Genomic DNA, 121,896 nt, shown 5'->3' on the forward strand with positions numbered 1-121,896 from the left:
ACTACAAATGTAAATGTGATGGGTTTACTCTCCAACCCACTGGTGGGCTGAACTAGTAACCAATTAGCCACGTTTTGTTTACATAACAAACCTTACCGGTTGGCTGTGTCGGTGGTGGTGGGTTCACGACACATTTATTTGTACGCGATTTAAATTCAATGAGCCAAGCGCTGCTTGCGAGTAGTCACACCTATGAAGACCGGCACGGTGCACGAGGGGTTGGGTGGCCAACACCACGCCCGGCCGCCTTTGTCTCTCTAGTGGCGATGATTATACACCACAGCAGGTACTCATTTGAGGCTTAGTCGACCTAGAGGAGGCCCAGGAACGGTTCAGATAATCGTCATTGGCAGTGGCCGTGAGCGGGAATCGATCTCGGGTGGCCGGGTTCGAAGCGCAGCGTGCTAACCGCTACACTACCGCTCCCCATCAGGGCCTTAACACACCTGCACACTCACACAGTACATAGACACCTACAAGGGCAAAGATTATATCAGTTGGAGTCTTTAAATGGCCGAGGATTTCTTTTAGAAAGAGACGCTTACAACCAATGGGCTCCTCTCACTCAGGGAGGGCATCGGTGGTGCCACGACCGCAGGGAAACTCTGCAAGCACCGCGAGTCCCTCCCGGCCCCCGCACTGAACACGCAGCTGCACGCAGCGCACCCACGTAGTGTCCTGGCGGGGGGGTTGCCTTGCACATCGGGTTTTCATCTGAGGGGCCCCTAGGGGGAGAGTCCCACGGTTTCCCGGTGCCAGGAGACTGGCCGCCCCCCACAGGACAGGTTACATTGCGGTGCCCCTAAATTGGCTTAACATTGTATGGGCGCAGAAAGAAGAGGTTCCCTGGGCCAACCGCAATGAGTTATACACAACATTGCGGGGTGGACGGAGGGTGGAATATTAGGCATAAAGAGCAGACCCTCAGACGTGAACTACTGGGCACGGGAGGACAATGGGTGGGAGGCATAGAGAGCGGACCCGACGACTAGAAATAAAGAGCAAGACCCAAAGCTAGGACGACTGGGCACGGGAGGACAATGGGTGGGCGAAGCAGCAGCGAGAGTATAAAGGTTCGAGCCCCGGGACGATTGAGTCAGTCGTCTACAACCTCCGGGCTGTCCAGACCGACTCCCTGCCGTCCTGCTTCCTCGAGCCGCTCGCAGCATCCGTGTGATGCCAGCGAGTGCCGCTACGAGGCAGCGATAAGCGAGGTTTTCGCTCGTCCCTCTCCCTCCGACTCTCACAGCGTCCATGCGACGCCGTGAGTACAGCTACGAGGTACGTGGTAGGACGCACGAGTGACTGGGTTCATAGACAGAGTCGCGCTCGGCTCTCCTCGCAAAATATTTCTCCTCCGGGTAATGTGTATTGGCGCCATTAATAAACTCTAGTACAAAATATCGGTGTAATGTGATTTCTGTGTGTGTGGGCACAACCTCGGCGTAGCGTCTGTGATCTGTGTGTGGCACGTCTGCGTGGAGAGACGGTGTGCCCGGCGTGAGCGCAGGGCTGCAGCGTGGGGGTGGTGTGAGTGAGTTGAGTGTGCATGCAAGGCGCGTGTACTGCGGCATATACGGCCGCCGTAGTTCGCGCCGTGCTTGTGCCCGCGTGCGTGTTTACACAGCGCACTTTACGCAGCGCGTTGACGCAGTAGAAATCGCGTTAACGGTGAGGCGTGCCCCATAGCCCTGTCCCAGCCATTCCTTTCCCGCTAGCATTAGTAGCCTCTGTTTGCACGGCGGATTAAGGTTTATCCGGGGGGGGGGGGGGTAGGTTTGCATATTCATACCGCCGCTGTTTCTGTTGATGAGCACTCGGCGCGTGCGGAACAACCCCGGGCGGTGGTGAGCCGGCCACTTGGCGCTGGTGCGGGCGGGAGGGCGACGAGGAGGAGGGAGGGTGGACGTCGACCCCCACACATCACAGCCTCTGTCAATCCACTGCTGGACGAAGGCCTTCACATACCTTGTCAATCATTGGCTTGGGTTGACCATACTTCACCACGCTGGTCATTGCGGGCTGCTGAAGGCGGGCCCCGGGACTCGTTCCGATCTCACTCGCCACCGATGTTGGCCGTGCCTGGGAATCAAACTCAGGTGGCTGGGTTCACTTGATAGTGCCCTCATCACTACGCCACCGCTCCATAAAGAGATTATATACTGTATATTGTTAGGGCAAGTGCTGTTCGCGACTGCCTATTTAAGCCGGCGTTGTCACGTGAGGTGTTATTATGACCAAAACCATGCTCGACCGCCTTTGTATCCCCCAGTGCTGATGTTCACAAACCGCGCCAGACACTAATTTTAAGGGTGAGTCTACCTGGTGGAGGCCCAGGTACAGCTTGCGGTTCTGATATTCCTCGCGGATTTGTGGCTGTGTGCGCGATTCGAACCCCGAGATCCCGGAGTTTCAGGCTGAGCCTACATAGGAGAGGCCCAGAACTCAACGGGAAAGCGTTTTTTTGTTGTGTCATGTTGGGCGTGAACCCTGTCTGGGTTTTGAACTCGGCCATTCCGAGGTCCCGAGTCCAGCTGCAGCACCGCTCCCCGCCCCGTCCGCGGCAACCCGCAGACTTCCAAGAGCAACTTCAGCTCGCCAGGCAGAAGGAATGCGCCGACTGCCACGTGGCAGCGACTTCTTAGAAACATAGCACACGTAGACACACACACAGACACACATACACACATACACACATACACACATACACACACATACACACATACACACACACACACATACAGAGATACACACTCAGACATACACATACAACAACAACCGCCATTCGCCACTAAGTGGCGGTGACGTCACCACGACGCTTGTGCCAGGCCATGTGCACCCTGAGGCCACGTGAAGTGTCGAACGCCCGCTGGCAGGAGGTCACGGGGCAGACCCAGGTGCCACGGGTCGACTGACCGAGATGACCGAGATGACTGGCTGATGCACCACCTGTGCCCCCTACTGTGCCAACTTGCTGTGCTTTAGCCACCCGGCGCTCCGCTCGTTGTTGTGAGCGTCGCTCCTCCGCCCTCCGTTGTTGTTGGAGGGCGACTGCCTCCAACTGCCCAGTAGCGTCCTTCACGAGCCTCCTCCACTGAGGCCGATCTTGACACCGCTGGTACCAGTCATCGGCAAGTCCACTCAGCTCCACGTCCTCCTGTGCCACATCACTCCATCTCTTCTCTAGCCCGTGCCGCGCCCGTTTAGCCCCCTCGATCCGGCCGAACAAAAGCTGTTTAGGCATGCGGTGGCTGGGCATGCGGGCTACATGACCCAGCCAACGCAGCCTTGCTAGCCGGAGGAGTTCACTGATGGGACTTTGCCCAGATCTTTCAAGGACTTGTGAGCTCCTCACACAATCCAGCCTGGTTAAACCCAGGACGGATTGTTGGCAGGCCAGCCTAAATGTTTCCAACCGGCGAAGATGCTCCACTAGGGGGGTCCACGTTTCGCAAGCGTAGAGAAGGGAGGGAATGACCGTGGCCGAGAAGACCTGAAGCTTCGTGCGGAGCGACAGACCAGGTAGCTTCCACACAGCGTTACGCAACCGATGAAAAGATATTGCCGCTCGACTGATTCGGAGTGAGACCTCTGCTGATAAACTGGAGCCGGTCATAAGCACACTGCCCAGGTATGGGAAACTCTCCACTCTCTCCACAACAGCCCCATCACCGATTGAGAGTTGTGGGGGTGGAGTGCCCGATGGTACAAAATACCCAGGCAGGTGCTTAGTTTTGGTGGGGCTGATGGTAAGGCCCCACCTCTTAGTGGCACGCTCCAGTCTCAGCAGCAGCGTCTCCAACTCCTCTTCTGAATGAGCAGCTATTACCAAATCATCGGCATACATAACGTGGTTGACCAATAGGGAGCCATCCCTTGATCGCACCCGGGCGTCGATCAGCCTCCCATTATATCTGTACCAAATGGTAATTCCCCCGGTACAGCTATTGAAGGCTTCACGAACTATGCAGTCGAAATAGATGTTAAATAATGTGGGAGCCAGAGGACATCCCTGTCGCACCCCAAGGTGTACAGGGAAAGGCTCCGACTCCCGGCCACGTAGTTTTACCCGGGCCCGCTCACCATCATGAAGGTCCTTAATGATCGTGAGCAGAGGGTCAGGGACTCCGAAAGCACGAAGAACAACCCAGAGCCCAGTCCTACTGATGGTATCATAGGCCTTGACCAGGTCAATAAAGCAGAGATGTAGGTCTTTTTGGAATTCCCTACACCTCTGCTGTAGCAGACGGACATAAAATATGGCATCTGTGCAGGACCGCCCTTTCCTGAAACCGCATTGGGGCTCCGCAAGCCTCTCCTCCACGTGCCTAGCAAGGCGATGTTGAATAATCCTTGCCAGGACCTTACCCGGCACACTGAGGAGTGAGATGCCCCTGTAGTTGTTACAGTCGGTACGGTCCCCCTTCTTAAAGAGGGGGACCACCAGGGCATCCTTCCAGTCCTGCGGAACCCGTCCAGTGGTCCAGACTGTTGTTATGATGTCATATAGGGCAGTCTGTGCACAAACGCCACCCTCCCTCAGCATTTCGCTTGGGAGATCATCTCTGCCCGGTGCCTTCCCTGGTCTCAGACTCCGGATCGCCCTCAGTACTTCCTCAACAGCTGGTACCTCAGCCAGCCACTCACAGGGGGTGACCTCTTCCAATATTTGAGGCACCGCAGCCTCAGCAGGGTTATCCCCACTTTGTGCCATGATGTTTTCCTGGCTGAGAGATTTTCCCTCCCCCAGGACCTCACAGAAATGCTCAGCAAATCTGCAAACCTGTTCCTGGGGGTCGGAGATTGGATCACCGTTTTTTCCTCTAATGATGGTAATAGGTGTGGCGCTGCAGGTTACTTTTTTGATGGAGTTAAATAGTGATTTGTGATCGCGGGCCACTGAGGCAGACTCCATCTCCTCAGCAACCCGCGACCACCACCCATCCTTACAGCGCCTTACGGCTCTCCGAACCTCCGAGCGAAGGCTGCGGTAAACCTCCTCATTCTCTGACGTGGGATGCTGTAGGCGATGAGAGTGGGCCTGTCGCTTTTTCTCAATTAACCTGAACACCTCCTCCGTCAGCCAGGGTTTCTGGGGAGGTCTGGACCGCGTACCCAAAGCAGCCATTGCAGCTGCATGAGTCACAGTCTTAAACCTCGCCCATTTACCCTCGACATCAGGTGGAGTGGGGGACGATGCCAACCCCAGCTGCAAGCGATGATGAAATTCTCGCTTGCAACTTTCATCAGCTAACTTAGACCAGGCCACTTTTGGTTGGAATGGGATCCTGGGTGTACACCCACCACCGGAGTGGAAGAATGGCAGGCGCATCTTACAGATGACTAGTCGATGGTCAGAGGGCAGATCAGCTCCACGGTAGGTCCTGGTGTCAAGGACATGGGCTCGCATCCGCTGGTCCGTCACTATGTAGTCCAGCAGATGTTCTTGCTTGGACCCGGCATGCATCCATGATGTTGTGTGGATGCGCCGATGCCGGAAGAGCGTGTTGGTAATTACAAGCCCATGGGCTGCACAAAAATCTAGCAGCCTCCTACCGTTATTATTGAGCTGATCTGGCCCATGCCTTCCAATCACTCCAGACCAGGTGCCAGCATCATGACCAACTCGGGCATTGAAGTCACCCAACAAGATGACTCTGTCCCGAGTGGCCACTTTAGCCAGCACCTGTGACAGGAGGTCATAGAAAGCGTCCGACTCATCGGCTTTGCCTGCATCCCTCCACGGATGTTCGTCTTCGGTGGGGGCATAAGTAACCACGACCACCACTCCTCGCCTCTGGTTGATGGGAAGGCGAGCCCAAAGTATCCTGGGGCTTACAGCTTCCCACACCTCACCGCCACGCTCCCACGCCCCCTTCATTCTTTTGTTCAGAAGAAGAGCCACACCCTGTTGTTTGGCAGTCTCCTGCCCCGAGTAGAGGACTGTCCACCCCTCATGGTGGCAGGAGCCAGAACCGGTCCACCGGACCTCCTGAATGCCACAGAGATCCAGGCGGTACCGGTCCAGCTCCCGACAGAGGAGTGGCAGCCTCTCCTCCGCAGTGAGCGTTCGAACATTCCACGTGGCCATCCGCAATGGTTTTTCGTTGTTTCTGGAGGAGCCCCGAGGGTTAAAATTCAATCTCCTGGCTCCGCCAAATGGGGTTTGGCCAGGAGACGTCATAAAAGCCTGACCCCCCGGGGCCTCCGGCACAAGCTTATTAATTACAGGTTTATGTTTAATTCGTAGTTTAGTGGTGGTTAATTGAAGGTGGAGGGGTTACCAGCCCCTCGCACCCGTCCAGAGCCCCCGTTTAGCCACTGTGGTGGTCACAGACGCCATGAGGGGAGAGGCCAATGGGCATTGGCCCTCCCCCCACAGCACTGCCCACGACAGTGTTGCCCGTCCGGCACCGCGAGGAGGTAGGAGGTTGTTTTGCCGGACACACTCATACAACAACAACCGCCATTCGCCACTAAGTGGCGGTGACGTCACCACGACGCTTGTGCCAGGCCATGTGCACCCTGAGGCCACGTGAAGTGTCGAACGCCCGCTGGCAGGAGGTCACGGGGCAGACCCAGGTGCCACGGGTCGACTGACCGAGATGACCGAGATGACTGGCTGATCCACCACCTGTGCCCCCTACTGTGCCAACTTGCTGTGCTTTAGCCACCCGGCGCTCCGCTCGTTGTTGTGAGCGTCGCTCCTCCGCCCTCCGTTGTTGTTGGAGGGCGACTGCCTCCAACTGCCCAGTAGCGTCCTTCACGAGCCTCCTCCACTGAGGCCGATCTTGACACCGCTGGTACCAGTCATCGGCAAGTCCACTCAGCTCCACGTCCTCCTGTACCACATCACTCGATCTCTTCTCTAGCCCGTGCCGCGCCCGTTTAGCCCCCTCGATCCGGCCGAACAAAAGCTGTTTAGGCATGCGGTGGCTGGGCACTCATACATACACACACACACACGCATACAAAGACAAAGATGCCCCGTATAGCCTTAACAGACTGTAGGGACAATTGTTGTTAGCGAGCACCTACACGCATACAGACATACACACACAGACACACACACAGACACACTCATACAGACACACACACATACAGACACACACTCACACAGACACACATACAGAGACACACACACACACGCAGACACACATACATACAGACAAACACACTCATACACACACACTAATACACACACTCATACAGACACACACTCATACAGACACACACACAGATACATACAAACGCAGACACACACACACACTCATACAGACACACATACAGACAGACACACACATACAGACAGACACACACTCATACAGACAGACACACACACACAAACACACACACACAAATACACACACTCACAGAGACACACACACACATATACAGACACACACACATATACACACAAACGCACACACTCACACAGACACACACACACATACAGACAGACACACTCATACAGACACACACAGACACACAGACACACTCCCACACACACGCTTATACAGACAGATATACATACACACAAACACTCATACAGACACACTCACACAGACACACACAGACACATACACACACACACAGATACACAGACACACACACACACTCACACAGACACACATACAGACACATTCATACAGACACACACTCACACTGACAGATACACACACACACAGATACGCTCACTCACACAGGCAGATACACATACATACACACACACAGACACACTCACACAGACACACACACACACATACAGATACACACACACACATACAGACACACTCACACATACAGACACACTCCCACACAGACACACTCACTAACTCACACTCACTCACACAGACACACTCACATAGACACACTCATACAGACACACTCACTCACAGAGACACACTCACACAGATACACTCACACACTCACACAGACACACTCACTCACTCAGACACACTCACACACTCACTCACACAGGCAGACTCACTCACTCACACACAGACACACTCACACACAGACACACTCACACAGATACAAATACACACACACAGACACACTCACACACAGACACACTCACTCACACAGACACACTCACACACAGACACACTCACACACTCATACAGACACACTCACACACTCATACAGACAGACACACTCACACAGACACACACACAGACACACTCACACACACTCATACAGACACACTCACACACAGACACACTCACACACACTCATACAGACACACTCACTCACACATACATACTCACTCACTCACACACAGACACACTCACACAGATACAAATACACACACACAGCCACACTCACTCACACAGATACACAAGACAAAATAAAATAAAAATACCTCCTATAGCCTGAACAGACTGTTGGAGCATGCGCTGTTAGCGAGCACCTATGAAGGCCGGCACGGCACACGAGGGGGTGGGTGGTCAGCACCACGCCCGACCACCTTTGTCTCTCTAGTGGCGATATTTACACATCACACCAGATACTTGTTTGAGGCCGAGTCGACCTAGGGGAGGCCCAGGACAGGTTCATATCATCGTCAGCGGTGTTGGCCGTGAGCACGAATCAAACCTCGCGGCACCGGTCTCGTAGCGCAGCGCGCTAACCGCTGCGCCACCACTCCCCCCCCCAACATCATTCACACATCCAATACGCGTATGGAGTGGGAGAGTGAGAGAGGGGAGAGTGGGTGGGTGATGGGTTGGTTGGTGGGTGGGTGGGTGAGTTGGTTGGTGGGTGGGTGAGTGGGTGAGTGAGTGAGTGGGTGGGTGAGTGAGTGAGTGAGTGGGTGGGTGAGTGAGTGAGTGAGTGGGTTGGTTGGTGGGTGGGTGAGTGGGTTGGTGGGTGGGTGGGTGGGTGAGTGGGTGGGTGGGTGAGTGGGTGGGTGGGTGAGTGGGTGGGTGGGTGAGTGAGTGAGTGAGTGGGTGGGTGGGTGGGTAGGTGAGTGAGTGGGTGGGTGGGTAGGTGAGTGAGTGGGTGAGTCAGTGAGTAGGTGAGTGAGTGAGTGGGTGAGTGAGTGAGTGGGTGGGTGAGTGGGTGGGTGGGTGGGTTGGTTGGTTGGTGGGTGGGTGGGTGGGTGAGTGGGTTGGTTGGTGGGTGAGTGGGTGGGTGAGTGAATGGGTGGGTGAGTGGGTGGGTTGGTTGGTGGGTTGGTGGGAGTCACTTTTGGGTAATAGCTCCTCCTGGCCCCGCAGCGCGTCTCGCCACTCTCTCGCTGGAGGCGCGCGGCGCGCTGCGCCTTGCGGGAGGAGCAGGAGGAGGAGGAGGCGGCTCAGGCGGCTCCCGGCGACTGCCGCGGCGTCACCAGCCCCGCGACTCTCTCAGGTTCACTCTGCCTCGCAGGGTCGTCCGTGGGGGGGGGGGGGGGGCAGCCCCCCAAAACTACGACGTGGCACTGCCCTCAACAGACTCTCCCGCCTGCTCTTGCTGATCGCGGTGGGGAGTGTGCGGGGGGGGACAGTCGCCGGCTCCCCCCCCGGCTGAGTGGCTGTGTGTGTTGAACTTCTTTCGCACCGTACGTAGCCACCCGCGCTAATCGGAGGTGCGCGTGGGAAGGAGCGGCTGTGCCGGGCGGAGCTCCCCAGTGCGCAGTAGTCGCTGTGGCCTCCGCTCCGCGTGCTCGGTCCGGTCACTCGTGGCGACATCAGAGACCCCCCGGGCAGGGGAGGCACGCGGAGTTCAACTGCTGCCCTCGGCGCAGCTCGACGCAGTTGGAACCCGCGAGATCGCGAGGCGCTTGACGCGACACAGACACAGCGCATCGTGCCGCGTCGTGTCATTGTGCAGAGATAGTATGTATAGTGCTGTGTGTGTATAGTGCTGTGTGTGTGTATAGTGCTGTGTGTGTTGTGCTGTGTGTGTGTCTGTGTGTGTGTGAGTGTGCATTGTGCTGTGTGTGTGTGTGTGTATTGTTCTGTTGTTGTTGTTGTGCTGTGTGTGTATTGTGTTTTGTGCTGTGTGTGTGTCTGTGTGTGTGTGAGTGTGTATTGTGCTGTGTGTGTGAGTGTGTATTGTGCTGTGTGTGTGAGTGTGTATTGTGCTGTGAGTGTGTATTGTGCTGTGTGTGTGTCTGTGTGTGTGTGAGTGTGTATTGTGCTGTGAGTGTGTATTGTGCTGTGTGTGTGTCTGTGTGTGTGTGAGTGTGTATTGTGCTGTGTGTGTGAGTGTGTATTGTGCTGTGTGTGTGTATTGTGCTGTGTGTGTGAGTGTGTATTGTGCTGTGTGTGTGAGTGTGTTTTGTGCTGTGTGTGTGTGTGTGTATTGTGCTGTGAGTGTGTATTGTGCTGTGTGTGTGTCTGTGTGTGTGTGAGTGTGTATTGTGCTGTGAGTGTGTATTGTGCTGTGTGTGTGTCTGTGTGTGTGTGAGTGTGTATTGTGCTGTGTGTGTGAGTGTGTATTGTGCTGTGTGTGTGTATTGTGCTGTGTGTGTGAGTGTGTATTGTGCTGTGTGTGTGAGTGTGTTTTGTGCTGTGTGTGTGTGTGTGTATTGTGCTGTGTGTGTGTCTGTGTGTGTGTGAGTGTGTATTGTGCTGTGTGTGTGTGTATTGTGCTGTGAGTGTGTATTGTGTTTTGTGCTGTGTGTCTGTGTGTGTGAGTGTGTATGGTGCTGTGTGTGTGTGTGAGTGTGTATTGTGCTTTGTGTGTGTATGTGTGTGTGTGAGTGTGTATTGTGCTGTGTGTGTGTGTATTGTGCTGTGAGTGTGTATTGTGTTTTGTGCTGTGTGTGTGTCTGTGTGTGTGAGTGTGTATGGTGCTGTGTGTGTGTGTCTGTGTGTGTGAGTATGTATTGTGCTGTGTGTGTGTATTGTGCTGTGAGTGTGAGTGTGTATTGTGCTGTGTGTCTGTGTGAGTGGGGAGCGGTGGTGCAGCGGTCAGCGCACAGCGCTACGAACCTGGCGACTCGAGTTCGATCGCCGCTCACGGCCAACACCGGTGACGATTATTTGAACCGCTCCTGAGCTTCCCCTAGGTTGACTCAGCCTCACAATGAGTACCTGGTGTGATGTGCGGGCCTTCATAGGTGCTCGCTAACAGCACTTGCCCCTGCAGTCTGTTAAGGCTATACGGGGGATCTTTGTCTTGTGTGAGTAAAATTATGTGGTGTATATTTTAAGCTGCGTTGTTGAATTGTGTAAGCGATGTCGTGTTGCGTGATTGCGTAAGAGACGTTGTGTGTGAGACGTTGTGTGTGAGAGACGTTGTGTGTGTGAGACGTTGTGTGTGAGAGACGTTGTGTGTGTGAGACGTTGTGTGTGTGATACGTTGTGTGTGAGAGACGTTGTGTGTGAGAGACGTTGTGTGTGAGAGACGTTGTGTGTGAGACGTTGTGTGTGTGAGACGTTGTGTGTGTGAGACGTTGTGTGTGAGAGACGTTGTGTGTGTGAGACGGTGTGTGTGAGACGGTGTGTGTGTGAGACGGTGTGTGTGAGAGACGTTGTGTGTGAGACGTGTGAGAGACGTTGTGTGTGAGAGACGTTGTGTGTGAGACGTGTGTGAGAGACGTGTGTGAGACGTTGTGTGTGTGAGACGTTGTGTGTGTGAGACGTTGTTTGTGAGACGTTGTGTGTGTGAGACGTTGTGTGTGTGAGACGTTGTGTGTGAGAGACGTTGTGTGTGAGAGACGTTGTGTGTGTGAGACGTTGTGTGTGTGAGACGTTGTGTGTGTGAGACGTTGTGTGTGTGAGACGTTGTGTGTGTGAGACTTTGTGTGTGAGACGTTGTGCGTGTGAGACGTTGTGTGTGAGAGACGTTGTGTGTGTGACGTTGTGTGTGAGAGACGTTGTGTGTGAGACGTTGTGCGTGTGAGACGTTGTGCGTGTGAGACGTTGTGCGTGTGAGACGTTGTGTGTGTGACGTTGTGTGTGTGACGTTGTGTGTGAGAGACGTTGTGTGTGTGACGTTGTGTGTGAGAGACGTTGTGTGTGTGAGACGTTGTGTGTGTGAGACGTTGTGTGTGTGAGACGTTGTGTGTGTGTGACGTTGTGTGTGTGTGACGTTGTGTGTGTGAGACGTTGATTGTATTTAGCAATCTGTCGTAGCTCGGTCTCTGTCTCGGAGGCCCTTAGCCGGTGGTGGAAATTCCACATTTACGTGGCAGAGACCAGTCCATCCATGGGATGAGCACCGTTTGACGCTAAAATAGTGCTCATTTTATCGATCTGAGAGAGGTGAAGGTGGTTGGTGATCGGCTGAGTTGACCCCTGGCAGGAGACTGGAGCTTCCATCGCGATCGTGAGTTGGGGGCTTTGGCCAGAGAGCCACGTGCCTCCTCCCCACGCACCTCTGATAAGCAACATACACACATAGACTCACACAGAGACCCATAGACTCACACAGAGACCCATAGACTCACACAGAGAAATATAGACTCACACAGAGACCCATAGACCCACACAGATACCCATAGACTCACACAGAGACCCATAGACTCACACAGAGACCCATAGACTCACACAGAAACACACAGACTCACACAGAGACCCATAGACTCACACAGAGACCCATAGACTCATCACACAGAGACCCATCGACTCAACACACAGAGACCCATAGACTCACACAGAGACCCATCAACTCATCACACAGAGACCCATAGACTCACACAGAGACACATAAACTCATCACACAAAGACTCATCGACTCAATACACAGAGACCCATCGACTCACACAGAGACACATCGACTCATCACACAGAGACACATCGACTCACACATAAACCTATCGACTCAGAGACTATAGACAGATGCCCATAGTTTATTGTCCTTCCGCCGCACCTCCGATTAGCACGGTTGGCTAGGTATGGTGCGACAGAAGTTCCACGAATATAAACGCGTGTGTGCGTGCGTGGATGGGGTGGAATATTCAGCGTGGTCGCGACTGAGGCTCCAGTTTGTAAACTCAGCCCTGGGGTGCAGTGACGGATCGCGTCCATTCGCTGCCGTGAGCGGATTGTGTGCGATCGGCTCTTCTGCCTCTGTGCAAAACGCAAACCGTACGATAATTCGTCGACGCAGTACGTTCGTTCATTAATGCTCAACGTTCATTCGGCAACGGCGCTCCTTCATTTCAGACTCCTCTGGTGGATCCCTGTTCCGCAAACTTTCGTTGAGCAAAAGTCAAAGTCGGTTGTGAGCATTACGGCATTGGCGTTCATCTCCTGCTCACAGCCGCGCGGTGGAAGTTCCAGTGGTGGCAATTCCACATTCCTACTACGGGGGCGAGTTTTAGTCATAGGACAACCACTGTAGACTTCCTAACAAAGTGGTACTCGCTTTAATCGCCCCCCCCCCCCAAAGGGGGATGATGAGCCCAGGAACCCCCACCCAGGATGTAAACTCACAACCTTCAGATTGTGGGCCACTCGCTCTTCCGCCGAGGGCTGCCACCGCCCGGCGGGGTGGCAGCCCCGTGCGTACATCGGCCAGGAAATACAAATTCCCCCAGAAGCGGCTGGAACACAGCGCGACGGACGGGCCCCCGTGACGGCATTTCCCCAGCGATGTTCACCGCGGCGGGGGAGCGGCGGCGCAGCGGTGAGCCGCACTGCGCCCCGGGCGCCGTGACCCGGGATTGATTCCAGGTCTCGGTGACCGTCGGCGGTGATGTCTCAACCGGCTGTGGGCCTCCCCTTGGATCGAGGCGCTGTATGAGTACAAGACAAGGTGTGGGCTAACAACCCCCTGGGCGAACATCGGAATGGGGATGCCTTCATCCAGCAATAGATTGAGAAAGGGCTCTGTGCGTAATGATATTTATTTATTTAGTTATGGCAGGGCTGAGCCGATTGGACATTTTCCCATCAATATTCGGTGGAAAAGCGGTTTTCTGGCATAACACGATTCGGGTGTGAAGAATGTTTATTTTTAATTTGTCAGTTCGTGAATCGATACAAGGGATCTGATACCTGAACCTGCACCGATTAGTACTGCGAGGTCAAGAGGTCATCGCGGCCAATGTCAGCTTTTGCCGCCACACTTCGCCATCTCTTCCTTCTTGCTGCCAGATGCCTGAGGACGTTGCCCACTCGATGCCGACCTGCCCAGGGAGCCCTCTCACGGCCTCACGGCCAGCACCTGGTTGAGGTCTTCTCCTCCGAATTCACACAAAAGGGAAATGAGTTTAACACGCGGGCTTTCTCCACCAATACCATCCATAAGTACAAAGCCTTACTCGTTGGCTGCATCAGGGTGGGTGGTGGCGGGTTTAACGACACATTTAGAGTTACGCGATCTAACTCCACCCCCCCTGTATTATAGATAATATTGGTCGCGAAAGCCGGCATGTTAAACTCACTACTGTGGTCATCCTATCTTGTGTTTAGTTTGTTGTCCTTCCACCGCAACTCGGATTAGCACGATTGGCTACGTACGGCGCGAAAGAAGTTCAACATACATGCGTATAAACATACCGATACGTACGTTGTGCATCTGCAGCGCTGAACGTCACAAGTTAAAATCCTGATTGTGGAGTCGCCTCAGGCCATCATCATCGTCGTCGTCTCTCGGGGGTTGATAAAGTGAGCACCGCTTTTTTTGGAAGCTACACGAGCAATTGTCTAAAAGTCCAGACTGGTCCCCATCATAGGAATGTGGAATTGACACCCTTTTGGCACAGGGCCCCCATTTGGAGATGGGCACCAACCAATCGTCATCTCAGCAGGGAGACGCGAGTAGCGTGTTGGAGAATTAAACTTAAACACATTTGAATGATTTTACCAGGTAAGGTCCACTGAGCTGAGTGAGATCTCTACTTCAGAAGCGACCTGGACACCACAAACGACAGCTCAACGAAGTGGCTCATCATCATCGTCGTCATCACGAGGACAACTTATAGCAGCAGCCAAACACTCTAAAAGCGTGGCGATGATGTTGATTCTAAATGCGGAGGGGAAAGCCGGAGAACCCGGAGATAAAACCACACGACCACGGGGAGAGAGACACGCAAACTCCAAACATACAGCAGCAGCAGGCGTCAGGGTCGGGACTCAAACCAATGACCTCCTGGGTACCAGGCGAGGGAGTTCACATCTCCTAGCCACCATGATGATGATGAGAGAGAGAGAGACACGCAAACTCCAAATATACAGCAGCAGCAGGCGTCAGGGTCGGAGCTAAACCCAGGCGAGGGAGTTAACATCTCCTAGCTACCATGGCGCCCCATATTAATTGGCTGGTGACCGCATCACGTATCGCGTGTGGTTGTATGTATATGTATATATACCCTCCACCCCTCCTTGCAAGGTTCATGAATATAAATGTCTTGCGAGACATCGTTACCTCTGGTCCTTGCATTTCTTGGTAGATTCCCTCGCCGCTCTGAGATGATCGCTGGGGCCAGGATCCGTCACAAAGCGCTTTCAGCTCACCGCAGTTTCATTTAACCTCAATACAACCAATCTACCCATCATGCAGTGTGTGCCGGCGACACTTTCATAGTTAATTTAATACGAAAGACTTCTTTTAGCAATGCATGTTTGAATTATTGAAGGGTGTGTTCAGTTAGTTATATATTAATTTGGCCATTTAAAAAGAAACAGTTATTCAGTATATGTGTTTTCTTGTTATCAGATCCCATGGTGTAAAGTGTAGCCTCCAACTCAGTGCCGGATGATCCTCGTAGCACAAGTAGCTACATATGTAGCTACGGGCCCCGCACTTTTAAGGGCCCCGCGCTAAATGCTTTCAAGCTATCAATTCCGGTTCAGTGATTCTGCACTTGCTCTATTACTATAGTACTATACCGCCTTCAACTTTTATGAACGACTGGGTGTTTAAGGTTAGTGATTTGTCGTATTATCTGGCTGTATAGCAAATGAAAAAATACAATTACTTTACGTTTTAATTGAAAATTTTGTGTTTTAATATTGATGCTTTTTTATCTATTAAGCCTCTTTATAACATATACTACAGGCCCCGCACTAGCTTCATCCGGTACCGCTCCAACTCTTACGTACGTGCTATGAAAAAGGAGCCATTGCGTGAAATGCGTACTATTATATATTTATTTTAATGCTACACGGTGTGATTGACGGATGTATTGAGTCTTGCATGTATGTATGTTGAAAGTCTTTCGCGTTGTACGTAGCCAACCGTGCTCATCGGAGGTCACTATTTTTAAATCCTTTATATTAAGTTCACTTGCGCGCTTGCTTGCTTGCTTACGACCGTGCAAATCTTTCGGTTGTTTTTTAACCCACTTCCCGTGATCCAATCGAGCTGACATTTTGCACACAGACTCGTTGTGCGTGACAATTTCTTTTCGTAAATTTTTTTTCCAAAATTTTACACTTTTTAGGTAAAAAAAATGTATATTTAATTACCAATTGCTTAATGGTGGCAGGCAATCATCTGACCCATAGGTGGCAGCCATCTCAAGCCAGAGGACGAGAGGACTCTAGCCGCCCGTTTCAAAGACCAATGTGGGCTGGGTTGTGGCCCATTGAACACGCATATAAAGGATTTATAGTGAAAAACTTTGTTTTTACGGGTTAATTTTTCTGCTGCTGCTGCTCCTTCTCGTGTCGTCCGAAATTCCCTTCGTCTGGCCGTCTGCGCTGCAGTGACGCATCTCTTGCTCCTCTGCCTGTGACTCCCTCCCTCTCCCTATGAATGTGCTCATTGACACCTCGCCCCACAGCGCCGTCTCAGTGCCTGCCTCGCAGAAGTAGCCAGCGTCATTCACATTGCTCGAAAATATAAAATATATCCTCACACCTCCGTAGACACCTACACAGCCAAAGATGCCCCGGGGTAGCCTTAGCAGACTTCTGAGGGCAAGTGCTGTTCGCGAGCATCTATAGACACCAACAGAGAAACACGTGGCGTGTCCTGATTACTCAGTCGGTATTCGTAGCGATACGGGACCTCGTTGATGGACGATCTGTGCCACCAGACCTGGGAGGCCCTCTCGGTGGGTAGGGTCCAATAAACTTCTGATCAGAGAGACCACCACCACCACTACCACCACAACCACCACCACCACTACCACCGCCACGAATCCCAAACCAATCGACTGCATCGTAAACTCTCCGCTGCTATTGCTGCTGCTGTCTTCACTACTTTAAAAGAGGAATGGACGAGATCCCCACTCTGCTTCTGAATGGACAATTGAGTGGATAACAATATCTACAATTCCATCTTTAATCTGCTGCTGTGGATCCACACGAAATAAGACCACCGCACTGCCCGAGGCACGAGTGGGGAATACAAGAGACACTCCCCTGTGCACGACTGGGCTACCAACAACAAGACTTGGATAGGTCACATCACTCCGCACTGCCCCGAATGTACATTTGAAGGCGGTGGGTGGGTTGGTGGGTGGGTAAGTGTGTAGGTGAATGGGTGGGTGAGAGAGTGAATGTGTAGTTTGAGTAGGTGGGTGAGTGAGTGGGTGAGTAAGTGGGTGAGTGTGTAGTTGAGTAGGTGGGTGAGTGAGTGGGTGAGTAAGTGGGTGAGTATCTAGTTGAGTAGGTGGGTGAATGAGTGGGTGAGTAGTAGAGTAGGTGGATGAGTGGGTGGGGGAGTGAGTGGGTGAATGGATGAGTGAGTAAGTAAGTGGGTGGGTCAACAATTCAACGAAATCGTTTAGAACTGGATCTCTGATAGTTTGCTCTTCATTGGCCAAGCAAAATCACCACCATCATCGTCAGGCGCCAATGCCATGTGACGTCACGATACCGCGTGCCGCATTCAGGGGGGGCGGGACCTGGACGAGGCTGCTGCTATTGGTGGTTGTTGTGGTTGTGGTGGTTGTGGTGGTGGTTGTGGTGGTGGTTGTGGTGATTGTGGTGGTGGTTGTTGTGGTTGTGCTGGTTGTGGTGGTGGTGGTTGTGGTGGTGGTTGTGGTGGTGGTTGTGGTGGTTGTGGTGGTGGTTGTGTTGGTGGTGGTTGTGGTGGTTGTGGTGGTGGTTGTTGTGGTTGTGGTGGTGGTTGTGGTGGTGGTTGTGGTGGTGGTTGTGGTGGTGGTTGTGGTGGGGTGGTTGTGGGGAGCGGTAGTGCAGCGGTTAGCGCGCTGCGCTATGAACCTAGCGACCCGGGTTCGAATCCCGCTCACGGCCAACACCGCCAGTGACGATTATCTGAACCGGTCCTGGGCCTCCCCTAGGTCGACTCAGCCTCAAATGAGTACTTGGTGCGGTGTGTAAATATCGCCACTAGGGAGACAAAGGCGGTCGGGCGTGGTGCTGGCCACCCACCCCCTCGTGTACCGTTCCGGCCTTCATAGGTGCTCGCTAACAGCACTTGCCCCTACAGTCTGTTAAGGCTATACGGGGGATCTTTGTCTTTGTGGTGGTGGTGGTGGTGGTGGTCGTGGTGGTCGTGGTGGTCGTGGTGGTTGTGGTGGGGGTGGTTGTGGTGGTGGTGGTTGGTAGTGGTGATTGGGTCTGTCCCGTGACCTCCTGCCAGTGGGCGTTCGACACTTCACGTGGCCTCAACGTGCACATAGCCTGGCACAAGCGCGTGGTGACGTCGCCGCTACTTCGTGGCGAATGGGGGTTGTTGCTGGTGGGGGAGCGGTGGCGCAGCAGTTAGCGCGCTGCAATACGATCCCGGCGACCAGGGTTTGATTCCCACTCACGGTCAACACCGGTGGCAATTATCTGAACCGAGCCTGGGCCTCCCCTAAGGCGACTCAGCCTCAAATTCATCCTTTGGGTGGGGTGTGTAAAACATAGCCACTTAGGGAGACAAAGGCAGCTGTGTGTGGTGCTAGCCACCCACCCCTCGTGTGCCGTGCTGGCCTTCCAGCTCACCACAGCACTTGCCCCAACAGTCTGTTAAGGCAATACGGGGGATCTTTGTCTTTGTGTGTCAGTATAGACGGGAGGTGTAATCACGGCTCGCGAGGGGTATTCCGACGAATGTTCGACCCACAATTTGGAAGCTTCGGCATTCAAATACCAGCCAGGGGTTGATTGAACCCATCATCATCATCATACCTCTGGGGTTGATAAAACACGCACCACGTCGTGGGAAATCAACAGAGGCCATCCCGTATATGTGGAGCTTGCCCCTGGCGTCTTCCGTCAGCGCTGGGACACCAAGGGAGATACAGGGAGATACAGGGAGAGAGAGAGAAAGAACCCTGAACTGTAATGTAGAGCTGAGATGATGGTGTCGCTTCATCGGCAGTGGATTGTCACCCACTGTGGAAGGCGGCCGTCCCCACATCCTGCCTCTCTCGAAGGCGAGAAACCCCCTAGAAGCCACGCCCACAGAGTGGCGCCGGGGACTGTGACGATGACGGCTTGGCCAACTCCCACTCATCACCTCCCGTACAGGGGCACACGCCGAGACGGAGCCTGAGACTTCCCTCATCACCACCACCGACAAATGATCGCGTCGACCCTTCGGGTTGCAAAATCGAATCGTCGATAATCGTCGAAGCCACGGCGACTCAAATCATAATTATCGGATTGCGGCCCGGCTCACACGGTGAGTGCTGTCGCGCGGGTCGTCACGGCGAACTCCGTGTCGCTCCCTAACCCCCCCCCCCCCCCCATTGTGTGCCTGTGTGCGCTCAGGTGATGGGACACGAGAAGACCGCTCCTGCCTCGTCTGCCCAGTGTTCTGACTACCTGTTCACGTGACTTTCAAATGTACAGTAGTCTGCACATTGGTTAGACTGGGTCAGGGAATCGCACCCCCCCCCCGGCAACTCTCACCTCGAGTTTCACAAAAGGGCAAAGATTCCTGCTCCCGGGCACGTGGGGCGAAACGTCGGACGTCGCGCCGAGCGACAACGCGGCACCACCGAGGGGCGCGCCGGAGAGCCACGCAGCAGCGCGTACCCGTTAGCTGGCGTGGCGGCTGGGGTTGGTGGATCATGCGGAGACGGGAGGTCACGCCAAGACACGTGACCTGGGTCTTGTGGGGCGGGGCAAGGAGGTCGGCGCACTTGTTGGGAGGCAATACAGCTAGTAGGTTTCCATATACTCTTAGGCTTTTTCGGTAAAGTCACGTAGGTAAAAATAAACAATAAAAATAATAGAAATAAAAATTATAAATCACGACGTTTCGGAAAAACCTAAGAGTATGAATCCTTGCAGTCACGAAAGCTTCAAATCTAGGTTTCCATATCGTAAAACGTGCAATCAACACAGGGATTGGTCAAACAAGCCCGTGCAGGGCCCTCCTGACGTTCAGTTTCGACTCCACGAGGGCATTATTTGGCAAAGTTGTTGATAATGACCGAATCTGAAGTTTTCAAAGATGTAGCTTATGACCATTGAGTTAATCGACCCACTTACAGGAAGGGGATCGCCGGCAATGCAAACTTCAAAGGGACAGAAATGTTTCATTTTTAAACTCAATTAGCTGCACGGGACAAAGCGCCTGGTATGTCCCAGGTCGTGCACCACTCGGCACGATTAGCACGGTTGACACGGGCGGCGCGAAATGAATTCAACATTAGGGGCCGTCCATAAATGACGTAACGCGATTTTGGACGATTTTTTATCCCCCCCCCGCCCTTCGTCATCACACGGCGTCACAAAAAGTCAGACCCCCCCTCAAATATGACATCACAAAGCTCTACCCCCCCCCCAAATAAAACATGCTTCAAATCGCTTTAAACTATTGTCGTAGTGCGTATTTAATGTGGCGCTGCGCTCTGATGTTGTAGGAGAAACATTTATTAAAAGTCTATTTAATTAAGTAGAACGTGTTGTCTATATTTATTTAAAGTTGCGCATTTTGATGTGACGTCACATTTCTCACCCCCCCCCCCCCATCGTCACACATCGTCACAAATGTCTGCCCCCCCTAGGTGCGTGACGTCATTTATGGACGGCCCCTTACGCCTAATGTGTGAATTATGATTGTTGTGATGACGAGAGCCGTGGCGTAGCTGGCGAGTGTGCAGGCAGTACAACTGCGCCGAACGACACGGATCGGAGAGGGCTCAGCCTCTGGCCTACGAAGAGGGGGGGGATTGGAGGGGGGAGGCCCCGTTATGTATGTTGTATTCCTGGCACCTGGGGCACCTTTACTGGGCGCGCGCGACACCGCCGAGGGACGATGGCTGCTGCCAACTTCGCGAAAGAGCCCTGCGGCCGCGAGCTTTGATAATGAACCAGTTAAAAGCCCCCCCCCCCCCGCCCCCCATCTCTGGTCACCGTGGCAGGGATCAAATCCTCGACTCGCTTACAAAGTGGCCCTCAGCGGTGAGGGCTCTTGACCACCTCTGATTTTTTGTTTACTTTTTTTTTAGCACCCAGAGGTTAGATTCCTGTGCGGAATTTCTTGCGATAGAGCACAGACGGTGTCAGAAGATGGACGCTCTCCCACCTCCCCCCACCGGCAAACAGGCCACGTGGCAACACGGGAGGCCTTTCCAATGTTTCCTCTCGTGGTTATTAAATGTGGGTTGAGTTTTGTTTTCCTGATACTGTACTCAGAGGTTTTCTTCCTCGTGTCTCATGTCCAACCTCTATAGTCTTTACCCAATGTTCTGCAGTGGCCACCGCTTCTGGTGTTGGCACGGCCACACCTTGAGGAGTTTATTGTGGTGCTGCGGGGTATCTCATGAGATCATCCATGATTTGCTTCTCCTGACAAGCACAATTGTTCGGTTGCGCTTAAGCCCCATGATTTCACGAGAGAGTTGCATCTGCCGAACCCACTCTCAGTCTGTTTAGGCCCCGGTATGTGAGCGAACTCCTCACTGGGGGTCATTCCTCGCCGGCTCCATTCAGCAGTTGTGTCACTAAACCAACCACGTCTACTCATAAGTGTTGCTTTAACGACGGTACATTTACCTTGAAATTGCATCATAATCCAACGTGCATTGTGCCTGAGGATCGCGAGAAATAAAAATGTTATAAAAAATAAACCACACGTTCAGGGTCTGCCGTTTTGTTATCGCAAAAGTTTATTTTGTGTGACCAGCCGAGAACCCGAGACAGCAGGATGAGTCTCATTTGCAAGAACAATCCTCAGTGAGAAATGTAATCCCATTGAAAAGTTCAAAAAGTAAGTAAACGTGTGTAATTAGCAGACTGTGAAGTTGCTGCACCACAGTGTTTTAGAACGTGGTCTGGTGGTGATGCTGCTGCTGCAGAGTTCGCATTGATGAACAATCAACACGTCCATTAATAACACTATGGCCTGAAAAAAAATTGGCGACGTTTCGGGCACATTACCTCTCTTTGTGCTGTGAAGCACTATTGGCCAAATCGTTGCCTATTTTATTTTTGTTTTCTTCTGTTCAAGGCCACATTGTTATTCACGAACTGATGAGTTTTGTTTTCCAGCAGTATGGGTTTGAGAGTCCACACCCAGAACGCAATGTTTTAAAAAATTATTTGCGTCTCTGTATTTCACAAAACGAATGCATGATCTCGGCACGTGAGATGAAGTCCACAATTGACATGTTCCCCATTTAAAATGGGCAGTACCACTTCGGCTGATGTCTGCAAGTGGCTGTTGTCCTTGAAATAGACGGGTCCTGTCCATAGGAATGTGGAGTTGCCACTGCTAGCTCAGGGCCGCCAATGGAGGTGAGTACCGCTCAGCAGCCGTTTGAATAGGGAGATGCGTTAACTGAATAAACCTGAATTTCATGGCAGTTAATTGATGGCGAGATGCTGCAGCAGTGTGTATCACGTGACGCACACTGGACTTGCAATCCAGAGATCGCCGATTCTACCTCCCGGCGTGATAGTTGAAACAATGGGCCAGTTTTCGAGATTCATCTCTATCCACACAGCAATTGATCAGAATCTGAATATTTATTTATACTGGCGGAATCCCATTAGCTACGAAGTGCTTTTTCACACCAATACTATTTGGTCCACCACTGTCAGTCGAGCAGCAGCAGTTCGGTGGAGCAGAGTGTGTTTCCTCCCACATCTTCAAAAACGCCTGGCCAGCATGGAAGAGTAGGCCAAATACTGTCTCCCTCGAGTGGAGCCTCTTCGGTCAACAGTGGCGTGAGCGAGCACTTTCAGGGTTGCGCCTTTACATTCCCATTGCTTGGTTAGGAAATGGCGATCAACGCTGCTACTGCCCAACGTGATCACGCGAATCTGAGCGGGTACCAGTTTCTAACCACGTGTACATCACACATCCTGAATGCAGTACAACAAAAAAAATGAGTTTCTGGTTAACGTGGAAATGACCCCCAAAGTAAATATATATTCATACATCTCCACTGCACATTCTAGAGGGCTCAGAAACGGCAGTTTTATCGACCAGGATCATCAACAAGGGGAGCTACGCATCGCCACGCGTATCTGCAGTTCACGTCTGTCGTGTCAGAGTCAGTTGCGTAGTGACATCATCATCAGCTCAGATGGGGGTGCGTCAATCAGTAGAGGCGCCCCCCCCCCCAATATTTGATTTGTCTCGCACAGTCGCCAACCGTCGCTGATCGAATTAACTTTTAAAAAAGAAAACATGGAACGTAAGTTAAATGATTTTCATGAAAAAATTAATCTGAACCGCGTTTTTAATACGTCGCTTTGTTATTTTACACTGTTGTTGAACACAAATATCGTAATTGTTTTGTTAAGGGGGGGGGGGGCAACTCGTAGCTTAGGCCACCAGCGGGACGGGGTGGGGGGGGGGGTGTAAGGCCCCCCCTGGCTGCCCACACGCTGAGTTGCGCCGCTGGTCAGAGTGGAGGGTGAGACGGTGAATCACGCGCGAGTTGACCAGAGATCCACCAGCAGTAGCCACAACACACACTCACAGACCCTGGTGGGACAAGTTCTGTTCGCGAGCACCACCTATGAAAGCCGGCACGGCAAACGAGCGGGTTGGTTCCCGGCCGCCTTTGTCTCCCCGGTGCTGATGTTCACACCGCGCCAGACACTAATTTTAAGGCTGAGTCCACCTGGCGGAGGCCCAGGTCCGGGTTGCCGTTCTGATATTCCTCACGGATTTGTCGGCTGTATGCGCGACTCGAACCCCGAGACGCCGGGGAGTGTTTGGTGGGGCAGTGCGCTCACCACTGCGCCACCGCTCCCCCACCGGGAGCCACGGGCGCAGAGTGAGAGGCGAGAGCTGGAGTCGCAGCGAGCGGGGAAGGGGGGAGGGGGGAGAGGGGGGAGGGGCATTGCCTCGCCGATGTGAAATATGCGACACACGTGTGACACGATTCGGACTGGCCGAGGAATGTGCGTCTCTGTGGGTTCTGGGACCCAAACCGCTGCGATCTGAAGAAGAAAGAAAAAAACCCCAAGACATTTTTGCTTTCATTTAAAAGCGGATTCCTTCGCAAGATGTCCCCCTCAGAGGCCACAAACTGTTGCGTCTAAATGTCGCCACCGTTGTCCATCCGTGCGGGAGACCCAACGCCGTCAGACGGAAACGCGTTTCATGTCGAGGAGATGAGGGCGAACGTAACGAGTGGCTCCAATCCATCTGCTGGGGCGGGGGTGGCTGCCACGGGAGTTGGTGGAGGCCATCCCCACTTAGCAGTGGAGAGATTCCGCAGTCGCAGGGCGCCGCGGTGGCTAGGAGATGTTAACTACCTCGCCCGGTATACATGAGGTTGGGGGTTCCATCCTAACTCTGACGCCTGCCGTATATGCGGAGTCTGCGTGTCTCTCTCCCCGTGGTCGCGTGGATTTGTCTCTGGGTCCTCTGGGTTTTCCCTCCAGATTTAGAATCAACATCACGCGTTTAGAGTATTTGGCTGCTATAAATGTCCACGTGATGATGTTGAGCCAACCTCGTTGAGCTGTCATCAGTGGTGGCCAGGTCGCTTCTGAGAAAGAGCTACATCGCTCAGTGGGGCCTTACCTGGTAAAACATTGTTTAGTTTTTTATTTACTATTCAGAAGGGTCGTTGCTCGAAACGTCGCCAATTATATATTTTTTCTTTTAAGTCTACGCAGTGTTATTTACTCCCGTGTTGAGTGGTTGTTGTTGTTGTTAATTGTTGTTGTTCTCCTAAATCCGGCAAAATGTTGGAATTGTGGTCTGGGGTATGGAGACTGAACGGAATTATTTATTAAATGTTATTTTCTCTGCGATTATTTTTTATTGTTAAGTGCATTTTTTCTCTCGTTATTTACGTATTACATTTTTTTGCTAAGTAGTGGGGTTTTATTTTAGTTTTATTGCACGGAAATGGACAATTGGTGTGCAGCGTTGTGGGATGCAATTGTACGAACGACGCTATATGTAATGAAATTATTTGTATTATAATTGTTGCTAATTGTGCACCACTGCCCAGCGCAGCAACATCAGTAGCGTCACCAGATCATTTGTTTAGTTCCACAATGCACCACAATGGGGTGAAGGGGTGGAGGGGTGGGGGGAATTTTACGGGGAAGAGGTGCAGAGGTGGGGGGCTGTCTGGGATCGAGGTAACGGGAGAGGAATGAGTAAATGAGGGAGGGGGGAACGTTGGCGCCACAGAGCAGGTCTGGGGCAACGCGGCGCGCGTCTGGGTGAGAATTACTCTCTGCGTGGAGACTAAAACTAAAAAATGTTTTATTTTAACAGGTAAGGCCCGCTGAGCTGTACAACTCTTGTTTTAAGAAGCCACCTGGACATCACAAATGGCAGCTCAACGAAGTGGCTTATAGATTGAAGACAAATAATCTGAACGCGCGACGTTGATTCTGAATGTGGAGTGAGAAAATCCGGAGGACCAGGAGAAAATTCCACGCGACCACAGGAAAAACATGCGAACATCAACTACACAGTAGGCGTCAGGGTAGGGATCGAACCCACGACCTCCTCCTGTATACCCGGCGAGGTTGGTGACATCTTGACACCGAGATGCTGCAGCCGAGGGGAATCGAGATTGGGCAGTGGTGCAAAAGCACAAATCAAACGGAGGTAATGTATCAAAGAAGCGCCCTAATAACATCATACTGCGTAATGGGCTCACATTGTCGAGGAAGGGCCGTCGCCAGGTTTTCGTTGCGTGTTTGTAGTAAATGTTACAATGCATGCGGTGGACATTTTGACATTCATTAAGTGTTTATTGTCACAAGAAATTGGGGCAAAATTGCACCGATCGAACAACGCTGTGTAAATGGTGAGAAACGCCGATCATCACGACGGAAAAATAATTGCGCAGGCCAGAAAACCGCGAGAAACGCGGCGTGCAAAAGGCCTTAGCGCGCTGTTAACCCCCCCACCCCCATCGGCAATTCCCGGACGTGTCTCGTGAAGTCTCCAGAATATTCGCTTCTCAAAGTGTTTTCACGTCGAAGAACAGAGAGCGATACCTGCACCCGTGCGGAGGGAAACGTGCCAACTCGGGAAGGCTTCTGGGGAGAATCCCCGCGGAAAACTCCTCTCTTCCACAGCTGCTGGTCTCTGCTCTGCGGGATCTACAAAGTATGTGGACTCCAGATGCTGATAGGACGTCGGACTCGCGGCAAGGTGGATACAAACAAGAATCGTCCCTTGTGAACCCCATCCAGGCAGCAGATCGATTAGCCCGGTTGGCTACGTACGGTGCAAAGGAAGTTCAACACACATACACACAGACCCTCATGTGGTGTCAGGGAACGGCCCTGGAAGATGACGCTGCAGAAGTGCTGGACTGTACTGCCGAGTCACTTCAGTAAGGCACACGGCGCTCCACCGTGATCTTACACCTACGATTAGCACGGTTGGCTACGTACGGTGCGAAAGAAGTTCAACACACAACATACACGGAGTGGTTCGCCACGTGTAGCCCTTACAATTATAAACACATTCTCTTTTGTAATTTCCAGTATATATACACACACACACACGCGTAGGCCTTCACGGCCAATATTAATTATGTTTCACAATTAGTTTGCTCTCTTACGCGAGAGCTGAGCTATCGTTAACACGTGGCGACGATGATGATGACGGCGATGCCGCCGGCTGGAATCTCCGGCGAAACCCGTACGGGAAAAACCGATGCGTCCAAATGTTTCTCACTCCTCAGCAATTCCTCGTGCTCCCCTGGTTTTTGTTGTTAAAACCCCCGCAAATAAAATCGACCACATTTGCCCACGACCTGAAAACTTGTTTCGATTGGCTCTATCGGCTGATGAAGGATTGTGGTCAAACATCGGCGTCATCCCTACACGACGATCGAACCCAAAATATATACTAAACACCAAAAAGACATTCTCAGTAATATTTGTTTAAATATATAAGTTAACCAGGGGGGGGGGGTAGTGATGTCGTCATTCGTCCAGTGCACTATGAACCGGGTGACCTGAGTTGGATTCCTGCCCATAGCCAAAATCAGTGTCGAGTAATATCCGAACCAGTCCATCGACCAGTGTGGTGAAGTATGGTCAAACAACTTCCATGACCATCAGAGTGTGGCGAGGCCCTGATCTAAAGAGATGTAAAGTATCATTATTATATTTGTGATGTTTATCCTGCTGCAAAATAGACGCCGGAAAGATTGAGAAACAAATCAAATGTCGTGACGATGTGTGGCAGGACACTCAGATGGATCACACGAGCTGAGGCTGAGAATCGGACCCAGGGGACGCGGCAGAGCTGACTCGGTGACTTGGGCATGGCCATTATGAGCCAGGGAGCCACTCCGGGCATGTGACTTACAACTCGCCTTTTGCCCGTCCAAGGACGCGTATCTTGCAGTCAATCTGAGACTTGGAAGCGAAAAGCAGCCCGCGACGTGATATATTCATTGCGTTCATTCGTGTGCAATTGGTAAGGGCGCGGTGGCACAGACGTATTTCATGTAAAGGTGATAATCCCTTGTTCATCACGACGTCCTTTTTACTTCGATGTCTCAACAGCGTGACGGAGATCGCGTGACGTGAGGGTTCTGCCTTTGCAGTGAGGGTTGTGAGTTGACGCCGAGGAGGGGGAGGAGGCGCCTCGCCCCCCCCCCCATGTGGAGTGACGTCACCAGCTAATTATTATTAATGGAGGGGGGGGTGTCCATTTGGAGGACGTCACGTGTTCACGTCGTTTTGCAAGTGAACACCGCCACTTGACCATGAACACCACCACCTCCACCACCACCTCCACCACCTCCACCACCACCTCCACCACCTCCACCTCCACCACCTCCACCACCACCACCTCCACCACCACCACTACCACCTCCACCACCACCACCTCCACCACTACCTCCACCACCACCACCTCCACCACCACCACCTCCACCACCTCCATCACCACCACCACCACCTCCACCACCACCTCCACCACCACCACCTCCACCACCACCTCCACCACCTCCACCACCACCACCACCTCCACCACCACCACCACCTCCACCACCACCACCACCTCCACCACCACCACCACCACCACTACCACCTCCACCACCTCCACCACCTCCACCTCCACCACCTCCACCACCACCACCACCTCCACCACCACCACCTCCACCACCACCTCCACCACCACCACCTCCACCACCACCACCTCCACCACCACCTCCACCACCACCACCACCTCCACCACCACCTCCACCACCTCCACCACCACCACCTCCACCACCTCCACCACCACCTCCACCACCTCCACCACCACCTCCACCACCACCACCACCTCCACCACCACCTCCACCACCACCACCACCTCCACCACCACCTCCACCACCTCCACCACCACCTCCACCACCTCCACCACCACCTCCACCACCACCTCCACCACCACCACCACCACCTCCACCACCACCTCCACCACTACCACCTCCACCACCTCCACCACCACCACCACCACCACCTCCACCACCACCACCTCCACCACCTCCACCACCTCCACCTCCACCACCACCACCACCACTACCACCTCCACCACCTCCACCACCACCTCCACCACCACCACTTCCACCACCTCCACCACCACCTCCACCACCACCACCACTACCACCTCCACCACCTCCACCACCACCTCCACCACCACCACCTCCACCACCACCCCCTTCACCACCTCCACCACCACCACCTCCACCACCACCACCACCACCACCACCACCTCCACCACCTCCACCACCACCACCTCCACCACCACCACCTCCACCACCACCACCTCCACCACCACCACCACCACCTCCACCACCTCCACCACCACCTCCACCACCTCCACCTCCACCACCTCCACCACCTCCACCACCACCACCTCCACCACCTCCACCACCACCACCACTACCACCTCCACCACCTCCACCTCCACCACCTCCACCTCCACCACCACCACCACCTCCACCACCACCACCTCCACCACCACCTCCACCACCACCACCTCCACCACCACCTCCACCACCACCACCACCTCCACCACCACCTCCACCACCTCCACCACCACCACCTCCACCACCTCCACCACCTCCACCACCACCTCCACCACCTCCACCACCACCACCTCCACCACCACCTCCACCACTACCACCTCCTCCACCACCACCACCACCTCCACCACCACCACCTCCACCACCTCCACCACCACCACCTCCACCACCACCACCTCCACCACCTCCACCACCACCACCACTACCACCTCCACCACCTCCACCACCACCTCCACCACCACCACTTCCACCACCTCCACCTCCACCACCACCACTACCACCTCCACCACCTCCACCACCACCTCCACCACCACCACCTCCACCACCACCCCCTTCACCACCTCCACCACCACCACCTCCACCACCACCACCACCACCACCTCCACCACCACCACCACCTCCACCACCACCACCACCACATCCACCACCACCACCTCCACCACCTCCACCACCACCACCACCACCACCTCCACCACCACCACCTCCACCACCACCTCCACCACCACCACCTCCACCACCACCACCACCACCACCACTTCCACCACCTCCACCTCCACCACCTCCACCACCTCCACCACCACCACCACCTCCACCACCACGTAAACCGCTTCTTCGTCTTACGTCGTTTCGATATTCGTCGTCGCACATTTCAGGAACGCATCCCCGATGTAAACCGGGGGTTTGACGGCGGGGGGGGGGGGTACAACCACGCGGGAGATGCACCCCAACGTTCAGGATGCAGACCGGCTGCTCGTTTTATTTCTTGTCATTTTGTTACAAATAATCTCCAAAGAATGTGGGAGTCACAGCAAAATGATTTGCCACGCGTGACGCCGCCGGGGTCTTCAGTGCCCGCTTTAAGCACGAGACGGAGCGGAGCGATACGCGCGGCGGTTAGCGCTGCACCACCCTCCGAGTGACACGTCGGCGGTCGAGTGACCTCTCCTCTCCTTCATTCGCCTGCAACTTCATTCACCTGCAACTTCATTCACCTGCAACTTCATTCACCTGCAACTTCATTCACCTGCACTCACCAGCACGGTGAAAAGTATGGTCATTGTAACACCCCCCCCCCCCGGCCCGGGACATCGCCCACATGGGCTCGCATGGTGTGAGGTTGCCTCTAAGCCAGCAGTGGATCCATTGCCGGAGGCGCGTGGCGTTCGTGGTTTGCATGCGAGAGAGCAGATTCTGTGCGCGCCGCTCCTCCGACTCGTTGTGGACGCGTTCTCGAGCGCCCGCTGTGGGGATTGAACCGGGCCGTGCTGAACTCCCGGGGCCGTGAACACCGAGCCGGGGTGGGGGTGGGGGGGGGAGCCAGACAGCTCCCCCCCCACCACCACCCCCACACGCGCGCGGCTCTCACCCCCCAACTCCACCACCACCAGCACCCCCCTCTCCAACTCACAGTCCGCACTCCAAACCCAGGAATTTCCGGCAAACTGTCAAGAGAGTCCCAGAGGCAGTGGGCCGAGCAGAGAGAGCGCGGAGTTGGTCGAGGGTGGTGGTGGTGGTGGTTGTGGTCGTCTGTCCACACGCAGACACAAAGACAAAGACCCCCCCCCCCACCCCGTGTAGCCTCAACAGACTGCTGGGGCAAGTGCTGTTGGCGAGTAAGCGCCAGCTTTGAAGGCCGGCACTGTGGCACACGAGTGGGTGGGTGGCCAGCACCACACCCGGCCGCCTTTATCTCCCCAATGCTGATATAACACACGCACACCGCACCAAGTGCTGTACTCATTTAAGGCTGAGTCGACCTAGTTGAGAGCCAGGAATTGGTTCTGATACCACGCAGTGTTTGGTGGAACTCGCGCGTGTAACTCGGCACTGTGCTGGCACACAAAAACAAACCCCTTGTCTGAGACTATGCAAATACGAACTCCGATAGACGAACGTTTCGGGCAACGGACCTCATTCTGAACGCAATAGCGCAGTTTGGACTAGGAAGCGAATGGCAACTACATCGCCCGTGTCGGTGCGATCATTGTAGCGCATTGCACGAGCAACTACAAAGACAAAGACCCCCCCTATAGCCTTAGCGAACTGTTGGGGCAAGTGCTGTGAGCGAAGGCCGGAACGGCACGCGAAAGGAGTGGGGTGGCCAGCACCACGCACGGCCGTCTTTGTCACCCCAACGCACCAGCTACTCATTTGAGGCTGAGTCGACCTAGGGGAGGCCCAGGAGCGATTCAAAATAATCGTCACCGGTGTTGGCCGTGAGCTGGAATCGAACTTGCCTGGCCGGGTTCGTAGCGCAGCGCGCTAACCACTACAAAGACAAAGATCCCCCCGTGTAGCCTTGACAGACTGTTGAGGCAAGTGCTGTGAGCACACGTGCACACACAGAGGCATTAAGCGGCCGCACAGAGACACACAAACACACAGACACCCCCTCCCACGGAGACACGCACGCACGCTCACACACACCACAGGCTCACGAACTCGCACAGACTCATGCACCCCCCTCGCACCAACCACATCTGCAGCAAATCTCGCTGCCTTTCCGTTGGGACGTGCATGGGAATGGAGGTGGCGATGATTGGGGGTGGGGAGGCTCGGGTTGGCGTGGTGGGGAGGAGGGGTGGTGGTGGTGGAGGGGAGGAGGGGTGGTGGGTGGTGGTGGTGGGTGGTGGGGAGGTGGTGGTGGGCGGTGGTGGTGGGTGGTGGTGGTGGGTGGTGGTGTTGGTGGGTGGTGGTGGTGGGGAGGGGTGGTGGGTAGTGGTGGGTAGTGGTGATGGGGAGGTGGTGGTGGAGAGGGGTGGTGGTGGGGAAGTGGTGGTGGGTAGTGGTGGTGAGTAGTGGTGGTGGGAAGGTGGTGGTGTGGAGGGGTGGTGGTGAGGTGGTGGTGGTGAGGTGGTGGTGGGGTGGTGGTGGTGGAGAGGGGTGGTGGTGGTGAGGTGGTGGTGTGGAGGGGTGGTGGTGGGGTGGTGGTGGTGGAGAGGGGTGGTGGAGAGGGGTGGTGGTGTGGAGGGGTGGTGGAGAGGGGAGGTGGTGGTGGCCGCCTCGGGAACGCTGTCGTGAAACGGAGCCAAGCCGGCAAGCCGGTCCATCGCGCGCTCCAGCATCCAGCAATAGCAGCAGCAGTAGCAGCAGCAGTAGCATCAGTGGTATCAGCAGTATGAGCAGCATCAGCAGTAATATCAGTAGTAGCAGCAGCAACAGTAGTAGTAGCAACAACAGCAGTAGTAGTAGCAGTAGTATCAGCAGTAGCCATAGGAGCAGCAGCAGCAGTAGCAGCAGCAGTAACATCAACCGAAATGCATTGCCGTTAGAACCGTGCATTTAGATTATTTTGGTGCTATAAATGTCCAAATGATGGGCCACTTTGTTGAAGCTATCATCTGTGGCCAGGTCGCTGCTGAAAAATAAGTGAATACCTCAGTGGGCTTTGCCTGGTAGGATGGGGATGGTTTAGTTTAATTTGTGTCTGGGTGATTTGTTTAGCTGTCTTGTACTTTTCACTCCTATCGTGTTGTTGTACTATTTGTTGCTGTAACTTTCTTACTCCGTACCCCGACTGGACATCTGTAAAAAAATAGCTTTATAGCTCATCGGATTCCTTCTGCGGGATAAATATACCGATTCTGACAATGCAGCCGGGCACGAGTATTTGTACGCCTTCTCACTCACCGCCTCACACATATATGTGTTGAGAGAGAGTGAGAGAGTGCTAGCATCTTAAAACAGCCACGCGATCGCATTTCGTTTCAGAGCTGATCAGAAATCCGACGCAATGAGCCGGCCTCGAGATCAGCGGTCGGCAACGACAATAACAAGAAGAGGCATTTTATTTTTCGAATTTGGTTTTTCTGTAGCGTTGGAAATACACAGCACATGCCGCCCTATGCAGAACTCACCTGTAGTAGTTGCGGGCACAGGCCAGTAGGGGGTGCCACCCTGAGACAGAAAGAGAGCAGGGCCGTTGAGAGGCCGAGTCCCCGACCCCAGGTGAGGGGTTGGGGGATTATTCCAAAGCCACCTGGAAGGTTCCAGAAAGGGGGCGGTACCGGGGGCGGAGAGTCCCCGAGGTGGGTATAAAAGACGGACCTCAGGACGGCTCGAGGCGGTGCTCTGAAGACGAAGACTGAAGACCAGCTAGGCTAGGACCCTGCGACCCCCGGGGCCTGACGTCCTTTTAATGGCCGGGGCCGAGCGTGGACCAGTGGTCGGGACCACTGGCCCGGCTGGGTCGGGTCAGCGAGCCTCCCCTAGGCCACCCTTAGCCGGAGGACTCAGAGCCCGTAGCCCATTGATAGGGCACGTCAGCCCGGAGGCCATACCTCCCCAGGTAGCGGGAGTAAAAGGGGCCTTGTGTTAAGATATTTCAATAAACTGTGTTGCCTCTAAGCTACGTCTCTGGTCTCCGTGGGAACCCACTGCATATACATAGAAAAGGCAATATTTTAAGAGCCGCAATGCGTGTGGTGACCACCAGGCGGTCCTTAAATAACGAAACTAAGCAGTCCGCAATCCGCAGTGAGCCACATGCAGCTCCGCAGCTGCAGGTTGCAGACCCTTGCCCATGGTAAACTGGACTTTATAGTAAACTGGACTTCATAGTAAACTGGACTTGCGTGGTAAACTGGACTTGCGTGGTAAATTGGACTTCAATGATCAGGGGTCGTACAATTAAAATAACAAGAAGAGGCCCCCTCGGTTACTTCACACGGACCCCTCGTGCATGGGCCCCATCGGCTCCTCAGCCTCATGACGTTGAACTCGTCCCCCACGCTCGAGGCTGCCTCGTTGGGGGGCACAGCCGAGGCTGGACATTGATAGTGCAAGATGGAGAGGATGCGCAAATGAAACAATGAAAATGCGCCAGCTCAGTGTTTAACCCTTTCCCGTTCCTACTACGTCATTAGTTTTTCTGATGACGTACGCAGAATACAAACTAAAAATAAAGTAACTTGTAACGGTACTGAGGCTTCACACAAGGCCACGCGGGAGGGCGTGTGGCCCATGTTGGCGCCGGCTATCATAGAGTGCGGCCGTGTCGCTGCAGTTATTTGCGGTGAGTGCAATGTCTTTAAAAAGCAACGGCGCTACGCCTCTCTAAGTCAAATTAACGCTGAGCCGCTTGCGCGTTCAGATATCCAGCGGTGAACGGGACACCAACCCTGCAACTTGCAGACGTTTCGGAACGGGAAAGGGTTAAGGGCTATCTTCTCATAGCGTGTGGCTATCGCGAAGGCACTGTCTCTCTCGCGCGCAGAATCTGCAGTCGTTCCATGAGGGGCGATGGTTACGACGTGCGATCCCAATTGAGTAACGTGTTTCTGTTGTGCACGCATTTGTGTTTCCATGCATGGTACACATAATTATCTGTGCGCAGTCGAACGCCCCAGCAAAACACAAAAGACTCCCTTAATGCACCGGCTTGATGGATTTGTTTTTTTTTTGTATTTCAAGCAACACGTTGTAAAATCCATAATTTAGGTTTTTTTGGGTTAGATCGCGTAACAATAAATGTGTCATTAAAACCACCACCACCCGACACAGCCAGTTAGTAAGGTGTGTCCCGAAAACAGTACATGGCAATTCGTTACTAGTGTAGTGGGTTCAACTGAGTCGCACTGTTAGACTTGGAGGCAGCGCATTTATTTAGTTCCAACACAACGGGGCGACTTCACCCTTTAACAAGACAACGACCTCGGGTGGTGACCACCCTGGCTAACTACACTGGTTACTGAGTAACTATTAACTCCGGTTCCGGGAACCAACAACATACTGCCCGGGTCCACGTGCTGGAAGACTCGCAGAACGGAGATCGTAGACGAAGGGTTTCTTCCCCGGGACGGACAACCCAGATCCCTCTCGGGACTCGGCTTAGATTCTCTCCGGCGTGACTGACTCCGCCCTTGGCCACGCCCCCCTTCCAGAACTGTCAGGAAGAACCTGGGTTCGAATCACGTGACCCTCCTAGCCCCCTCTTGGGCCCCCCCGGTCACGTGTCCTCCCGGATCAACCAGAGTGTCATGGCCTTACCCGACCTTCCCCTTAGGTCGTCATACACACACCGTGCCCTCTAGGGCCGGTACTGCACTTACAGCATGGTGCCATCCAGTGATATTACTCCACGCCCACCGTGCCCCTCTAGGGCCGGTACTGCACCGACAGCATGGTGACATCTAGTCATGTCACTACACTAGTAGAGCACACCGGTGTGTTAGAGAGCAAATCCACAACATTTACAATCTGAGTACTCAAATTATATCACAAAAAACATATTATGGATGATATTGGTCGCGAAAGCCTACGTGTTAAACGCTGTCAAATGCTGTCTCTTATCTTTATCATCATATCATCATCGTCATCACGGGAGTATATTCCAAGCGTGCTATTTGGCGTCTCGCCATGTGGAAGACTCGGCCAGCAGCATTAACATCGCGAACACTCTGAGCGACGACGTTACACAACGGTTTTAAACACTCTTCAAACCGGGCTCTTACCTTTGTATTGGCATATGACGTCAGTACTATGTCGGGACTGTACGAGCGTATGTGCATATGACGTCACTACCGTGTCGGCTCGGTATTGGGGCTGTAGGCGGGTGTCACGGGGGTCGTGTCAGGCCGTGGCACTCCGCGTGAACCAAACAGGACACGTGACTGGATAAAGTGGGGCCAGGGGCCCCAGGGGGAAGCTTGGGGGTCACGTGGTTGGGGGCCCGGACCTTCCCGAAGGATCGAGAAGGGGGGCGTGGCCTGGGGCGGAGCCGGCCACGCCGGAGTGGTTATAAGCGGGGTGTGAACGGGGAGCTGGGCAGTTCTACTCCGGGATGACGACGCCATGAGAAGTCCTCAAGTCTTCCAACCGTCGTTGGTGACCATGCAGCCGTCACCTGCCTTGGTCACGCTGTGCAGTGTTCCCCGAGTGTTAGTGAGATTAGGAACGGTGGTCACCACCTTATGTATAGTGTTCACTTTGGTGTTATGTGTTAATAAATAGTGTTGCCTCCAAGTTGAGTGTGCACCTCAATCGAACCCATTACACCTTCACGAACATATTCCCTGCAGAACATACTTTTCATTACGTGGCAAGACAAGTGACAGTGCTATAGCTCAGAGCTGGAATATGCCAAAGAGCAAACGTGATGTTTGTGTGTGCAATCATTGGTAACACGATACTAAACCTTATTTAAACCGTATTTGAACTCAGGAAATCAGATGTGCAGCTTCTCTGATAGCTCCTACCGTGTCCTCTCACCACCCAGTCCATTGCGGACCTCTTAAGGCAAGGGATATTTTTTTCCGATTGTAAATATCTTTATTGACAGTGACGAGGAAAGGAAGTAATTTACACTCCATTCAAAAGATTATTGCAAACTATTAGATTTTTTATTTTATACTTCCGGCGAATGTTTTAAAGAGCTCCTAAGAACCATGCAGAATTTTCGTTACCTTTAAACACAAAATAACGGATGCACGTTTTATATACAGCCGGTCATCGCTTAATGTTGGTATTGCGTTCCTGGAAAATGCTACTCTTTATGTGAAATAACGTTAAACGGGCCGACGTTAAGCGAGGACTGACTGTACATTCAACACAATTCATTCTCTGCTCTACGTACTGCATACACGACATCTAAGAGATCCTTAGGGAGCATCATCAGCGCCACGCAAGCCCAGCAAGCATGGCTCGGCTTGGGTGGCAGGACACAGTTGGCGTGTTTACCAGCTGGTGTGGGTGTGGAGAGTGGTGAAGGTTGTTGTGGAATTCTGGGCAAATCCCACAATGCAAGAGAGACTGAACCCCGTTTGGCTTCACGTAAATTGTGAAACTCAACGAGAATGCAGGAATAGACATGTGTTGTGTGATACTGCACTTTACATATGTTTTATTGAACTTTCTTCGCATCGTACGTAGCCGACCGTGATAATCGGCAGGCGGTGGTTTTAAAAAGCCCACTCAAAACTTGCAGCAAATGACAAAGATGTACAGGATGGTCCAAATGTCTTGTGATCCCCATTTAATACTCTAAAACTATTTTTTTCAGTAAGATTTAAAACAGAAATGAATATGCGAAAGAAAAAAAACATGTTAGGGGACAATTCGTTACGGGAGGGGGGGGTCACAAGAATCAGAATCAAGACACGTGGACCATCCTGTACATTTGTTTATAATTAGGCTACGAACGAGTCTGTGCTCGCTTTGGTCTCTGGCAGACGTGAATCTATCTCCAAATAGTGCACCACCATGTGTCATGGAAGGGCCACCGCAAGTTGACACCACAGTCCTTCATGAAGTTCCTTCAGTGTACCCTTGGCCACGCGAGGTGGTGCCCAGTTTTCACTGCACCACAACGAATGGTCAACACACCCCTGTTAAATTCACATTATACTGGTAGGAACCCACTGGTTCCACCAGCCCACAGGGGATTATTGTGTCCGTCCGTCGTGCAGGGAGGGGCTGGGTGGGGTGGGAGGGGCTGGGTGGGGAGGGGCTGGGTGGGGAGGGTGGGGCTGGGTTGGGAGGAGAGGGTGTGGAGGGGCTGGATGGGGAGGGGCTGGGTGGGGGGTGGGAGGGGTGGGGCTGGGTGGGGAGTGGCTGGTCACCCCGTGGTGCCCTTATAAAACTCAACGTTTAACCTACTCACGCCGGCTTGTGCCCGCCCTCACAGTCGGGCATATTTGCGGAATTCACCACGCCGCTGTTGACCCTGGTCATTGACCGAGCAACCCAACGTTCCTACCAGCTCCCTCCGCAGGAATGTGCTTTGTTTAGTCTGTGGATCTGCAATACGCTACGTTAATCAAACACTGAAGTGTAAAACAATGATTATTTGTGCATCACTATTGGTGACGCTATGATTATGTGGTTGTATTTATCATGCGCCTACTGTGGTTAAATTGTAGCTATATTCTGGATGTGTTGAAAATCTGGTAGTGGTCATGTTGTGGTTAAGCGTGTATGTATGGTGAATTTCTTTCGCACCGTACGTAGACAACCATGGTTGTTGTTGTGGTTTAATGCAGTTGTGGATACGACTGTGGTTATATTGCGGATGTTGTGGTTATAATGCGGCCGTTATAGTTGTGGTTACAATGTGGTTGCAGTTGTGGTTATATTGTGGCTTCAATTGTACAGGAAGTTGTAAAACAGTTGTACAGCTGTTGCTAACATTCATAGACGCGGTGTGAATGAATACATTAACATGGACATCGTTGTTCATCATTGCAATGTCACATTGTTGTCAGTGTTGTTGATAAATTATTACTCTTGTTGGTGATGTTATTAACAGTAATTGTATTGTTTGTATGTATGCCAAATGAGAGGTATTATTTTCGAGAGAACAATAATTATGTACATACACTGACACCTACTGGTTACACGTAGAAGCACACTTCTCCACTGAGAATGCATCATTCTGAATTGTCACCATACTTGGTGGTTAGCAAACTGCACCTACTTACCCAGGTTCAGGGCTGTGACTAACGCCAGTGCCATGGTGGCGAGATGTTAACTATCTCGCCTGGTATACAAGAGGTCGTGGGTTCGATCCCAACATTGACGCCTGCTGTATATTCGGAGTCTGTGTGTCTCTCTCCCCGTGGTCGTGTGGATTTTTCTCCGGGTCCACCGGTTTTCTCTCCACATTTAGAATCAACATCACGCGTTTAGAGTATCTGGCTGCTATACATTTCCACGTGATAAGCCAACTTCGTTGAGCTATAATTTGTGGCCAGGTCGCTTTTGAACAAGAGCTGCATAGCTTAGTGGGCATTACCTGGTAAAATAAAAAAAATAGTGGTAGTACGGGTAGATGCGTAAAGATACCTGAACCAGTACTGACCGGGTCCCCCCTCCAGCCTTTACCAATCTGCAAAAACCAACGTGGGATAGAATTGTCAAACAACCCCCACAGCTCACATATCGTGGGTGGGGGGTTCATCCAGCAGTAGATCGACAACGGGTTGTAAAATATTATCACAACGTATATTTTTAAAAAAGAAATTAATTGTCCAGCAAAACTATATGCAACGTTGAAGACTTTAGATGAAATTCATGAAAGTGGATGAACATTGGATCCACAACTCCATGCAAACCCATCACTGTGGAGGCAGCAGCGAGGGTTGATCGATAATTACAGCGTACAGAGGGACTCCTCTACTTGCTCACGAGTTAGATCCCATCGGTCTGTTTAACACGCCGCGACCAATATCATCCATAATAAAGGTTTTGGGTTAGATCGCGCAAATATATAACGGTGTCGTTAAAACCTGCCACCACCCGACACAGCCAACTAGTAAGGGTTGTCATGTAAACAGAGCGTGGCCAATTCGTCACTAGTACAGCAACACCATTGGCTGTGTCGGGTGGTGGCGGGTTTTAACGACACATTTATGTATCCCATAAGTCTGATCGTAAGTCGATTTGTTCGTAACTCCAACTTCATTAATTCCAAACATGGTGTGTGGGGAATGGCTGTAGAAGTTGCACACAGTAATCTCCTGTAGATGCCACTGGTTCTTTATCTTCTGCAGATGTAGATGCCACCACCGCCATCTATTGCAACTGGACATACGAGCAGGTCTGTTCGTATCTCTTAAAGTTCGTAAGTCGAATGTCCGTAATTAGAGGAAGTCCCCATATACAGCGCATTACATACAATCTCAAGATGCTTAACATCAACGACAGTGGGGACGAGGGCATGGAGGTGATGGGGACATGGAGGTAATGGGGGCATGGAGGTGATGGGGACATGGAGGTGATGGGGACATGAAGGTGATGGGGACATGGAGGTGATGGGGGCATGGAGGTGATGGGGACGTGGAGGTAATGGGGGCATGGAGGTGATGGGGACATGAAGGTGATGGGGACATGGAGGTAATGGGGGCATGGAGGTGATGGGGACATGGAGGTAATGGGGGCATGGAGGTGATGGGGACATGAAGGTGATGGGGACATGAAGGTGATGGGGACATGGAGGTGATGGGGACATGGAGGTGATGGGGACATGGAGGTAATGGGGGCATGGAGGTGATGGGGACATGAAGGTGATGGGGACATGGAGGTGATGGGGGCATGGAGGTGATGGGGACATGGAGGTAATGGGGACATGGAGGTAATGGGGGCATGGAGGTGATGGGGACATGGAGGTAATGGGGACATGGAGGTAATGGGGGCATGGAGGTGATGGGGACATGGAGGTAATGGGGACATGGAGGTAATGGGGGCATGGAGGTGATGGGGACATGGAGGTAATGGGTACATGGAGGTAATGGGGGCATGGAGGTGATGGGGACATGGAGGTAATGGGGACATGGAGGTAATGGGGGCATGGAGGTGATGGGGACATGGAGGTAATGGGGACATGGAGGTAATGGGGGCATGGAGGTGAAGGGGACGAGGGCATGGAGGTGATGGGGACATGGAGGTGATGGGGGAAGCCAGAGTCGCATGCTGCAGACCCATGGGTCCATATGGACAGGGTCGCAGTGGAGACGTCCATGCGGATCGATCGTCGATAAGAATCGGATTAACAAATTAGAATCGTACATTTAGCATCGATTGTTGTGCGTCGGATTCGCGTAAGCTTTGCTGTAAAACACGTGTCATTGTCACAGGTGCAAGGCGACTCAAGGTGGATATCCCACGCGAACTATGTCGTAGCCACTCTACCAAACTGCAGCGACGATTGCAATGAAATAAAATCGATTCTAGAATCGATGGAATTCAAATCGAGAATCGAGTGACGGAGCCTTGGACCATTCCTACTACCAGACGACTTCAGGGGGGGAGTTTTATAAAACGAAACTGTAACACACCACAATGATCAAAACACCTATTTTATAAACACAGATATTAAACAAATACTTAAATATTGTATCTGTACATGAGTTAAACACCACACGACACGTAATAACCGATTAGTAATCAATATTTTCCATACCCCCCCCCCAGTGAGGAGCGAGGTGGTAGAGTCCGCAGCGTTGTGTGTGTCCACGCCGCGTCCCTCGTCTCGTTGATCTCGGACCCACGTCGCCGCCGCCTTCCTCCTCCGTCTCCTCCTTCCCTCCCTCATCCCACAGAGTTCTCTCAGAAGCCAACCAGCCATGGTGGACGAGAGCTACGCACCGGACAGGGACATGAAGGTAACGAGCGGCAGAAAGTCCACCGTTTGCTTTGGCGCCAATTTCTCCCCCCCCCCGAGCCAGGCCGCTGCTACTGCTGCCCGGACTCATCCTCCGTGATCGTCGTCGTCATTCTCGCTCCACTGCTGGACGGTCCCACGCCTCCTCAAGGCGTCTCTCGCGGTGTCGCGATGTCAATGGTTCACTGGGCACGCAGAAGTGATGGCTTCGCTCGTGCGCGGTGCCGTGGCGCCTTGAGCCGCCGCCTAAAGTTAGCGAGGCTAAGATGCATGGAGGGGTCGATGCGTGTCGTCCACTTGCACACACAAGTCTTCTGGCTGCTGTCCGCTTGACGATGCTGGTTGTAAAACGTCGTACTCGGATTGTCAATGTTGTGTGGGTTTACTCTCCAACACACCGGTGTGCTGTACTAGTATAGTACACTATACACTAAAATATACACTATACACTACACTATACACTACACACTAGTGCTGTACTAGTATAGTACACTATACACTACACATTAGTGCTGTACTAGTATAGTACACTATACACTACACTATACACTACACTATACACTACACATTAGTGCTGTACTAGTATAGTACACTATACACTACACATTCGTGCTGTACTAGTATAGTACACTATACACTACACTACACACTGGTGCTGTACTAGTATAGTACAGCACTACACTATACACTACACACTAGTGCTGTACTAGTGACTAATTGTCATGTTCTGTATACGTAACAAACCTTACTAGTTGGCTGTGTCGGGTGGTGGCGGGTTTAATGACACATTGATATTTACGCGATCTAAACCAAAGAAACCTGTATTATGGATGATATTGGTCGCGAAAGCCTACGTGTTAAACTAAGTACTTTAATATTGTCATCGTTTAAATAATGTACTGTATTCCCTTCACACTTTTTTTCCCTGTAATAGTTTGTGTGAATGTGCTATTGTGTTTTTGTATTATTATTTACCATCAGTCCCACCGAGACTAAGCATTTGCCTTGGCTTCATTTGATATCATCAAATGCTCACCACCTCAAACTTCCCCACGAGTGATGTTGGGGGCAGTCGTGGAGAGAGTGGAGAAGTTTCCGTACCTGAGCGATTGTGCTTATGACCGGCCCTCCGGTTTGGCACTCGAGGTCTCAACTCCGAATCCGTGGAGCGAAATTGTATTTTCATCGGCTGCGTAAAGCTGTGTGGTAACTACCTGGTCTGTTACGTAACACACACATCCACCCTCATGCCCTCCCTGTTCAATATTTGCGACACGTAGAGCCATCTAAAGGAACATCCTGCCTACGATCCATCCTGAGGTTTCACCAGGCTGGATTTTGTGAGATCACAGATTCATGACAGATCTGGACATATTCCCATCAGTGAGTTCCTCCGACAGGCAAGGCTGCGTTGGCTAGGTCACGTAGCCCGCATGCCCAACCACTGCATGCTCAAGCAGCTTCTGTTTGGTCGGATAGAGGGGGATAAACTTGCGCGGCATGGGCTGGAGAAGAGATGGACTGATCTGGTGCAGGACGATGTGGAGCTGAGTGGACTTGCCGAAGATTGCTACCACGTTGATTATGAATTGCTACCAGCGTTGTCAGATTCGGTCTCTGTGGATGAGATTTGTGAAGGACGCTGCTGGGAAGGTGGAGACAATCGCCCTCCCGCAACAGCGGAGGGCAGAGAAGTGACGCTCACAACAACGAGTGGAACGCCGGGCGTATAAAACGCAGGGTAGTTGGCACAGTGGGGAGCACAGTTGGTGCATCTGCCAGTCGGCTCATGGCACCTGGGTCTCTTGTGTGACCTCCAGCCAGCGGGCCTTCGACATTTCACGTGGTCTCAGTGTGCCTGGCATGGTTTTGCGAGCGTTTTGTGAGCCTCTGTTAGGGTATTAATTAACGAACATGGGTGTTTGTGTATTTATATGTCTGTTTATTTGTCTGTATTTGTGTGTGCATGTTTATGTGTGTGCGTTTTATTTAATGTGGAGTAATGTAAACTACTTAATGTACATTAGGATTCAGATTGTCCATTGTGGTGTACATTATCGTGTAAAGTAGTGTAAGGTAGATATTGTAGTCTGATATAATTTAGTTGTATAGTGTAGCATGTGGTGTATTGTGTGGTGTATAGTGCGGTGTATAAGTGTGAGCTGTCATGCAGTTTGAGGGTGAGTAGGGGGTGAGTGTGGTGAGGCTGAAGTGAGTGTGAGCAGGGGGTGAGTATGTCTGTCTAACCACTGCATTCTGCACACACAAAGTGTAATCAAGAATCCGATCAAGACTGGATAATCACGGTCCATCAAATCACGAAGTGGGTGAATCGTTGCCTCCTTCACGGCTATTGTGATTATTATGTGTTCATGTTTTTGTTTGTTGCGGTTGCTCCCGAGTCAAGAGCCGCATGGCTCACAGGGCTATACCTAATAAATGAAATTGAATGTAACGCAAATCTTCCGTGAAGCTGCGTTTGTCACCCCCCCCCCTCTCTCGGCGTTCACCCCCAGGAGTTCCAGTTCCGGCAGATGAAGCGCGTGCGTGCGTTTGTGCCACCGGGACTGCTGCCCTGCGACCGCGTGAGCCTCCTGACCGTGTCTAGTCGCTACGGCCTGCTGTTCGTGGGCGTCCCCTCGGGCCTGCGAGTCTACGAGACGCGCAGCCTCGTGGCGGCCAACACGCTGGGCGGGGACATGGACACCGTGGGTGAGGAGGAATTATTTTTCTCCCCCATCATTATGCCGATTGTGAATCGTTGCTTCCTTAACAGGTTTTATTTTGTGGTGGGAAAAGTTCAAACTGATGATTACGTGTTAACTTTTTCGATGTAGTTGAAACATTTCACAGGTTATGATAAAGGCTGGCTGACCCATCGCGTTGTCATGAGCCATTGCCCTGTGGGTACGCGCTGATGCACTGATGCCGTGTCCCTCAGGCTGTCCCTCAAAAGCGTGAGGCTCCGCTGACGAGGACAAATACTCGGGACATATTTGTCAGGCGTGTCGTTTAAAGACCTCACTCCGTTGACATTGCATTACAACTCAAGGTAGTGATGTCAGTGACATCCTGATAGTGCTGTGATAGTGTGCATGACCGTAAGTCGGTTTTCCCATCAACAAGGGTTTAAGCTCGTGTTGTGTAGGCTGGGACTCGCAGCCTCGATGTGTCTCTACAAACGGTAATTTCCTGCTCAAATGAGTATTGAGGCAGTGCTCATCTCCTGTGTACAGCCCTGTAGAGCCAGCGATAGAAATTCGACATTCTGATGGTGAGGGTGACTCTCTTCATAGGGCAACCACTGCTCACTTGGTTACAAAGTGGTGCTCATTGGTGGTAACGTGTTTTGGTTTGGTCACGTGAATGTAAATGTGTCATACACCCACTTCCACCCAACACAGCAAATTAGTAAGGTTTGTTTCATGAACAGAACGTGCCAATTTATTATTAATGCAGTACACAGGTGTATTGGAGAGCATCTATTGAAATTGTGTTCTGATAGCTATAGGCTTAGTGCTGCTTGGCAACGTATCATTTAGTAATAACTGCAATACATCAGTTAATGTACTTGAGTTGAAATCGATACAGCTGTAATGCAACACTACTGATCTTTTCGTATCTTACACACAACGCACACCATGTACCAGTCACACAACATCCTTACTTTATATCCAGACACACTAGACCACGTGCCATGCACACCAAGATTATTACACGCCACGCATACTACACACGTTCGGCACATTGTGCATACACCACGTGCTCTGCACAACACAAAACCAGATCAACACGCGCGCCACAGTTTCTGCATAGAACACAAACACGTTAATGCACCACTATCAACTATTTCATATATAACTAATAATCTCAGTTGATGAACTGACTAATCTAACAGGTTACATGTATAATTTCATATCAACATAATTTATTATTATTTATATGAACACATTAACCCCCCTGGTTCCTTCTCACTTGTAGGCGCACAGTGATGATATCACCTTCCCCGATTTAAGACGGAAAAACAGGAACACATCTTCACACGCTCTTGGAAAAAACGCCAGATGGTGTTGGCTGTAATATATGTGTGTACGATGAACTTCTTTAGCACTGTACATCGCCAACCTTGCCAATCGGAGGTGCGGGGGAAGGACCACAGACTAAACACTCAAAGCAGCAATCACCGTACTCCGTTGTAAATCTTGTGGGTTCTCCAACACACCGGTGTGCTGCAGTAGTAATACATTGGCACGTTCCGTTCACGTGACAAACTTGACTAATTGTCTGTTGAGGAGGGTGTAGGACACATTCACATTTACTCGACCTAACCCAAAACACTGTTTCCTCATGGCTAATATGGGTCACGAAAGCCTACATGTGAAAATGTGGTACTCACTTTATCGACCCCAGAGGGATAATGGGCTGAGGCAACAGCTTTTTGTGTTTAGTTTGTTACCCCCCTCCTCCCCCACACATCCGACTAGCATGGCTGGCTACGTACGGTGCGAAACAAGTTCTACATACTTACATACAGTAAATACAAGCCCCAATGATGATTTTAACTCACAAACCTCTGCCGCTGAGTCGCCTGGCTTGAAGGGCTGCTGGTTTTTTTGCTTGGCGTTCACGAGCGCCGTGTGTCCCCCCCCCCCATTCCCCTCCTCCAGTGGAGGACGTGGAGCACGTGGAGCTGCTCTTGCCCCAGCAACCGCACCAGATGTCGCTGTCGTCGGACGAGCTCACGCTCGCGCTGTGCCTACGCCACGCGCCCGGCACCGCCGTACACTTCTACGACGTCCGTGCACTCGCCAAGAAGGTGAGCGATTACCTCAACATCCGGCTGTCTCGCCCGATGGCTTCTGCACCCGGCTCGACTGACGTGCAGCCATCCATTGTCTCGCGCACCCATTGCTCCCAAACATATAGCCGTACACTCACCCAGTCTCTCAAACATACAGCCGTACACTCACCCAGTCTGTCAAACAGTCACCTAGTCTGTCACTCTCCCAACCACTCAGTCTCACTCATCCAGTCATACACTCACCCAGTCTCTCATACGTATAGCCACCCTGTCTCTCACTCACCCAGCCACTCCATCTCTCACTCACCTTGCCATACACTCACCCAGCCGCTCCATCTCTCACTCACCTTGCCATACACTCACCCAGCCACGACATCTCTCACTCACCTTGCCATACACTCACCCAGCATCCCAGTCACCAATTATCTCAAATGCGCAGCTTAATAGCCACTTAGTCTCTCAAGCATCATCACTCAGTATCAGCCACACAGCCACCCAGCCATGCAGTCATGCTTAGAATGTATTTTCTTTGGGAACACTTAGGAATGTAATAGAAATTAAAATCACAATTCTAAAGCTCAAAAATGTAACAGCATGCAAAGCAATACCGACTTGTTGCATGACACAAAATAATTACGAGCTTTGTTGTGAAGAATATAAATGTTCAAATGAATAAGCAGATGTTCATAGGCAATTACCCTCTCTCTTCAGAGATGAGTCCTAGTTCGACACAAAACTATATCATACATTATTAGGGTCGTAGAGATAAAAAATAACAATAAATAAGCAGGCTATTAGACCTGTGCTCCCTACCCTCACTAACCCACAGTGACCAATGAGGTGAAGTTGGGTCAAATAACCTCCACGACCCACATGGCATGGGGAGGCCTTCATCCAGCAGTGGATGGACAACAGGGCTGTGGATGCACACCTGTGCCGTAACAGGGTGTTATTGGTACCGCCGGGCGTCACGCTTAGGAGCGCACGAACCCCTCTCCGCGTGCCGTGTGTCACGCTGGCAGCGTTGACGGCGATTGCGCCGTCAGGCCGTTGCCGCATAACGCCGTGTGACGATGTTGTAACAGATTGACGGTGCCGTGCAGGGTCGTGCCGCCCCCTTCTCCGTGCTGCACCTGCCGGGTGCTGCCGACACGTGCGCTCTCGACATGAAGTGGAACCCGGCCGCGCCGTCGGTGGCAGCCGTGTGCCTGTCGGACGGCGGGGCGCACGTGCTGGACGTGTCGGGGCCGCCCTGCATCTCCGCGTCCCTGCCGCCAAGCGCCAGCGTCACCGCCAGTACGACCCCGTCCCCCACCCTCGCGCTTCCCATGAGTCCTCGCTGCCACTGACCCGACGCCACGCAAGAGCAGGCGCCTGGCTTCCTAAAGGATGACAACTATCGACTTCCATAAAATCTGCACGAATTTTAACAAGCACACTTTGGGGATGACGATGACAATGATGGGTTGAGTAAAAACCCGGGCCAGGAATCGAACTGCATTCATCCAACTCTGAGTCTGATGCTCTGACCACAGTGCCGCGTAATTGGATGAGTTTCCTTACAACTCAAATTACATGAATGCACAAGACACAGATTATTTTTATATCCTCGTTTGAGATCGGCTTAATCCCTTGTAATCATCTCTCCAGGTTAAATAAACATTACTGCCACAATGTGGGAAGTCCACAGAGCTCATCCTCATGTGTCTTATACAATTTCTTACTGTATCTGTGCTCACCAGAAAACACTTAAGGTGAAGGTTTTTGCTGGTAGTTGTACGTAGAGAGACGGACTGGTTGCTGCAATAATGTTGAGGGATCGAGAGCGCAGACACACACAATCGCACACACAAAGACAAAGATCCCATGTCTCGCCTTGAACAGATTGTCAGGGCAAGTCCTGTTGGCGAGCGCCTGTGAAGGCAGGTGCGGCACACGAGGGTGTGCCGCATCACTCCCGGCCGCCTTTGTCTCCCCAGTGCTGATGTCTGCACATGGCACGAGGTGGTCATTTAAAGCGGAGTCGACCTAAGGTAGACCCAGACATGGTTCACATTCACTACTGTTATTGGTCATGAGCGGGAATCTAACTCGGGTCGCCAGGTTCATAGTCCAGTGCGCAAACCACTACGCTTCCGCTCCCCGAATCACGCAACAACAATTACAGCCGCCATTCGCCACTAAGTGGCGATGACGTCACCACGGAGCTTGTGCCAGGCTAGGTGCCCTTTGCGGCCGCGTGAAATGTCGAAGGCTCACTGGCTGGAGGACTCAGGTGCCGTGGGTTGACTGACTGAGATGACTGGCAGATGCACCACCTGTGTTCCCCTATTTGTGCACTCACACACACACACGTATGCATCTCAGTAAGCTTCTTCATGAAGTATCTAATTGAGGTACGCTGTTTGTACCCGTTTGTGCAGTTTGCTGGAGTCCAAAGGGAAAGCAGTTGGTGTGCGGGAAAATAAATGGAACCATGGCTCAGTACACACAGGTAAGTGCGTCTGTGTTTGTGTTGTACTCTGAGGATGTGCTATTATTGTGTGTACATTTGTCTTTGTCGGAGTGTGGGCATATGTTTTTGCACGCAGTGGTTAGCGCACTGCTATGAACCCGGTAATCCGAGTTAGTCCGCTCACAACCAACATCGGTGACGAATATCTGAGCAGGTCCTGGGCCTCCTCTAGGTGGCCTCTGCCTTAAATGAGTACCTGGAGCGGTGTGTAAACACGGCCACTCGGGAAACAAGCGCAGCCGTGTGTGTTGCTGGCCACCCACCCCCCTCTCGTGTGTCGTGTTGGCCTTAAATGGTGCTCGCTAACAGCACTTGCCCCAACACTGTCCTGGCAACCTGGACATAATGACCAAATATTCACATGAGTGGAACATGGTATTTTAAACTGTTCTGGGCCTCACCTGGGCAACTCAACCGTACAGAGAACCGAGTACCCTGTGCGGCGGTGAGCTCGGCCCCGGTACACGTTGGGGTAGGAGGGTAATGTTTTCCATCACTGTTCACCATTGGTTTATGGCTACGTAGTTTGAGGAAGGACCATTCCATGGCTGAAGCTGGGGAATTTCCATCTGGTACAGATTGCCTGTCCAGGTGGCTCCGGTGGTAGTGCGGGCGACTGGTCGACCATGTTACATATGTTGTTGGGCAAGTAGTTGCGATCAGAACATTGAACGGTTTAATTACGGGTGTTTGAAACCCGTGTACGAATCCAGCATCTCGGCGGTGTTCGCTCTGCGCATCTGAACATAGCCCTCGTGAGCCCTCTGGTTCCACCTGGCCGCCTCCGCGGTTGGTAAGTATCCTCCCGTGTGGACGTTGTGTCCGAGTGCAGAGCCTGCAGGAGAAGCGGCAGATTCCCTGCGCCCCCTTTTACGCCGAGGACCCGGTGAGAGGTACGGAAACGCGTGCGCACACAGTCCCAGGGTGTAGAGCGCCAATGCCGTTCTCGGTAACCTGTCCTCTTCTATCCTGTACACGTGTGCCCTCCTCCCATTGTAACTTCTTCCTGGTTACATCTTCAATACTGTGTTACCACGTTGTATTACAGTCTTCCGAATTGTTTACCCTATCCTGCCCCGATCGTTGTCTGCACGGTGTCTTTTTTGTCAACAGGTTGTGTGTATATCGTTTGCGTATCATGCTTATTGTGTGTACAGTATAACGTGCCCTTCTACTGTCTACCCTGCTTGTTTACTGTGTAAACTTCAATGAGAGTGTTTCTGTCTTTATCCATGTGTACATGTCTGTGTTTTCTGTATATACGGTATGTGCGTTTGCGTGTACGTACTTGTGTGTGTATGTGTGCGGAGTAGTGACGTATTCGTTAGCATCCAGCGCTACAAACCCAGAGACCTCAGTTTGATTTGCAGCCTTGCCTAACATCATTGGTGAGTGATATCAGAACTGGTCCCATGCCTCCTCTCGGTCAACGTAGCCTTAAATGAAGTGCCAATATGTTGTGTAAACATCAGCACTGTAGTGACAAAGGTGGCCAGAGGTAGTCCTGACCACACCACCTTTTCATGCCCCAGGCCCATCTTTATAGGTTACTCGCTAACAGCCCTTGACCCAATAGTCTTTGTAGGCTATGCCGTGGAACCTTTCTATTTTTTATTTTATGTAAAAGTATAACGATGCATGCGTGTGAGCATTTGTGTTTGGGTTAATACGTAGGCATAATTGCATGTGTCTGTGCGTGCATGCCTCAAAGTCCACTTCGCCTGGCACAAGTACCGTGGTAATGTCATCGCCACTCAGCCGTGAGCGTCTGTTGTTGTTGTCCAGTTTGCGTCCACGTGTACAACTGTGTGTGCCTGCTTGCGTGCGTGCAGTGCTAGACGTGTGGTGGGTCAGCACGCACGTGTTTGCGGTCGTGTACGCCGCAGCGGATGGAAGTCTTGACTGTTCACCCCAGCTCGTCCTCATCACGCTGCCGGTGAGGAGTGCCGGGGGGGGGTGGACCCGGGGGTTAGGGGGTGCACCCCTCATCATTACCTGTGAAATAAGTGGCAGACTTAAAGCCAAATCGTGGTAAAGAGATTGCAACAGTAGTCCTTGGATGTAACGCACCCCCCGAAACAACAGCTGCAGTATCTAGCAGAGAGAAGGAAGCAATGGTGAGGTATCAACAATAATGGCCGTGATGACCTCTTGACCTTGGGTTGCGTGCTATGGTATTGTTGCATTGTATGTGATTGTGTTGTGTTTAATTGTATGGTTTTATCGCTGTGTGTGCGATGACGTGACAGAAGAAAGATGAGAAGACCCAAGAGAAGTTCGTGAACTTCAGCGACCTGTGCTTTGCCCCCAAGTCGGAGCGGCAGCACCGCTACTACCTGCACCACGTTGACGAGTGGTCGGTGCAACACCACACACGCACAAAAGACAACATACCCCTCATAGCATTAACAGACTGTTGGGGCAAGTGCTGTTAGCGAGTGGTGGGTGGCCAGCACCATGCTCGACCGCCGTTGTCTCCTGAGTGGCAATGTTTACACACTGCACCAGATGCTCATTTGAGGCTGAGTCGACCTAGGGGAGGCCCAGGACTGCTTTAGATAATCGTCACTGGTGTTGGCCGTGAACAGAAATCAATCTTGTGTCCCTGGGTTCGTAGTGCAGCACGTGAACCGCGACACTTCCGCTCCCCATGCACACAGAGACAAAAACAAACATCTCCCCACATCTGTATATAGCAGGGGTGGGGAACGTCCGGCCTGCGGGCCATACAAGGCCCGCAAAATCATTTGGTGTGGCCCTGCCAAGGCAACCGCAGGCGGGACTCGAAATTCAATAAATCTAGGAGCAAACCTGGAAAAGCAGTTGCGAGTAGCAACATCATCAATACCAGCTAACATCACACGCCTCGCCAAAGAAAAGCAGTTCCAGCCATCACATTAGGGGTGAGTTAATTAAATGTTTGACCAAATATAACAGGCTATTTTTTAAGTTGATAATTTTGTATAGCCCACGAATGATGTTATACATATCCAAATGACCCTTGGCAGAAAAAAGGTTCCCCCCCACCCCTGCCCTATATCCACCGTGTGAGGTTGGCTCATCTTACAAGTAGCTACTGTTTACACATCCCAACAAGTACCGATTCAAAGCTGAGTCGACCTAGGAAATGCCGAGGACAGGTGCAGACACTTTTTTTTTTTATCTGAGCCTGATCCTTTGCGTGTGCTAACAGACCCTAACATTAACACAAGACAGATGGATGGGCACAAAGAATATTCCCTGGAAATAGCAATAGGTGGTTTGTTCCACACGTGTACGTTTTCTCAGCCACTTGTTAGCTAAGTGGTCTTCTGGGTTGGGCTGCATGTTGGCCATTACCTGTGCAGTCATATTTGTTTGAGCAGGGAGATACTTGGCATGGTTTTGAAGGATCCCTCGCCCTGTTTGATTGCAGGGACCTCATCGTGGCTGCCTCTTCGGTTTCCACCGACGTTGGGCTCTTGGCAAAGCAGAAAGAAGACCCTGTGAGTTTTCCACTCCCTTATCTTTTGCTCGTTCTATCGTCTGGTTCAAGTGTCTTCCCTTCTGCAGTTGGTGTCGGAGGCTTTAAGCAAAGTAGGGATCTCGGTTTTGCTGTGGAACCCCCATTGGGAGTTGTCCTTTGAGCCTCGGTTGACGCTCTGCTCGCCGTGTTCAGTTGTTTGGGGGGGCTGCTCTGTGGTTATGTTGGGTGGTGGGGTGGTGGTGCAGTGGTAACCCTTCCTCACAGGGGCTTGCCTTGTTTCCACTCAGAGTTTGTATGTTCTCCCCCCCATTGTTCTGCATGGGCTGCGTCCGGGTTCTGCGGTTTCTGCCCATCGCTATAAAACAACGTTCAGCGACAACTTTGTTATCCTGCATCAATGGGAAGTGGAGGGTGCCAGTTATTCAAATATGTCGTTTATCTGAGAGTTAACCTTGTGGTTCACCAAATATTCCAAGTAAATAAAACTTAGCAAGAAATAAATTAAGCCTACACTTTAACTATGATATAAGAAATACATAATACAGGTTTTTTTTGGGGTTAGATCACGTAAATATATAAATGTGTTGTTAAATCCGCCACCACCCGACACAGCCTATTAGTAAGGTTTGTCACGTAAACAGAACGTGGCCAATTCGTCACTAGTACAGCACTAGTGTGTAGTGTATAGTGTAGTGTATAGTGTACTATACTAGTGCAACACACCGGTGTGTTGGAGAGCAAAGCCACAACAATTACAATCTGAGTACAACGTTTCGCCAGTAATTACAACTAGCTTCATCCGCAACAGCCAGATTTGTGAAGCAATAATTCTACAGAAATAATATTTCAGAAATAATTCACTTTTTTACCAAGGTACCCTACCATACTCTTAGGTTTTTCCGGTAAAGTCACGTAGGTAAAAATAAATAAATAAATAATAGAAATAATAGAAATAAAATAAGTGATTTATCGTGATTTATTATTTTATTTCTATTATTATTTCTATAATTTTATTTATTTATTTTTACCTACGTGACTTTACCGAAAAAACCTAAGAGTATGAATCCTTGCAGCCACGAAAGCTTCAAATCTAAAGGTACCTACCAGTCAGTTGTAGAGCATTCTAAGTTGATTGTAGAGAAGCAGTGGGGCCATTTAGAGTACAGTATACAGTAAAACAGTTCTGTATGTACAGACTGTCGCTATCGCCACCACTCGGCAGCGTTCTGGAGCTCCCGTAAACAACAACAACAATGGAGCTACGTGAAGTGCACGGCAAGATGCTGTGGATGGCTGTCGGAATTTTTCTGGATACGTGAACAAGATTTGTATTTCCCTCTATGACAGATGCCGGTTAATGGAGTATTCCAAATGATAAAGTGTCGGATAACAAAGCTTTTTCTGTACAAACGTAACTGATACTGGCAAAAACATCCCAATGTAAAAAACAATAACCTGAAGATGACTCAATTAGAATGACTCAGGGCAGCGACGTTGCTCCCTGCTTTGAGTGACTTGGCAGGACGAGCCTGAACAAAGATATATTTAGACTCTTTGTGGCTTTCCTGCGTAAACAAACATAATTAGGATATTCTTGGTTCTTTCGGTAAAGTCACGTAGAAGGGAAATAATAAAATAATATAAATATAAAACAAGAAAAATTCTCACGACGTTTCGACTGCAACACAAGCAAAAACCGCCACTTTTTTCAAATTTTCTTGCTGTGGATTTCACACCTGATGACGATTGCTTGTGTTGCAGTCGAAACGTCGTGAGAATTTTTATTGTTTTATATTTTTATTATTTTATTATTTCCCTTCTACGCGGCTTTACCGAAAGAACCAAGAATATGAATCCCTGCAGTCACGAAAGCTTTAAATCAAAACATAATTATGATGTTGTAATTAGGCACTGCACTAATTTACATGATATGTGCACATTAATTATAGAGATGGCAGTGGGATAAGTGTGTTGTTTGCTTCCGACCCTAATGTGGGATAATGATGGTTGAAACTGTGAGGGAGACGGTTGCGATATATCTCGATAAGCCAGTCACTGTGAACCTGCTTGTGTTATATTTAATTTGTGTTTATTTGTGAATTATTTTTACAATTTAAAGTTTTTTCATAACAAATCTGCAAGATTTGTTTCTAAGATTCCAAGAACACAGGATGAGATGTTACTATCCTTTGTGCAAGCACTTCCAAGAGTTCATGAACAGTGTGCCTGGTGAAATTTGGGGAGCGCATCGTCAGTAGTGTACATTTGGTTCCTAGGGTGTTTCGGCCTTTCACACTATACACCCTCCCCAAAGGCGGCCAGTGACAGGGTGATCAATCCTACGCTTGCGTCCCATTCCCAATTAGTCATAGGAGTTGCCTTGTTTCTAAGAGATCGCTGTTTCAATACTCCCTTCCTCAGCAAGTCCTTACTTCAAGTCGTGGAATGTGATAGTCCTGCTTGTAGCATCGTTCGCCTTTCAATATTGGTCCTATACTGTGCTCACTTCGTCTGCAGATGAGCAAACGCTTCTACTGAAACCGCTGTATCCATTGCAAAAGTTGAGTCGTGCTAGGGAAGGAGGCAAACCAACAAATAAAACACTCTTGTGTGTGTGTTGGCGAGGATGTGGTAGTGTAGCGGTTTAATGCGCTGCACTGCGAACCCGGCAACACGAGTTCGACTCATGCTGAGAGCCAACGTTGGTGAAACGTATCTGAACCAGTCCTGGGCCTCCTCTCGGTCGATTCGGCTTCTAAGGAGTACCTGGTGCATTTTGTAAACATCGCCACAAGGGAGATGAAGGCAGCCGGGCGTGATGCTGGCCACACAACCCCTCGCATGCCCGTGCTCGCCAACAGCATTTGCCTTCAACAGGTTGTTATGGTCGTAGAGGGGGGGGGGATCTTGGTCTTTGCGGCGTAACCACCGCTATGTGTGTGTGTGCTCCAGACGTAACCACCGTTGTGTGTGTGTGTGTGCTCCAGACGTAACCATGGCTGTGTGTGTGTGTGCTCCAGACGTAACTACCGCTATGTGTGTGTGTGCGTGTGTGTGTGCGCTCCAGACGCAGTGGGAGACTTGGACCCTGGAGGACTCCAGCCGCGCTGTCTGCCCCGTCAATGAAAACGACGACGACACGCTGCCCATGGGCATGGCCATCGACCGCAGCACCCACATGCTCATCCCCATAGGTGCCCGGCCCATTTGTGTGCCCACCCCCCACAGTGGTCCCTTGCCCAGCCCTAGAGGTAGACCTGCCCTATATCGATAGCTATAACTACATCCTACGCTCATGCGCACCCTTACCAGTACCCCGTGAATACATGCGCATGCCCACTTGCGCCATCTTTGTCTGCAAATTTCCACTTGGGCCTGTAAGGCCTACGCTCAGGATAGATCGATAACGATTTACCCCCTCACGGATCGACAATGTTTATTTATTTCAATATTCAAACTGGAAAATCCCTTGCGATGGAACATCTTGGTTTGCAAGTGGGCCCAGGGTTTCAATTTACACATACAATGATAACGCATAATAGCCTGTTCGCAAACATTTAGAATCTACGAGTTGGCCTGTGGCCACATCTGCGACACTAAAGCTTATTGCTGCTGCCTGCTGCACACATTCAATTCGATGCTTTGAGTACCTTAAATCAACAGGGAAGTTAAAAGCTGTGAACTGTTTTGTTATTTTACCAGGCAAGACCCACTGAGCTATGTGACTCGTTTTCAAAAGTGACTGGCCACAAATGATCGCTCATCAAAGTGAATTATCACGAGGAAATCCTCTTAGACGCGCGCATTTCTAAATGTGGAGGGAAAACCCGGAGAAAAACCCCATGTGACCACGGGGAGAACATCCAAACTACAAAATACACAGCAGGCGTCCGGGTCGGAATGGAACCCACGACCTCCTGTATACCAGGCAAGGTAGTTAACATCTTGCTATCATGGCCCCCCTGTAGGCCTCACCCCTCTTCTTAGGGTCCTGCCTCTTTCTGTTTAGGCTTTGCCCCTTCCGAGACACATGGTTGGGATTGTTTGGGTCTTAGATTATTATCATGAGAAATAATGTATCCAGTTTGCATTTATACATTGAACATCATAGCCAGTTAAACATATAATTAACTGGTGCATGCTGCCAGTGCGCGTGGAACGTCAAATAGTCAACAGTTGCACATCCATAATACAGGTTTTTTGGTTTAGATCGCGTAAATGTGTCGTTAAACCCGCCACCACCCGACACAGCCAACTCGTAAGGTTTGTCACGTAAACAGAACATGCCAATTCGTTACGAGTACAGCACACCGGTGTGTTGGAGAGTAAATCCACAACAGTAGTAATTACAACTATAGCCAGTAATTACAACTAGCATCAACAGGCGACAGCCAGATGATGCTGTCGGGTGGTGGCGGGTTTAACAACATTTATATTTACGCAATCTAACCCAAAATACCTGTATTATGGATGTTATTGGTCGCGAAAGCCTACTTGTTAAACAGTAGCACATGTTGTGCGAGTGAGTTTTATTTGGAGATTAGAAACTTGAGACCGGCGGCTTCACATCTGTGTACTTCTGGGTGATTGTTCCATGCTGAAATGGCTTTGTGTCTGCGTGAGCGTGTGCCCGAATTGTTAGAATTCGGGGATCCGATGCGATTCAATCATCTTTTTTTAATGTTGCGTTGAATGTAGCACCTCTCGTGGTTGCCAGGTTTACGTGAACCAGTTATACAAAAACAAAAGTAATAGATTAATATGCAATTCTCATGGATCTTAATCGGGTCTTAAATAATAGATGTTAATCATTATGTCGTTACTACTCTGGGTCCCGCTGCCTTCTGCCCTGGCTCCCCACTTGGCAATGAAGGTTTGTTAATCTCTCCCTCAAAGTGCTTTTGTCATTTTGCTGGCTTTGACAATGAAACCTATGGGAGCGATGTCAGCCACATCAACTCGTGTGCCACACTTGGCCACAAATTTAAAGTCTCTTTCTCATCACCGCAGCTTTCAGACTTGCGTGGTATTTCCGGCCTAGCGGAGCGTCTATCTACAGGACGGAGTGCTGGCCGCGCGAATTGTCGCGTCTGCCTCGTAAGTCGCCGGTCCCTGCGCGTGTCTGCTGCTCGTGCAGGGGAAGACAAGAGCATCCCGGCGGCACCCATGCTGGTGCTGCTGTCCACGGACGGACTGCTGTGCCCCTTCTACATGCTCAACAAGCAGCCCGGCGCCAAGGCCATCGTGGCGCCGCCGCAAGCCCTGCCCACGCACGGCGAGAGGACAGCGCCGCCCGGTACGCCGCCGATGAGGATTTGCGCTTGAATGGCCGGGAGGGCTCGGAGCTCCTCGCCTCGTCATCGCGTCTCGGCTCAACCGTTCCAGTGCCTCGACCATTACAGATGCACGGCCACGCAGAGATGCTTGTGCGGGCGCACACAGAGATGCGCATCTTGCATTAGCGTGATATTTTTTATGTATTTTATATACATATTTTATCCAGAATTCAGGTTTTTTGGGTTAGATCACGTAAAGATATAAATGCGTTGTTAAACCCGCCACCACCCGACATAGCCAATTAATAAAGTTTGTCCTGTAAACGGAACATGACAATTCGTTACTAATACAGCGCACCGGTGTGTTGGAGAGCAAAGCCACAACATTTACCATCTGAGTACGACGTTTTGCCAGTAATTACAACTAGTTTCATCAGTCGACAGCCAGATTGGTGGAGAAATACTCCTATTTTGTTCCATAAATAGAGGGGTAGAGGTAATGCCATCACATGTGAGCCCTTCTTGCTCAGATCACTTGAAATCCAGATGGCAAAGTGCTATTCTGTGCACCTCTAGCATTGGATGGAGAGACGATCAGGTAATTAAACTTTAAAACCCAGTGATATCATAGTTGGCTGCAACCTGGCTTCAAGCACTCAAAGTACATATCCTCGGCTGGCTAAATCTGTCTTCAGTATGTTTATTCTAGCTGTCTGTGCGTATCTCGCCTGTGGTGTTGTGGCTCATTGCATCGACTTGGCGTTAACTGCCCATGTAATGATTCCTGCCTTCGTTGGTGATTGTCAAAATGTTGGGGTCCCGAGTCGATGGAAGTATGTATTGGTTTTTTTGGTCATTCTGGACTATAGTGGCAGTGCGGTGCACAAGACCCGGTTTTATGCAGCACATTCTAATAGAAAAGACTAATCAAATCTTATGCCCGCAAAACACGCTCGTGAGATGTATTGTGGGCATCAGAATTGATATCAGAATCGAGGTATCATTGCGCGGCTGCTGGTTTTTACCCCACCTGCCCACTGCCTCAGACCAATTTGGCAGGAAAACACCCGTTCCTGTCAGCGCTCGACAGATAAGCAGCGTTGATCCTGGATAGTGCTTGGATTTCTGACCACCACGCGTAGAATATCATAGGATGCGGGGCTACACTGAGCAGTCAGAGGTAGTGCAGCAAAGTCCATTGTTGTACTGTATTAGGCTCATGTTTATCCGCTCTGTCTCCACCACCCCGCATTGACCGGCATGGTGAAGTATGCTCAAATAACCCCCTCTATTTGCCCTCGAAGAGCCCGCTCCCCGCCAAGTAACTGACGCAGCCCGGCTTTGTGCTCGCCCCGCAGGTGGGGGCCCCGTCGCGCCCCCTGCCGCTCCGAGCTCCACCGCCCAGGGCCCGCCTCCCCTCACCGCCGCCGTGGCCCCCACCCTGAAACCCGCGGCGGCGCCGACGGCCTCCGCTCGCTCCTGGCCCGCGGCGGCGGCGCCCGGCGCGGGACCGTCGTCTCCCCCCGGCGTCAGGTAACGGGGGCGCTTGTGCCGCCGGCGCAGTGTTCACTGTGCGGTCAGATCGCCGTTGCTTAGCGTGAACGGGTGGGTTACTTGATGCCATGACACGGTACGTTGCGTGGACTGCGTCGCGTACGCAACTTGTGTGACGTCGCATTCTCGCCACCGCGTATACAACATCGCGTATCCAATGCTATTGCAAATGGAATGCACGCCATGCACAACACACTGCGCTGGGTGTGGATGGTTAATTGGTCAGGGTGCATATGCGACCTCGTACTATACTGCAGTTTTCTAAATTTTAGAATACAAGGAGCTATTGAAGGGGGTGGCGGTGACGGTAAGTGCTTGGGTTAACGTTAGAGCTGCGCTGTTCATTATTTAGGTCTCGCAGCCGTTTCCACGCATGCCACTGGATGGGAGGTGATGGACAGGGCTTGGTGACGTCATTGGCATCATCAGCCGCGTCACGCTGGGCCTGGCTCGTCGGGGGGTTTCCCACCTTCGGCAGACAGCAGGATATGGGGGCGGCTACCCCATTGTTAAAGGGGTCTTGAGTAATTGACCAAAAAAAAGTTGTGGATTACAAATTATTTTTTTAATTCGTCAACTAAATTGACGAATTATACTAACTGCAGTGAATGTAAGGACAGTTACGGGTGGTTAATGCAAACACGATTCCTTGCAAGGGTATCTATTTGGTGTTTGAAAATTTTAACACCTTTCTTATTGCCAGAAAGGGTAAAACCTATTCTTATTTTCTCATAATGTAATGACACTAGCAGCCAGTGCATGCTGGTCACTGCTCAGATCTTTCGGTAAAATTATAGTGCTGCTGCTTCAGAGCTGAATTTAATGCTCTCAAGTCATTAAAATTGGGCCCCTGACCATTTCACCTGGAATGCGCCCAGTCTCATCAGATCTCAGACGTTAAGCAGAGCTGAACCAAGATAGTGCCTGGAAGGGAAGTCACCATGCAATGTAATGGGTGTTATTAGATACCGTGGGACGATATTTTGGGCAGCAGAGGGCAGTGCAAATAAGCCATTGTTGTGCAGTAATTCTATGCTTCCACATGTTTGCTCCTCACCTTCAACCTGCATTGACCTGCTTGGTGGAGTATGATCACGTAACTCCTGCAACACGCAGGGCATGAGGAGACGTATAAGAATATTTCTTTTAAACTAGAGGAATCCGATGAGCTATAAAGCGCTTTTGCACAGACTTGTGTGGTAAAAGAACGACAAAGGGGTGTAAATATACACCTACAACTGAGTGACAGCGTGTTACTTTTGAAAATAAATTCCTTTGTGAGATTTAAACAGTGATTCTGTTATGGGAGACGCCTTGACATTTACTTGTAAATCCCAATTAGAGAAATGACAGGGATGACGTTGGGTTACTTGTGGAGCCTCGGCGGTTAGTCGGTGATGGGAGCCCGACCACTTTCCACGCGTCACCACGCTGCGAATGGTGCAAGGAAACGTGCTGCCCACCGCAATCCCACGGCCTCCTGCGACGTGTGCGGTCTGCCTTCCAGGTTCTCCTTCAGCCCCAGCCCGAGTCTGCCGGCTCCACTCGCCACCTCGAAGGCCGCGACGTCCATGCCCGCGGAACCCCTGCGGCAGGTTCCAGTCCTGGCACAGGTGACGCAGTCCCGGCCGGCACTTTGAAGAGGGTGCCCATATTTTAGAATCAGATTGTGTTTCCTGGAGAAATCCGATGAGCTATGAAGCTCTTTTTCACAGCTGTCTAGTAGGGGTGGGTGAAAACGTTGCAACAACAAACAGTACAAAAACACGATGGGAGTGCAGAGGGTATGGAAGGTAAACAAATCGATGATAAAACACAAATCAAACTAAACTAATTTTATCTTACCAGGTAAGACCCACTATTATCTTTCACAAGCAACCTGGCCACAAATGATAGCTCAACGAAGTGGCTTATTACGTGGACATTTATAGCAGCAAAATAATATAAGTTAGGTTACCTGACACGGGTTTAAACTTGAGCAACAATAATATTAAAAATCGAATCTGCACTAAAAGGGGTCCTTATACATTCTGTATATGGGGATGTGTTCCCTACAGCGTTATTTCTTACGTGTGAGCAATATATGAGGGCATCATGTTTGGTATTGGTAATACCGCTAATAATAATAATACAGATGGTAAACAACCCCCGCCTCGACCCGCCTTGCCACTTGGTTATATTTCCAGAACTAATAGTTGCAGGACTTTTTTCTGACATTCTAGGTTTACAATGCTCATAAAAACACGCGAAGACAAGGCGCACAGAGACCAAGGAAGAGTTAAACACACGTTGGCGGGCGTGGTTCTTGTTTTTAACTGGCAAGCTCTGAGTACTGTAATAATATTAATTAACAAATACTGGAATAACATTGGAAAAATAAAAAATCGATTATTATAAAATGTAATCGTGCATCGTGAAAATCAAATCGCAGGTGTTGGAGTGGAAACAACGATGCGTCTCCTCGACGCTGCGTGTTCTCACTCGGAAGCGATCTTCAGATTTTCTGACTTTCTTCATTTTTTTAGTAAAAAGTTTCTCGAGGATGAAGAGCGCTATAACGAATCAACATTCTACGGGGTCGCGCTATCCGAGGTCGGCCTGTGTAAACGTTTTCTCAAGCGTAGATTTTGTGGGGCCTCCTCGGCTGTGTGGCTGTTTGATGGCGTGCCACCAACGCTAAATGTTGGCGTTGGCGGCGTCCGCGTTGCTGCGCGTGGGAACGGCAGGCGCAGGCGGCGTCGGCGATGGGGAACTTCACTTTGGGACAGATGCTCGCGCAGCCGAGCGCAGCCATGAACTCGGAGGGGCCCAGCCTCTTCTCGACGCTCACAGCTTCCCCGCTGACAGGTAAGCCTTCAGAAGGCCCCGCGGTATTTAACGTTTTATCGAGATTGAAAGCTGATTTCTTTAGAACTGAATTTTGTGTCTAGTTTGTTGTCCTTCCCCCCGCACCTCCGATTAGCACCGTTGGCTATATTCGAGCTACATACTTACATCCTTGTCATCATCAGTGTTGCTATGATTATTGGCAATTTAATTTTACCATCATCACTGTCGAAAGAAGAAGATCACTGTCGTATCATCATCGCCATGGTAATTTTCAGGATTTTCATGATCGGTGTGTAGACATTTTGATTGTCATTGTCTTCCATTATTTCATGAGCATGGTTGTAATACTTCTCGTAATCATTATCATCCTCATTGTCATAATTAACACTCTCCCTCTATTCATTGTTATTGTTGTCATGTCATAATTTTCATCATTATCATCATCACCACATTGTTCATCATCTCAGCAGTGTGAAGAGCTTTGCTGCCATCTGTTACATTCGTTAACTTCGGGTTTTCTCATGCAAATATTTGTATTCCTTGAAGTTCTATGATTGACCAATGAAGGTGACTGTCCGATGACATCCGAAGGTTCTTCATGTCTCGCTGAGCTCGCATTTGTCAGTGTTTTCTCATTCGTGTAAGATTGAAAAGCTTGCATGCAAACACACATGCACATAGATACATACTGACAGCACATATTACACACGCATTGATAACGTACTGTAGTATGTGGCCTGGTTGCTCAGATGCCTGGATGTCTTATGTGCATTCCCTCTTTTAGTTTTATGGTCAACTCCTTAGCTGCTCTGAACGATAGTGTAGCGGTTAGCGCGCTGCGCTACGAACTTGGTCACCCGGGTTCGATTCCCGCTCACGGCCAACACCAGTGACGATTATTTGAATCGGTCCTGGGCCTCCCCTAGGTCGACTAAGCCTAAAATGAGTACCCGGTGTGGTGTGTTAAACATCGCTACTAGGGAGACGAAGGCGGCCGGGCGTGGTGCTGGCCACCCACCCCCTCGTGTGCCGTGCCGGCCTTCATAGGTACTCACTAACAGCACTTGCCCCAACAGTATGTTAAGGTACTCTTAGTTCTGTCGGTAAAGTCACGTAGGTAAAAAATGATTGTGTTCTTCGGATATTTGTCACAGGTGGATTTTCCATGAGGTTCCCCGGGGCGCAGAGCCAAAGTCCAGCGACGCGGCCGATCAGCAGGCCTCCCGCCACCTCCATTGCCACGGCCGGGCAGCCGCTACCCAGGGCTGTTCCGCCAAGCACCACAGCTTCACAGCCACCCGCGGTACTCCTTCAATCTCTCAACAAACGGCACAACCCAAGCACGCACACATAGCTACTGCGTTGTAGCTATGATAAACAAACAAGGATTTGTTTCGTCATCGTCAAAAGGCATTTCCGACAACTTTGCTGAGCGGCATTTGTTCAAGCGGACAAAGCCTGGACTGGCTGTGACTTTACGAGCCGCTTCGGAAAGATCTTCCCTGATAATTGCTGTTGCCTGGATGTTTTAAGAATGACCCCTCCGCAAGCACCAGCACAGCGGATAATTTTTTTATAGAATGTAAAGCTCCATTATCCGGCATCCATTGGGAATCAGTTAATCAAATATGCCAGTTATTTGAGAGTTAAACTTATGGTTCACCACATTTTACAAGTACTTTTCAAGAAATAAACTTCAGCCTACATTTTAATTATGATATAAGAAGTAATAATGCCCTGAGACCGATTGTTTAAGGGCACTTTATTAATTTAAATTATTATACTGTCGGACGTACACTACCACGGAGATGGAGCGGTGAAATCGGCTGGTGTGCAGGAGTGAAACTGATTGTTACGTCACGGGACCATGACGGGTGACTCCCGCTTGGGGGAAATCCTCCATCCGGCAGTGAGATAGATCATGGCTGACGATGATGATGATGGCGATGATGATGGTGATGATGACGACGATGATGACGATGAAGATGGTGATGACGACAATGATGACGATGACGATGGTGACGATGACGACGGTGACGATAACGACGATGGTGACGATGGTGACGATGACGTCGGTGACGATGACGTCGATGACGGTGACGATGGCGATGGTGACGATGACGACGGTGACGATGACGATGGTGACGGTGATGTTACAGAACACTGGCAGCCCCGTCACCCCGGCACGCCACGCAGGACCCTCTGCGGCAGTGACGGCCATGAAGCCGACTCCACAGCGATCCTCGGACCCTTACTCCGTGGGCATCTCTGAGGAGGTGAGTCCGGCTTCATCCATATTATGTAGGTTTTGCCAGCTCTGGTGCTGCTGGGGTGCCACGGCGGCGAGATGTTAACTACCTCGCCTGGTATAAGGAGGTCGTGGGTTCAATTCCGACCCTGACGCCTGTTGTATATTTGAAGTTTGCGTGTCTCTCTTCCCGTGAATTTTTCTCTGGGTTCCTCTGGTTTTTCCCTCCACATTTAGAATCAACACACAGTTACAGAGTATTTGGCTGCTATAAATTTCCATATCATGAGCCACTGTTTTTGAGCTATCATTTGTGGCCAGGTCACTTCAAAAAAAGAGCTGTATAGCGCAGTGGGCCTTACCTGGTAAATTAAAAATAGTTTAGTTTAGATTTTGCTCAGGCCTATGGACTCAAGGGAACGTGGACTTTCCACCACTGGGTCGGGGTGACCAGCGGGGATGTCGCTCACGCGGGACGACGCGGCCTCTCCTTGCCCCAGGTGTCTCACTTCCAGCGGGAGCTCGACGCCCTGAAGCTCCGCTGGGCGGAGGACGACTTCTCGGTGGGCACGAACGAGGAGCTGTCCCGCATGTCACACGAAACGCAGGGCCTACGGGTCTACCTGGAGCAAATCAAGGCCAAGACTTTGGTGAGTAGGCCTCGAAGGGCCCCGGGCTCCATGCCGGGTGTATAGCGTTTTGATGAGGGATTCCTACTTGAAACCTGATTCCCACAACCACCCATCTCAAAAGAATGATCTCATCAAAACGCTATACCACAGAGCTCATGGCATTTCTGACCAACACCACCTGGCCAGTGAATTAAGACATGTACATCGGGCCCTCAGGATGAACGGATACTCTGACCGCACCATCCGACAAGCTGTTTCTCCCACGATACAGAAACAGCCACATGAAACTCCGATCAAAACTATCACGTTGCCATACATAGCAGGCGTGACCAAAAAGATCTCCAAAATTCTAAACAAACATAAGATCCAAGTCCGATTCAGTACAGTGCATCAAATCCGTGATCTGATTCCATCTGTGAAGGATGTCGGTCCTGACTTACAGTACCCTGGAGTCTACAAACTGAGTTGTAGTTGTGGTGATTGCTACATTGGAGAAACGAAACGTCATGTTTCTGATCGTGTCCGCGAGCACAAGTCAGATCTGAAACACGGCAGAACTGATTCTTCCGCCGTTGCCGATTATTGCTACAACGCTGTGGGCTCTCATGAAATTGTCTTTTCCGAGACCAAGGTGCTCTGCAAACCTCCTGGCTACCATGAAAGGTTTGTACACGAAGCCATCCAAATATACAAACACAGACATAATTTCAACCGTGATGATGGGTACAAACTGAGTAATCATTGGAAAGATGTTATTAACCATGCAAAAAAGATTTAACTACACATATTTGGACCATCTTATTTGACAGACAACTGTTCTTTAGTTACTGTACAGTTTACTGATAGACAGCCAGTTTTGTTTTATCATGTTTAGCTTCTTTTTTCACACGCTGGTTTCCTGCTTTACCCACCAAGCAACGTAGCAGGAGGCTGTTTCTTCCTGACCTGCTTTTTTTTTGCTTTTACCATCTGCATGGCAGGGGCTCGGTCCCATTAGCAGCAGCCACACTTTAACAACTCTGGCACCCCCCCCCCTCTCAGCCAGTCTACATAACAAAGGCTCAGTCCTTTGTTATGTAGACCAACCGTAGCTTCAGCTGCACCAACCTTACCATAATAATAAAAAAAACTCCTATCCAGGGGCATACCCTGGCTCCTCCCACCCTCAACCAGTATATATATGGGGTCGGATCTCTTGGAATTTCTCCTTTACTTGATACAGAGAGCGTGCTGTGACGGTTCCACCTGAAGACGGAGGCTTGTGTTGCCTCCGAAACGTCGTGATTTTTATTTATTTTTATTTCACCAGTCACCTGTCACTTTCTCACACGTGAGGCCCCGTCTGCCCCAGTGACTTCCCTTCATAAACGTTCATTCTGCCCGTCGCACCTGGGTCTGGACCATGGCATCCCGTTGGTCAACGAGACACCCGCATCACCGCTCGTTATCGCACCATCTCTCCACCCTTTCATCCATTCGGTGCAGATCTGTCCGCCTCCACACACGTGACATTCATGTGTGCGTGTAGCGGTGGCACAGTGGTAAGTGCACTGTGCTCTGAAGCCGGTGATCCGAGTTTTATTCCCACTAGCGGGCCCTTCCCTCGGTTGAGTAACTGGTGCAGTGTGTAACCATCAGCACTGGGGAGACAAAGGCAGCCCCCTGCCGCTCGCCCTACGCCCGCCGTGTTTCGCCACGCCCCTGGGTGTCGTGCCGCCCCCCCGCTGCGAATAGGTGCAGCACGCGGATGGGAGCAGGCTGCAGACAGAGGTGCTGCAGGGCTTTGCGGAGCTGGAGGAGGCGCGTTCTTGCCTGGAGCGCCGCCGCGACCCCGCTTACCAGCAGCTGCTGCGCCAGAGAAGCCTTCACCCTGCCAGCCAAAAGCAACTCGAGGTGCTGCCCCAGCTGCCCTCGCTGCTGCCATCCCGCTGCCTACAATTACTTTACCACGGTGGCAAGATGTTAATTACCTCTCCCGGTGTGCAGGAGGTCGTGGGTTTGATTCTGACCCTGACGCGTGTGTATTTGGCATCAGCATGTTCTCCCCGTGGTCGTGTGGATGTTTCTCTGGGTCCTCCGGTGTGTCCCGCTACATTTAGAATCATGGTGCGTTTAGGGTATTTAGCTGTTATACATTTCCACATGATGCATCATTTGTGGCCAGGTCGCTTCTGAAAAAGCTATTTAGCGCAGTAGGCCTTACCTCGTAAAATAAAAAAATTGTTTTTTGTTTAACTCGTTTTTTACGTTTTGTTGCCCTATCATTAGTCCCGCTGTGTCTGTCCTTCCTGCCTTGCCGCCTGTGCTGCCCTCTCTTGTGCCCACTTCCCACATTGCCCTTCCAGCTGTCACTTCTGCTCTCCCGAATGCCCTCCCAGCTCTCCCTTATGTGGCCGATGATCTAGTGCTGCGAAGGCGATATCGTTGGTGGATCACACGAGCTGTGAAACTCCCTTCCCATGGGCGTCTCGTTGGCAATTCCCTGGCTTGGCACGGAGAAGGCAGTACAGCAAATGTGGAACTCGCCTCTTTGGTCTTTACGGGATACTGTTGCCCCCTGGGACATTGCCACGTTCCCCCAGGGGTCCGTGTACCCCCAGTTGAGAACCATTGTGTACCCGCTGTGTGCTAACATACTGACTGTTGCTTGTTCGCATGACCCGTTCCCACGCGTATCCATGTGACTACTGAGATAGGGTTCGTTTTGACTCGCTGGTCATTCAGACTCAACCTCTCCTTAACATGAGCGACGTTGGCTAAAGCTTGACTTTAACCTCTTAACGCCCCCCCCCCCTTCCCCAATAGGAGATCCGCCGGTTGCATCGGTACGTCACCTTCGCCATACAGGACATCAACAACATCCTCGATTTCCAGTGGGATTCCTTTTTGCAAGGGCAGAAGCAGCAGAAGTGAGTAGTTGTCCCTATGTTTGCACTGCACAACCGAGCCGCGCCGGGGCCATCTCCGAGCCAGCCCGGCACAGCTCAGTCGGGAGGCGCCGGTGGTGTTTTTCCACTGCCGCTGATGTGGCACGCAATGAACGGGCCGATTAGCCCCGGCCCTGCTTGGCCCCGAGCCAGATTCACATGTTGTCTGAAGCCACATTCACAATTTTTTTATCTGGCTCGGCCCAGAAAATAGCTAGTGGCAAACCGCCCGGTGCTGGCTTGGTTCGGATGTACCGGTCCAAAAGGGGAATTAGTTCCCTAGGTCTGCACTGGCGACAACTCTGATGATGATAATGTCCTTTATCCAAGAGAGCTCCATACACGCGCTGAATAACGCATTATCACAAAAGGCAGCTAGTGGCAAAATTAGTATCGATAGGCCCATATAGCCAGACTAAGGGTCCTTCAAGGTATTTTAGGTTCCGTGTTGATGCCCAACACTCGTAGAGGGTCCCTAAATATTCTTGGCATTCTTTGTAAATGCTCGAGGCTCACGTAGCTGGAATAAGGCAACTCGGATTCTTACGTCTCTGGAGTTGATCTTTCCTGAAACACAACTGAACTAAGCATCCTTACGACTCGGACATAGGCACCAACCCCTGCAATTTCATTCCAATTATACTCCGATAAATTGCGCCATCATGTTGCACCTCCAGATGTTTTGCATGGGGAAGCACAGTTTAAATAACATGATGATGATAATAATGATGATACCACGATGATGCCCGGCTCGCCCTCGACGAACCTCGCCGCTCGTTTGTTTCCCCGTGTGCGCGCAGGAAGCTGATGGTCCCGGAACGCGAGGGCCTTTACCGTTGCCTGGCGAACAACCGCATGCTCCTGATGGACTACCTGAGCACCGTGAACAGCCTCTGCCAGCAGCTGCAAACCGTGCGGGCGCGCAAGCCGCTCTCCACGTGGGGTCGCGGCGGCGCCGTGCCCAGCCCGGCCAGGCAGGCTTTGCCCAGGTGAGATGATTGCACCAGCCGTGATATACTAGGTAGCAGAGTAGAAGCAGGAGTAGTAAGATGGAATAGTGGCAGAATCGGCTGGATTTCGTAGCAGTAACAGTGCTCGTAACAGCAACGATTGCAATGGAGGTAGCAGTGCGAGGATTAGTAGTTGGAGTAGCCGTAGTAGCAATTGTAGCAACGGTGGTGGACGTAATATAAGTTTTTCTCTGTGCTGCCAAGTCAACACCTCGATTCATAGTGCCTGTCACGAATGGCTGTGGATGCTGCCAAGGACTTATATATCCAATCTCTACTTACCAATGAGAACTCCTGGATGTAAGAAGCACAGGATACCTACTTCTGTAGGCCTAGGTTCAAAAACCAAAGTAACTGGTGGTCACAAAATATTTTTTTCTTATTTAACTTTAGGTATTTCTGTGATGTGAATAGATGAGATCCATCATAAAGGTTATTTTGGGTTCGATCACTTAAATTTCAATGTGTCGTTTAGCCATCACCACCCGACACAGCCCATTAGTAAGCTTTCTCACGTGAACAAAACGTGCCAATTAGTTACTGCTTCAGCACACCGCTTGTGTGTTGGAGAGTAAACCCACAACGTTCGCAATTTGAGTGATGTTTTGCTGGTGATTACAACCAGCTTTATCAGGTGATTTACCACAATTCTGGCAAATGGCCTGATATAGTTGCTTGTAATTGGCAGTCTCAGATGGTGGTGGGTTCACGAAACATGAATACTTACGCGATCTAACCCAAAAAAAACTTTATTATCAATAATATTTGTCTCGATTTGCATTGATGAGACTTTACTTGGACCAACAATTCAGCTGCAACATCTTTGGAATGTACATCACCCACTCGGTCACCATCTCACTCGCTCACAATCGGCTATATACATCAGACACGCTCAGGAGGCAGCGTGTGAGTTAGGATGGCTGGAGAATTGTTTGGCAGTGTCAGATTTGTTTTATTGAACCCTGTTCAAAAATCGCAGCAGAGAACGCGCGTACATGTCAGAAGGTTAATTCTAGATTTGAAGCTTTCGTGACTGCAATAATTCATATTCTTAGGTTTTTTCGGTAAAGTCACGTAGGTAAAAAAATATATAATAATAATAAAATAATAATAAATGAAAAATAACTAAATTAAATCGCGACGTTTCGGAGGCAACACAAGTCTCCGTCTTCAGGTGGGACCGTCACAGCTACATTTACTGTATCAAGTGAAGAGAAATCCAAGAGACAAGATCTTAAATACTGGTTAAGGGGAGGGGGGAGGAGCTTATCTAAATGTGGCAGTCAGGGAGTGGGAGGGTGAGGGGAGGGGGCGGGGCTAGAAGGGGAATGTGGGCGGGGCTAGAAGGGAAGGTGCAGCTGATACACCTCCACAGGGATTTCGGCCGATGTTGGCTTCCAAAACCAAACAATAGCAGCACTGTTAAACGCGGTGGATGTCAACAACTCGGTAAAATAGTCTAGTACCTGTAAAATAAGATGGTACAAATATGCAATATGTCCAGGCTAATGTGCGCCCCAAACCGATCGCTGCCATTGTGTGCGCTCGCAGCTGGGAGGATGACTTGAGGGCCTTGCGGGATGCGCTCAGCAGCACCCACATACAGTCGCCATCCGTGGCCCCCAGTAAGTACTCGGTTAAGGCGAGCACCGGTGCAGTTCCTCAACACATCCAACCTCGCCGTGTGCTCGCCCTCGCCTGCCTTTAACATCCCACCTTGAGCGACTTCCCTTCCCGTCTACCCCACTCCAGCAACCGTGGCCTCCTGTCAACACCTCCCATCACTGAGGGTGGAAGTGTGTGCTCTGCTTGCCAGGGTCTCTCACTGTCTGTGTCCTTGTCTCTCCATCTCTTGTGTCTCTGTTGATTTAGCTTTCTTCCCGTGTCGCTCTATCTCTGTCACCTGCTCTTGATGTCTCTGCCTGTCCCTATGTGCCTGTCTCTTTCTCAATGTTACCCGTCTCTGTACGTACCTTTGTATCTGCCCCTCCACCTCTGTCTCTTACCATCCTCACCAATTTCAAGATCCTCCCATGGACTCACCGCCATCTACTTCTTCTCTCTCATATAGCACAGCTACCCTCTCCCTGTCCTTCATGTAAGCAACCAAGGAATTTAGCAAAAACCCGCAATCAACTTCCTTCTTTGCTGCCCCCGCAGTGTTGAACTACACCGGCCTTTGGTCGTGCGCATCTCTGACTTGTTGCACGGTGGAAGTCCAGGCTAGGAGGCTTTCCTCTTTTCCACCTGTAGCTGAAGTCACTTAACAATTATCGCCTGAACTTTTCCACGCGTTGGTGTCATTTTTTTCTGCTGCTGCTGCTTGTCCTCCAAGCCTCCTGCCCCCACCCCTCATCAACTCTCTTTCGTTACAAATCTCGAGCGTTGCCGTGAAAGTGAAGCGGCTCGCTTGGGGCTCACGCCCACCAACACCCTGCCTTGTCCCCCCCCCTTCCGTGGACCTCTTAGGTGCCAGCTTCTCGGTCGCCCGTGTGGCGCAGCTGCGCAACTTCCTGAGCAAGAGGACGACCATCGTCGTCAGGTCGACTGCACCAGGTCAGTCGGTCAGGTCCGGTGTTCGATCGGGGAGCGGACGTCTATGAAGTTCACCTTGCGTTTCGCAAAGGAGGTGTCTTACTGCGTTGAGTAGTGGTTTCTGGCCAATATCCACAGCGGCGGTGCGGGGGCTATTGTGGCCTGACACATCAGCAGAGGAAGTGTTAGTCGTTATATACAGTCCTGGCCCCAGCAGAAGTACTAGTAGTAGCAACTTTTAGTATCGTCATTAGTCACAGCGGTAGCAGGAGTAATTGCAGTAATAGTAGCAGCAGAAATATTAGTTGCAGCAATAATAGCATGAGCAATAACATTCGTACTAGCAACAGTAGCAGTAGCTACTGTAATAGTAGCAGTAATTTCAGGAGCAATATAAGTAGCCTACGGAGTAATTTTAGCAGTAGCTGCAGTAGAAGTAGCATCTAGCAGCAGTTGTCTGGAGCTTCTGGTTTTGAGTACAGATGCATGCGGAGGTTGCTGGAAAATGTTTTAATGTACAAGGCAAACAACTTTAAGTGGAGTACAGGATGTGGGAGGAAAATGTTGTAGACGTTGCCAGGAAGAGGGGGTGAAGGTGGGTGTCGTACGTGTGTGGAATGGAGGTGGCCGGGTGCCTGAGACAGACTTTACAGTGTCATCCAAAAGTTGGTAATCATCAACGAAAATGCCTTAAACCAGGCGGTGATGCTTGGTGGTTGTGTGCGAACTATGCAATAACAGCTGTGAGATTTCGCAGAAGGAACCGATGGCAAAAATTTGGTGGCATAGAAGGTGCTGGTCACGATGACCTTTCGGCCTAAGTTGACTCAGCCGTGCGCGTAGCTCTGCTGGACACAATTGACCATTAAGCACTTGTGCCTTCTCTATGCGCCCCCCTACCCCACACGCACCCCTTCCCCGCCCCCCCCGCCCCCCCCCGCCTACCACCTTCCCGAACAGCCAACTTGTCAGGCTCGGCCTTCCTGTCGACGCGCCGCACCCAGGACCTGGACGCAGCCAGCTCCGTGTCGTCAGTGGTGTGCCGGCCCTGCCTGGACGAGCTTGACGTGGAGCAGTTCGACGACGACGATGACGACGACGACGACGGGGAGGAATACGACGAAAACGACGACGACGGCGAGGACTCCGAATATGACGAGCAGATCTCTCGCGTCCGACCGTCGTTCCAAGCACCGCCGCCCCCTTCTGCCGCGCACCAGCCGCCCCCTCTCACCCAGCACGCACCGCTGCAGCGTACGGCGTCTGTGGCGCCGGCACGGGTGCCAAGTCTACCCGTCGCGAAGGGCGGCGGCGGCGGCGTCGCCACTGCTCCGAGCGCCACGCTCAAGTACGGCGCGCCGGGCATCGTGGGTGGCGAAGGATCCCACGAAATGCCAACCTTCGTGAACTCCAACAAGCCGGCCTCATCCGCCGCCCCTCCCTCGGGTCAAGGCCTCGGAGTCGGAATTCTGCTGCCCAGGCAGGCGGCGGCGGCCGCTGCCATCAGCCGCAATGCGGCCAGCAAGCCGGCGGGTGAGATGTGCCGAGCGAGTCACATGACTAAGTTTCGTCCAGCCTGCAGCCACTTGAAGCCGAGCCAGTTTTAAACGTTCCACAATAAAATTGTTATCGTCCACTGCGAGCATATTCTTTGGTTCTTTCGGTAAAGTCACGTCGGTAGAAAAATAAAAATAAAGTGAATAAAAAATAGAACGAAAGAATATTAATTCCTGCAGTCACGAAAGTTTTAAGTCAAAATTCACTGCGAGCATGTTGACTGCACTTAAGGGTGTTACTAGAGAGGAATAGTTTCCACCTGGGAATGTTTGTTGCATGTGTTTCTCATTTCAGAGTACATTCAGTTACTCCTGTCACTGCAAGTGCCTCATCAAATAAATTTTTTAAAGAATGTATTCGTCAGTTGCGCTAGTCGTCTATAGAAGCCTGTCGAACCTGTATTTGCGGGCCACGCCTCGGCTTCCCCGTAGTGTTTGCGAGGGCATGCGTTTATGTGCGTGTGTGAACGTGCGGTTCATGCGTTTTGTGTTTGTCTCTCAGTGACAAGTGCTCCGCTGACGGAGTCTACACTCAAGAACGTCCCGAAGGTGGTGAACGTCATGGACCTCTCGGTAATCCCTGCCGCTCTCGCTCCCAACGCCCCCGAGGGTCGCCGCTGCGTTTACTCCCACCCCTCTACCATCCTATCCAGAATAGCAAATTCATTTAATTCGATTGATTTCCATTCCGTAATTCTCCGCGTCTTTGGTTTCTTCCATCGAGTGACGTAATCTAAAAGATTGCCGTCGCAATTCTTTGGGGAGACCTTCATCCAGCAATAGATAGACCAGAACCGCCGATTCACTCCGCAAATCCTCATTGTTTGCAAGGGGATAGGGCCGTCATCATTACGGGTTTCAAATCCCCCCTCCGTGCACAGCTCCTAAAGAAACACGGGGTCACGGGGCTGCCACCTCACGGGCAGAGGAGGAGAGGGAGTGGACGCTGGCGTTGACGTAGTGTCACTCGAAGGCGGCATGCCTGAAAGTCGTGTGGCTGTGACTTTTTAAACCATTATATAAACCATTATATATACCATTAATGAAGCTTCAAGCTCAAGTCGGAGCCTGGGATGACCGACTCTCTTGTAAATGTATAGAACAGCTGCCCTGTGTGTTTTGGTGTCCTTTCCATGGTACATGTAATTATTTTGCCCTGCGCTACTCATGTATAACATCTCAAGGTACTTTTCAACACTCTTTAAGCAGAGGATGTTGTGGTGTGCATTCTCTGGTTGTTTGAGGCATTGATCGATGTCTTTGATTTTTTTTGGCAGACATTTGGAGCGAAACCTGCAACTAACGTGGTCACCAGCACAGGTAAAGTGTTTCGCAAGTCTTCCGCAGAACACCTGCAGATCAGCGGCACCGCGGTTAGGTTCAAATCCCAGTCCCGTGCTGGAGTGGGGAAGGGGGCGAGGAGGTCCGTCGTGGTCGGCACCTTGGGAATGTAGAATTTCCATCGACGCTGGCTCTGCACCGTTGGTGGAGGCTGGCGTCACGGCACGCTGGATGGCCCACATTGACGCCTTGCGTTAGATCGACGAGTACACGGCCATGTGCAACGTATATACACGTTACACACGATCGTGGGAACATCCCACAAAGTTGTTCCAATCGTCACAGGGCATATTTGTGCGTGGCGCGCATGCAGCAGACGTGTAGGTTAACTTCAGATTGATGGCGTGTTTTCCATTAAGTTATTTAGGACTCATTTGCAAGTCTTATTTTGCCTGAGGCCCATTGAGCGAATTAGATATTTTTCAAAGTGGCAATCATGTTACATGGGAAGGAATGGTATTCAGGGCTTCAGGTAGGATGCCACGGTGGCGAAATGTTAAATACTTTGCCTGGTATACAGGAGGTCGTGGGTTCTATCCTGACCCTGACGCCTGCTGTATATTTGGAGTTTGCATGTTCTCCCCGTGGTCGTGTGGATATTTCTCTGTGTCCTCCGTTTTTTCCCTCCACATTTAGAATCAAAATGCTTTTAGAGTATTTGGCTGATATAAATGTCCACGTGATAAGCCACTTCGTTTAGCTATCACTCGTCACCAGATCGCTTCTAAAAAGGAGCTGTGTAGCTCGGTTATCCTTACCTGGTAAGATAAAAAATTGTTTAAATCGTTTAGTTTCACAGAGTAAAGCGGGTCAATTTTATACACATGGACAATAAAGAGCCATCACCATGTACAATATAAATCTAGTAATCTGAACTAATGCATGGAACAGGCAGATGTACCCAGCACACATGGCCATGTGTGTGTGGGTACGTCTGCCTGTTCCAACACGTCTGGTCAGTGTGGAAGAGTAGGCCAATAATGTTCTCGAGAGGAGCTCTCCGGAGTTCCCTCTGTGTGAGGCACTTCCACGTGCAGTGGTACGGGCAAAGAGACAGCAAGGCTGGACATTAACCAATACCGTCAGCAGGGTGGCAGGTGGTTGCACATACGTATGTTGAACTTCTGCCAGTCGCTTTCGCGTTTCGTCTCCCCTCAACCCGTTCTGCGTCTGCCGCCACAGCTCCCGCCAACAAGAACATGGCCCCCAAACCCAGCGGCAGCGGCTCCAGCACCGCCGCGTTCTCCTTCGCGTCCCACTCGGCCTTCTCCGGGGGAAGCCCCTTCTCGTTCTCCACCGCCTCTGATGGCGCCGCGCCCACGGGGGGCAAGACGGCGACGACGGCGCCTTCGACGGAGGCCGCTGCCCCGCCGCAGCCTTCGTCGCAGGCCCCAGGAAGGGCCCCGGGTGGCGACGCCTCCTTCGGGCAATTCTTTGACATCTTGAAGACGGCGAACTGGAACCCTGGCGAGCCCGGCAAGACGCACCCCGGGGCTCCCTTCTCCCTGGCATCGGCGAGCAACGGACGTTCGCTCTTTGGCCAGCCGGCGCCCACCACGACCGCCACCACCACGGCTGCCAATGCCGCCAGTGCTGGAAAAGCCGCGGCGTTCTCCTTCAGTCTGCCGGTGACCACCGCCGCCCCCACCCCCACCGGCGCTGCCGTGGCTGCCACGCAGGGGCCTTCCCTTCCGTCCGCTTCAGCGGCTGTCGCACCGCCGCCACCGCCGCCAAACACTCTTTTAGTTGGTGACACGTCGCCACAAACTGTTCCTGTGGTTAGCAAAGCGCCAGTGCCATCAGCCGTGCCCGTGCCGCCGAGTGCCGGCGATGCCGCCCCGGCGCCGTCATTCGTCACAACCACGGTCACCGCCGCCGCTGCCGAGGAGCCTCCCTCTGCCGCCCTGGTTCCCAGCGCGATACCCGGGGCCGAGACACTGCCTCCACCGCCGCCAGCTCGCGTGCCGCAGCAGGAGACGCAGGATCCGGCGGGGGTGGCTGTGGTCGGTAGCGAGCGGCCGACGGCGGCCATGACGGCGCAGGTGTTTAGTTTTTGTATGCCCCCGGCGTCCGCTTCCACCCCGGCCCCCGGCACGGTGGCTCAGCCCACGGCGACCAGCGCCGTCGCACCAGAAGCGCCTTCGGCCGCGGCAGCGCCAGCGGCGGCAGGAGCGGCGACCGCCACTGCCGCCGCCGCCGTCCCCACAGGCGCCGCCTTCGGCGTTCCGTCGGCCTTTGGGCAGCCGCCCAGCACGGGTGTGGGGACCTTCGCCACGTCCACCCCGCTCGCGACACCGCAGCCCCAACAGCAGCAGCAGCAGCTGCAGCAGCAGCCGCAGGAAGCGGCGGGGGCGCCCGCAGCCGCATCGACGACGCCGGCCTTCGGCTTCGGACAGCCATCGGGGGAGGCGTTTGGGGTCGCCCCGGCATTTGGCGTGGCCGCCCCCACCTCGGCGCCCGCGGCCGCCACGGCAACGGCCCCGACGGCCGCACCCCCGTCAACGTCCGCCGGCCCATTTGCCGGGACGACACCGCCGGTGTTTGGTGCGACTTCTGGATCCGGAGTTGGCCTTTTCGGTGGTGGCACAGGCTCGACTGCCGGAGGGTTTTTTGGACAGCCGAGCGCGGGCGTTGGTGGCGCTGGCAGCGCGTTTGGGCAGGCGGCACCGGCTGCTGCTGCTCCTGTAAGCGGTGCGACGACCGGGACGGTGGCGACCACCGGCTTTGGATTTGGCTCCACTTCCGGTGCGGATCGGTGCACGAGTGCGATTATCACAAACACACACTAACATTTAAACTAAACTATTGTTCAGACACACCGAGTTACATAGCTCTTTTACAGAAGCGACCTGGCCACAAATGATAGCTCAACAAAGTGGCCTATCATTTGGAAATTTACAGTGGCCAAATACTCTAAACGCATGTTTCTAAATGTGGAGGGTAAAACCAGAGGACCCGGAGAAAAATCCATGCGACCATGGGGAGAACATGCAAATTCCAAATATAGAGCAGGCCTCCTCTGTATAGAGCAGCCTACTGTATACCAGGCGAGGTAGTTAACATCTCCTAGCCACCATGGCGCTTCCTCAGCAGAATGGGAAGGGAGAAGGGCCTTCAAGGCCACGAGAGAAAAAGTCCAAGCACAGACTTGTAAAGAGATGCGTAGAGGCAGAAAGAAAAAAGAAACGGACCGAGCAAAATATGGAGATGTGCAGAGAATGACGCGATAAGAAACCGAGGTGCGTTATAAAGAGTGGGAAAGGCAGAAACCTTGAGAGACACGGAGAAAGCCATGGAGATAGACACATGGAGAGGTGCACAGAATCGGATAGAATTGGAGAGTCTTGGACAAAGACAAAGGAGAAGAAAACCCCATGTAACAGAAGAGGGCAGAGATGTATAGAGAGAGAGACTGTGAATGACAGACAGAGAAATGTGGAGAGAGACAGACAGATGTTGATAAGAGACAGTGATAAGAGGGGACACTGATCGATAAGGAGCAATACGGAGACAAAGGGTGATAATTGCCCTTCGACAGTAGGTGTTGCTCATCTTTTTACTTGCCCGACGCTCATTCTGCAGAACTGTAATGAACCAATTAAGGTGAAAAGCTAAAGAGAAATATACCTTCTAGCAAAAGTTGTTGATGAAGTGGCATTTCCTTGCTGATGAGACTGACGTTGAGGCCGTTTGCTTTGTTTAAACGCCGCAGGGGAACGTGAGCGCGGAAGTCGTATACTTCACTTTGGTCTCGTGGGTGTTGCGTAGGCAGTACGTAAGTACAGATCGCGTTGCCTCGTGTGTTCCTCTCTAGGCTTTGGATCGCAGTCCTCGTCGGCGCCTGCCTTCGGACAGCCAGCAGCGGGTGGTGGAGGGGCCTTTGGGCAGGTGAGAGACACCTTGGGTGCACTGGAACTTCCCAATTACTGAAGGCCAAATAAAGACAAATGCGAGGTTGTTGATAGAAAACATTCAGACCTAAAAAGGGGCCCAAACCAAGACACGTTGTAGGACCACCCTAGGATTCGGTGCAAACACCCCGTGGCACACAAAGCCACACTCGGTCAACTTCTCAAATGTCCTGGGTCGATGCCTCCAAAGCTCTTGTTTCTTGTGTACCCATAAACTGTTCTGCGAGCCCCTGCCAGCATATAGGTTTTATGTTTCATTTAGACAATTCGCGTTTAGAGTAGTTGGCTACAATAAATGTCCACGTGATAAGCCACTTCGTTGAGCTATCATTTCTGGCCAGGTCGGTTCTGAACAAGAGCTCTAGAGCTCAGTGGGTCTTACTTGCTCAAATAAAAAATAGTTTTTAATAATTTAAAAAAGTTCTCAGTTTTAATAACGTTTACAAGTAGATACCACCTTGGTCGTTTCATTATACTTAATTGCATTAAACTAATTATGGGCCATTTCATCGTTAAGAACACTTTTATATGACCACTCCTGTGCAATTTAAATCCGACAGCCGCATCACTATCACCGCAAAGCGGGGGCAGAAGGCTGAGGTTTAGATACCGTAAATCGTTTTGTTTATTTGTAAACTAAATAGAACAAATGAGACTCCACGAGCATGGCACCCGCATAGCACCCAAGCGCACAGGGTCCCTAAATTCCATGCAACAGAATACAGGGGTCGGAAACCAAATTAACAAGAAGAGCCATATTTTTCCGAATTCGGTTAAAAAATATTTCAAGAGGCGCAATGCACTGCGTGGTGAATACGAGACGAAGGGACCCTAATAAATAACTTTCACGAAGCCGTCCTTAAAAGAGCCGCAGGTTGCCGACTCCACGGGGAGTACTCGCACACGCACACTTGGCATCAGCAGCAGCTCTGATTGGTAGCCCCACATGACCACACCCCACGTGAACACCACCATCACGTCCCGAGAGAGGTCACAGGTGTATGCTTACCGCAAGTTTGATACCGCTGTCCTAAGTCATTACGCGCGGTGACTATTCTTGGTTTTCCCACTTGAGATCAGCAGCGACGACGATGATAATAATCGCGATGGTGATGGTTACCAAGGTTGTTGACAATCATTCGGATGCCGATAAGGACGGCGATGGTTGTGATGATGATGGAGCGGCCCGGATGCTCCGTCTCATTGTAACTTTTGTCGTTCTCCGGTCCGTCATTGTCGTCCCTGTGCCTCCAGCCGGCAGCGGGCAGTGCGGGGTCGCTGTTCGGCGGCACCGGTGGGAGCGGCTTCTTCAGCGGCCTGGGCAGCAAGCCAAGCCAGGAGGCGGCCAACAAGAACCCTTTCGGACAGACGAGCGCGGGAGGCCTCTTCGCAGGCAGCAGTAGTGAGTCGTGGTGGCGAAATGCTAACTCCCTCGCCTGGTATGCAGGAGGTCCTAGGTTCGATCCTGACCCCGACGCCTGCTGCTGTATATTTGGAGTTTGCATGTTTTTCTCTCCCCGTGGTCGCGTGGATTTTTCTCTGGCTCCTCTGGTTTTTCACTCCACATTTAGAAACACTCGTTTGTAGTATTTAGCTGCTATAAATTTCCACGTGATAAGCCACTTCTTTGAGCTATTATTTGTGATAGCCAGGTCACTTCTGAAAAAGAACTATATAACTCAGTGGGCCTTACCTGGTAAAGTAAAATAGTTTGAGTCCGGCCAGCAATCGGAGTGAGCTGTGGTGGTGCCGTCAATGTTAGGTCTCCAAGACACAGTAAAGCCCTTGAAGCTTGACTATAATTCGGGGAGGGAGAACATTTCTGGTTGTGGGTGATGTATAGCATACTGCAAGTATTGAAATCTTTCATAATTACTTTATATTTGAATCGTCTTTAGTCAAAGTAGATTTCCTGCTCAAATGAACATTGAGGTGGTCACATTTTTCCCATTTACGGCCCTGAGCCGCTGGTGAAAACGTCACGTTCCTATGGCACGGGCGAGTCTATCTACAGGGCAACCACTGTTGACTTCCCTACAGAGTGGTGCTTCATTTATCGACCCTAGAGAGATGATGGATCAGGTCTAACCTCCAACCACAATGTGAACTCGGCAACCTTCCGATTGCGAGGAGGTCGCTCGACCGCTCAACCACCTGGCAGGATTGTAACGTAACGCAGAACTATTTATTTGTTGTTTTATTATATATTTTTTATATATGATAAAATTACGTTAAATATATGTAAGTAAAATTAAAAAAATTGTTATTTACGCAAAATATTTTTACGCAAAAGATTTTGTACATGTTTATATTTCTAATTTATTTTCTTGTATTTATTATTATACTTATATTAAAATGTATGCTTTTTTAAGCTATTTATTATACAATTGTTTATTCAACGCTTAATAGGATAATAATGTGAAGCAAAACGTTTATAATTTTGGCCTGGAAAAGAAAATTACATTTGCTCAGTTTAATTCACATCGCAATTATCGTGATGGGTTACAAATATTTTTTTTATTTTGTAAAAAATAAATCTTTAAAATAAAAACCAGGCCACACCTAGCAGAGCAGAGGGGGCATGCAAGGGAACGGGTTCACCAGATTCCAAACAACAAATAGGTATCTGGCTTTAGAATTGGTAGTGCACGCTGGTGTGTCGTCTCCTACCACTCACGGATTTCCGCAGGAACGGTGTTTAAGGGGCTTAGTTTGCTTTCTTAAAGAATGCTTCTGGATAACATGAGTCTGGAAGGCCAAGTGGATATTGAACTGAAAATGTTTTAATTTTACGCAGAGACCCATCCTGACTAATCCTAAAACTGATTCTTATTTGTGTTGTTTTGTTTTTATTTCTCCATCTCACATGATAATTTACATATAAGTTGTACATTACAGATTCCTAAATTAACGATTTCACGCGTGCATCGTAATCTTGGCACTATCGTGTGATCCACCCCACACATTTACGCCACCCCACACCCCACCCCTGCCCATCTCGAACCACCTCTGCCCATCTCGAACCACCCCTGCCCATCTCCCTCTGCAGACCCCCCGAGTCTGTTCGGGGCATCGGCCCCCGCATTTTGTTCCCCTGCGTCGGGGACCGGCGGCTTTGGTGAGCAAAAGCCGGCGGGGGCCGGAGGGACGTTCAGCGGCGGCGCCAGTGTGGCAGCGCAGGGCTTCGGTGCCATCAGCAGCCCCTGCAAGACGCCAGGTGACCAGCGATCGCCTCCTCGTGTTCGTTCACGCTCACACTTGCGGATCGACCCGCTGCCCCATGCTGCACGTATCGGGGCGGTTTTTGGCCGACCGTCGAACAAAGACGGTCGCGGCATCGCCCGCTTTCAGACGTGTCTTCTGTGGCCATCTGGAACGCGCTCCGCCTTCCGATATTAGGAAACCACTGGAGCTGCGCACTTTTCAATCATCTAGATTGACAAACTCATTTCTTTAGAACTGCTTTTTGTGTTTAGATTGTTGTCCTTCCTCCGCACCTCCGATTAGTACGATTGGCTACGTACGGTGTGGAAAAAGTTCAACGTACATAAGTGTGAACGGGTCCTGGGCCTCCCGTGGATTGACATGGCACTAAATGAGTACCGGGGTGCAGTGTGCAAACATCGGCGCAAAGGAGGCGACAGAGGGGCATGGTCCTGGCTCCGCTGCCACCTCGTGCGCCGTGCCGGCCTTAATAGGTACTCGCTGACACCACTTTTCCCCAACCGTCTCTACAAGCGAAATATTTGTTGGTGAATGTACGTGTGTTGTGCGTGTTGTGCGTGTGTCGCGCGTCAGGCTTTGGGGGACCGCCAGCCTTCGGGAGCCCCCCGTCGTTTGGGGGGAGTCCCGCTTTTGGGGCAGCGCCGGCGTTCGGGGCGGTGCCGGCGTTCGGGAGCCCGGTGCAGGCCGGGGCAGCGCCCTCGGCGCCCTCCAAGGTGTTCGGCGAAGGCACCGTCGCGGCGTCATCCGGCAGCTTCGGGTACTGCAGCCGCAGAGCAGCAATACAACCAGCACAAGCACTATCATCACTACCACCACCACCAGCACTGTCATCACTACCACCACCAGCACCACTGTCATCACTACTACCACCACCACCACTGTCATCACTACCACCACCAGCACCACTGTCATCACTACCACCAGCACCACTGTCATCACTACCACCACCAGCACCACTGTCATCACTACTACCACCAGCACCACTGTCATCACTACCACCACCAGCACCACTGTCATCACTACTACCACCAGCACCACTGTCATCACTACTACCACCACCACCAGCACCACTGTCATCACTACCACCAGCACCAATGTCATTACTACCACCACCAGCACCACTGTCATCACTACCACCAGCACCACTGTCATCACTACCACCACCAGCACCACTGTCATCACTACCACCAGCACCAATGTCATCACTACCACCACCAGCACCACTGTCATCACTACTACCACCAGCACCACTGTCATCACTACCACCACCAGCACCACTGTCATCACTACCACCACCAGCACCACTGTCATCACTACTACCACCAGCACCACTGTCATCACTACTACCACCACCACCAGCACCACTGTCATCACTACCACCACCACCACTGTCATCACTACTACCACCACCACCAGCACCAATGTCATCACTACCACCAGCACCAATGTCATTACTACCACCAGCACCACTGTCATCACTACTACCACCAGCACCACTGTCATCACTACTACCACCACCACCAGCACCACTGTCATCACTACCACCAGCACCAATGTCATCACTACCACCAGCACCAATGTCATTACTACCACCACCACCACTGTCATCACTACCACCACCAGCACTGTCATCACTACCACCACCAGCACCACTGTCATCACTACCACCACCACTGTCATCACTACCACCACCACCACTGTCATCACTACCACCAGCACCAATGTCATCACTACCACCAGCACCAATGTCATCACCACCACCAGCACCACTGTCATCACTACCACCACCACTGTCATCACTACCACCACCACTGTCATCACTACCACCACCACTGTCATCACTACCACCACCACTGTCATCACTACCACCACCACTGTCATCACTACTACCACCACCACTGTCATCACTACCACCACCACCACTGTCATCACTACCACCACCAGCACCACTGTCATCACTACCACCACCACCACTGTCATCACTACCACCACCAGCACCACTGTCATCACTACCACCACCACTGTCATCACTACCACCACCACTGTCATCACTACCACCTCCACCACCACTGTCATCACTACCACCTCCACCACCACTGTCATCACTACCACCACCACCACTGTCATCACTACCACCACCACCACTGTCATCACTACCACCACCACCACTGTCATCACTACCACCACCACTGTCATCACTACCACCACCACCACTGTCATCACTACCACCACCACCACTGTCATCACTACCACCTCCACCACCACTGTCATCACTACCACTACCACCACCACTGTCATCACTACCACCACCACTGTCATCACTACCACCACCACCACTGTCATCACTACCACCACCACCACTGTCATCACCACTACCACCACCACCACTGTCATCACTACCACCACCACCACCACTGTCATCACTACCACTACCACCACCACTGTCATCACTACCACCACCACCACCACTGTCATCACTACCACCACCACCACTGTCATCACTACCACCACCACCACCACCACTGTCATCACTACCACCACCACCACCACTGTCATCACTACCACCACCACTGTCATCACTACCACCACCAGCACCACTGTCATCACTACCACCACCAGCACCACTGTCATCACTACCACCACCACCACTGTCATCACTACCACCACCACTGTCATCACTACCACCACCAGCACCACTGTCATCACTACCACCACCACTGTCATCACTACCACCACCACTGTCATCACTACCACCACCACCACTGTCATCACTACCACCTCCACCACCACTGTCATCACTACCTCCACCACCACTGTCATCACTACCACCACTGTCATCACTACCACCACCACCACTGTCATCACTACCACCACCACCACTGTCATCACTACCACCACCACTGTCATCACTACCACCACCACCACTGTCATCACTACCACCAGCACCACTGTCATCACTACCACCACCACTGTCATCACTACCACCACCACCACTGTCATCACTACCACCACCACCACTGTCATCACTACCACCTCCACCACCACTGTCATCACTACCTCCACCACCACTGTCATCACTACCACCACTGTCATCACTACCACCACCACCACTGTCATCACTACCACCACCACTGTCATCACTACCACCACCACCACTGTCATCACTACCACCACCACCACTGTCATCACTACCACCACCACTGTCATCACTACCACCACCACTGTCATCACTACCACCACCACTGTCATCACTACCACCACCACTGTCATCACTACCACCACCACCACTGTCATCACTACCACCTCCACCACCACTGTCATCACTACCTCCACCACCACTGTCATCACTACCACCACCACCACTGTCATCACTACCACCACCACCACTGTCATCACTACCACCACCACTGTCATCACTACCACCACCAGCACCACTGTCATCACTACCACCACCACCACCACCACTGTCATCAATACCACCAGCACCACTGTCATCACTACTACCACCACCACCACTGTCATCACTACCACCACTGTCATCACTACCACCACCACCACCACTGTCATCACTACCACCACCACTGTCATCACTACCACCACCAGCACCACTGTCATCACTACTACCACCACCAGCACCACTGTCATCACTACCACCAGCACCACTGTCATCACTACCACCACCACTGTCATCACTACCACCACCACCACTGTCATCACTACCACCTCCACCACCACTGTCATCACTACCACCTCCACCACCACTGTCATCACTACCACCACCACCACTGTCATCACTACTACCACCACCACCACTGTCATCACTACCACCACCACTGTCATCACTACCACCACCAGCACCACTGTCATCACTACCACCACCACCACCACTGTCATCACTACCACCACCAGCACCACTGTCATCACTACCACCACCAGCACCACTGTCATCACTACCACCACCAGCACCACTGTCATCACTACCACCACCAGCACCACTGTCATCACTACCACCACCAGCACCACTGTCATCACTACCACCACCAGCACCACTGTCATCACTACCACCACCAGCACCACTGTCATCACTACCACCACCAGCACCACTGTCATCACTACCACCACCAGCACTGTCATCACTACCACCACCACCACTATCATCACTACCACCACCAGCACTGTCATCACTACCACCACCACCAGCACAATCATCACTACCACCAGCACAATCACAATCATCACTGTCAACACGACTATCACTATCAGCACTACCAACACTACCAGCACTGTCATTACTATTATCAGCATTGTCATCACTACCAACAGCACCATCACTATCAGCACTATCAACAAGACCAGACCTATCATCACTACCAGCACCATCATCATCGTCACTACCACCAGCATATCTGTGGTCACTAAGACCACCACCAACAACATCATAATCACCAGCAGCACCACAACAATGACCACCACTCCCACCATGATGGTGATACTGGTCATGGTGATGGGAACTCTTCATGATGATGATTTGTTTTTGATAGAGCCGCCCTTCTTCGTGCCGGGGGACGTCTCGGAGCATGTTACAGGCGATAAGCCCCGCACATCTCATCTCATCTCTCATCTCAATACATTTCAAAGGGCACCCCCCCCCCCCCACCCCAGTGGCAGCTGTCCCTGTGTGGTACACGATGACTCAGCATTAGTCTGCCATTTGGCGCGGATGATTGCTGCTGGGCGTAACTCCAATTGAGCACCATTGGAACCTCATTTGCCAGTAACAAAATATGAGAACATTTTTTTACCCTTTTATCTGGCAACAAAACTGAGACCTTTTTTTACAAGGAGTCATGTTTGCATTGACTCATACTCTGATGGTGCATTGTCTTTGAGTTGTGCGCCTTTTGGCGTCATCTGGCCCAACACCATGTGAGACTAGGCTCTAATAAAAGCTGTCTCGGGCGTGGACCAATCAATTTCAAGGACAGTGCATACATTATCAGAGTTGTGTTTTTTGTTTGCATTCCAAGTGCAGGTATTGTGGTCAATGCAAACATGACTCCTTGTAAAAAAGGTGTCAGTTTTGTTGCCAGATAAAAGGGTAAAAAAACAATTATCCAATTGAGCATTTAGAAGGACATTTTTTGTTTATTCGTAAAATTTGTGCCATGATGCCAGCACACAATGAATGACATCAAAGGATATTTCATGTCCACTGTGAAGCAGACGGTGCAGAGTATTTTAATTGTTAATATAATGTCGGTATTAATCAGGGCGGCCTGTGGGATTCTAATCGTGAGCCTCTGCAACAAGTGGCGAACGCATTACCGTTGGGCAGTGTCTCCGCCCTGATGACGATGACGAAGATGATGATTATGATTATTACGATTATGATGACTGCACTGTGATTATGCTGACTCTTAATGATGTCGTTGATGGCAGTTATGAATGAATGTTGACGACTGCGGTGTAATGTTGACAACAGGGATACTAATTTGTGTGGCGATCGCAATAGCCGTGATAATGCCGATGACGGCAGCGATGCTACCAATTGCTGATGGCGTCCTTGATGACAGTGATATTGCTCTCACACTACCTGTCAGTTGACGAGTCAACCTCGAACCCAATGTAAAAAACAAGCGTCACAATGTGGTCACTATGCACTTTTCGGCAATTAATTCCCTTTTTTTGCTCTGGTTTCTGTCGCGTGCGTCGCGTGCGTTGGCCCGCATGTTGTGTTTAGCTTGTTTCACACGACTTGTACAAACCGTGCAGAGTCGATTCTTTGCCTGTGCGATTTGTCCACCCTCGCGTTGCGCGAGGATTTTTATTTCGCTTCATCGGCGAAAGTTTTGGCTGACGATTTAGCTGGTGATGCCCCGGCTCACTCTTCTCTCCTTTCCCCACCCCTCGCCGCGTCCGTCCCCATCTCCTCCGCCACGGCAGCTTCGGTGTGGTGGGCTCGGCGCCTTCGTTCGGGAACCTCGCCAACCAGGCCAACCTCCCGAGCTTCGGCTCGGTGGGCGCAGTATCGGGTGGCACCACCACCTTCGGTTCGGCCCCGACTGGATTTGGGGCCCCGGCCCAGGGGTTTGGCGCCCCCGTCCAGGGCTTCGGCGCCCAGCCCACCACATTCGGTGGATTCGGTGGCGGTGGTGGTGGTGGCACCGGTGAGAAGCCGTTCGCTTGGACACATATATAAGACATAAAAAAACCCGTATAGTCTCAAGAGACTGTTTGGGGCGAGTGTTGTTACCGGGCACCTATAAAGGCCGGCACAGTCCACGAAGGGGGTGGGTGTCCAGCACCACGCCTGGCCACCTTTGTCTCCCTAGAGTGACGATTTTCACAAACCACACCAGGTACTCATTTGAGGCTGAGTCAACCTAGGGGAGGCGCAGGAATGGCTAAGATAATTAATCGTCACTGGTGTTGGCCGTGAACAGGATTTAAACTCGGGTCCCCGGGTTCGTAGCTTTGCATGAACCACTCCACACATGTACGCATATGTACACACACAGACAAATAGAAGCTATCGGTGATAATGGGGCAGCCCTGCAAAATCTCACGTCACTGCTGACGGAGAGACCTCCACTAGAACGAGCTCTTAGAGAGCCCCTCTGGGTGGTATATTGGTCTGCTCTTCCACGCTGGCCACAGGTCTTGGAGGAGCTGGGAGTGGCTTGGCACACGTGATATGACCTCTCTGTTTGTGGTGCATGGCGGTTGTGTCGTGTTGCATTGTAACAACTTTGGGATTTTGTTTTGGCAGGTTTTGGCAGCACTGGATTTGGATCTCAGTCCACGTAAGTGTTCACACTCAACGTATCATTGAACAAGAAGGTGGCTTCGGATAATCAATCAATCAAACTTTATTATAAATGGAGCGCCCTTGGCAATAAAATCATCTGAGCGCTTCACTTATTGCATCATTAAAATTTTAGATGCACGAAATCGTGAAAAGCATATAAAAAGAGTTTATAAATTACATATTTAGCCGCATGTTAAAACCTAAACACCTTCCTTATCAGATAGTGTTCACGGTACACTCCACATGATCAAAACACCCTACATGCTGCACCATGAACACCCTACACCCTGTACCACGAACACGCCGCACCATGATGGTCAAATAACCCTTGTGACCCGCACGGTTTGTGGAGGTCATAATCCAACAGTGGACATTGTTTCCAACGTGGCATGGTTTCTATGCGCAGTATTGATGAGCAGCAGTAGCAAACACCCGCTGCAGGAAAAGTTAAAGCTTGCGAGTAAGTTTTCCGTGTAACGCGTTTTCCGTGTAACGCATTTTCCGTGTAACGCGTTTTCCGTGTAACGTGTTTTCCGTGTAACGCGTGTGGTTGCCTCTGTGTTTGTGCCGTTGCAGTCCCTCTGGATCTGCGTTCTCCGGATGGAGAAGCTGAAAATCGCCGTTTGCGAATTTAATCGGTGGCTTGTTAGTCCGAGTTCTGTTTATGTTTTTGTATGATTCGTTCTGAACCAGTTGGCAATAAAAAAAATATGCACAGGCGGTCGCCAGAGTCGGGAACTGACTTTATTGACGATGTTTGTATCATAGTCGCTTAGCTGACTTGACCGATGTCTTGAGTGGTAATATGGAGTTGGGTAATGGTCAAGAAGGGCGTGGGTAAGGTACGAGGTGTGGTAACAGTCGATACACAGTGGGAGGGACACGGGACTGCAGCTGCGGCGCTGTCGCATCTGACGATGAAGGGGCAAGTGATCACCTGCCTCTTCATCTGATGATGAAGCTGGAGCCACAGCAGTGTAGACCTTCTGGCTTTGATTGCAGAACATCGAAACAATCCCTCCAAAGACAGCTGGACAAAATTGTTCTTCTTCTGCTGGTAAAGCCCCTTTTAGCAGTGAATGCCACGGGTCAATGTCCTGTTAACTCTACAGCTGCGTTTTCTGTTTGTATCATCCTCTCTGAAAATGGCCATTGCTATTTCCCAATGAATAAAAGGCTCTGACAATGTTTTATTTAGTTAATGGTTGTGGTGGTTGTATCGTTTCATCGGCCTCTTCCTCGACTCGTCCCAGCTGCAAGAGACCCTCATTTGACAGTTCCTCACCCCATTGGTATCAAGCAACTCCACGACGTCCGACTCCTCCACATTGTCGAGTCCAGCTTGGATTTAAAATGTTTATTAGTTGTCTGCTGGTCACTGTATTTCGTATCGGAATCGCCTCCAGTGCTGTTGCTGCTGGCGGCAATAAAAGTTGTTTAAAAGTAAAAAGTCTGTCCGCCCCGTGGAGAAAAATTCCTCCCCGCAGTGCAATAACCACTGCGCCACCGCTCCTAACGGAACACAGCAACATCCGCCATCCACCACGAAGTGGCGCTGACCTCACGACGGCGCTTGTGGCAGGCGAGGTGCACTTTGAGGCCACGTGAAGTGTTGAAGGCTCCCTGGCAGGAGGTCACGGAACAGACCCCGGTGCCATGGGTTGACTGAGATGACTGGCAGATTGCACCAGCTGTGCATCCCACGGTGACTACTTGCTTCTATTTTATCAGCCTTGCACTTTGCTCTTTGTTGTGAGCGTCGCTCCTCGGCCCTCAGTTGTTGCTGGATAGCGACTGCCTCCAACTGCCCAGTACCATTCTTCACGAACTTCCTCCACTGAGGCCGATCTAAACACCACTGGTGCCAGTCATCGGCAAGTCCACTCAACTTCGCATCCTTCTGTGCCACATCAGTCCATCTCTTTTATAGCCCGTTTAGAACCATATATCCGGCCAAACAAGCTGCTTGGGCATGCGGTGGCTGGGCAAGCAGGCGACATGACCCAACCAACGCAGCCTTGCCTGCTGGAGGAGCTCACTGTTGGGACTGTGTCCAGAACTTTCAAGGATCTGTGAGCTCCTTACACAATCCAGTCTGGTTACACCCAGGATGGATCGTAGGAAGGCCAGCCTGAATGTTTCAAACCGGCGCAGATGTTCCATTAGAGGGGTCCATATTTTTCAAGCTGGACAAGCTGGCTCCGTTAAAACCACGAACCACGAGGCAGCCTTCCCACGACGCTCGCTGGCTCTCAAGAGACGCCATCCTTGCTAAGCGAATCAGGAGGCACCTTGAAAGGATCGCGTCCCTCAGTGGTCTTCCCTGCTGATCGAGTTGTCTACAGAGCTGCCTGCAGGAAAACTAACGAACTTGTCCTTGCCTCACGTTCTCCTACATTGCAGAACAGGAAAACCACGCATCCTTTGGAAAACCCTCAAGGATCTTCTACATCCTGGTAGCAACATGGTCCCTCACCTTAGCGATCCCCTGGCCTCACTGAAACTTGCTACCTCTTTCAAAACTTACTTCAACAAGCTGACCACCTTCGCAAACTCCTGCACGTCTTCCCTCACATCGCACCATCGTACCCCGCTTACGTTTTCTGAAATTGAAAGCACTCAACAAGACACCATTCTAACCACGTTCAAGCCGGTGTCTTCAAAAGACGTTTTCTCTTTTATTTAATCACTTCACATGAAGTCATCTCCACTCGATGTCCTCCCAGGTTCCTTGTTCAAGCAATGTGCTCCAGAACTCACCATCATGATCAGGAACATCACAAATGCCTCATTCTCTATGGGGTGTTTTCCGTCGAAACTCAAATCTGGCCTTGTTTCCCCCTGTTAAAGATACCAAGTCTCGACCCTGATAACCCGTCTAGCTATCGTCCCATCACTAATCTCTCGAACCTCTCAACTCCTCGAAAGACTCGCCCAGCTAAAACCCCACATCACCTCCTCCCCAAACTACTGCTCCTTCCAGACAGCTTACCGTCAAAACTACTCCACAGAAACGGCACTCACGAGAGTGCTCTATGACATTTTAATGATTATTGACTCCGGCTCCATCGTTGCTCTTGTAAGTCTGGACATTTCATCAGCCTTTGACACCGTCAACCACTCGCTCCTTACTTCCCTCCTGAAATCCGACTCCGGTATATGTGGCTCAGCACTCGAGTGGATACTGTCGTACCTTTCTGATCATCAATCCTCAGTCAGGGTGGGCTCGTCCACTTCTCCTGAGACAAAAGCATTATGTGGCGTCCCCCAGGGCTCCGTTCTCGGTCCCCTGCTGTTCACAGCCTACACTTCTCCGATCAGCCGCCTCATCTCAAGCTTCGGTTTAAAGCACCACTCATATGCAGACGACACTATTCTGTTCACCGCTATCAATTCTACCAATGCGTCTGGATTTGAGAGGCTCTCGGAATGCACCACTGCCCTGCAACAGTGGTTCTCCGCAGACAATCTTGCCCTTCATCCGTCAAAGTCAGTGGCCATCATCTTAGGTACCAGGCAACGTCTCAACTCATCCGTGCTCCCAACACACATACACGTCTTTGGTCACAGCATCAGGTTCACTAATCACTTCAGCTACCTCGGTGCCATCCTAGATTCAACTTTATCTTTCAACCGTCAAACCAATCATATCATCAGTTCATGTAACTTTCACCTGAAGGCTCTCGGAAACCTATGTCCTCTCGTCTCCACTGAAACTTCCAACACATTGGCACATTGCATAGTTGGGTCTCGCCTCAACTATTGCAACTTCGTCCTAGTCCGGTCCTCCTCTGGCAACCTCAAACAACTTCAAAGACTACAAAACAACCTGGCACGCGTCGTCATTGGCCGCACTCATCCCCGTCTCGACTCGCTTGCCTGTCTCCGTGCACTCAATTGGCTCCCCATTGCCAGCAGGGTCACATATAAGATCGCCTGCCTCTGCCACCATGCCTTCACAACTGCCTGCCCCCCGTACCTCTCTTCATTATTGACGACTTGCAGCGCAGCACACGGCAGATGCCTTTGCAGCGCGACTCACGACCTCCTCTTGATACCAAGATCCAGGATGGTCACGTCAATGTGCCGCTTCTCGGTGGCTGCCCCAACAGTCTGGAACGCAATTCTTCTGCACATTCGCAGCATCACCTCAATCGTCTCCTTCAAGAGACACTTAAAACTCACCTTTACAACCACGCGCTTTAGAGCGACTCTGAGCTTGGCTCCGCGCCTCTGAGTTGCGGCCGTTACGTCCGCAAATTTGCTCGCGTTATAAATTGCATTATTATGTATTATTATTAAGGACCACTGGGCTATATAGCTCTTACTCTTTGGGTCTTTCGGTGAAGTCACGTAGATAGAAAATAAAAATCACGACGTTTCGATCGCAACACAAGCAATCGTCTTTTTCTATCTACGTGACTTTACCGAAAGACCAAAAGAGTTTGAATTCCTGCAGTCACGAAAGCTTTAAATCAAGATTTATACTGTATAGCTCTTTTAAAGAAGTGATCTGTCCACAAATGATAGCTCAACGAAGTGGCTTATCATCTGGACCAATACACTATAAACGCATAAATCTTGACTTAAAGCTTTTCTGACTGCAGGAATTCATATTCTTTGGGTCTTTCTGTAAAGTCACGTAGATAGGTTCAAAGAAAATAACAAAAAACTACGACGTTTCGATCACAACTCAAGCGATCGTCATCCTCCTAAATGACAATCGTCATCCTCCTGATGACGATCGCTTGAGTTGTGATCGAAACGTCGTAGTTTTTTGTTATTGTTTTTGAACCTATCTACGTGACTTTACCGAAAGACCCAAATAAAACTGTAAACGGCACGTCTCTAAATGTGGAGTGAAAAACCGGAGCACTCGGAGAAAAATCCACGCGACCACGGGGAGAGAGACACGCAAACTCCAAATATACAGCAGGCGTCAGGGTCGGGATTGAACCCACGAACTCCTGTAAACCAAGTGAGGTAGCTACCATCTCGCTACTCCACCACTGATCACCCCAAAATCAGCAAGCTCTTCAACCACCTCTGGTATGTTTCATCTAATTATTTGTAATTATTAGTAAAAATGAATGTCAACTTACGATCATCATTTTTTGTACACTTCATGACATTTAGTTGGCCAGGAACGCAACCCCTGAGTTTAACATGTATACGGCAAATTAGAGTTCGCTTTAAGTCATTTCCATGGTGGCGAGGTGTTAACTCCCTCGCCTGGTGTACAGGAGGTAGTGGATTCGATCCCGACCCTGACGCCTGTTGTATATTCAGAGGCTTGCATGTCTCTCTCCCCGTGGCCGCGTGGATTTTTTTCCGGGCCCTCTGATTTTTCCCCTCCACATTTAGAATCGACATCACGCGTTCAGAGTATTCGGCTGCTGTTATTTCCACACGAGAAGCCCACTTCGTTGAGCTATAATTTCTGGCTAGGTCGCTTCAGAAAAAAAGAGCTACATAACTCAGCGTGGCCTTACTATGGTAATATATTCTGGCCGAAACGGTGAGAATTTTATTTTATTATGTTTTATTGTAATTATTTTATTATTTCCCTTCTACGTGACTTTACCGAAAGAACCAAGAAGATGGTAAAATATTTTAAAACAGTTTTTAGTAGTTTATTTTCTATAGGAACGCATCCCTTAACGTATAGCGGGGTTGTCCCAATAGTTGATACCCCCCACGTGACTTTGCCTTTACATATCGCACCGCGCATAGGCGACGCGTCCCCCCACCCCCTCCCCCCGTAAGGCTCCCCGCGAATCGGCGAACGCGGTGGGGCCACGCGGCGCGCGCCACCCAATGGGCGAGCGGCAGGCACGGCCTTCGCGGCGCCCATGCGCGCTGGGAAATGCAAGAGAGGCCGGCGGTGGTTGCGGCTCTAGGCGAGCCGAGGAGCGGACGACGCTGCCGGCCTCCTCCACCGCCTCGGCCCCCTTCCCCACTGCTTCTACCCCGAGGTTCTTCCAGAGCAGCAGCAGTGCCCACGGCGATGAGCAACGGCGCCGAGGCACGCAGGTAACGCTGGCCGCTTCTCCCGCGGCTGCTCTCGTCGGGGTTCGCGTGGCGTCGCGGCTGTGGCCTAGTCGTTGTTGACGAAGCCTCGGGTTCGCCTGGATCGCTGGCCCGGGGCAGGCGCGCGGGGAGCGGGGAGGGGAACGCGGCTCGAACCGGGGCCGCGGTCTCTCCACCTCGTATTGTCATCTTCTCCTCGGCCGGCCACCGCCGCCGCAGCCGCTTATGCCTGCGGGGTAAAAGAATACATTTTAATAAACCTTGTAATTGTTTTATCGCTGTTGTTTTTTGTTGTTTTAACTCTTCATAAGCGAGGTTGCGGGTAGAGCGAGCGAGCGTGAGAGGCGCTTTTGAATGAACGGCGCCTCGCTCGGCTCCGCCCCGAGTGGTGGAAATTGGACGTTACCATGGCGTGGAGCCGGCCTGGAACCATCGCCTCCGAGCGCTGACACGAACGGGCAATGGGGAGAAGGGGGTAACGAGGCTCGGTGACGCGAACGACTGCTGCGTTGTTTGGTTTGATGTAAAACACCTCTGATTAGCTACATTCGGCGCAAACAAAGTTCAACATACAGTACAGTACAAAGTTTAACACGTAGACGGCTTATTTTGGGGTTAGATCGCGTAAATATATAAGTGTGTCGATAAACCCGCCACCACCCGACACAGCAAATCAATTAGGAAGGGGCTCGTCACGGAAACAACGTGCCAATTCGTTACTAGTTCAGCACGCCGGCGTGTTAGAGAGTAAACCCACAACATTGACAATTTGAGTACGACGTTTCGCTGGTAATAACAGCTAGCTTCATCAGGCGATATCCAGAATTGTGGAGGATTCCTCCAGTTTCGGTCTTAAATAGAGAGGCTTTCAGTTCATCAATATACAATGGGATACTATTTTTAAGTTTGTTATCCACCTCCCGCATCTCCGAACCGGCATGGTTGACAGCAGCTATATACACATTAAGTCAAGTCAGTCTAAGAGTTGCTAAATTAATGAGATTACAAAGTAATGAACTGTTTAATTGCATGCCTATGCAGGTCACCATACAGTGACTTAATGTGTATGTAGCTGCTGCCAGCCGCTCTGGTCGTAGGTGGATAACAATCTCACTTTAAAAAACAAGCATTCCATTGTATGTTGATTAACTGTAAGCGGCCAATCATAGTTACAGCATATCCTCTGCATGCTCGAAGATCAACATAATGTACGCACATTATGTTGATTATCTGTGAATAACCAACTATTAACAGGTACGGAATATTCTCAGATGAACATGATCCATTGTCATTTTTACGACGACATTAACCCCCCCCCACTCTGGTCTTCGCACCAGACAGGCCAACATTGGCGAACATCATCACATTTACCCCCTCTATTTAAGACCCAAACAGGAGAAATTCGCCACAATTCTGTCTGTCTGCCTGATGATGCTGGTTGTTGCAATTGCCAGCGAAACGTCGTTACTCGAATTGTAAATGTTGTGGATTTACTCTCCAATGGGCTATGTCGGGTGGTGGTGGGTTTAACGGCACATATTTACGTGATCTAAACCCAAAATTCTTTATTATGGAGACTGTAACAAAGACCTTCCTTTGGGCAGATGGCTAAATAAAAGTATATCTACAGCACTGATTGTGTTCAGTGCTATTCAAATGCAGTGTATTCCAGACACTCTTGAATGGAACTTGCCAAAAGTCTCAACACAGGACCCTCATGAAAGAGTCATTAGGTTTGCCTAGGCTTTTGGCTAAACGAATGAGATAATTGTACACGTAACTTCATCGTGCTCTGTAGAATAAATATAAATCGACATAAATAGCTCCTGGCGTAGGAATGTGAAGTCCACGCCACGGAGGCAGGGCCGCCAACAATTATGACACTGGAAGCTGAACCCGTTTTTAACGGTAAATATATTGGTCCGGTAGTATTTGTAAAAATGTTTTGGACTGTGGTATGTCTTTGCTGAGGTGTATTAAAATTGTGTTTTAAGAAATACCCATGTAATGAAGTTTTTGTTTTTAAACCATCAATTAATGATTAGTTCCACAACTCTAACAGTAGGCTGAATCCTTTAATATACTGTATAGTAATTGTGTAGTGCTTGAGACACGCGTCACGCGCTGGGTCGGTATGCGCGCACGTGGCGGACAGTGAGGGCAAACGAGGACACAGGGTGCTGATTGGCTAGCCGTTGTTGTTGTACATATTAAGGTGGCGTGATAGTTAAGAGGGCCGCAGGTGGCCGGGGGTAATTGAGGACGCAGGGCGCTGATTGGACGAGAGGGGCTGTTGTCTGAGAGTGGCGCCGGCGTGTCTGGAAAAACAACGCCACGTGGCACCGTCGCGTGGGATGACCTAATTAATTAAGGGTAAGTGGTTCGGGGATAAAGGGTGAGATGGTGGAGTGAAACGGGAGTTGGTGCGTGGGACGAGAGACAACGGATGGAGAGACGGAGCAGTGGATAGAGAGAGTACAGTGTAGGGTAGCAGCGGAGTAATGGAAGCATCAGTGGAGAGTGAGACGACGGAGAGTTACGACAGAGTGAGACGACGGGGTTGATAAAGAGCAGCCGAGCTGGAGAGAGAGAAAGAGAGCAGAGAGGATAGTCGATGTAGGGGAGCAGAGAGGAGCGAGCGAGGCCAGCGCAGCGAGCGAGCGGAGGAACATTGAGTGATGTTGATGGAGAGTTGTGGGTTGCAGTGTACGGAGGAACATTGACCGGTGTTGACGGGAGAAATGTGGAACTATATAATTTAATAAATGAACCGAGGAAAGACAAGAAGCTGTCGTGTCGGTCCGAGCACTACAGTTGTATTATTTTGTTTAGTGGTTAGTAAAGTGGTCAGCTTAAGTTTTCAGGCTGGTGTTGGAGGCAGAAGTAATGCTTATTTTTCTCCGTTTATCATTTATGACACATGAAGAAATGCCATTGCCCAAAACGTCACCTATTGTAATCCTCTAATATTTAATGCCACAGTGTTATTGACTAATGTGTTGAGTTTTGTTATTTGTGCAGTATCATCAAATAATTTGTCTTCGTACACTCTGGCTGAGAGAACTTGATGTATTAATGTGATGTTATAGTAGGGGGGGCCACGGTGGCCTGGTATACAGGGGGTCGTGGGCTCGATCCCGACCCTGACGCCTGCTGCATATTTGGAGTTTGCATCTTCTCTCTCCCTGTGGTTGCTTGAATTTTTCTCCGGCTCCTCCGGCTTTTCCCTCCACATTCAGAAACATGCGTTTAGAGTATTGGGCTGCTATACATTTCCACGTGATAAGCCACTTCGTTGGGCTATCATTTGTGGCCAAGTCGTTCTTCTCCTTTGATAGGTTGGTGACCCCTGATCCAGACGGTGGCGATGGCACTGTTTGAGGGGGACCTTGGGGGCTGGATATTGAATGCGCAAAAGGTCATCGTGAAATGTGGCTAAAGTAAGCCATAAACTACTGTAGTGATTTTATGAATTGGGTTGTCAATTATAAATACATTCACCCTTCCTATGAACGGCAAATTTGTGATTCAATCTGTCAAATTAAATCTCGGACGGTGGACATCATGAATGTAATGCAGCCAACACATTCCATATAACTGAGGCACTGTATCAATGATATTTGGTCAGGTTATTTAGATTTCACGATTGTGTGATCGAGAGGGGGGAAGGAGATTATATTTGTGGGGGGTGAGATGATTAGGAGAGCGGAGGGATGTTTTTAAGATGGAGGAAAGGATATGGTGGAAGGAAACGGCCAGCAGTGACAAACATGCATGACTCGTGTTGACAATGTGTGTACAGATAAAAAGCACATCACATAGAATAACAAAATTCAGGACCTTCTTAATGATGACAACTATACCAAAATCAATACAGATCCTACCAACCGCCTGGTTACGAAAACCAACAATATCATCACTGATTCGACATCTTTAATCGAACCAACCAAGCGGCTTTCCTTAAATCCCTCTGCTGCTAGACCACCCAGATGTTATGGCTACCAAAAATCCATAGAGAAGGTACACCATTCCGTCAAATCGTCTCCACCATTGACTCACCCACCTAGAAACTGGCTCGATTTCCGTCTGAGACCTTACAACCATTGACTGCTAAGACCACCTCAGCTGTACTTAACTCGGCTCACTTGGTATCTTTAATTAAGGACATCTCACGATCTCCAGGTGATTTGCTTGTCAGTTTCGATGTAGTATCTTTATTTACCAAAGTTCCTGTGTCTGCCACCATTGCAATCATTGAAGATTTGGTCCAACAAGGACTGAATGTTGATGTACCGGCCCGGGTTAGACACTGCCTCACCAATACCTACTTCACATGGAATGGAATATTCTACATACAAGTTGAAAGTACCCCAATGGGTTCTCCCTTATCTCCAGTTGTCGCCAATGTTTTCATGGAAAAATTTGAGACAGATGCCATTCAAGCATCCACCCTACATCCGTTCTTGTGGAAGAGATGCGTAGATGACACATTTGTCATCTGGCCACATGGCCTACCAGCTCTGGACCAATTCTTTAACCACATCAATGCCATACACCCAGCCATCAAATTCACCATGGAGGTGGAAAAGGATGGCAAGTTACCATTCTTGGATGTTTTAATCGAAAAGAGACCAGATGGCTCAATGGGACACTCTGTCTACAGGAAAGCCACCCATACGGATGCCTACCTAAAACATGACTCCCACCATCCATCCCAGAAGAATTCCCTCATCAAAACTCTACACCATAGAGCTCGTTGTATTTCTGACCATCACCACCTAGCCAGTGAACTGGAGCACGTACACCAAGCCCTCAAGATGAATGGATATTCAGACTACACAATCCATAAAGCTATCACCCCAACCGTTGGGAAAGAACCATCTGAGGACCCAATCAAAACCATCACCTTGCCATACATAGCAGGGGTTACCAAAAATATTTCCAAAATCATGAGCAAACACAAGATCCAGGTTCGATTAAGCACAGTACATAAAATCCGTGATCTGATCCCATCTGTGAAGGATGTGATCCCTGACATGCACTACACCGGTGTCTACAAACTAAGCTGTGTCTGTGGCAATAGTTACATTGGGGAAACTAAGCGACATGTCTCGGACCATGTTCGTGAACATATGGCAGATCTGAAACACAGTAGGACCAATACCTCGGCCGTGGTTGATTATTGTTTTAACGCTGTGGGCACACACGAAATAGATTTTTCCAAGACGAAGGTACTCTGCAAACCCACTGGCTATCAACAAAGATTCGTTCATGAAGCCATGCAGATATTTAAACACATACACAATTTCAACCGAGACGATGGGTACAAACTGAGCAATCATTGGAACGACGTTATTAACCAGTTTAAGTCATAACTTTCTGTGATGTTTCCATCCTACCTGCCGATGTTAGCAGTTATTTTCGACTTTCTGAGTTACATTACCAGGTTAAATGACTTTACATTAACAGGCTAAATGTCTCACTAACGCAGCCACCGTTGCTCGTTTTCCTCGATGTGGCGGTGGCTCTCGTTTTTCTTACATTGGCATGCAATCTTTCAATACAATGGCCACCTCCACAGCTTCGTCGTCGTGGAGGTAGCTCAGTTCTCCGATCTTACATTGACACGCAAATTTTATTTCTAGCCCTGTCCACTTCGCTTATGACCCTTGGGCTACACCCATCTCAAACCTTTAACATCCTGCCTCAACAGCTCTCCCGTTAATTTTTTTCACCTGATGGCGATTGCTTGTGTTGGGATCGAAACGTCGTGATATTTTTATTATTTTTCTATCTACGTGGCTTTACCAAAAGACCCAAAGAATATGAATTCCTGCAGTCACGAAAGCTTTAAGTCAAGATACATCATCTTTGTACGCATGTAGAAATTCTTTCTCACCATACGTAGTCAACTGTGCTAATCGGAGGTGGAAGTACGGGGGAAGGACAACAGACTGTTAGTGGTTCTGAGTAAACGGGGTGCACATTCCACATTGTCATGGCAGAGATCCTGCTCTTCATACGGAGAACGCGGTTGGCTTCCCACAATGTTTCAAATGTATTGACCCCCTTATTGATAATGATGGGTTGAGTTAACACTCTCATGGAATTTGAACCTTCAAAGTGCTGATTGAGAGTTGAGCACTCCGCGTTGACACCAATCTGGATGGACACTTAAACACGTCTTAGAATCGAGAATTTTAGCCAGTTGCCTCGTGGCACTGCCATGATCACTCTGGATGCATTTGCAAATGACGACACCTACCTCCTCGGCATTTAACATAATAATGGCCATTCAGTGGGCCCACCGTGACTCGCAGCCAACAGCTGTCTCACGAAATGCAGTTCTGAATTTGTCTGTTTACGGAAAATAAGACGCAACTCTAAAACTGATTCTTCATTTACTGAGCAAAACAACAACATTCCATGCTGCTCTTATGCCGCTAAGCCAATTGTAACATCGTTATACGAGGTTCTTCATATTTTCTTTCTCCACCTACTTCTAGTTTGCGCCTCTTTTCTCATCATTACAGCACATTCCATCTCACCCTCAGTCTCCCTCTGCCCCTTTTCCCCTGTACTCTCATCTCCACAGCCCTTCCAATTGCATATTATTTGTCTCTTGTCAACATGTGCCCAAACTATCCACATCGCGACATTAGCAACCCCTGTTTCTGCTGTTAATGTCTAAATTCTGCCTCCTTCCACTTTAATATATTAGCCATTCGCAATCCGCCGATTGATGAAGGCCTTCCCAAGTGATGGCGGTCATGGGTATTTTTTGCCCACGTCACCACACAGAATGCACCCCGCTACGACCCATCGTGTCAACGATAAACTCCCCTACTTACAAACTAGCCCGGTTTCTATCAGATACTCTGCTTCCCTTCACAGGCAAGACCTCTTCGGCAGTACTCAACTCAACCCAATTAGTCTCTATGGTTAAGGACATGGTACTATCTCCTGATGACATCCTCGTCAGTTTTGATGTAGTATCTCTGTTTACCAAAGTCCCAGTACCGGACACCCTAACAATAATTGAGGACTTAGTCCAACATGGATTGAATTCTGATGTACCTGCGCTGGTTAGGCATTGCCTCACCAACACCTATTTTACCTGGAATGGTACCTTCTACAAACAGAATGAGGGTACCCCTATGGGCTTCCCCTTGTCACCAGTGATAGCCAACATGTTCATGGAAAAGTTTGAATCAGACGCCATCCAGACATCCACCCTGCGTCCTTCCCTGTGGAAGAGGTATGTGGATGACACTTTCGTCATCTGGCCACATGGCCTCCCAGCATTGAACCACTTCTTGGACCACATCAATTCCAGACACCCATCCATCAGATTCACCATGGAAGTGGAGAAAGATGGTAAACTACCATTCTTGGATATTCTGTTTGAGAGGAGACCTGACGGATCCTTGGGACATTCTGTGTACAGGAAAGCCACCCACACAGATTCCTACTTGAAACCGGATTCCCACCACCACCTATCTCAAAAGAATTCTCTCATCAAAACGCTATACCACAGAGCCCATGGCATTTCTGACCAACACCACCTGGCCGGTGAATTAAGACATGTACATCGGGCCCTCAGGATGAACGGATACTCTGACCGCACCATACGCCAGGCTGTTTCTCCCACCATACAGAAACAGCCACATGAAACTCCGACCAAAACTATCACGTTACCATACATAGCAGGCGTGACCAAAAAGATCTCCAAAATTCTAAACAAACATAAGATCCAAGTCCGATTCAGTACAGTGCATAAAATTCGTGATCTGATTCCATCTGTGAAGGATGTCGTTCCTGACTTACAATATCCTGAAGTCTACAAACTGAGTTGCAGTTGTGGTGATTGCTACATTGGAGAAACGAAACGTCATGTTTCTGATCGTGTCCGCGAGCACAAGTCAGATCTGAAACACGGCAGAACTGATTCTTCGGCCGTTGCCGATCATTGCTACAACTCTGTGGGCTCTCATGAAATTGTCTTTTCCGAGACCAAGGTGCTCTGCAAACCTCCTGGCTACCATCAAAGGTTTGTACACGAAGCCATACAAATATACAAACACAGACATAATTTCAACCGTGATGAGGGTTACAAACTGAGTAATCATTGGAAAGATGTGGTTAACCATGCAAAAAAGATGTAACTACACTTATTTGGACCATCTTATTTGACAGACAACTATTACAGGTTATTGATAGACAGCCAGTTTGTTGTTTTACCAGTTTTAGTTTTTACTTGCTTTATTTTTTCACACTTTTGTTATGTATGCTAGGTGTTAGTTACAAACCGCACCTCTCCATAACATAGGCTCAGTCCTTTGTTATGCAGTCTATTCTTAGTCTGAAGCCTCACCTTACCATATTAATAAAAAGTGTGCCGTTCCTGGCCCTTCCCCCCTCAACCATTATATATACGGGGTGGTATTTCTTGTGATCTCTCATTTACTTGATACAGCTGTCGTGGCTGTAACGGTTCCACCTGAAGACGGAGGCTTGTGTTGCTTCCGAAACGTCGTGATTTTTTATTTTGTTTTATTTAACTTTTATTAATTAAATTTTTTTTACCTACGTGACTTTACCGAAAAAACCTAAGAATATAAAGATCAATGTGGGTTTGTGAAGTGAGGAGGAGTCGGGACCAGTTCTAATATATCACTGGCCACTGATCCTAATACACTAAAGCATGTTTTATTTTACCAGTTAACACCCACCGAGCTATGTAGCTTTTTTTCAGAAGCGACCTGGTCACAAATGATAGCTCAACGAAGTGGCTTATCATGTGGAAATGTATCGCAGCCAGATACTCTAAACGCGTGTTTATAAATGTGGAGGGAAAAACCAGAGGACCCATAGAAAATCCACACGACCACGGGGAGAACATGCACAATCCAAATATACAGGCATCAAGGTTTTTAATCGAACCTACGACCTCCTGTATATCAGGCGAGGTTAATTAGCACCGTGCCACCGTGGGGCCCTTAGCCATGGCTGGGATTCAAACTCAAGTGGCTGAGCTCACAGCGCAGTGCACTAACAAGTGGAATACTGCTGCACCCCCACCCCCCCTCGGTGTATCTACGCTCTTAAAACTACTGACCTGCTTGATGTCTGTTCCTCTGCTATTTACGGTCTCAATATCCTTCCTTCTCCCTTTGCTGTGACTAATGCTTTTATATTCTAGAACACGACTTTTAATCATCCGCTCTCCAGCCTTCCTGCCATCTCACCAGGCTTGCAGCCCCCCTTCTGAATGATTCCACGCTGGCTTGGTGCTTTGATTTCCATTCCTGGCCCAGGACCGCTAATATACATGTTTGCCTCTTGTTTGAGCCAGGAGACTTTAGGACAGATTCACAACGTTTTGAAACATCTAAAACTAATCATCTTGGTGATTTACCCATTTGTTGGCAATCGAGACCTACATTGGAATGTTTTTGCCAAATATTGTTGGAAAGCAAACATTTGCCGATTTGCAAAAGGAGCCCTTTCACTTGGGTTAACAATTGATTTATTTTACAGTATTGGTTTAATGGCCTAGTTTGATCTCCAGTGCATCTTCTATATGTCAGGCGAGTATATTTTCCAACCCGCTTTGACCATGTTTGTGAAGTATTGTCATAACATTTTCCTTTAATAGTTAGTGCAGCCTGAAACTTGGGCCTCAGTTACATTAACGTTTCTTCACCTTCGATTTAAAGCTTTCGTGACTGCAGGGATTCATCTTCTTGGTTCCTTCGGTAAAGTCACGTAGAAGGGAAGTAATAAAATAATAAAAATAAAACATAATAAAACAATTCTCACGACGTTTCGGCTACAACGCAAGCAGCCGTCTTCAGGTGAAGAATGAGACACTACCAAGCTAGGAGCTTATATATACGCTGGGTTGGAGGTGCAAGAAGGGCGCCTTAACAAAAAGAATGTGCATATGAAGAGGAATTTAGCATATTCATGGGAAATGCGTAGGAGGTGGGTGGGGGGGTTTCAAAGTCATATTATGCCCATGCATTATGCAGGATCAGCAGCACCAAGGGAGGGTGCAGGGAGTAGCATTAACAAAGGAAAGGAATGTTAATAGTATGTAGCTGCAGTTACTAAACAACCACGTAGAAAACTAAAGTATAAACTACATAAAAAAACTAAAGTATAAACTGCATAGCACCATCAGTATACTTACTATACTCTACAATAAGCTGAGTTACTCACAGCAAGTAATACATTACAATTCTACGTCGTAAAAATTATATAATATGCTTCCATCTAAACTTTATTCTCTTACATCACACGAGCATACACCGTACTATATACTGCCATAGATAAACCCAACATTAAATTATATACTGTATTGCTATAAACCACCCTATACCTTATACATTTAAATATAACACTATGTATTATTCTACCCACCTTAATTTGTATCACACTGCTATATGTTTACTATACAATTACGGTACTATATATTACTTTGTACATTGTATTAAGCATATAAATGCTATTCTATTTGTTATTATACACTGTACCATTGACCGTCGTGTCAATGGGTGAGTCGTGGGGGGGAAAACTTGCAGCGGAGCAAAGAATCCATTCCCTGCGGAGAATACAATGCCAGTGAGTGTTCACGTTTACGGTGACTTTCAGACCGCGTTTCCACTCACTGGCATTGTATTCTCCGCAGGGAATGGATTCTTTGCTCCGCTGCAAGTTTTCCCCCCCACGACTCACCCATTGACACGACGGTCAATGGTACAGTGTATAATAACAAATAGTATAGCATTTATATGCTTAATACAATGTACAAAGTAATATATAGTATCGTAATTGTATAGTAAACATATAGCAGTGTGATACACATTAAGGTGGGTAGAATAATACATAGTGTTATATTAAAATGTATAAGGTATAGGGTGGTTTATAGCAATACAGTATATAATTTAATGTTGGGTTTATCTATGGCAGTATATAGTACGGTGTATGCTCGTGTGATGTAAGAGAATAAGTTTAGATGGAAGCATATTATATAATTTTTACGACGTAGAATTGTAATGTATTACTTGCTGTGAGTAACTCAGCTTATTGTAGAGTATAGTAAGTATACTGATGGTGCTATGCAGTTTATACTTTAGTTTTTTTATGTAGTTTATACTTTAGTTTTCTACGTGGTTGTTTAGTAACTGCAGCTACATACTATTAACATTCCTTTCCTTTGTTAATGCTACTCCCTGCACCCTCCCTTGGTGCTGCTGATCCTGCATAGTGCATGGGCATAATATGACTTTGAAACCCCCCCGCCCACCTCCTACGCATTTCCCATGAATATGCTAAATTCCTCTTCATATGCACATTCTTTTTGTTAAGGCGCCCTTCTTGCACCTCCAACCCAGCGTATATATAAGCTCCTAGCTTGGTAGTGTCTCATTCTTCACCTGAAGACGGCTGCTTGCGTTGTAGCCGAAACGTCGTGAGAATTGTTTTATTATGTTTTATTTTTATTATTTTATTACTTCCCTTCTACGTGACTTTACCGAAAGAACCAAGAAGAGGTTTCTTCACCTGTGGCAGCATTGGGGCAGGCTTTGGATTAAGAAACCTTCTTGAGAGGACACCCACCGTGGAGATGGAGCAATGAAATCAGTTTGTGCGCTCGTGCCAAGTGGACTGCCTCATCGCAGGCTTGTGAGAGATGGCGACGCCTTTTTCGAGGGCCTTCATCCAATGGTGGATTGATTATGGCTGACGGTGCCCGTGATTATGCTGGATGACGTTTGACCACTCTTGGCCTCAGCATGGAGGAAGACGAGGAGGAGCCGGGGATTCTGTCGCTGTTGCCGGACTCGCTGCTGCTGCAGATCCTCTCGCACCTGGAGCCGCAGCACCTGCTGGCTGCCGGGCTTGTGAGCCGGCGCTGGCTCGCCGTGTCGCGAGATGAGTGGCTCTGGGGACGCCTCTTCCATCGCTGCTACGGCGTGCAGCCGCAGCGCGAGAACCTCAAGCCCGGTACGATCGCCGCACAAATGTGAAAACGCCCTCTTGCAGGCGGTGTGGCGGCCCCTCGCACTGATGATGTCTTATCAGTGAAAGAATTTGGTTAACGGAGCTGCTGCTGCGCATGCAGGCGCCACGTCGTGGCTGTGCGAGTTCCAGCGGGTGTACGAGACGGCGCCCTGCGTGGAGGCCGACGTGCTGATGGAGCACATGGACGAGGTGTTGCACGTGGCGTTCTCCCACGACGGCACGCGCTTCACCTCCTGCTCCAAGGACTGCACCATCAAGGTTCGTGTCTCCCCTGCGCCGCCACCAGCCCCAGGCCCCCCCCCCCGCCGGGATCTGCAGTCCGCTTCGGGTGACGTCTTCCTCGCAGCAGCGGCTTTCGGCTCACCATCGATGGTGATCAGAGCTGTAGCAGAGACAGAGGTGGCAACTCGACAGTGCCAGGAGTTGAATTCTCACAGCGCGGTTGTCGTTTGATAAAAGTGCAAATGGATGATGGGTAGAACATTGACCCCTAACTGCGATTCCAACTGACCATCAAACAAAGACGGTCACCACGTTGCGCGCATTCAGATGCCCCTCTGCGGCCGTCTGGAACGCTCTTCCTTCCGATATTAGCAAGCCACTGGGAGCAATGCACTTTTAAATCATCATCTAGATTGATTTCTTTAGAACTTATTTTTTTGTTTAGTTTGTTGTCCTTCCCCGCACCTCCGATTAGCACGGTTGGCTATCTATAGTCCGAAAGAAGGTCATCATTCGTACAAACATATCCCCTGCTGGATGATTGTTTCTTCAAGCCATGTGGGTCATGGGGGGTTCGGATTTTAATTTCAAGTTTATTTTTGTTTAACCAGGTGAGAACTCAAGAGACCAGGATAGTCTCATTCGCAAGGATGACCTGGGGCATGTCTGCCAGGAGGGGGTGATGATTCCCACGTCTAATCCCAATTAAGTGATTTGTGAGTCATTTTCGAATTTTGGCAAATTTGGACCCTGACGCCAGCACACAATGGGCCTACACTGGTGAATGTCCACTGCGAAGTGGACGACAAAGACGGTTACTGCACCCGCGTGCATAATCAGGGCGGCCACAAAATTCGAACCATGAACCTCTGCGACAAGCAGCGGACGCTAGGCCATGTCACTAACCTGTTTCACCATACTTTACCATGCTAGTTTAACACGTAGGCTTTCGCGACCAATATTATCCATAATAGAGGTATTTGGATTAGATCGCGTAAATATAAATGCGTCGTTATACCCGCCACCACCTGACACAGCCAATTAGTAAGGTTTGTCACGTAAACAGAACGTGCCAATTCGTTACTAGTACAGCACATCGGTGTGTTGGAGAGGAAACCCGCAATATTTCCAATTCGAGCACGGTTGGCGACGTACGGTGCGAAAGAAGTTCAAAATATGTACAAAGCACAGCTTCGGCGGTACATAATTCGTTTGACTTTATCTTCAGCGGTGTTGAACCTCGTCATCATTGTGCCCTCCTGTTCGACTGCAAGCTGACGACAACCGTTTTTGCCGGTGACATAGCCCTGATGGCCTCTGGAAGTTCCATAAAGGAGTTACGATGGCATCTACAACAGGACTTCGATATTCTTCATCCTCGGCTGATTGCCCTAGAACTGGTCCTCAACGCTAAAAAAAACTAAGTTTAGTTTTTTTTCCGGCTGCCCTAAACCTGGCCCGCCACATTGTGGCTGTGGACACAATGTACAACTTTAAATATTTCGGCATTATTCTGGACCCGAAACTATCTTTCTAGACCAACATGAAAAAACAATAATTAAATTGGATTCCTATAATTCTAGACTTGAAGTTTTCGTGACCACAAGGATCCATACTCTTTGGTTCTTTCGGTCAAGTCACATAGGTGAAAATAAAATAAAAATTAAAACAAATAAATTTGATTAAATTTAGTTGTTTTCATTTTTATTTTATTTTCACCTACGTGACTTTACCGAAAGAACCAAAGAGTATGGATTCCTATACAAACACAAACACTGTCCTCCACCTTGACTCTGTCTCAATATAGTTAATGCCACAATCCTGCTGTATTTGATTATTGTGACACCGTCTACCACCTAGCTTCTGAATTTACCTTAAAACGTCACATTCCACGGTAGCGCTACGCTCTCTGTTTTGCTCTTGACTCCCCCTATAGAACGCATCGTTGCAACCTGTACAATGACTCAAATCTGTCCCCCCTGGATACTCGGAGAGGCCAGCACTGGGCTGTCTTTATCCAAAAAGTCCTCTTAAACAAACCTGCCAAAGACCTAAAGGACCACTTGGGTCATCTTCCTCTCTCAGGAGTGGCGCCTCATTCCTGGAAAAAATTGCAATCTTTTCAACTTTGATAAAAAAAAGTTTTTTCATGTTGCATTTCCACGTTTCTGGAATACCCTTGCTGCTCATCTCCAGCTTGGCTCCCTCCCTTCACTCCCACTTCTTTATGTCCCTGTTAGGCCGACCGTCAGAGCTTACTTTATTCTGGCGCCTACTGCTCTCACATGTTTGCACTGGTTTTTTTTCTATTCGATTCGCGTGTGTGCTTATGTCGCCGTCCGACTAAAATATTGAGCTTGCTTGCACCTATACCTAACTTTTTCTGGCCCTTCTTGCTCTCAGACTAATACTTGCGCTGTCGTCCGTTTTGATTTTCACGTGCGTCTCGTTCACGACCGTTGATCGCCTCGCGTCGTGTGCTACGTTACTTAAGGGAACTGTGCTCCTCTGCAGTACTGACGTTTTTAGCCTCTTGTGTTTTTGTGTTGCCACTCTGCGCTCACGCACCACGGGATCTCCCTTGTAACTCAATCCAGGCTCGAAACCTGCTTAGCTCCCAAGATCTGACAAGGTTGGGTGCATCCAGATTATTCATTTGGTCAATGGCAATCATTGTAGAACAATGTGGTTTATTTTACCCCAGCCATGTAATCGATGGGGTTTTGTTTGACCATACTGCACGATTGCTGGTTCATGTGAGATGAAGGAAGCACATTTGGTCTCGTCTCTCCCTAACCAGCTGACCAGTGATCATCATCACGATCCATGAGCACATTTCGTCATGTGTTTCCGCTTTCCTTCGTCCTGTACTCAAGTAGTGCCACATCTTGCTGGCACCAATCTCTTCGGTCGTCAAGCCATTTCTCTGTTAGGTAGGCCAGTGATCGTATCCAGTATGATAAAAAAACTTCTCAAATCTGTGATGCTGCCTTTTCCAAGACCATAAAAAAGCAGCTGTATTGGGCCCCAGCATGGCTCGTTGTTGGCAGCTCCTTCACAATCAGTCCTCGGTAACAAAAGCATCATTATCTCTTTACTTCAGGTCCACTCTGAGTGACCTTTAAATGTTGGTGTTGTGTATTCAGCGTCATGAACATCAGCAAAAAAATCATAAGCCTTATCGGCAGTAGTAAAATCCTTATCACTGCCATCACCATCGGCAACATCATAATCATTACTTTCCTTCACACCAGCATTGGGACCACCGGCATAATCATCAACAGCAGCGGTAAGCACAGAATTATGTCTCGGTTAAAGCATATTCTTGCGCCCACGATACATTAATCAAATCCTATTTGAGAAGTGCTTAATTTATATTTATATGCCCTATGCAGCCGTAAGAGGAGCTACATTCACCACTGTTACATTTTTTTTAAATCTTGAATCACATCACAACGTGAGAACCGTGAGAATTAATTGTATCACGGGGGAGTGAATATTTACAAGCCTAAGTAGCGGCGTTGTCGTCATCCCACACCTCCGATTAGCACGGTTGGTTACGTACGGTGCGACAGAAGTTCAACGTACACACATCATCAGCATGACCCATGACCTGCCGCACATTGCAACTGCTAATTATCAATCCGAGGGAAAACTCCCGTCCATGTCTCCCTGTGCGCAGCTGTGGAGGTCTGATGACTGTAACTTGGAGCACACGGAGGACATGTGCAGCTACGATTGGAAGTACACGCAGTTCAGCCAGTTCAACTCGTGCGACACGCTGCTGCTCGTGTCGGGCGTCAGCGCCTCCCCCTACAACGCCTCCGCTGGCGACGTCCTCGTCTTCAGCCTGGGTATCGTGTCTCTGTATCCACTATCGTGTCTTTATAACCACTATCGTGTCTCTGTATCGACTATCGTGTCTCTGTATCCACTATCGTGTCTTTATAACCACTATCGTGTCTCTGTATCCACTACCGTGTCTCTGTATCCACTACTGTGTCTTTGTATCCACTATCGTGTCTTTGTATCCACTATCGTGTCTCTGTATCCACTATCGTGTCTCTGTATCCACTATCGTGTCTCTGTATCCACTACCGTGTCTCTGTATCCACTACCGTGTCTTTGTATCCACTATCGTGTCTTTGTATCCACTATCGTGTCTCTGTATCCACTATCGTGTCTCTGTATCCACTATCGTGTCTCTGTATCCACTATCGTGTCTTTATAACCACTATCGTGTCTCTGTATCCACTATCGTGTCTCTGTATCTACTATCGTGTCTCTGTATCCACTATCGTGTCTCTGTATCTACTATCGTGTCTCTGTATCCACTATCGTGTCTCTGTATCCACTATCGTGTCTTTATAACCACTATCGTGTCTCTGTATCCACTACCGTGTCTCTGTATCCACTACCGTGTCTCTGTATCCACTATCGTGTCTTTGTATCCACTATCATGTCTCTGTATCCACTATCATGTCTCTGTATCCACTGTCGTGTCTCTGTATCCACTATCGTGTCCGTGTCTTTGTATCCACTATCGTGTCTCTGTATCCACTATCGTGTCTCTGTATCCACTATCATGTCTCTGTATCCACTATCGTGTCTTTGTATCCACTATCGTGTCTCTGTATCCACTATCGTGTCTTTGTATCCACTATCGTGTCTCTGTATCCACTATCGTGTCTCTGTATCCACTGTCGTGTCTCTGTATCCACTATCATGTCTCTGTATATCCACTATCGTGTCTCTGTATCCACTGTCGTGTCTCTGTATCCACTATCGTGTCTCTGTATATCCACTATCGTGTCTCTGTATCCGCTGTCGTGTCTCTGTATCCACTGTCGTGTCTTTGTATCCACTATCGTGTCTCTGTATCCACTATCGTGTCTTTGTATCCACTATCGTGTCTTTGTATCCACTATCGTGTCTCTGTATCCACTATCGTGTCTTTGTATCCACTATCGTGTCTCTGTATCCACTATCGTGTCTCTGTATCCACTATCGTGTCTCTGTATCCACTATCGTGTCTCTGTATCCACTATCGTGTCTCTGTATCCACTATCGTGTCTCTGTATCCACTATCGTGTCTTTGTATCCACTATCGTGTCTCTGTATTCACTATCGTGTCTCTGTATCCACTATTATGTCTCTGTATCCACTATCGTGTCTCTGTATCCACTATCGTGTCTCTGTATCCACTATCGTGTCTTTGTATCCACTATCGTGTCTCTGTATCCACTATCATGTCTCTGTATCCACTGTCGTGTCTCTGTATCCACTATCGTGTCTCTGTATCCACTGTCGTGTCTCTGTATCCACTGTTGTGTCTTTGTATCCACTATCGTGTCTCTGTATCCACTATCATGTCTTTGTATCCACTATCGTGTCTTTGTATCCACTATCGTGTCTCTGTATCCACTATCGTGTCTCTGTATCCACTACCGTGTCTCTGTATCCACTACCGTGTCTTTGTATCCACTATCGTGTCTTTGTATCCACTATCGTGTCTCTGTATCCACTATCGTGTCTCTGTATCCACTATCGTGTCTCTGTATCCACTATCGTGTCTTTATAACCACTATCGTGTCTCTGTATCCACTATCGTGTCTCTGTATCCACTATCGTGTCTCTGTATCCACTATCGTGTCTCTGTATCTACTATCGTGTCTCTGTATCCACTATCGTGTCTCTGTATCTACTATCGTGTCTCTGTATCCACTATCGTGTCTCTGTATCCACTATCGTGTCTTTATAACCACTATCGTGTCTCTGTATCCACTACCGTGTCTCTGTATCCACTACCGTGTCTCTGTATCCACTATCGTGTCTTTGTATCCACTATCATGTCTCTGTATCCACTATCATGTCTCTGTATCCACTATCGTGTCTGTATCCACTATCGTGTCTTTGTATCCACTATCGTGTCTCTGTATCCACTGTCGTGTCTCTGTATCCACTGTCGTGTCTCTGTATCCACTGTCGTGTCTCTGTATCCACTATCGTGTCTCTGTATCCACTATCGTGTCTCTGTATCCACTATCGTGTCTCTGTATCCACAATCGTGTCTCTGTATCCACTATCGTGTCTCTGTATCCACTATCGTGTCTCTGTATCCACTATCGTGTCTCTGTATCCACTATCGTGTCTTTGTATCCACTATCGTGTCTCTGTATATCCACTATCGTGTCTCTGTATCCACTATCGTGTCTCTGTATCCACTATCGTGTCTCTGTATCCACTGTCGTGTCTCTGTATCCACTGTCGTGTCTCTATCCACTATCGTGTCTCTATATATCCACTATCGTGTCTCTGTATCCGCTGTCGTGTCTCTGTATCCACTGTCGTGTCTTTGTATCCACTATCGTGTCTCTGTATCCACTATCATGTCTTTGTATCCACTATCGTGTCTTTGTATCCACTATCGTGTCTCTGTATCCACTATCGTGTCTTTGTATCCACTATCGTGTCTTTGTATCCACTATCGTGTCTCTGTATCCACTATCGTGTCTCTGTATCCACTATCGTGTCTCTGTATCCACTATCGTGTCTCTGTATCCACTATCGTGTCTCTGTATCCACTATCGTGTCTTTGTATCCACTATCGTGTCTTTGTATCCACTATCGTGTCTTTGTATCCACTATCGTGTCTTTGTATCCGCTATCGTGTCTCTGTATCCGCTATCGTGTCTCTGTATCCACTATCGTGTCTCTGTATCCACTATCGTGTCTCTGTATCCACTATCGTGTCTCTGTATCCACTATCGTGTCTTTGTATCCACTATCGTGTCTTTGTATCCACTATCGTGTCTCTGTATCCACTATCGTGTCTTTGTATCCACTATCATGTCTTTGTATCCACTATCGTGTCTCTGTATCCACTATCGTGTCTCTGTATCCACTATCGTGTCTCTGTATCCACTATCGTGTCTCTGTATCCACTATCGTGTCTCTGTATCCACTATCGTGTCTTTGTATCCACTATCGTGTCTCTGTTTCCACTATCGTGCCTCTGTATCCACTGTCGTGTCTCTGTATCCACTGTCGTGTCTCTGTATCCACTGTCGTGTCTCTGTATCCACTGTCGTGTCTTTGTATCCACTATCGTGTCTCTGTATCCACTATCGTGTCTTTGTATCCACTGTCGTGTCTCTGTATCCACTATCGTGTCTCTGTATCCACTGTCGTGTCTCTGTATCCACTATCGTGTCTCTGTATCCACTGTCGTGTCTCTGTATCCACTGTCGTGTCTTTGTATCCACTGTCGTGTCTCTGTATCCACTGTCGTGTCTTTGTATCCACTATCGTGTCTTTGTATCCACTATCGTGTCTCTGTATCCACTATCATGTCTTTGTATCCACTATCGTGTCTTTGTATCCACTATCGTGTCTCTGTATCCACTATCATGTCTTTGTATCCACTATCATGTCTTTGTATCCACTATCGTGTCTTTGTATCCACTATCGTGTCTCTGTATCCACTATCGTGTCTCTGTATCCACTATCGTGTCTCTGTATCCACTATCGTGTCTCTGTATCCACTATCGTGTCTCTGTATCCACTATCGTGTCTCTGTATCCACTATCGTGTCTCTGTATCCACTATTATGTCTCTGTATCCACTATCGTGTCTCTGTATCCACTATCGTGTCTCTGTATCCACTATCGTGTCTTTGTATCCACTATTGTGTCTCTGTATCCACTATCATGTCTCTGTATCCACTATTGTGTCTTTGTATCCACTATCGTGTCTTTGTATCCACTATCGTGTCTTTGTATCCACTATCGTGTCTTTGTATCCACTATCGTGTTTTCGTACTGTCTGTTGTTGTGACGTCCTGAGCCACCCCGACTGGACATCTATGAAAAAGAGCATGCATAGCTCATTGCATCTTTCTCGTCTGATAACTCTCCCCCTGTCCGCTCAGGCGGTGTCTGTGGTCAGGGCAACTTGACTCGCAGTTTGGAAGGTCCGGGAGTTGTATGTTTGTATGTACGTACGTTGAACTTCTTCGGCACCGTACGTAGTCAACCGTGCTAATCGGATGTGCAGGGGAAGGACAACAAACTAAACACAAAAATCAGCTGTAAAGAGAGCAGTTTTAAATCTAGATATGAAAGTGCATAGCTCCATTTGGTTCCTAATATCGAAAGGGGAAGACCGTTCCAGACGGCCGCAGAAGCGCATTTGAAAACGCCACGCGATGCGGTGACCACCGCCTTCGTTCGACGGCCGGCCAGAAGCCGCCGCTCGCAACTGCCCACTCCGCCTCTCCCGCAGACGACTTCTCGATGCTGGCGCAGGTGGACACGGAGCCGTACGACATCTTCGGCTGCTGGCTGGGCCGCGACACCTTCATGTCGGGCTTCATCAACCACCACGACATGTTCTGCCTGCACGTGCACGGCACGGGCGAAGTGGACACGGGCGGCAACGTTCACGCGGTGAGGCAGGCCCACGCACGCACGCACGTCCACAGCTCGCAAGGCGGTGCTCAGAGTCAGAATATTGTTTACCTCTAGAAACATGTGGAAGAAAATGGGATCCACGTCTTGCAAGTATGGATTTCCTCTAGATTTTCGTAGATTTTTCAGGTTTCTCTAATGTAATGAAAATACACCAGGTTATTTCTAAGACATGCAATAAATAAAAGTGAATCTCGCTATGGCATTTTATAATCCTTCCTAGACGACAACAAGATAGCATTAACTTAAAGTTATCATTGGGTGTAGCACCAGAAATATCGCCCAGCTGAGTTTCACTGCCACACGTGCAATACAATTTCAAGGACACGAGTTCAAATCCCGGACGGGGAATTTGACTGAACCATCATCATCATAATCAATCCTGGCTTGCTAAACCGAGTTATTTTGCTGCTATGAATTTCCACGTAAGCCACTTTGTTGAGCGATCATTTGTGGCCAGGTCGCTTCTGAGAAATAAGCTCGGTGGGTTTTACCAGGTAAGGTAAAAAATTGTTTGGGGTTATTTGCTTTGCACTCCTGTCATGTGTTTGTGTTGTTTGTCGTAAAGTTCTGACTGCTCCGACTGGACATCTGTGAAAACGAGCTTTATAGCTCACCAGAGTCCTCCAGGACAGAGACTCCTCTACTTATGAAAATTCGACTTAGGAACTTTCAGAGATACGAAAAAACTTGTCTGTATGGCCAGTTGCCTGTTTGGACCGAAAGGCATAAGTTCAACCGCCACGCAATAGATGGCGGTGGTGGCATCTGCAGAACGTGAAGAACCTGTGGCATCTACGTCTACAGGAAATTATACAACTTTTGAAGCCATTCCCCGTGTTTAGTGTACACGCCGTACAACATGTTTGGAATCGACAGGAGTAAAGTTGGGCTTGCGAACAAATCGACTTAAGAACAGATCTCCGCAATCTAACTCGTGCGGAACTCGAGGAGTCCCTGTGCACATAAATCCTCCGATTTCGAGAAACTTTTTCGTTCTTCCGTCAACGTAGGGTGGTCCTCTCCCCGTGTGGCTCCGCTCCGCTCCCCAGAACCAAAACCAGCAGGGCCACCGGCTCTTCAAGTTCGCGTGCTCCAACGGCTCCTACCCCCGCATGCTCATGGTGGCCACCCCTGGCGAGGGGCAGCCGAAGCCGCCGCCCCCGTCCGGCGGCCCCGCCGCCTCCACCGCCAAGGGCCCCTCGGCCTCCTCCGGGCGCCCGTCCTGGCTGCTGGGCGGCTCGCTGCTGCGGCGCGACCACTACACCAGCAAGGCGGCGGCGGCGGCCGCGGTGGTGCGCAGGCGCAAGCACCAGCACGCCATGAGCAACGAGCGCCGGCTGCCGCCGCGGGAGAGGTTCCTGGTGTACGGCACGGGCGACCTGACCTACGCCTCGCACCAGATCGGTGTGCTGCTCAGGGACACTTTGCTGCAGCCGCGCTCCCATCCTGTCTCCCTGCTACTGCTACTGTCACGTTCAATACTATTCACTGTCAATCTCTCATCCTCCCTGTCTCCCTGCTATTGCTACTGTCATGTTCAATACTATTCACTGTCAATCTCTCATCCTCCCTGTCTCCCTGCTACTGCTACTGTCACGTTCAATACTATTCACTGTCAATCTCTCATCCTCCCTGTCTCCCTGCTATTGCTACTGTCACGTTCAATACTATTCACTGTCAGTCTCTCATCCTCCCTGTCTCCCTGCTACTGCTACTGTCACGTTCAATACTATTCACTGTCAATCTCTCATCCTCCCTGTCTCCCTGCTACTGCTACTGTCACGTTCAATACTATTCACTGTCAATCTCTCATCCTCCCTGACTCCCTGCTACTGCTACTGTCACGTTCAATACTATTCACTGTCAATCTCTCATCCTCCCTGTCTCCCTGCTACTCCTACTGTCACGTTCAATACTATTCACTGTCAATCTCTCATCCTCCCTGTCTCTCTGCTACTGCTATTGTCACGTTAAATACTATTCACTGTCAATCTCTCATTCTCCCTGCTACTGCTACTGTCACGTTCAATACTATTCACTGTCAATCTCTCATCCTCCCTGTCTCCCTGCTACTCCTACTGTCACGTTCAATACTATTCACTGTCAATCTCTCATCCTCCCTGTCTCTCTGCTACTGCTACTGTCACGTTCAATACTATTCACTGTCAATCTCTCATCCTCCCTGTCTCCCTGCTACTCCTACTGTCACGTTCAATACTATTCACTGTCAATCTCTCATCCTCCCTGTCTCTCTGCTACTGCTACTGTCACGTTCAATACTATTCACTGTCAATCTCTCATCCTCCCTGTCTCCCTGCTACTGCTACTGTCACGTTCAATACTATTCACTGTCAATCTCTCATCCTCCCTGTCTCCCTGCTACTGCTACTGTCACGTTCAATAATATTCACTGTCAATCTCTCATCCTCCCTGTCTCTCTGCTACTGCTACTGTCACGTTCAATACTATTCACTGTCAATCTCTCATCCTCCCTGTCTCCCTGCTACTGCTACTGTCACGTTCAATACTATTCACTGTCAATCTCTCATCCTCCCTGTCTCCCTGCTACTCCTACTGTCACGTTCAATACTATTCACTGTCAATCTCTCATCCTCCCTGTCTCTCTGCTACTGCTACTGTCACGTTCAATACTATTCACTGTCAATCTCTCATCCTCCCTGTCTCCCTGCTACTCTTACTGTCACGTTCAATACTATTCACTGTCAATCTCTCATCCTCCCTGTCTCTCTGCTACTGCTACTGTCACGTTCAATACTATTCACTGTCAATCTCTCATCCTCCCTGTCTCCCTGCTACTGCTACTGTCACGTTCACTACTATTCACTGTCAATCTCTCATCCTCCCTGTCTCCCTGCTACTGCTACTGTCACATTCAATACTATTCACTGTCAATCTCTCATCCTCCCTGTCTCCTTGCTACTGCTACTGTCACATTCAATACTATTCCCTGTCAATCTCTCATCCTCCCTGTCTCCCTGCTACTGCTACTGTCACGTTCAATACTATTCCCTGTCAATCTCTCATCCTCCCGTCTCTCTGCTACTGCTACTGTCACGTTCAATACTATTCACTGTCAATCTCTCATCCTCCCTGTCTCCTTGCTACTCCTACTGTCACATTCAATACTATTCACTGTCAATCTCTCATCCTCCCTGTCTCCCTGCTACTGCTACTGTCACGTTCAATACTATTCACTGTCAATCTCTCATCCTCCCGTCTCTCTGCTACTGCTACTGTCACGTTCAATACTATTCACTGTCAATCTCTCATCCTCCCGTCTCTCTGCTACTGCTACTGTCATGTTCAATACTTTTCACTGTCAGTCTCTCATCCTGCATTCTCTCTGCTACTGCTACTATTGCGTTCAATCCTATTCACTGTCAATGTGTCATCCTCTCTGTCTCTCTGCTACTGCTACTGTTACGTTCAATGCTTTTCACTGTCAATCTCTCATCCTTCCTGTCTCTCTGCTACTGCTACTATCGCGTTAAATACTTTTCACTGTCAATCTCTCATCCTCCATTCTCTCTGCTACTGCTGCTATCGCATTCAATCCTATTCACTGTCAATGTGTCATCCTCTCTGTCTCTCTGCTACTGCTACTATCACGTTCAATACTATTCATCGTCTGCATCATCCTCCCTGTATCTCTGCCACTGCTGTATCACATTCAGCACTTTCGCTGTTGCCCCTTGTCACTTCATCATTTATGCGATTCCTACTGCAATGGTCAATACTGCACGCACCGCTGTGAATCGCCCCGGTATTACCCCCAGAGCAATCATCGCCCCCAAATCATTGCCGCTCGGGGGACGGCCGCCAATAGGGGGGGGGGCCCGTGCCGTGACACGATAGGTAAAGCACAACCCAAACGCGAGTTCATTCGTCCATCTACACGCGTGCGGTGAGAGCCCGGTGCCTTTTCTGGGGTGCGTCTTCCCCCTGAGTAGTTGGGAGCCGGGTGAAGCACCTCTGCCCCCCCCACCCCCCCCCAGTAGCCACACTGACTATTCACCCCCTTCCCCCCACGGCCAGGAGTCAAGCAAATCCCAACGCAGCCGCACGAGTACGTGAAGCGGGTGGACGGACACCACACGCCCGACCACATGCTGGAGCTGCACGGGCAGATCATCGGCATGGCGCTGTCTCCGGACCACAGGTCAGAGAGCAGCGGAGGCATCGCGGCGGTGCCGGTGGAACCGTAGGTCGGAAGGGGGTTCGTGCTCCTCTTGCGCCGATTCTGGAGTCTGTCTTGCTTGTTGTCCTGCCCCCGCACCTCCGATTAGTGCGGTTGGCGACGTACGGTGCGAAGGAAGTTCAACGTCCCCACGTACGTAGAGGCTGGAATAGTCTGCTCCGCTCTGTTGGTCTGGCGTGCTGTTGTGTGGGGAAGGACCGATGCCCGTGCCGGAAGCGCTGAGACTATCCTGGGCTCGACACCTGGCTTCAGAGCGCTGACGCGACCGACTGGTCGCGCGTCTGTCAATGGCTGCAGAGGTTCGCGGTTCGAGCCCTGCGGCCGCACTGGTTAAGATTGCGGGCGTAGGAGCCAAAAATACTCTGTGCCGTCTGCTGCACAGGCGACATTCAAAGATCGCGTGACATTCAAAGATCGCGTGACATTAAAAAAATGTGAGGCCCATGTGTGCTGGTGTCGACAGTCCACATTTGAAAATTATCTGCAAATTACCTAAATACCCAATTGAGTAAAATGTTGATATGTGGGTAAAACCACTTAGCAACATGCCAAAAGTCACCAGTGGAAATTCCACATTCCTATGGGCATTGGCCCGTATTTCCATCCGGCAGCCGCTGTAGACTTTCCACAAAGTGATATCATAAAGTGAGGATGATAAAGGTGACGATGGGTAAAGTTAATATCCGAATGTCGTGAGTTCAAGCCCGAGTTCGGGGCTTGAACTCACGACATTCCATTTGCGGGTCGAGCGTCCCGACCGATGCCTCCAACCCAGAGTTCGTCTCAGCCCGGACGCGGTTGGCGATGAAGAGTTGTACGTCAATCCACCGCTCGGATCGAATGTGCCGCCCAGCGTTACGGCGACGGGTTGGCCACGTTGGGTGCGAACGAAATTCAACGTACGCACGTTTCCTGGCGGCCCTGTAACCCCCCCCCCCTGTAACCCCCGCCCCCTGTAACCCCCCCCCTCCGTAACTCCCCCCCCTGTAACCCCCCCCCCGTAACCCCCCCCCCCTGTAACCCCTCCCCCTTGCGGGTTCTTCGGCGGCGGGCGGCCGAAACCCGGACCGTGCCTGGACTTGCCCGCCGCTGCGCAGGTTCCTGTACGTGAACTGCCGCGCGTGGCCGGCGGGCTGCGTGGTGACGGAGCCCACGGAGCCGCCCGCCATCTCGCGGGACATCGACACGCGCGAACTCGAGCTGCCCACGCTGCGGCCCACGGGACGCTCCTTCCGCGGACACCACGCTTTCACCGCCGAGCACAACTGCTTCTTCATCTTCCTCAACAGCAGCGAGGACTTCCTCGCCAGGTGAGCTGGGGGGGAGGGAGGCGGGGAGGGAGGTGGGGAGAGAGAAATGGGCAGTGAGCTGGGGGGGAGGGAGGCGGGGAGGGAGGTGGGGAGAGAGAAATGGGCAGTGTGGGGAGAGAGGAAGTGACCGAGTTAAGAAGAAGGGAAGGCGATGATGTCACGGCTAAACCTTGAGCCCAAACACACGGAGTATCGCGTCTCCTCCATGTGCTGCACTGCGGTGCACTCTTGCCGCTCAGCCTCGCAGCAGCGGCTTTTGGCGAACCGTCGAACAAAGACGGTCGCCGCATCGCGCGGCGCTTTCAGACGCGCTCCTGCGGCCGACTGGAACGCTCTTGCTTCCGATATTAGGAAGCCGCTGGAGCTGTGCACTTCTAAATCATCGTCGAGATTGACAAACTCATCTCTTGAGAACGTCTTTTTGTTTTTAGTTTGTTGTCCTTCCCCCTCACTTTCGATTATCTCAGTTAGCTACGTACAGTGCAAAAGAAGTTCAACACACATGAGGCAAAGTGCTTCTTGTGGTGATGTTGTTATTGCTTGAAATTCTTGAGCACAGAACAGGAACTTTCCCAGCAGCAGCAGCAGCCTCCTCCACGTGTATCGAGTTTTAAGGTTCGGGGGTGGGGTTAACGCACTCCCCGTTCCCATAATTACTAGCGCGTTCTACGTACGTGCGTACGTACATACAAACGTCGCTGTGGAAGTCGTGTGCTCAAGAGCACGCGGCACTCCGTGTGTGGCCACGTGCGCTTTGTTAAACGTGCAAATTGGTGCACGCGTGTCACATCACGCGTGTCACATCACGCGTGTCACGTCACGCGTATCACATCACCCGTGTCACGTCACGCGTGTCACGTCACGCGTGTCGCATCACGCCTGTCACGTCACGCGTGTCACGTCACGCGTGTCACGTCACGCGTGTCACGTCACGCGTGTCACGTCACGCGCCGTGCTGCGGCGCCGTTGCCGTGCCATTTACGTAGCCATGCCATCTACTTTGCCGTGCCATTTACGTTGCCGTGCCATTGACGTTGCCGTGCCATTGACGTTGCCGTGCCATTGACGTTGCCGTGCCATTGACGTTGCCGTGCTGTTGTCAGCGGGGCGGAGGACCACCACGGCTACGTGTGGGAGCGCCACTACGCCGCGCTGCTGGGCCGCCTGGCGCACAGCGACGTGGTGAACTGCGTCGCGTTCAACCCGGCCGACCAGGAGATGCTCATCTCGGCCAGCGACGACCGCAACATCAAGGTGTGGCGCAGCCGGCGGGCCATGCGCCGCCTACGGCTGCAGCAACAGCAGGAGCTGGCGGTGCAGTCGTAGCGGGAGACGCGGGGGGGGCGGTGGGGGGGGTTGCGTGGGTGGGGGGGGTGGGGGATTCGGGCTGCGACTGGAGGGAAGGGGAGTGACCGCGCGAGGCGGCGGGTTGGCGCGCGTTGGCTGTGACGGTGATGGGGGGGGGGAGACGAGGACTAGGTCGACACATCTAGCAGCAAGTGCTCGTGGTGGTGACAATGGCAGCAGCGGCTGGAGCTGCCGTGGCTGCTTCAGAAGCGATCGCAGCGGTAGAAGCGGTGGAAGCGGCTGAACCTTCAGTTTAAACAGTTGCACCAACACCACGAACGATGTCAA

General features: G+C 50.4%; 2 protein-coding genes across 4 annotated transcripts; both read left to right on the top strand.

Annotated features, from left to right (window-relative positions):
• Positions 1-41,184: 41,184 nt before the first annotated feature.
• On the top strand, positions 41,185-89,331 carry NUP214 (nucleoporin 214). Of its 2 annotated transcripts, none has more exons than XM_078878083.1 (33): positions 41,185-41,346; positions 43,862-44,057; positions 46,013-46,161; positions 47,232-47,442; positions 48,570-48,640; positions 49,494-49,554; positions 50,494-50,597; positions 50,911-51,017; positions 52,077-52,146; positions 55,195-55,321; positions 57,265-57,423; positions 58,762-58,936; positions 60,465-60,570; positions 61,684-61,804; positions 62,941-63,089; positions 63,946-64,062; positions 64,535-64,684; positions 66,401-66,559; positions 67,472-67,575; positions 68,394-68,582; positions 70,155-70,228; positions 71,073-71,159; positions 72,099-72,671; positions 73,197-73,267; positions 73,972-74,014; positions 75,218-76,780; positions 77,850-77,923; positions 79,201-79,348; positions 80,996-81,163; positions 81,745-81,928; positions 87,115-87,338; positions 87,941-87,974; positions 88,556-89,331. In XM_078878083.1, exons 1-33 carry the CDS (start codon positions 41,308-41,310, stop codon positions 88,590-88,592), a joined length of 5,844 nt encoding a protein of 1,947 aa, XP_078734209.1. In that variant the 5' UTR covers positions 41,185-41,307; the 3' UTR covers positions 88,593-89,331. The 2 variants fall into 2 exon arrangements, with proteins under 2 accessions (XP_078734209.1, XP_078734210.1); XM_078878084.1 differs by having other exon boundaries at positions 47,250-47,442.
• Positions 89,332-93,827: 4,496 nt separating this feature from the next.
• On the top strand, positions 93,828-121,589 carry FBXW5 (F-box and WD repeat domain containing 5). Of its 2 annotated transcripts, none has more exons than XM_078878085.1 (9): positions 93,828-94,012; positions 105,810-106,021; positions 106,140-106,297; positions 109,944-110,115; positions 114,545-114,708; positions 115,782-116,136; positions 118,789-118,912; positions 120,049-120,261; positions 121,365-121,589. In XM_078878085.1, the coding sequence occupies exons 1-9, from the start codon at positions 93,846-93,848 to the stop codon at positions 121,585-121,587; spliced, it is 1,788 nt and encodes a 595-aa protein (XP_078734211.1). In that variant the 5' UTR covers positions 93,828-93,845; the 3' UTR covers positions 121,588-121,589. The 2 variants fall into 2 exon arrangements, with proteins under 2 accessions (XP_078734211.1, XP_078734212.1); XM_078878086.1 differs by lacking the exon at positions 93,828-94,012 and adding an exon at positions 94,219-94,484.
• Positions 121,590-121,896: the final 307 nt, after the last annotated feature.

Source organism: Lampetra fluviatilis, chromosome 49 (assembly GCF_964198595.1).
Source record: "Lampetra fluviatilis chromosome 49, kcLamFluv1.1, whole genome shotgun sequence".
Lineage (NCBI taxonomy): Eukaryota > Metazoa > Chordata > Hyperoartia > Petromyzontiformes > Petromyzontidae > Lampetra > Lampetra fluviatilis.

What these genes read in the sequence shown, in the direction of transcription:
- FBXW5 (XM_078878085.1), top strand. Translation starts at nt 93,846, where the DNA reads ATGCAAGAGAGGCCGGCGGTGGTTGCGGCTCTAGGCGAGCCGAGGAGC. An exon ending in GCGCGAGAACCTCAAGCCCG is followed by an intron (nt 106,022 to 106,139) that starts GTACGATCGCCG and finishes CTGCGCATGCAG; the next exon opens with GCGCCACGTCGTGGCTGTGC. An exon ending in CGTCCTCGTCTTCAGCCTGG is followed by an intron (nt 110,116 to 114,544) that starts GTATCGTGTCTC and finishes CCTCTCCCGCAG; the next exon opens with ACGACTTCTCGATGCTGGCG.
- NUP214 (XM_078878083.1), top strand. Translation starts at nt 41,308, where the DNA reads ATGGTGGACGAGAGCTACGCACCGGACAGGGACATGAAG. An exon ending in CACCGGACAGGGACATGAAG is followed by an intron (nt 41,347 to 43,861) that starts GTAACGAGCGGC and finishes GTTCACCCCCAG; the next exon opens with GAGTTCCAGTTCCGGCAGAT. An exon ending in CAGCTTCACAGCCACCCGCG is followed by an intron (nt 63,090 to 63,945) that starts GTACTCCTTCAA and finishes GTGATGTTACAG; the next exon opens with AACACTGGCAGCCCCGTCAC.